Source organism: Anguilla anguilla, chromosome 19 (genome assembly GCF_013347855.1).
Source record: "Anguilla anguilla isolate fAngAng1 chromosome 19, fAngAng1.pri, whole genome shotgun sequence".
NCBI lineage: Eukaryota > Metazoa > Chordata > Actinopteri > Anguilliformes > Anguillidae > Anguilla > Anguilla anguilla.
Genome location: NC_049219.1, coordinates 14,197,497 through 14,340,294, shown reverse-complemented (window position 1 = coordinate 14,340,294; position 142,798 = coordinate 14,197,497). Strand labels below are relative to the sequence as shown.

At 45.4% G+C, this 142,798-nt stretch overlaps 3 protein-coding genes and 5 long non-coding RNA genes across 12 annotated transcripts in view; 4 read left to right on the top strand and 4 right to left on the bottom strand.

Moving 5' to 3' along the window:
• The window catches only part of LOC118219369 (fibulin-1-like), a 27,009-nt gene extending 12,794 nt beyond the window's left edge, over positions 1-14,215 (top strand). Inside the window, exons 15-17 of one of the 2 annotated variants that reach the window (XM_035402494.1) lie at positions 5,247-5,392; positions 5,988-6,122; positions 13,333-14,215. In XM_035402494.1, coding sequence (XP_035258385.1) covers positions 5,247-5,392; positions 5,988-6,122; positions 13,333-13,472 — 421 coding nt within the window. In that variant the 3' untranslated portion in view covers positions 13,473-14,215. Of the gene's footprint in view, positions 1-974; positions 3,543-5,246; positions 5,393-5,987; positions 6,123-13,332 lie in introns of those variants that run through there. The other variant, XM_035402496.1, reaches the window with a different exon arrangement.
• Positions 14,216-17,893: 3,678 nt separating this feature from the next.
• Positions 17,894-52,941, top strand: atxn10 (ataxin 10). Of its 2 annotated transcripts, XR_004763673.1 has the most exons (12): positions 17,894-18,053; positions 18,430-18,621; positions 22,079-22,164; positions 25,505-25,601; positions 27,707-27,874; positions 30,014-30,094; positions 30,755-30,917; positions 31,673-31,781; positions 32,444-32,619; positions 37,468-37,531; positions 49,085-49,343; positions 52,453-52,941. XR_004763673.1 is itself a non-coding variant. In XM_035402182.1 (11 exons), exons 1-11 carry the CDS (start codon positions 17,923-17,925, stop codon positions 49,267-49,269), a joined length of 1,452 nt encoding a protein of 483 aa, XP_035258073.1. In that variant the 5' UTR covers positions 17,894-17,922; the 3' UTR covers positions 49,270-50,841. The 2 variants fall into 2 exon arrangements, 1 of the variants encoding a protein (XP_035258073.1); XM_035402182.1 differs by lacking the exon at positions 52,453-52,941 and having other exon boundaries at positions 49,085-50,841.
• Positions 52,942-55,449: 2,508 nt separating this feature from the next.
• On the top strand, positions 55,450-60,984 carry LOC118219189. The gene is made up of 3 exons (XR_004763674.1): positions 55,450-55,479; positions 59,650-59,783; positions 60,928-60,984. It is a non-coding gene; the product is annotated as an uncharacterized LOC118219189 (long non-coding RNA).
• An 8,499-nt stretch (positions 60,985-69,483) lies between these two features.
• Positions 69,484-101,690, bottom strand: LOC118219094 (protein Wnt-7b). 2 transcript variants are annotated; one of them, XM_035401976.1, is made up of 4 exons: positions 101,136-101,690; positions 91,359-91,585; positions 79,128-79,399; positions 69,484-73,380 (listed from the first exon to the last, which is right to left on the bottom strand). In XM_035401976.1, exons 1-4 carry the CDS (start codon positions 101,204-101,206, stop codon positions 72,901-72,903), a joined length of 1,050 nt encoding a protein of 349 aa, XP_035257867.1. In that variant the 5' UTR covers positions 101,207-101,690; the 3' UTR covers positions 69,484-72,900. The 2 variants fall into 2 exon arrangements, with proteins under 2 accessions (XP_035257867.1, XP_035257866.1); XM_035401975.1 differs by lacking the exon at positions 101,136-101,690 and adding an exon at positions 98,705-100,200.
• A 10,508-nt stretch (positions 101,691-112,198) lies between these two features.
• LOC118219095 lies at positions 112,199-120,169 on the bottom strand. The gene is made up of 2 exons (XR_004763654.1): positions 119,709-120,169; positions 112,199-112,444 (listed from the first exon to the last, which is right to left on the bottom strand). It is a non-coding gene; the product is annotated as an uncharacterized LOC118219095 (long non-coding RNA).
• LOC118219096 lies at positions 119,984-129,583 on the top strand. Of its 2 annotated transcripts, none has more exons than XR_004763655.1 (3): positions 119,984-120,063; positions 121,180-121,269; positions 129,057-129,583. It is a non-coding gene; the product is annotated as an uncharacterized LOC118219096 (long non-coding RNA). The 2 variants fall into 2 exon arrangements; XR_004763656.1 differs by having other exon boundaries at positions 119,996-120,063; positions 121,148-121,269.
• Positions 129,584-135,052: 5,469 nt separating this feature from the next.
• Positions 135,053-142,523, bottom strand: LOC118218756. Its single transcript, XR_004763541.1, has 2 exons — positions 142,334-142,523; positions 135,053-135,207 (listed from the first exon to the last, which is right to left on the bottom strand). It is a non-coding gene; the product is annotated as an uncharacterized LOC118218756 (long non-coding RNA).
• Positions 138,733-139,793, bottom strand: LOC118218757. The gene is made up of 2 exons (XR_004763542.1): positions 139,634-139,793; positions 138,733-139,506 (listed from the first exon to the last, which is right to left on the bottom strand). It is a non-coding gene; the product is annotated as an uncharacterized LOC118218757 (long non-coding RNA).
• Positions 142,524-142,798: the final 275 nt, after the last annotated feature.

The following is a 142,798-nucleotide window of genomic DNA, read 5'->3' as shown; positions in this document are numbered from 1 at the left end:
GGTGCCAAGTGGTCAGTGTGAGGTTCCCTGACTCTATTTGATGATGATGATGATGATGATGATGATGATGATGATGGTGGTGGTGGTGGTGGTGGTGGCAGTTGTGCAAATGGCAGTTAGTTGGTCTGTGCGGCCCTGTCAGCAGGAGGGAGACGTTGCCGTGCCTACAGCAAGAGTGTGCTCATCATATTGTTGTAGCTCTGTCCCAGGTGCTTGGGTTTGCTGAAGGTAAACCTTCCAGAGCCTCCACACTGCTTGAGAATCTTTTTAATCTTGTGAGCGCAGATTTACACTGTGCACCCCCCGCCCCCCTGCCCCTCGCCCCGCACTGCCCCACACCGCCCCACACTGCCCCCACCCCCAGCAATGTTATGCATGTGGACTGATGATGCAAATGCCTTGCTGTAGAGCATGCCAGAATTAAAGGAATGAACAGTTCTTGAGAAAAGCAGCACTGTCCCGTGCTACATTCATGGGTTTCACGCGACGTCACACTGCAGCTGTCTTGAGCGAGGTCTTAATGTGGGAACCTCGAAATGAGTCAACAGTGCGGCCCCCTTGGCCATTTTTGGACAAGAAAACAACATTTTGGGTAGAAACTTTTTGGAAATTTTGAAATTTTTTTTTTTTTAGAAAAAAGGTATTTTTTTTCCTGGGTATTTAAATGTGACATACCTGTGTATGCGTATTGTATGTGTTACGCTTGAACAGTGACGTGTGTGAAACCGATGAATGCCTCATTAATTATGGCTGATCCTCCACCGCCCAGTAGATGACAGTGTGATGCTGGCCTGGCAGAAGAAGCACACAGAGCAATTTCTCACGTTCACTGCCCTCTCCACCCCCCGCATGTTGTGCGCCGCACAGAACGTAACTCTTGTCTTCTCTCTTCTCTGTTTGTTCTTCTGTTCGTCCGTGCGTCCCGTCCCGTCCCGTCTCTCTCTCCGTTCCCCCTCTCACCGTTTCTCTTGCAGTCGTTGCGAACGCTTTCCTTGCAATCAGACTAGCGAGTGCCTGGCCTTGCCTCTGAGAATAACCCACTACTACCTCACGTTCCCCACCAATGTCCCCGTGCCCGCCAACGTCTTCCGCATGGGCCCCTCCAACTCCGTCCCCGGCGACGTCGTCCAGCTGGCCATCGTCGGCGGCGACGAGGACGGCTTCTTCGGCACGCAGAAGCTGAGCTCCGGCGGCCTGGTGGTGCTGCAGAAGCCCGTCGCCGAGCCCCGCGACTTCCTGCTGTCCGCCGAGCTGAAGCTGCAGCGCTACGGGACCGTCAGCTCCTACCTGGCCAAAATCCACGTCTTCGTCACCCATGACCAGTCCCGTCTCCCCCACAGCCTCTCCCCGCTCTGAAGATCCGTTTAGCTGTGCCCCCCCCCCCCCCACCCCCCCCCTTTTTTATGAGTTTAATTGGTCTTTTCCATGTTGTATACTAGTCCTTGAACAGGTCGCATGTGTTTTATAATCATATAGGCCACTAGATGGCGCCATAGGACCATGTAAGACATTGCGATCACATGACCTGCAGTACCCCCCAATATTTTATAAGCCTTTTGAATTGAATGTGTAAGGCTGTAGCATATATATGTATATATATACATGCATACATATATAATAGGGCTATATATATTGTCATCTTTAATTGTATTTTTTTCTATTAAAACTAAAACTAGACTCTACACATATGCAAATCAGTTTACTCACATTTCATGAATTCTTTTGCCATTTCACCTGAAACTCATATTTTTTTGTGATCTGACACTATGAACAATATGCATTTGTTTTTTGCTAACTGTCCTTTTAAAAATGAATGAGCAAATTAATTGAGTGGAGGGTTGATTTGGAGGCCGGGGTGACTCTAGGTCATGACACTGGAAGGCTCCGGAAGTTTCTATTCATATTCAGGCCTCATCACTCCAGTGCCTTGTGTGGCCAGGAGTCCTATGAGGTGGTGCAGAGTTGGCATTCAGTGTTGCCCAGGGCAGGGAGACCGTTGGGTTTTTCGGCTTCAGGGTTAACAGAGACGGTGGCCTGCTGTGTGCGTTTGGGTTAGTTGTGCATCTCATTGGGGCGGGGGTGCTCCCAGACTGAGGCACAATATTTCAGCTAAGGTGACAAGCCAACAATTATTGCCGGGCATTCCAAATAGGGTAGAAAATAATTACGGAGATATAAAATCGGTAAAAGACCTGAAGGGACCAAATGTGGATGCAGTTAAACATATAGAACATTTTAAAATATATTCATTGCGTTATGACGCTCCTCCTTTCAGTTAATTACTCAAACCAGGACAGCAGCGTAGAGCTATAGCTACCTATCGCTGCCAGTCACTGTTGGGCTGAGTATCCGAGATCCCATCCTCTGAAAAGCAGTTACCTCACTGCTCACAGTGTTCTTTATTGCTCTTTTTCATGCTGTTCCATGCCTTGTTTTGCATGGATTTGTGCCAATGCCCTGGGTTTGGTACCCTGGTGTGAAATGGCTGTTTTTATAGAGCCCAGAGGGGTGCTATGATGTCAGCGAGGTGGAAGAGGTGAGGTGAGGTGTTTCTTTTCTAAATCGCTGGCAGTCACTGTAAAGGGAAGCAGGTAATCAATAAATTCCTGACAGTATAGCTGAGTTTCGCTGTTGCTGCTACTGTAAAACTTTTCTGACAGTCCTGTCGTTCCGGAGTAGATCGCACGTGCTGCATTACCCAATGAGCACATGGAAGCCAATCAGGTGCTCTTCTCCTGGCTGTACGGTCAGCTTTTTAGCTTGATTAGTTCTGTGTCCTGTGTGGCATCATACTTAATATGATCCGACAATATTATAAATGTATGATTGTCATTTTTGTCTTAAAAAAAAAAAAAAAAAATCTTTTTTGAAATGGATGAATTAATTGGATGAGAAATACTGTATGTGGCATTGCAGGATGCAGAATGATGTGTCAAACTTGTATTATTCCTATCTTTGTTTTTTTTTTTTGTTTTTTTACTGTGCTCATTCAACACTGGGAGGCACCTGCCACCTTCACGCAGGGGTCTGCACTGCATGGGTGCCATTAGCTCCCTGTAGACATTACAGGGCCGAACTGGGCCGGCGGTGAATGAAGCAGAGGGGTCTCTGTGTGAGAGACTGCGGGGCTGCAGTCCAGCCAATAGCAGGCTCTGAAAGACCACGCGAGGATACGCTAAAATTGCCCGAGACGCTGTTAAGTCGCCCCTCTCCTCTCCTCTCCGGCTGCGGCCCCCCCACCCCCCCCTCGCCCCCGCCTCGGGGCCCAGCCGAACCACCAGAAGAATACGGATGCACTTCTTGGGGTTGGGGGATGTGGGGATCTCTCGAAATAAAAACACGGTGTTCTTTTTTGTTTGTTTTTTTTTTACCTTCTGACATTGAGTTATGAGGAAATGGGTTCTGGCCGGTGGTCCTGACTGTTTGTGGCCGGGGCTACATCGCCGCTCGGAAAATGAATGATGTCCCCTCAGTATTTGTGTTGGGGCGTTATCAATGTGCAGACCATAAATAATAATAATAAAAAAATACGTAGTGGACTGGAAGACGTGTATCCAGCGATCTGTTTTTCTTTGCGGTCTGGTATTTGGTTGGGTCCGGGAGGGCCAACGTGAGCCCCTTTCGAACGGAGATGGAGGAGGGGTGGAGTACGATAGGTCTGTACTAAAGAAACTCTGGGGTAATTAGACGTCCGCTTGCTGCCCCGCCTGTGATGTACGTACCCTCGCGAGTAGCCGTCCGCGCCCCGCCCGCTATTTCCTCGTAAATTCAAGCCGCTCGGCTTGTGCCGTCTGACTCTTTGGAGCTGGATCTCTGTGCTGCGCAAAAAAGTCGCGGTCTTAGGGACTAGAGGAACATTTTGCGGCTTTTGGCCCTGACCAAAGTAAAATTTGGACCGACCCAGTAATTGCTAATTACAAAGCCCCTACCCAGCAGTGGCTTGACGTGAAGTCAGGGGCGCCCCTCTCCAGGAAAGCACTCTGAAAGCGGAACGCAGCCTCGAAGACGCAGAGAAAGATTGCCGGTAAAATACAACACTGCAGCCAGAAGCTGTGTTATGACTTCATTCTGATAAGATAGATGTTTGCTTGCGGTTGATTGGTCAGGGGTCCATTGTTCACATTGTTCTGCAAAGAAGTTTTCACCAATTTTTGGCCCGGTTCACACAGAACATCTGGCCTGTTTTGTTTGAGGTTGAGGCTACCAGTTCTTCCCTCAAACCCCCCCCCCCCAAATTCACCTCCCCTGTCCCCCAGCTCTGACCACCAGCTCACCCAAACATCACTCCCTGCCCACAATGCAGTTGCTCCTGACAACACTGAAGGAAAGCCGCCAGGCCGTAATCATCTCTTTTTGGAAGATTCCGGATTCTTGGCCCAGCTTGTCGTTGGCCGGTCTCTCACAGACTGGGGATGAGCGCTTGCCCTTGCGTTCATGAAATAACCCCTGGGCCCAGTAATCACAAAAAGAAAAGAAAAGAACATTTTTATGGACAAGATTGAGATATGGACAAGGGACACCTGAGCCTAAATGAGCACTCCTACTGCAAGACGCTTTAGAAATATGGTCCCTGGTCGATAGATCAGATTGAGAGTTTCAGTTAGATGCCCGGCAAACACACAGTTAATAACACGAGTGGGGAAGACTCCTGTTTCTCCTGTGTGACACGCTGATTTGGTTATCAAATGAACAAAACCTTAAATAATCCAACGAGGACAGCTCTCTATCTGTTCTCTGTTCACTTATTTATTCCTTCTTAGGATTTAGGGACCTTTGTAATCCCCACGACTATAAATCCTGCCCTGCTGGATTATGGGATGTTAGTCTGGGACGGTCGACAAATCAAAAGTATTTTCTTGTCCGGACCGTAGATCAAATTTAGCGGTGCGGTGGTATTTCATTCTTCAGAATGAAAATATGAAAACCATGAATGGCATTCAGAAGCCCTGACAAAAATGCCCCGCAGTGTGTTTCTTGGCTGCGTGCACTTTTACTACTATTATTATTTTCTTTCCCCCCAATACATTGTTTCACTTGAAGCACAGCATCTAATTTGCCTGTCTTTATTCCCCCCAGATGCTATATTGCTGGTGAGCCCTTTCATTGTATTTTGCAGTGTTTACTGTTTGTTGTGCTGCGTGTGTTTCCTGCTATTCTCCCGTTGTGTGTTGTTAGCCCGTTTGTTTGCTTTGCCTGCTCAAAAGTCGGCTCAGAAGTTAGAAACCCCCCTGTTTGCGTTTCCCCAGGAGGCCCAGGATCAGCCGGTCTGACACCGTCCGCTGCGTCAAGTCCTGCCTGCCCGCCAACGCCAGCTGCATTTCCGATCCCGTCCACTCCATCTCCCACACCGTCATCTCCCTGCCCACGTTCAGAGAGGAGAGCGTCCTGGAAGGTGGGGCGTGCCGAAAAATATCAGCAGGCCCTGAACGCCTGGTTATCGATGGCCACCGCTCTGATTACTCTTGTTGTTGTGTTCACATCCTTTTGCATCCATCCCCAACTAATACAGGTTGCAGGGAAATAAATATGCACATTTAACTTTGTGTTTTTTTTATTTAAATATGCACATTTAATTCACTGGAAAGAGCTCAGCTTGAGTTTGATTTGAATAGTTTGCACATTGAGACATTCAGAAGCTGCAGTTTAGTATGCATTTCATGTTCAGTACAGTCTCATGTTTTAACACAATGATTCTGTTGGTTTCCCGCAAAGCCGTCGCAAGTCTGTTCAGTATTTATAGGCCCTCAAGAGCGCCATTGTTTTTTAACCGAGTCGCCACCATGTCCTCCCCTGCAAATCCTTCTCCGAAAAAAGGGGTTTGTCAAATAAAATAGAATTCATGCCTCCTTTAATTTTATTGTTTTTTTTTTCTTTCCTGCTCTAAATTGGCCGAGAGTCTGGCCAAGAAATTCAACCGCAAAAATACAAGGGCCCTAAATTATTATTTTTTTTAAAAAGTCTTGTTTCTTGTTGTGGTCTCCTAACAGAGATAGTGTTCCTGAGAGCCGTGCATCCGTCCCAGGCCTTCTCCCGAGAGTCTGACATCATCTTCGACATTCAGGAGGGGAACGGCCTGGAGGCCTTCGACATCATCAAGCGGCACGAGCACGGCATGGTCGTGGGTGAGTGTCCGTTCGCCTGCGCCCCCGTGCCCGTCCCGTCTGGGTTCTTCCAGGTCTGGGTTAGTGGGGCGGCCTTTTTTTCGGCCGTGTTACAATAACGGGGGACCGTGAATCTCGATGGGGCGTCGTCCCGCCCCCCCCCACCACCCCGTGCCTCGCTCTCTGGGAATTGAATTTGGTCGCAGACAAAGAAGCGGTTTTCTGACCTAATTTCGGCATTAACGAAAAAACCTCCTCTTATTCGCAAACCAAAGGCATATGTCTGCGCTGTGTGAGAGCTCTGGTGGGGAGGAACGAACGGCATTTTGCTAAAAAAGATGAAGTCTCCCGCTTGGATGTTTTGTGTGAATTCAGTGCGTTTAGCATTTTTGGTGTTTGCTCCCCGGTGGCATTTGTGCATTTTCTAGCCTTGCATGCCATCTTCCCAGAATGCATTTGGCCTTTTGGGACCAAGGGGGATTTCATCCAGCTAATGTGCGGTGTGGTTTTCAGCTTTAAAGCCAACTTGCTGTGCCGTTTTCTCAATGACCACCGTGTTGTTCTTACCCATGTGCGTGTGTGTGTGTGTGTATGTGTGCGTCCACACACCAAGTTTGTGTGTGCCTGTCCTTTTGTTGACCAACGGTCTTTGGTGAAGAAGCTGAATGATTTTTTAATCTCTGGTGTTGCCTGAGTAGGAGTTTGATCAGGAGAAGGGCGTTTGGGGCTCGTCAGAGCTATAGCACAGGGAACAGGAAGATGAAGAGAAGTGTGTCTGAATGAATATGTGCGTAAATAGCCTCCTTTCAGTTTCTAATACACTTCTTTCAGTTCTCACTCTTTTCCCACTCCAGGGGGAAATGTTGATTGCGGGACCACACGCCGACTGTATGCTTGAGTTCCCCCCCCCTCTCCCGCGAGGTTATTGTTTAATTCAACATAATGGCTTCCCATTGGCTGGCGCTGCGAGACCGCAGAGCAGGCTGGAGCCGGGCGATGTCAGTCAGCGGCGCTCCGAGAACGCCATCGGCCGGTCGGCGGGCTGCCCCGTGCGGGACCCTAAACTCTCACCGCCTTCCAGACCGCCGCGGTGATGTCATGCGTCCCTCCGAAAAAAACAAAAAAAACGAGCGTCTGCGTGCGCAGAAGTGGTCCCGGCCGACGCCATTCATGTGGCGGGCCGTATTGTTACATTACCGCATTACCGCCGGAGCCCTCTCTGTGTCTCCTCTTACATTAGAGCGGTTAGAGTCGCGCGGCCACATCAAAGGCGGCCGCTGCCTTTGTTGCGATGGAATGTCACATGAAAGGCGGCGTCTGATTGGATGCGGCTCTGGCATAGCAGCGCGCTTGGCTGAGAAGGCCGACGCCCCACATCAGGCCCTCGTTTCAGTGGCCCCACCGTCGGGGTGTACCCCGGTGCCCCAGCTGGCACACAGCTGTGAGGCTGCGTGGCATCGCTGGTGCCCACCGAAAGCCCAGATCAGGATTCGCACCGCTGGCGATGGTGGCCGTCATCATTGTGCTTAAATTAGGAACCCAGAACATTTTCCTCTGCTGTTTGAAACCAATTAAATACATTTTTGGAACATTGTGAATTTCAAATGCACTCCGTTGTGCATTTTGGTCAGAGATTAACTATCTTAATCAATAGATACTGAAGGGAGGAAGGCCTCTTGGCCAAGCACATCATAGCAGAAATAGTTTAACTGTCTTTAAGAAGCGGCAATGCAGAATAGCCTGTTACTGTTAGGCTTTTTTCCCCGCCAAACGTCAGTCATAAAGGCATAGAGTTCAGAGAAGCTTCTGGGTGGCCAGGTGGGTATCTTATACTAATAATAATAATAATAATAACAACAATAATTCTTAGATTTTTCAAGGTCTTATTATACCCTCTCAATCCCTGGCCTCGACATAGTAGCACATCAACTCAAAGAAAACATTTCTCACATACCTGTAATTGAACACAGTGCTCATCAGATATATATTCGGAAAGACAAATAAGGGAGGTACGCATTACTCACAGACTGTCATCCGCCATTAAGGCGGAATTGACGGCACTTGTTTGTTCAGTTACGATAACAGATCTGATGTTTTTGGCACCTGTGATGACATATTTTATTCTTTTTTTTTTTTTTTGCTCCCGTTCTGAAAACAGCACAAGTTATTTCGGTGTAAGGTCCAGGCGGACGTAGTGTTTTTCCCCCCTGGAAAGGGACACATTGTGAACAGGGACAGCTCCCACCAACAGCGTTGTTTTAATTCACCCTCTCCCGAGAGATTGAGTACACTGAGGAACATTTTTATATTTTTTTCCCCCTCATCTCCACCCAAACGATTCCCAGTTTAACTACGATGAGCTCATGTCCCCATGCCACGAGTCCACAGAGTGTCCTGGCTGCCCCAGAGCTGACACTGACCCGCAAAGTCGAGATTTCACGGAACGGGAACTGCAGGAGGAAGAGGTCCCGCTGGCCAAAAAAAAAAAAAAAGGTGGGCGGGGAATTGAGTACCCCAAAAAGGCCTGGACCCAGCCTGACCCTGCAGGCTGCAGCCGGTCCTGGAACAGTGTGGACCCTGGTGTTCAAAGAGGAGACCGAGCTGAGAGAGGAGGGGGGGGGGGGGGTAAAAAGAGCAGAGCTCCGCTCTTTGAGGCGCCCAGACGACAGTGTGCTCTTGCGGTCAGCGCCGGTCCCGTTCATGTTGGGACGGCTCTGTGATGTCATTTTGCGTTTGAGCGAAAAATCTGCGGAGTACACCGTGAGCTCTGTGCGCCGGAGGAATGCAGCCCCTCTGTGGTCCCGCCAAGTAGCGCCGGCCACCCCCACCGCGGTCCCCTGGTGGAATTTGGGCCTTTGGTGCTAAGAGTCTGGTGGGTTTTCCAGAGCGTGGCAGGTGCAGCGGAACTTGGCTGCTACACCTGTGGCGGGTCCACCCACACTCCCCCACTCCAGCAATACCAAGCAGAGAAAAGTGTGTAGAAATAGACGCCGCAGAAGGGGGCTCCTGGAGTTGAAGACGTGGAGGAGAGCGTATCGTGCCGTGACATCGTCAGACGCCGCAAGGCTCCAAACCCACAAGGAGTCTGCGCTTGTCAAAGGCGGGATTACCGGAGATAATCAAAACAGTGTAGTCCCCGCAATGGCCTCCCCGGGTGGTCTGGCAGCCGACCGTCTCCATCGCCACGCGGACAGATAGCACACGCGTGACACGACAGGGCCGCCTTAACCCTTCCAGGTGTGACATCACAAGTGTGTGATTAGAATGTTCTTGACTGCAACGGACTGGTTGGCGGCGAGGTGGCAGTTTGTAGATAAAATTCAAACCTCAACAGATTTTTGTCTTCTGACAGCAGCAGAGAGATTCCTGAGCAAAACATAAATCCGGCAAAGCGTTTGCAAAGTTTGAAAACCAAGAAGTTGGTGACAGCATGGTGGTTGAACCTAGTCCCAGTTAATAAAACTTGCTGATTTTTTTTGGCAGCCCAGTATGTTCAAGGTATTGACTTTCAACTGTTGTGCATCTCCAACAAAAAAATCCAACTTTCACATTTAATTAAATAGCACCATCTTCTGAGGAGTTCAAGTCTTGATTCTTTGAAAGTGACCAAGATGTTCTTGTTCACTTGTGGTTGTCATAGTGCTTTGCAGTGGCAGTGCCCTTGTGCTGGGATCCCACTGGTCAGTTCAGCGACCTGTAATTGTACATCATCGCTAATTGACCTTAAAATACCGAACCACGCAGCTACCACACAGTCGTGTGTTACTTGCGTCCCTACGGTGTGGTGGAGGGATGCTTTGAAAGGTTGGCCAGCTACACAAACAGGGGCTGATGGAAAAGAAGAGATGGGGTGCCCCAAACACACAAGAAAGTCATCCCCACCCTCCTCTTGCCCTCCCCCCTCGTAGTCCTCAGAGGTTAACATCACAGGGCTTTCTCACGGAGAGCTGGAACACCGCGGGCCTCGCTGGAAACCAGCGTAGGCCTTTATTGCGCTCAGCGCGCAGCGAGCAGCGGGCCAGCGTGTCATTATGCCATACTGTGGTGAGGCCAGTGTGTTCTTTTCATTTGTTTTGGTGTTAAACCCGTTCATTTTGGATTTTGTCATACAACGTCCTCCCGGGGCTAGCGAAAACCATAAAAACCCAGAAATTGCACTGTTTACTTGTAACCCTTCAATACTGCAGCCCGTTCCCTGGCCTCGGGGGGAATGACAAACGCTCGCTGGCGTTTTGTTTAGTTTCGTTTTTGCGGCGACGCGTTCGCCTGTAACGTGCACTTAGAGCTATTTTCTACTTACGGGTTGGCCTGGGGCGTGCGGGAGAGAGTGCGGGCTCTGCCTGTGAGTGTGTTTGATCCGGGGCGTGAGATAGTGAGGTCACTGTCCCCCCGATTCGGGATTCACGGAAAGGGAATGTGAGCGGAATTCTCATGCGGGGGGACGTCCGTGTTTGCCAGCCTGGCCCTGGTGGGGAAAAGGCGGGCACTGCATGTCCCAGACCGTGCATTATTCCAGGGTGTGTGTATTCTGGAGAGCAGGGCCACCGATGCAATGTAATTCCGCAGAAAGATTGGAATCTTTTGTGTTCTCTTGCCCGATCATCTGAACTAAGTTGGGAAAGGTGTCTCCGACCCCTGGACGGCTGCTCCAGGAGCTAATGGCTGCGGTCACACCCCCCCTCTTTCATCCCTAATCTGTATTTATGGGGGACTTGTTTTTCGGGTTCTGGGATGAATTTACGCCCCGGGGCTTGCGATTCCCGTTTGCAGGACTGCGATAGTTTGCGCATGTTGCAGAAAGCATTTGGGTCTTGGTGAAAAAGATTTCGACAAAACACATCAGCTGCCGCTGAGAGCTGTATCGGAGGGGGAGCGCGAGTGTCTGGGGAGGGCGGGGCAGGTCAAATTCAGGCATATGCGAAAGAGTACATATTTATTTATTTCCGGTTATCATAGCCATTGGTGCTTAAAGTCCCGACTGGTACGTATTTGGATGTGTTTAATGGAAATGGACACTAGAGGGCTCTGCATGCAATACTGGAGTGAAGGTGCTTCATCTTCAGACCTTCACGCTTTGGCAATCTGACAATGAGAACGCATTGAGAGAGAGCGCCACATTTACAGAGACCCTTGTGCACACAGAACACTTCCTTTGCTAAATTTCAAACCAGGATTAACAGTGAGGATTTTTTAAAAAAACTGTAATTATCTCAGTAAAATTTTCCCTTATTTAACTGTTGCAATCTGTATAGACCACAATCTGTAGCAGTATGTGCATTGCATTCAGTGAATGATTCAATTTTCATTTCTTTCTTGAGGACAGACGATATTGCTGAAGAGCTGGTAAAGAAAGTGCTCATGCATGTCTGCTGAATTTCCTGCACTGATCGAAAATATCCTCTGTGGTTTAACCCAGCACCTTCAATCGCTGGTGATGAAAATCATTTCTCCAATGCAGACATAATCTATTTTTCTGTGTCTTTTTTTTCTTTCTTCCTTTCCTCAAAATGTTATTGCAGTGCTTTGTAAGTTCATGCAAAGTTTTCCTCTTTAATGGCATTCAGAGTTTTGGAAACAATACAAGACCGCTTTGGTTCCCTGAGTGTCCCTATGCAACAGAAACCCCAAAAAAACACAAAAACAAGTGGCAGACCCTGGCGCTGGGCCCCGTCCCGCCAAGTCGGGGTCTTATCGCGGCAAAATCTCGTGGCGCAGCCGTGAAGATCCGGTACGGGAGGCTCGCTTTCAGAGCTGCCAGAAATTAAAGATGGAGGTCATGCGGAATGGGGACACGAGCGTATGGCGTGACTGCAGCGTCTCTCTGCGTGGGACAGATGGGTCCTGTTCACCCTACGGAGAGGGTAGTACAGCCACCAGCCTGGTGGGAAGTAGAGTGGGGCGTGAGCTGGGGGCTGCGTGGGGGGGACGCTCCCCTTCTGGCCTCCTTGCACAGTCCAGACACGCTCACCTGGCTGATTTTAGGAGCACGTAGTTTTAGTGTCACCCGTCTGCTGCTTTCTGTTTCTGTCCTGTTTCTTTTTTTGCAGGGGGTTTAGTTAGAGTGTGTGTGGGTCTGTTTTGTATTCAAGCAACAAGCGCAAGCCTTTAGTTGTCACTGTTGTTGTTCCATTTTAGCAAGATTAGGATTTACTTCTTTTGTTTCCCTGCTTTAATACGAACATCATAATCCCCCCCCCCCTTACAGAGCTGCATGTTATTGGAAACCAGGTACTAATTTTCCTCAGCCTGTGTAGTGGTAGAGAACACAATACATCTCTGATGCCTAAGTATCATGCTGTGCATGTGTTAACGAAGGAGAGAAGGACAGAGAAAGAGAGAGAGATGGAGAGTGAGGGAGAGAATGGAGGAGTTGGCAGACTTTGAAATGAAGGGGATGGCGAGTGAGAGAGAGAGAATGGAGGAGTCACAAGACAGTGAAATGAAAGGTAGAGAGCAAGACAGAGAGCAAGAGAGAGTGATAAAGAGGGAAAGAGTGTGTGAGAGAAAGAGAGAAAGAGAGAAAGAGAGAGAGAGAGAGAGAGAGTGGATGGAGCAGTGGGGAGACAGTGCAGCGATTGTGCTTTCTGATTGCACTTTGGCGATGGCTGTTCAAACAGGCCCGAGTTAAAGTGTCACCAGCGCTCGCTGGAGAAGACGGGCCGCTGACAGCCTGTATAAACAGCAGGATTTTTTCTCTATGTAATCGCATGTTCACTTTAAAAAAAGGAGGGGGCTTCCAACAAATTCTTTGAGCATTTAGTAATTCTTGGTCTTGGTTATGGTTTTGTTTTCCCCACATAACTATGATGTAGGGTGTCTCATGTGCTTTGGGGCAGGGAAGGGGGTGGCTGGGCGGGTGAGTGGGTGGGTGGGGGTTGGGAGATGGAAGGAAACAAAAGCCAGATTCCCAAAAAAAGTGTCAAAAGTGGTCGCACCTCCCGATTGCTCATCAGCAGTGAACCACCCCTGTTAGCAGTGTCTGTGATGATCCGCGTGCGTCTGAACTATTTGTTTTATTCCGCCATGGCTTCTGTTGCAGACACTCCTGATGCCAGTTTTTGAATTTGAATCGATTTTGAATTTCACAATCTGGAAAAAATTGTAACGGTATTTTTTCAGGAAACCGCTGTGGGGCGTTTAAGCAGCTTGGCCCAGCGGAGGCCCGCCCTTCCCATGATCCTCGGCTCTAACGACAATCCCCTCCGTGTCTCCCTCCCTCTCTCTCTCGCAGGTGTGGTACGACAGGTGAGAACCATCACCGGGCCGAAGTACATCGTCCTGAAGCTGGCCATGAACTATGTGGTGTCTGGGGTAGTCTCTCATCGCAACATCGTCAACGTCCACATCTTTGTCTCAGAGTTTTGGTTTTGAATGTAGAACACCCACCGTCACACGCACACACATCCAACCCACCCCACCCCACCCAACCCCACCCCACCCCTGGCCCTCTTGATACTGACACCCAACAAATCAACCGCACCTACCCCCTTCACAAGCAAGAGGGTCGACCTGTACAGTGAAGAATGTGTTTTTGTTTTTTTTTTGGGTGGTGGGAGGGGGGCGGACAATGAAGGTAACATGCTATGCTCGGTTTGCCCCATGGCTTTTGTCATCTAGTGCCTGTTAGTGCCCTATTAGTGATGGATTCATTTAGCCCACGCAAGGCAGAGTTACAGTATCTTTGTAAAGGTGTAAAGAGATCGCTCTTTGGCTGCCATTAGTTTTCGCACTGCACGCCCTCCCCCTCCCCCCCCACCCCGTTTCTTAATGTCAAGCTAAGCCTTGAGCACTTTGCCACCGCAGTGAAAGCCTTTTTTTTTTTTTGGAAGCTGGCTCGGTATATACGAGAAGCGTTTGAAAAAAGGCAAACGGGAGAAGGAAGAGCTTGCGATGAAAAGAGGGGCGCTTGTGCCTGGGGTCTAGAATGTGAGAGCTCGATGTGAATCCAGAGAGGAGCACGGGAGGCGATGAATGAATAAACGGTCTGTATGTTATACCACCTCCTCTGGCTGTGAGAGAGCCTCTTTGCGCGTACTTGCCTTCCTGTTTCATATGTATCACAAATTTTCTGCCTGATGGCGTTATTAAATAAATGATTTGACATTTTATTATTATTATTTTTTTTAGCAGTGTGGTATTTTACGTACAACTGGGCAGAGAGAGGAATTTAGCCACACGTTTAAATTAACAGCACTCAGCATGGGCTTGGCCTGATGCTGTGCCAGTCCCAATACACTCACCGTTCGCCAGTAAAGTCAGCATAACGCAATACCCCCCCCCCCCCCCGCCCAATACTTTGAGGCATCGAAGAAACCGTTGAATGAGGCAATAAGTAAATTTCACCGCGAGGTTACCTTGAAATGATCCAGAGATAAAATATGCAGGGACGACAGCAAGGAAGCTTGATCGATTAATTTTCTTGTTCACCAGTAGCCGTTCATATGGACATCTTTTGGCTGCGTTCGTAACACATTGGTTGGGATGTCTCCACGTGACCTAGACTTCAAACTTGAGGGAATCCAAGCCATTGCTCATCTTTCCCTCAGAGTAAAGGGGAAACGTAGCCAACACAGAACGGAACAGATGTCAGCAATGACAAGAACCATGGGATACTAAGTGGTGTGGTACAGACTCTGAAAGCTAAGCAAGGCTGCAGAGACAATGGAAGTGGAGAATGGTCTCTCACTGTCCTGTTATTCTGCTCAGAGAGGGGTTAGTGGCAGTAGACTGGGTCTGCAATTGGGGGGTTTGTGTCTGACAGCAGAGTCCGTATGGTTAAGGCTGTGATTGGGCGTGACAGGGAGGGGGAATGACACGTCTTTCGGCTCAGAGACCCGTCCTGTCCTCTGGACTCATCCTACCGCCCTGTGGGTCATCCAGAAACGTGACGATCGCCCGCTGCGTTCATTAGAAACTGCTGCTGGCGTGCCCGGCGTGCTGGGAGCTGGTAACAGGACACCGGCTTCCAGCAAACGGGAACCCGCAGAAGCCGATGACATCAGCGGGCCTGGACAGAGCCGCGGAGCTGGGCCTGCAGTGCACTGGCGGCTCAGAGAGGCTGTGTGGGACAAGCCAAGCACTGGGGAATTTCTGTGTGTGTGTGTGTGTAGCGTGGTGTGTTTGTGTGTGTGTGTGTGTGTGTAGCGTGGTGTGGTGTGTCTGGGTGTTTGTGTGTGTGGTGTGTGTGTTGTGTTGTGTTGTGTGTGTGTGTGTGTGTGTGTGTGTGTGTGTGTGTGTGTGTTGTGTGGTGTTGTGTTGTGTGTGTGTGTGTGTGTGTGTGGGTGGGTGGTGTGGTTTGTGTTGTGTGTGTGTGTGGGTGTGTGTGTGCAGTGCGGTGTGGTGTTGTCTGCGTCTGTGTCTGTGTATGTCTATGTGTGTGTGTGTGTGTGAGTGTGTGTGTGTGATGAGAGGGGGCTTGGGCCTCACAGTGGGCACATCTGGAGTGAAAAAACGGAACTAGTCCTCCCCGTCGGGGCTCCGGCGGGTTTCGCTGCAGAGTGATGTCGTCGAGCCTCTAAGCGCCAGCGTCTCCGTGCCGATGGGGCGACGGTGGTCTGACCGGACTGGACTGGACTGGGCTGGGGGGTTTGACTGTGGGCAGTGCCAGCCTGCATCTGCAGGGGCACGTGCCACCCTGACACACTCACACACTCCTGGCTTTTTTTTTCCCTGGCCGCTTCCCCTGTTCCTCGCCGCAACACATGTTATAGGATATAAGCGAGTTCTTTTAATAAAATTTGGGTTATTTCATTTTTATTTCACAGACCACTGTTTCTCATTACTGAAAACACAAAAATGTTGCCTTCAGAGGACTGACAGAAGAATTACTTCTTTCCCCCCCTTTCTTTCTTACTGCTGTCTTCAAGGCTGCTTTTATACACGTGAGGAAGATATCAGGGAGGGATGTATTTACCGGAAGGTAGAAGGATATTAAACCTTTTCCCTCTGATGTCCCAGGACTGCTCATTCCTGCACAAGGCTGAGACTAAACGCTTGTGCTGATTTGCATAGTGTCCCATTAGTCGTATGGCCATGTCATTTTATGAATTTCTTGTAGCATTTTCTTCAATCAAGTCCATTATTTACTTGACACTATATCCTCCTGAGACTTGGAAAAAGAGTTTAAGCATTACATTTTTTTGTACATAATGCAAGTATCTTGGACATAGGAGGATAAAAGACGGACGGCTAACGTAGGTGGGTGCTGCTCTCCCTTCAGGACACACATTAGTGTAGAGTCTGACTGGCCATGAATCCCAGCTGCAGTCTTAACCATCTTATTCCAGAGCCAGGTTTAGCCACTGGCTGCATGTAAATCAATATGCAGCCAGTGTCTGAAAATACCTCGGCACTCATTGTAATTCTGAGGTTTTTTCAGCCCAGGAGCTCAGCCCTGAAGCTCGCACAGTAAAGAACGTTCTCGACTTGCTAATCTTGCTTTTAAAAAAAAAAAGAAATCCTAGACCTAAAATAGATAAGGACATCAAGTCATGAAATCTCCTTTCGTTGTAGGATGTGATCGATCATTCACAATTAAGTGTCATGTTCATAGTTGAAAGTATCAGGACATGAGGAATGAATACTAGCAGTGTATAAAGGAAAAGTTCTACTTGAATAGACCAACCGGTTTTTTTAACGCATTAAAAAAGTGCTTTATAGTGTGAAGCACTTTCTGTCGACACGTGTCCCCTTTTCTCTCTGGGAGGAACGGCGGCAGGCGAAAGTTGTGAAGGTGACTGCAGGTGATTGACAGGACCGACGCGGGGGCCAAGCGCAGTGTGACTGCAGACTTCCTGTTGGGACTCCTGGCCCCCGCAGGCGATTAGCTGTCGAAACAACAGGGCAATGACAACACTTCCCCCTGCAGGGCTTTGGCACAGCCCCGGTGACATCAGTGACCGGACGACCGCGTGGTTTCAGCTTTCTCTGCCGTGAAAACAACTGGGACTCCGCAGCGCCGGGACGGGGCGGGGGCGAACCGGTTTGTTTTGTCTTCGCCGTCGCGCGCGCCCCTCCCGCCGTCTCCCCGAAAGCCCGCCGGGCCGCCTCACGTGTCCTCACACCTCCAAGTGTCCACCGCGGGGGGACGTGAGCCAGGCCAGATAGATTCCACCGCACGAAGACTGGAAGTCAAGAAGTCTGCCTCAGTTTGGGTTTCAGTTTCGGGGAAACTATTACACACCAGTGTTATGATATGAGGTGTCAAGGCATCTAATTGTTTTGAACTTTCATTGCAGCTGCCCCCAGGACTTAACACGTGGAATTGTAAAATACACTGTATTGAAAACCGCATCGAAGTATAAACAAATTAACCATCACTTTCAAGTATTAGTAGTTAAATGAATATCACTGAAAATATGAGTAAGACTATAATAGCAGAGAGAATAAATATACCCCATCTCTACTATTGCCAACTTTTACATGTAACCATACTGCTTTATAATGAGGTAAATATTAAAGAGAGCCTGCTACTTCCCTATAACACCTGACTTACTGCTTGCATTTAAAATATACAACCCAAAGTGCAACACATCTTGTGCTAAGACAACAAAGATATTGCAAACAGTAAGTTAAAATGTCAAAAAGAATGTTTCCATTTCAGAGACATTGACAGTTTTTGAAAAACGCTGGTTATAATCATACATTGGTGCAGTTTTTCATTTTTATTTTATTGTGTAGTCCCCTCGGGAACTCGTAGATCACCGACATGTACGAGGGGTGTGTACTGTAGATCTTCAGTGGTCCCGCCCTCTTTGTGATGGTATCCAATAGCAGCAGGGAATAGAGTGGAACGGATGTTGTACCAGGAAAAATAACAAAGATGGCGGCGCCCTCTGAAAACATGTTGGATTTTGAAACAGAACTAAATGAAATGAGTGGAGGAGCTTTCACTCAGAACCACTTACAAATTATTCAAAATTTGACGAAGGCGTTTCGAGAGCAGGACTTTAGGTACAGTGGTGCTTTGTTATTTAAACTACACGAACGTACAATCTGGCTAGCTAGTTGACAGCTAGCATTAGCTAGCTATCTAAGACTAAATACAATTGGAAATGCTGTCAAGCTAACTACAGAAAGTAACAAATGCAGATATACTCGTGGGTTATAAGGTGGGATCTAGTGTATTTTTTTCTGAGTGATCTCTTTGCTTTGTTGGCCTGTGTCGAACCTATATCTTGTGTTCGTGCAATGAATCGTTTGCCGTGTGTCTTGGTAGACTGCTTGCTAGCATGGAAACTACACTTAATGCAGACGTGTTTATTTCCTTTGAGAAAATTAGCAAATAAATGGGTAACATTTCGCCATCTTTCCCTGCTTTCTTTTCCAGAGCCAACGCGGAGAAAACGGTCTTCCAGAATCTGGTGAAGGTTTTGACGCAGTTGTCCGATGAGATTCGTGCTTTGGACCAGCAGAGCCCTGCCGCAGAGTCGATGCGCCTGCGTCTGCAGCTGACGGCAGAATGCTTCAGAAGCCAACGCAACGCTGCGGTGCAATGCGCCCGCAACCAGTGCCTCATGAGGTATATCGAAATCTCTATTTAACAATAGCCTCTGTTTGTTGCCTGTCGTGCATGTATATCAAGGCAAACACTACATTCCCTTTTGTCAAGTTTGGGTTACAGACATGGGAATTTATGTACATGTGTGTCAGTTGTTTGACATGCTGGGCAGTCAAATAGTTGTATTGAACATTCCCTTTGTGACTTAAAGCGTTCATCCGACAACTCATTTCATAGGCAAACTTTTAAAAGCAAGTATCAGTGCAACAAAAATGACAGAGTATTAGTTTTACTGAACTTTTTTAGTTCTCTCCGGCATTGTCACAGCCTAGTTGTTTTGCATCCAGCTTGTCTTTGTGTATCACTTTATCTTTATTTAACCTTCCAGCAATTGCATAAATCCAGAGGTTGTCCCTCTGATGGCAATAAATGCACTGTCTTTGAAGCTGGCAAATAACCGTGAATAATGGCCATGTCAAAACAAACACTGGCACACTATGGCTAATAATTATAAATGCTTCAGATTTGCTTTTCAAAAGGGTCGGCCTCCTCCGTTTCTATGGACCTGGGTGAAATCCATCAGTATGTTTTTGTTTTGTTTTTTTTTCCGGTACCAGTCTGCACACAGGGAGTTAATGTTTAACCTTCCGGGCTTTTATTTTTTTTGTTGTACGGCAGAGCCTGGGTTGGATGGGCCGTTTGTAACCAGCGCCACTCCATCACCCTGCGCACTTGTGTCCGCGGCATTCCTCTGTCAGCCGGCTGATTTAGAATTCTTTACAGTGGCCACATTCCACCCCCCCTCCCCCCCCCCCCCGACAAAAGAACAAAGCCCGACCCAAAAACCTCCGAGCGCTCCTCCCGAGCTCTCATCACCGGTCCCCAAAATTCTCCCCCCTCCCGTCGATGGAAAAATGTCACAGAATGTGGGAATTGTTTGTTCACGTCGTGGAAAAAAGAAGGGAAGGGTTCTTTTCATGTTTTTTTTTTGTGGAGCGGTAGGTGGAGGAAGTGTTGCAAAGCAAAGTGATGTTATTAATCTGGGAAACCTATTTCTTTGTGTCCTGGGTTGTGTACCTTTCTCTGGCTTCGTACCCCGAGCATGAGGCGCTTTTCAGTCTGGAGGGGGGTGAAACCCAGGCTGCACTGCCACTTGTTAGAAGTGTGTTCTGGAAAAGAAAGACAACACTCTGGATTCAGTGAAGTGCCCGTCCATACAGTCCGACGCAATGTCGTACAGCTGAGATCATATATGCGTTTAATGAATTCTCTCTGTGCTTTAGGCCACACAGAGGAACTCACAGCCCGCATGTTGTCTGCCCCTGTGGTCCCTTATGTTAATGTGTGTTTTGTAACGGCTGCGGTCAACATTCTGTGCATTCTTATGACATCATTTTTAAACTCGGTGTCATTAAAAACAAAGAAAGAAAAAAAAAGACAATGAACAGAAACGAGAAGAAAAGGACTACCAAAACCCAGAAAGAGCGTGCTTTTTTTGTGAATTGTGCAGTTTTGTCATCAACGTCGGGTCTGCATTAGGAACTTTTAGTTTCGGAGCCCGCCTCTGTCCTCTGTCCGGAGGGTCGTGGTCAGCCCAGACTCAGACTTTTTTTTTGGTATTTCCCAAATTCCCCAACAGTGACTTCTCTGCATAGTCTTTAGTTTTGTGGCTCTCTCTCTCTCTCTCTCCCATGGAAAAATGAAGTCTGTGTAACCTACTGCACTTTTTTTGTGCGCGTCTTTGAGTGGGAATGAAAAATAGAATGGCTCTCGCTGATATTCTCCCCACCACAATTAAGAGCAGACGCTGCCTGTGTCTCGCTCGCTGCTCGAGTGCAGGCAGCTCGAAGGGTTTCTGTCTGAGGAGATGATCTCAGGGTTTGGCCAAGCAAAATAAAATTACGTACAATAAAATTTCAACAAATTGGGATATGAATGTATATTTATGATAATTTGATTTGAGGAAGTCTGGGCCCTCCTGTCATTTTTCCCCTCGGGTTCAGATTCATTCCTGAAGTCTGCAGATGCGAAGTTTGATTCTTGTCATTTGTGGTCTTTAGGATAAAGCCTAAAGTGTTTCAATGAAGCAGAAACTTAATGCATAGCAGAGATTTGTGTATGCCAGGAGGAGGTAAGTGTCTAACGGGGTTACCTGGTGACCTTTGACCTTTGAAAGATTCAAAGGTTTCTGAGTTAGATTCCTTTTCCAGGTCTGTGTTCACTATAATAATGATACGTTTTCATTAATTGCTGAGCGCACTCATACTGAAAGCAATTGTGTTGTGCCATGATCAAACAAATATGACCAGAAAAAAACCAATTGATCTTGTTTGGTGGCTCTCTAGTACCTGCAGATTTTTTTATCCGAGCATTTCAAAAAATTTGTCATGCTGTCATTTCAAGCAGAGTTGGTTGCAAAAGGAAGGCAAAGCATGGTTCAGCGGACTCTGTTGTATTCTGTAAGAACCTGCACATATAGGTCTATTTTGACCAATGAGCACTCTGCTGTTTTCAGAGCCACAAATATACGTTGTAGGTATTAGTTGAACTTCTAGTTTGTCTGGCTAATTACCAAGTAGTTAAACTGAGGGAAAGCAAGTTGTAGTTCAACAGCAAATTGAGCACATAATGTTTAGCGCGTATTTATTCTTGTAATGATTTGAAACAGGAAAGGAAAATACTGAAGTGGCTTATTTAAGCTCCTCTTTGGGGTTGCAGCGTTCTCCAATCAAAACGGAAACCTGTTTGTGTCTTGCCGCAGCGTGAGACGCGAGCGGCTTGTGGCAGATTTCTTGTTATGGTTTCATAAGTGAAAATATGTCATTATGTCTTGAATGCCTGGCTGTGGATTTGGCCGATGGCCGCTGACCCTCCCCTCGGTGAGCTCCCACTGACCTTGGAGCGGGAGAGACCACACACGTCACCCCACCCCATCCCAGGCACGCTCTGGTCCAGAAAGCTCTTCCCAAAAAGCTGTGAATGCTTACTGGCCTCTCGTCGCGGGCCAGTCCCATCAGCAGGATCCAGCCTCACAAGGGTTTGGATGCAGCCCTGTCCTTACCCAGAATGGGGGTGGGGGTGGGGGTGGAGGGGTACACCACTAACCCACCCCCCCACCTCCCTGCCACCCAAGGTTTTCCCACCAGAAGAGCTGTCCAAATTCGTTTTTTGAATAGCAGTGACTAGAAAATGTAGCCTATTTCAGTGTTTTTTTTACTATGGGTCGGTGCCCACAATGGGTCACAGGGGTGTAGGGGGTGGGTCCCGGAATGAGTCTGTCGTCCACTGGGGTATGTTAGGACCTGTTTTTGACCCGCCCCTGAAAGGTACTGAAATGATCATTTGGATCCCGATATTAAAAAGTTTAAGAACCAGTGGCCTGTCTGATTGTTAAATGTAATAAAGTGCAGGATGCTCCTGTAGAGACTCAGGTGTGACTGCTCTGCGCGTGTCTGAGTGTTTTGCTCTTGTTTCACAGGGACCTGGGATTCATCCCAGTTTCGCTCACAGTCCTGGAGGCGCTGCCCGGCCTGCAGGTGGAGAACGCGGCCTGGCCAATCGAGGGTGAGTTTCGCTCGGCCTTCCCCGATCCTTCCCCCCGCGCCGGAACGTGGTTCCACCACAACAAGTCGTACGTTTGTAAAATGGCGGACGGTGTGCAGTGCTGTATTTGCAGATGAGAAAAGAAGGATTTTGAGGAAGAAGACAGCGTGTGGGGGCGGTGGTTTTTGCAAAGCGGTTGGCGTGGCGTCTCAGTGATGTGCCCCTCTGCTGTCGGGACGGGCCTGCTGCCACAGTCCGCGCTCGTGTAGAACAACAGTAAAAATATATGGCCTCATTTAGGGGGCGGGGATCGAATGGTCTTGGGCAATAATGCCTTTAGCATAGATTACACCAGATCTGTGGCTTTCCCTCTGTGGTTACCCACAGTATCGATGAATACGAGACCCCCTTTTTGGGGTTTCATCTGATTTCCTGCCCCTCCCTTCAGCCCTGTGGGAACTGAGCAGTGACTCTCAAGGGACATGAATTCCTGTTCTCTTTTACTGCAAATTGTATCGCATTGCCCACATTGTGAAATCAACACCCTCCCCCAAGAAAAGCCTCCTTAACATCACTGGTTCTGCAGTCTGTGTGGAAACATAGTCCTCAAGTGCTTTAGTTAAGCTTATCCTGAAGCTTCATTAATGATGTGTATCTGTGAATGTTCAGTGTTGCGTTGGTCATCATGAAAGGTCATTAGGTCGCTGTGTGTGCCTCTCTGATAAAGTTATCATGACGTTATTCACCTCGTACAGTCATCGTAACCCTTGAAGCGTGGCATGCCTGGTGAGGAAACTATGCGAGAGCTGGGCTGAACACGTCAGGCTGTGATGTGCAGTGCACCTAATTGCACGGTGCTCACCCCGTGGTTATAAATAGGAGAGGAGACCACACAGTTTGACTTGAACCCACAGGATGAAACCTTCCCCTCTCTAAATGAGCCATCGCTGTATTTTTCGTAATTGTGGAGAGCGGGACCTGCGTGTTTGGAGTAGCCCCTTCCGTGAGGTGCGAGTAGGCTGGAAACTGGACATTTATTCTTATTGTTTTAAAAAAAAAAAAAAAACTGTTAGTCAGAGGGAATTCCACAGCTTCTAAGTGGAACATTCCGGTACTTGGCGGGTTTCTGTGGAAACCCTGCAGTCCCGCTGTTTGGATTCCGGGGGTGTGCTCCCATTTAGGCCCGCCCTGTGGCAGAGACCGAGGGGTCGAGAGGTGATGCCGTGGGCCAGCTGATGCTTCATCTCAGGGTCCTGTATGTGATGGCACAAAATGGCCGCCCGTATGATCCTGAAATCCAAAGCCTCACAACTGCTTGGTCTGTCACAGTGTGTTACCAGTGCGACTTGACTTAGGCTTGCGCTGGTTGGATTATGTGCCCTGATCTACTAGTCCCCCCCCCTTAAATTGCGTTTTGGAGTTGAGCTTGGTCCCTGTCCGGAGTGTATGAGCCACAGAAAGGCGGGAGCACAGCAGACACACAGACTGACAGACGGGGGTTTTTTGTCAGTCTGTGTGAGATTTTGGTTTTATGAGGTGAGAAGCGCAGCGCTTTTTCCCTGCAGGGGTAAAAAAGGCCCACGCGGCCCCTCTGCGAATCTCCCCCGACAACAATAAAGAAGGAGGAGAAAGGGAAACCGTGTGTCTTCAGGACTCTGTGGCTTTTCGGTCCTACGTCCGCCAGCCCAAGTTTAGATCCCCACCGCCTCATCGCTCCACCCCCACCCCCGACACGTTCAAATTAGCTGCGGTTGAGGGTTTCTTCAAATACACAGCAGATTCACACAAATACTTCTCCCCACCTCACCTCTCCCTGGTCATACCCAGAGTAACCACAGGCCGGGGTCACGCTGTTTTCAAAGAGCCAAGCCAGACCCATAATTTTGCTTTTGTTTCTGTTGTAGCCTCAGTGCCTCGGATATAGAGATGGAGGCAGCGATGGGAAGGTCACTGTAATAAAAAAACAGGACTCTTCAGACTGCTTTCAGCAGACAAAATAGCCTGCATGTGTCTTTGCTTGGGTGTGCATGTTTGTACGCGTGTGTGTGTGTGTGCGCCCAAAACTGTGCTGTAACAAATTATACAAAAGACTAGACAGCTGACTGTTACTAACAGTTGAAATTCTCTGTTTGATTGGTTAAATAGGATGTTAATAGAAGAAAATTCCTTGGATGTTTGAAAAAGGCTCGTTGACTCATTAAATAGGAAAATATTCACGCTTAGCTTGAACTGCCCCTCTGCTGGCCCACTAGCACAACTTCCAGCCCCAAAATAGTTTTCCCTGGAGGGTTCCCATCCAAGCGCTACCCTGCTTAGTTTCAGCCTTCAGGGAGGGTGAAATCCCGGGTGATACGGCCGCCTGGCCTTCAACGTGAAATTTTATCACAGCCGTTTGTCTGCTATTGTCTGGAGTCCAGAATAACGGGATGAATTAGTGTTTACATGGCTTTGCGCACGGTCTGTGCTGTGTCTGTGTCTGTGTCTGTGCTGTGTCTGTGTCTGCCGCTGGCTGCAGCCCAGCGTAATTCAGTTTTTGCGCTGTTATTGCCGAGTTGTGTTTGTGTTGGGAAAAGTCCCTGGCACACTATGGGTTTCAGTCTGGCCCGCTCCTCTGAACTTTGACCCCCAGGACGGGCGGGCGACCGGCAGGCGTCTTCCATTGCTGGTGCGTTGCGGGACCTGTCGCTACGGTGACGTCCCCCAACGCAGTCCCTCTAAGCCCCATCACGGTGCACATCTGTCTTTTAACAGAGGAGAGTGTGAGAGAGGGAGAGAGAGAAAGAGAGACGGAACTGTAACCCACAGCTTCCTCTGTGCAAACAAACCATTTCCTGGGTAAAGCAGTCCTAAAAATGCATCATAATCCCTAACCTCAGCCCCTTTTTTTTTTTTTTGTAAAGGACGTTTCCGTTGTAATAGCGCTCCGGACTCTGGACGCAGTGTTCCGTCTAGCAAAAGGGGACGACGAGATTTGTGACGTTTCCCATGAATCCCTTCCGCCTGCCCTGCGGAGTGTCCGTAGCCACAAGCCCGTAACTCCCAGGGTACACTTCTTCCCCCCGCCAAGGGTTCCGTCCCTTAACTCCCAAAAACACGGCCGGCTGCCGAGCTCAGGACGGTCACGTCTCGTGGTCACTGAAGCGGGACGCTGGACTCCACCTGTAGTGCTCTCCTGTCCTCCTTTCTTTAGTCCTCTTACACACCTGTACTGTGCATGTGTGCTAGCACAGGGATCCCTCCCTTCACTCACATTAATGCTGGAGCTCCCACTCGCTCACATCAAGTCTCATGTTGTTTCCATGTGGTTTTTTTTCTTTCTTTCTTTCTTCTTTCCATCTCTCTCTCTCCCCACCGGGTCCAGCTCTGCGCTGTGGGATCCAGTTCCTTGGAAACCTCGCCGTAGGAAACCAGGTTTGCAAAGATGACATCTGGAAGCACTGTTTTCCACGTCTCTTCTTGTGAGTGTTTATACTCGAGACCACTGGCAAGTCTAATCTTGTCATGTTTTATTAAGGTTTTTTAATAAAGGACTCATTGAGAAGAAATGCAGTCGCACGTTTCCGCCACAGAGACATCGTTGTGAAGTTTGGCCTTGAGTAGTGTAAATAAATCCTGAAAGCTTTTTCAAATCGATAATCTAAATTTAGAGGCAGGCTGACATTTAGGCCGAACGCCGCTGGGTTGTCTGTTTCAGCTCTCCCCTTATGGCTTTGCTACCGGCCCAACATTCGGCCTGCGAGAGGTTTAGAGAACTTATTTTTATTGAACGGTAGCTGGGAAAATTTAACGCTGCATTTCACCCGCACACTGTTCTTGGGTCTGCAAAGTTACTTAATCAGCGGTAGAAAGAATATGGTTGTGGATTATACACATTATGTCCAAGTAAGCTGTACTTGGTGCATTTCATAAATCATAACGCAGTACTTTGCAACTGCATTGCAGCTACTACCCTCTGAATGCACCGGGATTTATTTATACGATTCTTAAAAGCCAGAAGTTGACATTCCGTATGTCTTCATGTACATTATAATGAAAGTATCCTGATGTCACAAACACAGATGAAGGATAATCATAATAGGGCAGAATGCCTTATTATAATTAGCCAATGATCCAATTTCCTATAGGAATTTGAAGTTAATTTGGTGCAGCATTGGCCCGTTTTTTAAATAAGGATTATGGGTACACATTCCACAGACATGCGAGAGGCCAAGTAACATTTTGCACCACTGGCATCTTTGAGAGTCCTGTCCCAGCGGAAAACGATTTTTCCTATGAGAAGTGCTGTCATCCCCAGCATTGCTGATTACACATGGGATTTGGGTCAGTGGAGAGAGCTGGGATTCAATGTGCTGTGAAGTACAGGGTATCCAGGGTGTCTGTAATTCAGGTGAAAGACCCGCAAAGGCACAGCACTGAATGTGTATATATATATTTTATCCTTGCATGTGCAGTGAAGTGCCTTGTCCCTTTGGGAGTTCAGGGCTCAGTCTTGCCTCATTTTTCACATATCCTGTTTCCGTAATGTGTCTCTCTGCGAAAAGCGCTACGCAAGTAAAATTGAATAGCGTTGCATAAACCCAGCAGCATAAAGGTGGATGTTCTGCTCTGCTGAACGCTCTCTCTCTCTGCACTTACACGGGACCTCGGATGGCCTTTTGGCCTCACACCCAGATGGACTGCGGCCAAGGAATTAACTGCATATATGGCAAAAAAAGAAACCTTTGCTGAGTCTGCTTGACTGTGGTGTGGCTTTTCTGGAAGGGAAAGCAGGGCACTTTCTCAGAGACCCAACTACAATAATGTACATACAGATAGATTCGTAATGATAATAATAATAGTAAGATTGCTCACATATAGCGCCTTTCTTTTCATGGTTCTCAAAATACTTCCCTGTAAAGGGAGACGTCTCACCTCAGCCCGAAACCCACAGCGATTCACGGCGGCCATTTTGTGGTAGAGCCCTCGCCACACATCGGCTGGTGTGGAGGGAGTGAGCTATTAAGCCAATTAGACTGGGGAAGATAATATGGCCAGGTTGGGAGAGCCATTTTGGAAATTAGTTGAGGATAACTGAAAACCTCAAAATCTTTGCGATGATAGCCATGGTACCTCATAATATTAATATCGCTTCCCAAAAAATCAGAAGTTGTCCTCATCAATTTATGTCAATGAGAGCAGCCCTCTCTGAGGTTATTTCACATAGAAAATGGAGGTCTAAGACCGAAACGTTTTGCGTTTGCTGTCTTGAGCATTGTGGACTTTATAACATATGAAGTTTTTGCTGTAGCCTCCTCTTCAATTTGTTTTTCCATTTTGCACCAGTGTGTGGGTTTTTACAAATTTCTCCACTTGGTTGATCACAGTTGACCTACGCACCTGATTTTATACTCTAGATCTAAAAAAAAAAATGACACATTTACATAAAAGATTGGAAGCTGATATATATATTTTTTACATCCCAGTCACTTTTCTCATAAATTGACAGGGCATGACTACATGAACCAGGGTGGGGGGGTGCAGGACAACCCCCTTAGTTTTGCTGATGGGTGCTGGCTCTCCTCAGGGACCTGCTGGACCACGGGGACGAGAAGACGGCCGCGTACGCCTCCATGGTGCTCTACACCTGCCTGGACGAGCACAAGGTGCAGCAGCTGGTGCAGAACCGGGAGCATCAGGAGCTGGCCATGAGGGTCATCAGCCTGTGCCAGAGGCAGCCCGAGCTGGACTGGGCGTAGGTGTTTCAGAGTACACTGCAGTGTGTGTGAGAGAGTGTGTGAGAGCGTGTGTGTGTGCGTGCGTGCGTGTGTGTGTTTCTGTGTGTGTGTGTGCGCGTGCGCGTGTGCGTGTGTGTGTGCGTGCGTGTGTTTCTCTGTGTGTGTGCGTATCATTGAGCATGTGTGTCAGTGGAGAAATCCAAGGAATGGATAGACACTGTAACCCTTGACGCAGTACATCCTGCACTGTGTGCCAGCACCTTCTGCATGAGCAAGCGCAAGCTGCCATGACTGTGTGGCATAGCCACAACCGTCCAGGTCGAGCTGGAGAAACCGTGAAATGTTTGCCGGATATTTGTGTGATGATACCCTGAAGGTTTAGTCTCCTGCTGAAAGTGTGCCACCGCGGAACCTCGGGAAGCAGGTCAAAAGAAACAAACTGAAGTGAAAGGGGGAAGTCTGTGGGTGCAGCCTCGTCTGGGTAATGGAGACTCAGGACATTGGTCCATCGGTGATTTCTGATCAGGAGCTGATTGCCCAGTCTGGCTCTTCTCTTTCAGCTTTCACTTTCAGAACGAATGACGGTTTTGTGCTTTTGATAAAATACAGACTGTACAGCCTAGCAAGAATGAACTGTTTTAGCCCTGACTGCAACTCGTACTCAGGGAGAAAAAGGAAGGAGCTTCGGACCGAAAATTCTGTCACTGTACTTTTTTCTCTTTGAGAAGAAACTCTGGGGTAAGCATAGCAAACAATCAGGGCTGGCCGCAGAAACCAGACTTATAACCGTTCGAATTATCAGTCAGGGATATTGCCTTTCTGCTCCCCCAGCCCATGGCTGTCCGGGCTGGGATGGAGTCTTCTACTGACAGCCTGTTTCCAATCTGATCTCTGAGTTTGGACTGCGTCCGCATCACAGGGGTGGGATGGGGGGACGGGGGACGGGGGTTTATGATGAAACCATTGGGCTTACTGCTGTAGACACACATGCTCTTGAATTACTGTCCCAACTCTTTGGCCTTCGTGGATTGTAAGATTTTATTTAAAAAATGCAAAGAACAAAAAAAGAAAAAAAATATTGTGGATTGAAAAAGAAAATAACGCCTGTGGTATGCGAGCTTAAATGCATTTGTTTGTGGTCAGCTGAATGCATTGTGACCTCCTATTGTGAAGAATAATATTCAGTGAGGGGTTGTCCTGCTAAGACACTAGTAAATTAAGGAATTCTTCCCATACCAGTGCTCCTCAGGGTGGCATTTATGTAATATAAAGCAAATATTTTATTCAGCCACAAAATTCTGAGTGAAAATTTAAAAGGGAAAATGTGCTTTTTCCTCCACTGTCTCATTCTAAGCGTTTTCCCTTTGAATTTTTCTCTTACAATTAAGGGGCTAAATGCATTATTTGTTTTTATTCTTCCCTCTGAAAGAACTGATGAGATTGTGCTCTGTTGGCAGTGCATTAAATTTAGGCCGCTATCCCTGGCATTATTAATTTCATTGCAAGTAAGACCCGTGGACAACACATGGGACGCACCGCGTATGCATTACGTGCGCCCTCAGACATTCTCTGCTGTGACTTAATGACAGTCATATCATAAGCGTAAAGGTGATGGAAAGGACTGTCACGGCGCGGGAGATAAGCGGGGTGGATAAAGCGCTGCAGTTGTGAGGACCTCGACCCGGGAAGGCGACCAAACGCAGACAAAACACAGCGCCTGCATGTGGGAGGCGTGCGGAAGATGTGTTTTGCATTCCTCCCCTCCCTGTAAAAATAGACTCGGACAAGCAGGCGCAAAAAAGACAGCCCAGCGGTGTTATTGGAGCGTCACAGCCGGAACCAAACAAAACCTGGAGCTTGTTTTACTAATGTCTAATGTTTTTTTACTTTTGTTGTGTGTGTGTTGTGTTGTGTGCGTGTGTGTGTGCGCGTGCGCGTGCGTGTTGTTCTGTTGTGTGTATGTGTGTGTGTGTGTGTGTGCATGTGTGTGTTGTGTATGTATATATGTGTGTGTATGTGTGTGTTGTGTGTGTGTGCGCGTGCGTGCATGTACGTGTGTGTGTGTGCGCCTGCGTGTGTGTGTTGTGTTGTGTGCGTGTGCTTATGTGTGTGTGTTGTGTTGTGTGCGTGTGCTTATGTGTGTGATTTTCCTGCAGGGTTCTGATCGTCACACAGCACTTCCTGAAGTCCTCGGCGCTGGTGGAGACGATGTTTGTGGGGCTGGAGCATCAGGAAAGGTAATCCACAGAAGTGTGGTTTTGTCTCAGCGTTTTCCCCACGCAGTGTCCTGCTCGCACAGAGGAGGAAATTACAAATGTGTGGTTTTCTGTGCCTGGCAACGAAAGTTTAAATGTATGTTTTCACAAGTGCAGTGGCTTGAGATGAGTTGGTAAACATTGCAGGATGGCCACAACTGGGAACTGTTTTGAGGGCCTGCAGAATTCAGCTTGGCACAGTCACCCTGGGAACACTTGGATTAGGGGCTTCTAAACAGCCAGGCTAGCCCAAAGTGTCAGGGTTCGAAACATTTATTATATATATTATTATATTTATTCACAACTACCCTGCAAAAAAAAAAAAAAAAAAAAGTAGCCAGTCTTAAGTATTTTAGTCTATTATTTCGACTTTAAATCTTTTTTCTTCTACTTTTTTTTGCTACATAAAACAAAAAAGATTGCCAATGAGTCCATTTGTCTCATTTCAAAATTTATCAACGGGTTAAGATAATTTCACTTTTCAAACAGAAAGTAGATTAAAACAAGCTAATATTTTCTACTTGAGATAAAAAAAGTGTCATCATAAAATTGGTTTGCTGTCGGCCCCCGCCTATACTGTATGTTGTCACTTAATGCTGCTGCGTGTGACGGTGTCGTTCCCCCCCCGCCCCCCCGATGCAGAGTGACCCTGCTGGAGCTGATCACGGCCCAGCTGGGCGAGGAGGAGGAGGGGGCGGTGGAGGGGTGCCGCGTGCCCCCCAGGCTGGCTCGCTTCCTGGCCTCCCATTTCCAGGAGCGCTGCAAGGTGGTGCTGTCCTTGGCCTCCCAGTCCGCGCCCGACGAGGTGAGGAGCGCTCGCCGGTGTGTGGGACGGCCCGGTGTGAGTGGCTTTGTGTGCGGACTTAGAGCCGCACGCTGTATCCAACTGCGCTTTATTTTCAAGCGTAATGGGAATAACCTGGGCTGTTCACCCTGGCAGGGTCAGCAACGCCAGGGCCAGGATACGAAGCAGTCTGGTACACACCAGTGTTTACTTACAAGCTAATGCTGATTCCAAAAAGCTCTTGTGATCAGATTGCTGGCATTTATGTGCCAGAGATCAGAGAGTGGCTTGTGCTTCTCGCGTATGTCGGTGTCTTGTCTTTCATAGTGGAGAACAGTAATGAGAGGAGGAAGGAAGCTCAATGATGACTGATGACTTTTTGCTTAACAAACTGCTGAACGTCGTACGGTTCAGCTGTGCACCTACTTACAGTAAACTACTGTCAGTCATGCAGCGAGAACTTCGTTAAGGCTCTGAAAAAAAAAACATTTTTTTAACGATAACAAAATTGATGCCTTAAAAATGTCAGCAATTTAGAGATAGAGATCTCGTTTTTCAAATTAAAAAAAACCCATTTATCTAGATGTTTCCACTGGCTGAAATGTGTCAGTGTGTTAACAGGGCTTATAAATAATGGTACCTAGTTTATTGTAATTAATGATGATTGATTATTGTGTTGTTCAGCTGATGTCAGTGAAGTATCTGAACCTGTAGCCAATGACCTAGGGAGGGGAGAAATGATGGGGGCCGGCGTGACCCCTGCCTGACCTTTCCAGGAGGCCCTGACGGTGATGCGGCTCTTGGACCTTCTCTGCGAGATGACCTCCGACCACAAGAAATTAATGTTCCTGCAGGATCACCCAGATCTTCTGGAAACCACCGTCGGTGAGCGAAGGGCAATTATGAAGTCATCATGAGTCAATTCATAAAGTCTGTTACACGCGTTAAACTTCTACGTTACTTTAAATGGCAATAGAATAGGTGTTCAGCATTTTTTTTATCCCCCCCCCCCCCCCCCCCCCACCGCTGAATCGGTGGGAAACATTTCTCTCTGGATGTTTTTCCATGTCCTTATCAAGATGATCAGTGAAGGAGAACGTTGGTGGTGAGGGGGGGGGGGGGGGAGGGGGGGGGGGGGGGGAGGGGAGGGGGGTCTAACCGCAGCCTGCATGTGTGAGGGAGAGGTGAAGTGTTTATGAAACAGACAGTCTCCCCCAGTAGACTCTGCTTCAAGCCCCCCCCCCCCCCCACACACCCCTCCCCAGATATCCCAAGCACACTCCCCTCACCCCTCTTACTGGAACACTGGAGCTGGCTTCACCTGCAGCGCACGCATCTCTGCAGCAGGCGCTCTCCTCAAAACGCCCCCCCGTCTCTCCGCACCCCGCCCTCGTCTCTCACCTGTGTCGGGCGCACCTGAAGCCCCCGTGGGCCCGGCGCAGGTATCTCTGCTGCAAGCCTGTAATAAATCATCCCCCGCCTCTCTCACACTGATGCATCCCCCCTCCCTCTCCCTCCCGCCCCTTTCCCCCCATCATGCATTGCAGAGCTCCTGAGGGAGGTGCACGCCGTGGGCAAGGCGAGCCGCAACGTCTTCACCGTGGTGCAGGACTTCTCCGCGGGCGGCGCTGGCCCCGCCTCCCACCCCGCCGTCAGCTTCAAGGCCCACCTGGTGCGCCTGATTGGCAACCTCTGCCACGCCCACACCGACAACCAGAACAAGGTGAACCGGAGGGGTGGTGCAGCCGGGCCACAGGAACCGTCGGGCGGAGGAAGGGGTGGGGGGCAGGGCACACCTAATCGTTAGCGATGTCCCAACACCGTCCGAGTCCTCAGTTCAGTACCCACAGTCCCCTGGAAAGCTGCCTCGTGTCCTGAGAGAGAACATTCTCGCTGAAAAACAAAATGAATGGGACATGAATGTGCTGATCTGAGAACGCATGAAAATAGCAGCTGCGCCAGACCTCTTTGGCTGCGTGGAGCGTTTCGTGTAGGCTACACATCGCAGGGAGGTTGAGCAACAGTCCCAGTACAGCACAGTGGGATCGAGATTTGTCCCAAGCATGAATCATCTTGACACTGGTGTTAGGAACTGCTGAGAGTCTTGTCACTTTTCAAGGATAATGATAGGTTATTTCCTCTAAATTCGATTTATTTATTTATATATTTTTTTTACGAATAAAAATCCCTTTAGGCCACATTATATATAAAAAAAAAAAAAGAAATAAAATAAGGCCTCATTTTAATAAGACCTCAACGGATGCCAGTGTTGTCCAAAGTATATATTATGCGTGGAGAGGTCAGGCTGAAACGCGTCCCATCCCGCTGCTGGCGTTGCGGACCGAGCGCGAGCGCGACTGTTGGAATGTTCCGGTCTGCGCTCTGCGTGTGATTTGCAGCACCTCGGCTTTCGCTCATTTGGAGGCTGCGCTGTGGTCCCGTAGAGTACTCAGCCGTCAGGCCCAGAGAGCTGGAAACTCGGCGAGTTTAACGGCCTGAGGCTGACTGGCGTGCGCTGCGCTCGGACACTCGTTACTGTTCCTCACGGTGCCGGATGAACCGAGTCACTGTGGTCCTGCGCTGCTTTTCTGTTCTTTATTTTATAGAAGGGCCGCTTCAGAAAGAAGGACATCCACGCATTCAGAGAGAGAGAGAGAGAGGGAGAGATAGAGATAGAAAGGAACCACAGCAGACTTTCACCTCTGAAATATGTCTTGGGTACCGTAGCAGAAAACGGACCTCGGTGTGAAAGTGGCCCAAATCCACCTCCTGTCTTTTTGGATGGTGGGAGCCGCGTTCCACTGGAAACAATGGAGCGGGCTAATCTGGGGGATTTACCAGCGGATTTGATGAAGGCCCATGTTCCTGGCCAGAGTTTCCCTGACCCCTCTTGTTAAAAACTTCTCATCTCTCCCATCCTCCCCCCCCCTCCTCCTTGTTCTTTTTATGAATGGCCTGAGCATGGATTACTGGGGCTGCTGTGTCTCTAATTAAACTCCCACTGCTTCCCCGCCGTGTCTCGGAGTCACTGCGATTCCCAGCCTCTGGTCGCGTCGCCGCAGCGCTAATGGGCCTGAAAAGGCTCACGTCAGCGCGGCACAATGGGGGGGGGGGGCATGGCCGGTGTCGGGGTCGGAGGTCGAAGGGCAATCCCGAGAGGTCGCGGAGAGGCTAATAAGGTGTTGTGTCCGCTAAACTGCGTAATCTCCCTGGGATTCGCCCCCGAGGACGTTCACTCAACGTGTCACTCCTGTGTATCCTCTTTCTGGGGGGGGGGGGGCAGTGTTCTTTAGTTTTTTTTTTTTTCAGGAGCTGTACTTTTTTCGAGGATTAATTAACAAAATTTACAGCACCCCTCCTCTTCACCTCCCCCAGCCCCCCACCCCGATTTCCCCCGTTTTTCTTCAGTGTGCTATCTCGAGCCGGCCAATTGAAATGCCTGACTAGTTGATACGGAGAAACAATTAAAATTCCACACGTTTGGCTGGCGTTCCGCGGGCTGTCGGGATGTGAATGAGTCTCCCTGGCGCTGCCTGTGCCACGCTGGCATCGGGCCCCCCCCATGATGAGGGTATTATTTTAATGGAAAAGAGTCGCCTATTCAGTATTAGCATGCAGCCATCGCCGGGGGCACAAAACACAGATAATGAAGTGGGGGGGGGGGGGAACGCGAGGAAAAAAACAAAAAAGAAAGAGATCTGGCCGGCGGCCACTTCCAGCGAACGGCCCTGAGCTCCCTCCCCGAAAAACCGAGCGGCACGAAGGCGGCCCGGCGGCGGCATTGCACAGTTCTGCAGCGCAGCCCGTCGGTAGAGCCTCGGTCCGCCAACAGTTCATTTCTTTCTGTTCCGCCTCTATTATTTTATTCTCTGCATCTCGTTTAATCGACTAGGGTGGGGGGTGGCACGCCTTTTGTTGTGCATGTGCACTATAAAAAGTTTCCTTTATCATTTTTTGGGGTTTTTTATTTTTTGGCTAAGTAGACTGCAGACTCGCTTCAGCGTCTTTTCCCAGGAAACAGCCTGAGACACAAACCAGGCTGGAGCTGGAGTGACGCGATGCCTTTCTGGTGCAGGGCTTTGCTCTCCTCTGCTCTTCCCTCTTCCCCTCTTCACCGTCTCATTCTTTCTTGCGGTGCTCTGTGCTCCCCTGGTGTTTTTGGGAGGGGGGCAGGGGTGGGTGAGTGGGGGGGGGGGCTATAAGGGTGGGATTTTCAGTAAAGTTTGTGGTTACAGAGCAGAGGATTGTTGCACAATGCGCTGGATTGTTTAACCCGTAGGAAGCAAAGCATCGCGCGCCCAGTGCTGCCATTTTGGCTCGACCATGCGACCACATGTACGCCCGCCTGTGCCTGGTAGGGCTTAGAGCTTTCTGAACAGGAAATGGTCCTTGGTGTTAGCCGAACACCAACGACGTCTTTTTAAAAATAGTAATTCCTGGTCCCCGTGGTTACGCTACGCGCGTGAGCGAGCGGAATCCCCGTGAGGGGCGAAGCCCGTTGCCCAGGTCTCGTGTCCATGGCGACCGCTGATGGGTCCTGTGAGGACGGGGTCCTGCCCTTTTAGGAACGGGGGACAGCGTGGGAGAGGGGCTCTCGCAGCGCTTTGGGAACCTTCGTTCACTTCACGTTCTTGGAATGTCACATATAGTGTTTTTTTGGCTGTTTATTGCGTGTATTTGAAACCAAGTTGTGCTGGGCCTACATTATTTTTATTTTTGATTTTTTTTGTGGGTGACACCAACAGTCAAATTAAATTTACACAAAAATGTACTGGCAGGAGAGTGAAGCCATTTCTGAAGCGCAGGACTGAACCTGCTATTAATTTAAAGCCCGTTTGGTTGTTTTATTTACTCTGCGTTTCCGTTTTGGAGCGACTGGCTGCAATGTTGCACACAGCTGCCAGCAAGGCGGATGTACAGTATGTCAACGTCAAGCTCGTTCCTAACGTGTAATTAGGCTCTGTTTATTTTCCTGCCTTCTGTGTTTGTTGTTTTTTTAAGTCCTTGGTGCCTCATATGACTGCACGTCATGCGTAAAATAAACCTCCCAAAGATTAGCTGCAGATTTCTGCAACGCTGATGTGCAAGTGTGCAATGAGCAATCACAGTTAATGAGCAGAGACTCGCATTTCACCCTGCTGTTGCATCCCATTTGCATTCGAGTATTACTGTTAATGACACGTTATGACAACAATAAAATCTAATCAATGACTTGATCGGTGACACAGCACTTTTGGCACGGTGCTCCAGCGAAACTGCTCCGACTCCTCAAATCTACAGAGTAAAGAAAGCAAACAAAATAAAAGTAAAGCCCCAGTGTAAGAAAGGAAGCCCTGGACTCTTTAGTTTTAAAACGCAGTTGTTATTATTCACAGTAGAGCTGGGTCAGTTGGAGTCGTAAAATCACACGGTCTGGAAGGTGATATTAATCGTGTGAAGACGACCCCAAAAAAAGGCTGTATAAAAGCGTAGTGTTTACGGCTTCTTAGGGCGCCTGGAATATAAAATCAGGATAACTGTTACGGTTTTCATTTGTGTAGCAAGCGGAAGAGAGATGTAAATCTGTCAGCCTCCCGTCCATGCTCAGCGTATTTGTGCTGGCTTTTAGTCACTGATGGCACATAGGAGGATTCAGGCTGTATTTCTCAAGAGCATTGTGTAATGGCAGTTATGAGAAGTCATGTTATGTTTTTGATTATTATCATATATGCAGCGCTACAGCATTGCAGCAGCAGCACGGAACCGAAAAAAATTTAAAGCGTAGGAGTTTTTCTGAAAACTATAGTGTACACCACTCCTGATGTACTAATGTACTATATAGGCTATACTTTATGTACTTCTGAATTAGATGAAGTATTAGGGCTGTATGTTTCGGTGTTGTTGAGACGCTGCTGCTGCTGCTGCTGCTGTTGGGTGTGTCACCGGCTCACGGGGTGGCTGAGGAAGACGATGGTGAAGCTCAGCTAATGAGCTCGGGGTCCTCAGACCGCGGCTTTGACCTGGGCGGTGTGGGGCAGGGCTGGAGTGACCCAGACTCCCCACAGTTTCCCCTCTAATCACATCTGATGCTCAGTTCCCAGCTTGTCTCTGGTAATTAGACCTTATCTGATCAGGCAGGAGGCTTTTTTGGAAATCTGGGTGGCGTTCTGATAATTGGAACCCCCCGCCTCGATGTTGCTTTTATGCCTATTCTTACCGCGGTGGAATTTTAATACCTTCATCTTTTTTTTGTGTTTGGTGCGTTTGCTTCGTTTTCGAAATGGCTGTATACATCACTGCTGGTTGACTCCAATATTGGACTTTAATAAAACCATAAGGATGCAACCACGGTCTATAGCTGTAACCGATGCTTAAAACAAAAACTGTCACCAGATATGATTAACCAACTAAAAATACAAAGAGCACAAGTTGGCATGATATCCTCAAATGAATTGGCTCGACATTTTTGATCTTTGAATGTTGCATTTCTGGTTGGGGGTGGATTATAATGGAATGCCCAGTATGCCGTTCCACATTGTCTTACCTTGCAGTGACATTTTAACATGTTTGTTTGCGTCTCTTTCTTTCACAGGTGAGAGAGATGGATGGCCTCGCTCTCATTTTAGATAACTGCAACATCGACAGCAACAACCCCTGTATCCTTAACCTTGGCTGGACCAATCCTCTTCCTGTGATTGTGTGGTGTGGATGTCAGTAATCATCAATTAAGAACCTCCCGGTTTTATTTTGTGCTGCACAAAATTCCTCTGATTTCAGAATATGTGTCTTACATATGTGTGTTACGTATTTCATAATTTGGGTTGTGCATTCAGCTAAAGGGACTGGTCCAGTGCCTTATAGGACATAATAATAATAATACTAATAGAAATAATAACGATGAGTCATATGTAGCCGCTGCGCTTCTGTGTGGCCCGGGCTGCTTCAGCATGGCCTCCCAGTGGCCTGTTCTGCTCTTGGACGCTGCGTCTGAGGTTTAACCTCGACACCCCCGAAAGGGTGTCCAGCGTGTTTGCACTTCTTTTGCTCGGTCGAGTTCCTCTCCCATGGCTGCTGTCTCCTGTTTGGCTTCCCTGCATGCTCAGCTTAGCAGCCCCTTACCTCAGACGGCCATTTTGCGTATATTTAGTGTTTACTTACGGTGCTGGCACTCCTCGCTCACTTTCCGGATCACCCCCCACCCACCCCCTCGGTTTTATGAATGACTCCATTGAAACCGACGGGCGTATTGTGGATTGTGTGAGTTTAATGGCTATTGAGTGTTCATAGTGTGTTTTGTTTATTCTAATAAGGTGGGGGTTTTCAGGCCTTGTCATTACTCTGCTGTGTGGTCGCACTCAGCCCTGAGCTTTTGGACGGTCTGGTCTTCGGGATTCGACCACACAGCTTGTGCTGTGTTCCTGCTGTGGCTCTCTGGCCCCGTGCGCCGTCCCGTCAGCGCTGATCCTCAGCCTGCACCCTTCCGTTTCGCAGGTGTACCTGACCTCGCCTCCGTTCCGGAAGTTTCAGGGGTCAGGGGTCAACTGCCTCTCACCCTGCCTTTTTTACGCCAGCTGTTTGTACAGTGCAACAGAGAACTGGTCTGGTTGTAAAACAAAAAAAAACACAAAACAAGTTACAACGTTGACAAAACATTCCTTTAACATTGTGAGAACGTTCCCTGTTAGCTGGGATCACACCCTTCAGCTCTGCCTGGGCCAGTTCTTCCTCATACGTATTGATGCTGTGGGATTCTCTGTGTGGCAGTAGCCATCTGTGCCCAATGCCTTTACCCTCTCTTTGTTGGTTTTATTCCTCAGTGCTGTCTTGATTGGTTGTATCATCGTTGTGATCGAGCCCCCACTCCCCTCGCCCACCCCTCACTGTTTCCTGTTTCAGGCGCACTCTGTCTGGGTCTTTCGACTGTGCCGCTGCAGGATGTAATGCTCAGATTTTTTTTTGGGGGGTGGGGGGGGGGGGGGGGGGGGTGGGGGGAGGAGACGGGACAAGTCCCCCTGGCGAACGTGGGTGGCTGATGCAGTGCGGGTACAGTCCAAGCGGTCCCGTTCTCCAGAGAGCGCCGCTGTTTTAAATTTAAGAGCAGCAGGGGCACGGCGCCGGTCCCTTTCACTGGGAGATGAGCCGGTAATCTCGCTGCGCTCCCGTCTGATGGGGCTTCCTGCCCGCTCGAGGAAGTTGTCATCATTGGTTATCGCTGAACTCGTTCACGTGGGTCATATGCGCGCCTGCCAAGCCCGAACTGGCAGACGGGACTGCTAGGGGTTCATTTGTTTGTCACTCTCAAACTCTAAAATGGAGTCCCTTCCCCTCTCTTCATGTTTCTCTTTCTTTCTCTCTTTTTCTCTCTCTTTCTCTCATTAATTTTTAGCATGGTGTCAATCTTTCTTACCAGTTGATTTTACAGTATATACTGTATATGTGTGTGTGTGTGTGTGTGTGTGAGAGAGTGTGTGTGTGAGTGTGTGTGTGTGTGTGTGTGTGTGTGTGTGTGTGTATTTTAATCTTTTGTTAAGAAGCGATCGCAGAGACGGATCGTCGCGGTGTCTCCATCTCGGTCGGGGGTGTTGGGGCTCCTGCTGTCCCTGATTATGGCCTGTGTTTGATGGCCTGTGTTCAGCTGCGTTTCTGTGCCAGGCTGGACTCTGCTGCCAGCGAAGCCCTCACACTAATGGTAGTGTGCTGAATTCAGTGGTGTGGTGTCGACACGCCGCACCGCTGATCATCGCTGTGCAGCGTTTTCTTCGCTGGGTTTCTCACGCCGTCGCCTTGGCGTGATGAAGTCACGCCACAGAGATTCGCTCGTTTGTGTTCATATGTGGGGTGAAATCGATGCATAAACCGTTCAACCAACATCCAGAATCTGGATGCTTTATTCTTTATATGTGATGAGAAGGGTGAGAAGGTTCTCTTTTTCCTGTCTGCAGTTGCATGTTAAAACGGGTTAAGTTTATAACTGAAGGGCAGGGACAGAGGGATGTTTATTTAAGTGAGAGTGGCTGTAGAGACTGGCCTGTGGTGGGGGTGGGGGGGGGGTGGGATGGGGGTGCTGATGGGTCCCGTCTCGTCCCCCGGCTGTGTGGAAAGCCGCTCACACCGCAGGGAAGGTGTGGCGGGGCGCTGACCGGCGGACGCAGAGCGCAGAGTGGCGCTGGCTCGGTCCCCCGTCCCGTTTGGGGAAGCGTCCCGTCTGCGCTGGCGGAGCCTCAGAGGGAGCCAGACAGCGTGACTCACGGCCGGCGGGCCGGCGCAGGGCCGCCCCAGACCTCAGACAGATCAGCCTGCTGCCGCTGCAGCGTCTGCCGGCCCCGCATGACGCAACGGGGACTCCCTGCTTCTTCTTTTTTTAAAATCCGTCCCGTGCCACGGCCGCCCTGCCCCGCCCCGCCTCGAACCTCTGCGTTTCAGTTTACTGTTACAGAAAAAAAAACTTTTATTTATTTTTTGCACCTGATTTGCCAGTGTCTTCCTGCCATTTGACCTTTGACCTTTGAAGTGGCCAATTACACTGTAGCATTGTCGAGGGGCGAACTCAGCCCTGGCGATTCCCAAAAATGGGTGCGCGTGCGGAGCGGCATGTTTTCCGGCACTGACAACAGCCCCGCTTGCATCAGGACGTCCCGCCGCGGCCCCACAAACCAGAGAGGAATGCGGCTGCCCTGCTCTCAGGTTTTGCCTCATTAAGTTTTTGATCAGAGACCACCATGGCTACTAGAGCAAACACGCGAAAAACAAGAGAAAACAGTTCCCCGGGGGGACAGCGGGACAAGGGGGGGGGGAGCCAATGGGCTGGAGCCATTTCAGACCTCGCCCAATCAGAGCAGGGGAAACGGGAGAGGGGCGTCCGTCTGCGCCGACGAAGCGGGATCGTCCGTCATTCTTTCCCCATGAGACACGCGAGTAAACCCGTCCGTGTAATCAGGACTGTGTAAAACCCCGGCGAGCTGCATACCGCGATATGTCTCGGCACGACCGGCGGCCCGGCTGCTGCAGGTGATCAGACAGTGTTTGGAAAGGGGAGGGAAGCGTGTCTAGAACAAGTCATCTGTATATATATATTTTTTTTTTTTAAATAAAAACTGTCTCGCTCTCACCCCCGAGTCATGTAATACAATGATTGTTCATCTTAGATGGGGGGGGGGGGGGGCTGGTAAGAGCACTGTCCATAAGATGACACACAGAACCTTTTTTAGAAGGAATTATTAAACCTCCATTTTAATAATAAATGCCGTATGGGTTTGAGACCAGTTTGGATTTGGCAGTTTAATTATCTGCAGAAATGTGAAACGATGCTGAAAGATTGGTGAGGAGTTCTAACGGGCAGTTAGTGGAATCTGAAACATTTTGTGCAGTACCTGCCGTTAGGGGTTTGGTGATGTCACAAGGTGCACGACAAGCCTCCTGGTTACCTGGTTGTTTAGCTGTACGATTCTACACTAGGTGTCGCTGTAGTTCACAAGACTGTGCCCAGTCATTTCCTCTTCGTACGACAGTGTATGGGTTAAGGTGCTCATTCAGAGTATCAGTACAGGACCCTAACCTGTTGTGTCGTGCAACATCTGAAATAGACGGTTTCTTTTTTTCCTTTTTAAAGAATATCTCAGCCAGCTCTGGGTGTGGCTGGGGGGCTTTCCCTGTGCTTTTCCCAACTCCGTGTTTTCCCATGGATGCAATGGGAATGTCCCAACATTCACAACCTATACAGGCTTTTCCTGTGGTACACGAGGGGTTGATACTCAGGTGGGATCTGAGCCATATCTCGTTCCTCGTTTACTGCCCATACCCAATCTTTGGAAATCAAATGGACCCCTGGCGTCCGTATCGTGACTCAGACACCTGCCGCCGGTCCTTCTCGGGGTCCGCGTGAGCGGGTCAGCGCCAGAACCCGACGGCGCGGCCCGAAACCCGCCCCTCCGCGCCGTGCTCTACCCGGTCCGGGCTGCGGGGGATCGTTTCGCAGGGGGCGGGGGGGTGTGCCTGTAGAATGTGAGGAATCCACCCGCCTGGCGCTGGGCTCTGTGCCTCGAGTCAGCCCGGAGCACACGTCTGACCCCCCCTGTCTGCTCCATCTGCCCTGCACCCCCCCACGCTCACTGTCTCTCTCTCTAACTCCCCTCTCTATCGCTCCCTCTCTCTCTCTCTCTCTCTAACTCCCCTCTCTATCGCTCCCTCTCTCTCTCTCTCTCTAACTCCCCTCCCTCTCTCTCTCTCTCTCTCTCTCTCTCTCTCTCCCTTCCTCCCCTCTCTATCTCTACCCCTCTCCCTTTCTCTTTCACTCTCACCTTCCTTCCCCTTTCTCCCTCTCCCTTTCTCCCTCCCTCTCTCGTTGGCCTTTGAGTCAGTAGTGCGGCGAGGTCTAGACGGAGTGACGGTGTGCTTTTTCTCTGACGGTGGCAGTCTGGTTCATTCTGGCCTGCGCCGGACGGCACATTTGGGGGGGTCTCTCTTTGGAGAAAGGAGGGCCGGTTTTCCGCACACATCTGCCTCCAGGCATTCCTGATCCCCCAGAGCAATTAACCAGCTAACCGCATTTGCATATGTAAGAGCTCTCCGCAATCTGATAGTGCTGTGGTTGTTTAATAGGTTTGCGCGTGTGTGTGTGTGTGTGTGTGTGTGTGCGTGCGTGCGTGCGTGCGTGCGTGCGTGCGTGCGTGCGTGCGTGCGTGCGTGCGTGCGTGCGTGCGTGCGTGCGTGCGTGCGTGCGTGCGTGCGTGCGTGCGTGCGTGCGTGCGTGTGTGTGTTTACATGAGTGTGTTCGACAGAGAGATCAAATGTTTTTTTGATTTTTTTAAATCCTGCGCTGATTAAATGCTTTGCTCTCTTTTCTCAATTGTTCCATTTTGGGTTTTTCGGATATAAAAATCTGGACCCAAGTCCATGGCTAGCTTTAGATGGTCAGATGCAGCGGTCACCATCTTGGCCTCCCACATTTCCAGCGCTCACGGTTGCCCACGGTTTCGCGCGCTCAGTCCTTTTAAGGGCTTGTGACTAACCCGCTGAATTCAGCGCCGTTACCTTTGACTCACTTTTCCCCGTTTGTGAGCGCGCTCTCTCTGCGGCTTATCGTTTAACGCTGGGAAAGTGTGCGTGTGTGTGTGTTTGGAAATGTGTTTATATATAAATAAATGTATGGATGTGTATGTATATACAATATGAACATGTGGTACCACTGAAAGGAGAATGTAATATAAAATGTGCCAATGCATATCAAGGACCATATGCCTGTTTTTTTTTTTTTTTTGTTTTTTGGTATTTTCCTGTTACCAAAGAAACCGTAAGCGTTGACAAAGCGTGCGTTTCCTGTGCGATGCGGCCCCTGCCATACAGTAGAGACCGTACTGTAAGCCCGGCGGCGAGGATGATGAGCGATGCAGAGGTGATGTCACCGGCCGCTCTTCCTCCTCTCCGCGGGGAGGTTTGTTTTCGGGCGGCTGTGACGGGGCTGGGCTGTCCTCTCCCGTTCCGTCAGCGTGCTCGGCTGGCTGGCCGGCTGCCACCGCGGCGGACGTGCATGCCTTCAAACCGGCGGGCCGAGAACAAGCCCCTCTGTTGTAACATCCTGTTTCTAATCTGCCCAGATCAATACCCGCTGTCTACTTAATCAAAATCCCTCGGCCCCTGCCCCCGCCCTGCCCCCGCCGTGCCCCCACTGTGCCCCCGCCGCCTTGGCACATGGTTGCCATGGTTGCCTGTTTTTAAAAAAAATAATAATAATTTTTTTGACCCTAATAATTTTTCTTCTCCAGCACATTGGAGATTGAAGTTAAAATGAAACCTGTGGTTAGTCTTGGGTAATAGTTAGCCAGGAGAGGGTGGAGCTGTTGTTAATATGGAGGTGTAGAGATGGGCCCGGGTGGTACGGGTGTGGTAGTGCGCTCTGCACTGCTGCTGCTCCTGACGTCCCGGCCTGTGACCTGCAGCCGTCCTCCCTGGCTCACCAGGGACCCGTGGGGCCCACTGACAGGAGGGTCTTCGGCCCACATCGTATCATGTCATTTTAACAAGGCTATTGAGTGTGTGCTAGTCTGATCGTCTAGTCTGACTCATTCTCTCTCTCCCTCTGTCCCTCTCTCCCCCAAATATATTAGCATATCCGTGGAAACAGGTTGATTCTGAAGATGAAGGCCTAGAGCTCAGCACGTTACCCAGTGTTATAAAAAAGGGAAATCCTGTTTAAGAAATATTTAGAAGCATTCCTGAGAATGCTGGTCTTCCGTGTGGCTGAATGAGGGTACTGCACCGGGAGGAAGTTTAATCCTACGCTGCCGACGGCGGGCTGGCGGGGGCGCCAAAGAGCAGGAAATGGCGTTGGGTGTAAATCCTGGCTTAGCCTCGGCCTCTGGAGTGCAGAGGAGAGGAGAGGGTGTCTGTGGGGTTTTTTTTTTTTTTGAGGAGGTGCTGTTCTCTCGGGCTGCACTCACTTCCCCCTGAGATTTATCTCCTCTCTGTTGCTATGATACAGCCCCCCCCCCCCATTTCTCCGGGGGGCTCCCCCGCTCAGCGACGCTCTCTCTCTCTCTCCGGCATTCGGCTCCTCAGGCCTCGCAGCTGACACCGCGTCGGAAACGAACGGCGCTCTGCGGCACTGCGCAAACAGAGCGCGAGAAACGGCCGTCAAAACACGGTTTTTATATAAAAAAAGGAAGAATGAGAAGCTCGAGGGCTCTCCAGCTCTTAACCGCCTGGGTCACCGGGCGACGGGGCGGGTCCGTGGCCTTTATTTCCGCCAGGCTGCACCCCAAAACTCTGTGTTCCGCTACCGCGGGGTTTGGTGAGGAATCCGGGAAGCGCTCTGACTCGGCGGAGATAAGGCCCCCGGTGACGTTTCGCTGGGAAACAGGACGAAACAGAGAGCAGACTTCCCAGCAGCCCTCTGCCATGACTGTTCTAAACCCCTGCGGCGTTAGCGCTGTACTCACTACAGCGGTCCGCCTGCGGTCCTGCACTCCCACCTCATTACAGGGCAAGAAACATAATCTCCGGAGTGAAGTGTAGCCCTCTACCTGTCATCTTTAAAAAGGCCCCTGCCCTTCAGCATTGAACTTGTCTGAAGGCGATAAACCGTAGAAACGGACGTTCTGCGTACACTGGGTAGCTTAGCGAAAGAGGGGTGAGCCTCGGGGGGGTATTACATCCTGCATGAGCGGGTTCTTATTTTTTTTGGGGGGGCGGCTGCATCGGTGCGCCCCCAGTGCGGTCGCTGCGCCCCGCAGTGTGAACCGGCCTTGAGGACGGAGCGTTTTCGGGTTGTGACTCCGCGTCCTCAGCGGCTTCTCTCCTCCAGAGTTTTATCGCCCCGCTTATTTTTGGTAGCGTACGGCGAGCATTTCAGCGTGAAGGGAAAAACAAACGGTTTTTTTATCTCTCTGTGTGAAGGGAAACGGGGAGGTTCGGCACAGTGCGGTGCGTTCTGTGAAAGGTATCGCCGCGCTTGGCTCCTGTTGTTTTTGGCCGTCGCTCCGGGCCCTTTGGCTGTTTTTCTGTTGGGTTTTTTTTTGCAGCGTGGAGAGCGGTGGGAGAGGAGCCCGATTGAATGACACGTGTATTTATGTGCGCTCTCACTGCGCTGCTTCGTGTCATGTGCGCTTTTACGAGGCTTCGGGAATGAATCTTTGTGTCATGTCTGCGGTACATTCCACGAGCTTCGCATGTAATTTTGTTTTCTGTTTTTATCTCCCTCCCCCCTGCCTCCTGACTTTTCGGGACAGGCCCTTCCCGCCCGTAACGAAGGCTGGGTCCGGTCTCTCCTTCGCCGTGTGAATTTTGATACGGTCTTGAGAAAAACGTTCTTCCTGATCACCGAGTTCTCCAGGTTTTCTGAGCCGTGAAGTTCAAAAAGCTTCTCCTTCCTTTTCCCAGTGAACACTGTCAGTTCTGAAATGTCAAACACCAGGGGACCGTTTGGGTGATTTGGGTGAACTGCCCCGTTAAAGCACTGTTACAGTGAGCACTGTGGCTGGCAGCCCAACGGTGGCCCATAATGCCTTGTGTGACCTTTGACCCTGGAGGGCATGCTCTGAGAGGGACATTTTGTTGGTTTGGCGGTGGTTTCCGTCATGCGTACTGGCTCGCAGGGGCCTTCGTTTGTCGTGGGCTGACCGTACGCCTCTCCGCACTGCAGGGAGGGACTTGGCTGTTTTTATTTGGGTTTTCTGGTTGGGTGTATGGAAAGTTCAGTCAGGACTTCACCCTGGGCCAACATTTCTTTTTTTTTTAAACTAACTTCTCCCAAGACTATTTTACGATGGTGTGGTTTACAGAGAGCCTGAAGAATGTCCAGGGAAATGTGCGCTTATAGATGCTCAGAACTACTCAAGCAGGGTATAGGCACCAATGGCCATAGTCACAAATCAGCACAGATCTGAAAATGAAAAGTGAAGTGCTGTCTCCGCTTACCTTGACTTTCTAGTTTTGATTAAACCCATTAAGCAAATAAAATTACGGTCCTTGATCTGAATGGCAATGGGGCAATTTATCTTGGAAATGACCTAAATGTAAGGACGTGTGTGTAGTTTTTATTCATTGTGGAATTTTTATTGAAGTGTTGACAGAATTAGTTTTGCAGAAGTACATGGGTGACTTGTTAGCTCAGCATTTGGTTTTGAACCTTCTGTTGGCAGTATCAAACTGCAGCCTAGCTTTAAATAGAAAGGAAACGCATTTCTCATACATGTGATAGCAGTGAATGAGAGGGTACTATGAAGTGGTAAGGACCAGGAACTATAAGCTCCTTGGCCCGAAGCATTAAAGTTTATTCAGCAAATGTCACGCTTTTGTAAAAACCAATGTGAGGTTGGTTTGGAGTGTTTTAGTGATTTAATAACATTTAGAAACTGATTGTCTCGGTCTTTGTAAAGGAGGATCTCTGCCAGTTTTGAATCTAAAAGGCTGTGCGTTGCTGCTTGGCACTGAGCCTGGTTTCCCAGGAACTCGTTGATGAAAGCTCATTATTCCAGCCCTTCAATTTACAAGGCTTTATTTTCAATGAAGATGGTTTCAATGTATGAAAAAAATGAAGGCTCTCCGTTGAATAAATTAATGTCCTTTATGCAGGAAGTCTGCCTCCAGTCAAAGTAAAAAAAAAATCAGTAAATGCTAACAATTACTTGATTATAAATTCTGCGATATTTGACCAGAATTTCCCCCCCTGCTTGTGTCAAAATGTCTGAACGTGTTTGTCCTTTAAGTAGATTTGCAACAAAATCGGGCTGTGGTATTCTTGCAGTAACTATGGAAACATCGGAGGCCTATCCAAGGGAGGCTTAGTATACAATAAAAGTGCTTAAAGTGTTGCCAGGATTAGGGACTTTAGAGCATGTTTAATTTCACCTCTTTGGGCGGTGGAACAAGGGGGCAATGGGAATATTAGCTCACTTTCAATTTAATCTCTTGTTGCACTTCAGATTTGGTGGGTTTGGTGTGGGGGATATCAGGGCCTTGAACAACAACCAGGGTGTTTAATGTAATATTCATTCACTGCTTTCAAAGCAGGACACAGCTGGTGTCAGAAAAAAAAAGTTTATCAGTTTATCTTTAATGGAGAAAAAAAAAGATGCCATGACTTCCACATCCCACCCAAGATGAGGCTGAGAGTGCTGTTGGGAGACTTTCACGGTTGATTTGGCATCAGCGTTGGGTTGACGTTGTAAAAGAAAATTAAACAGCAGCCCCCCCCCCCCCCCACCCCCCCCAGCTGTGCAGTATATGGCAGTGGGGGGGTGAGTGATGTGGTGGGGCTGTCATGTTGCAGTGGTCAGTGTTTATCAGGTCCAGCAGGCAGTGCAGAGTTGAGCAGGGGAGGGAGGCTTTGCAGCGATCCAGGATTGCATTTAATGGTTTAGGTGGAAGGCTGCCAAGGTTACCTAAAATTCTCTCTTCCCTCTCCCTTCTCTGTCCTCTCCATCTCTTTCTCTGTCTCCCCGCCCCCCTCAGGAGAACCTGGGAAATCCGCCCCCCACCGCGCACGCACACTCGCACGCACACTCGCACATTTAGGTGTTACGCACCCAGAAGGAGAAAGGAGGAGGATGATCAAGCACTGATTCAGTGGCATGAGAATCTACCTGGTGCGTGTGTGTGTGTGTGCGCGCTTGTGTGCATGTGCATGTATGTGTTTGTGTGCGTGTGTGTGTGTGTGCGTATGTGTGCGCATGCGTGCGTATGTGTGCGCGTTCATGCGTATGTGTTCGTGTTTGTGTGTGTGTGCGTGTGTGTGCATATGTGTGCGCGTGTGTGCGTATGTGTGCGCGTTCATACGTATGTGTGTGTGTGTGTGTGTGTGTGTGTGCGTTCCAGGGGGTGGAGGGGGAGTAATGGCTGAGGTTAAAGGCTGATGCTCACACAGACTGTGCTTTTCCAGAAAAAGGGGAAAACTGAGTTTGTTTTTTTTCTGGAATGCAGGGGAGTTTGTCAAAATTTTGAAAGTTTGCCTAAGAGGATCCCTGTGCTGGAAAAATTATGTCCCACTAAATATTCTGACTGTCCTTGTTTAGAGATAGAGATAATTCTGAAGACTAATTCCATTTTCATTGGCATTGTTAGCTTATGTAGCTGTGGGAGAAAATGAAGAAGGATAAAATGATTTAAACCCAGTGACTTAAAGCTTGAGGTTGACTGCGGTGCTTTGGCTGTAGTCTGGCTTGTTATGAATGCTTATTCATGTGTGTCAGCTGGTAATCCCTGATAATGTAATGTTTGTCTTTACGGTTTTTTTATTATTTTATTCTATGACTTTTAGATTATTTATTGGGACGTACAGGACGGCACTGTGACCACGATGAGATGACCGGTGAACGAGAAAATTTATCCTGGTGTTTTTAGACTGTTTTTGTTGAAGCTGAATCAATGGAACTCAGTTGCATAGCCCGAGGTCCAACGTGCTATTTCTGGGCTGTCAGGCAGTTTACAGCAGGGCTGCCCAGTCTGATCTGGAAAAGGGCCGGTGTGGGTGCACTACAGCACCCGATTTGAGCTATTTAACTAATCGTGGTCCTCAGTCAGTACATGGACAGGTAGAATCAGGTGTGTTGGTGCTGGGCTAAACCGAATTCCTGCACGCGCCGGGCCCTTCACAGATCAGATCGGACTTTTAGAAAGTTTTTTTGTTCCAGTCACCTGTATTTGCTAATTAGCCCAACTCTTCATCCAGGAAGTAGAACTTGTATCATGTCCTTAACCCGCGGCGCCTCCCCCAGTCATCAGCCAATGGGCCGTCTTCGCCATCCGGATCCTGCTGGAGCACAACCGGGAGAACCAGGAAATGGTGCGGGCCCTGGAGCGGCGGGGCGTGGCGGACGACTCCGCCCTGAGGGACATGGGCTTTCGGCTGGAGGAGAGGGACGGGACGCTCCTGCTGAAGCCCCTCCGCAGGGACCACTGACCACCCCCCCCGCTCCCCCCCATCCGCCCCGCCACCGCAACCCCTGTGTGGGCCCACGGCAGCACCAGTGGCAGGTGGATCACAGCTTGTATTTAAAACCCTTTGAAGATGATGTTTTGGGTTTTTTTTTTTCCTTTCGTAATTGTATGTCGGTGTTCTAGAACCAGTAGTGACAGTTACATCAGCATTGGAACGTTCACTTGAGAACATTCTGATCACATGTTTGCGACCTTACACGTTTAAAGGGTTTAAAAGAAAAAAGAAAAAAAGGCAGTTTTGCACTATGCGTTGGTGTTGGACACAGATGTGACTCACCTGATTTAAAATGACAAACCCTATGCAGGCGATGGTGTATATTGGTAGCACCAGGAGTTCAGCAGAGATAGATTAACATCCTCCTGGAAGGTACTGGGGTCAGGGTATGAGTACCTTGTTATATAATGCAAATGTAGGCTATCGTAATGCCCTGTAATACATGCGTAAGTGTAACGCAGAACGGCGGGTTGTTAGGGACGATGATTGGCGTTTCCGTGTGGGAGCTGACATAGGAATAGGACTAGTGCTTGTACATCGTGTTTTTTTTTCTTTTTTTTAAAAAGTTTTTTGCATTTATTTTTCTGAGAAAGGGGATGGTACCTTTCATAGTAATGTATCTTTGACAGATTACGACCTGTTCACCCGTCTCACAGGACGTCAAACAAAACCCTCGATGGAACGGCAGTTCGGTTTGAGTTTGAGTTTGTTATTCTGTATTTGCAAGGAGGTCAAAGTTCGGATTTAGCCTGGACTCTCGTCTCATCTTAATCACCTTGTCGTTTGATTGTGGCGATGCATCCGACTGTTCTCTGAGCACTTGCAGGTTTCCATCAGGAAAAAAAAACACATCATTTATGATGGGAAAGGAAATTATTCACATCATAAATGATTATGAATTCATTCTAAGCTACTTCAGTTCAGAATGGACTAGCGTAACAGTAAGATGATTTCGTCCGTTTGAAAGAGAAAACAACAATATTCCGCCAGGCTGTTTTTGCCCAGTGCAAACCCGCACGCATTCATACTTCATTTTACCATTCATCGGTAACTTCTGAAACATGACCCCTATTCCTGTAATGTAATGTGCTATTTATGCACAATATCCAATAATAGCCATTGCACAGAAATGAAATAATACCCCTCCCCCATTCCGTCACAGTACAGTGCATTCTGAAAACCTGTTTATTGTGATTTTTGCGCATAATATATACAATATTATTCCTCTAATGTTATGGGCACAGCCAGTATAATCCCCGACACAAAGCGCTTGCTGTCTGGGATCTTCCATCTCCCGAATGTTACTTGTCTCACATCGCATGCAATTCCTGTCATCCTTCAGCTACTCATATTTCCATATTTCCGTAAAAAACAGTTTTTTTGTTGTTTTTATTCCTTGTTGCCTGAGCAGGAAACTTTTTATCCCAATTAATTTTCTACCGCAGGAGATGTTTTGGCCCGGTCTCAACTGTCTGGAGTCAGACTGAAGTGGAATCAGGACTTCTATCTGGCTAAAGTTTCTTCATCTCGTTCAAAACTTAGAAATCCAACAGGAGCACGAAACTCCAAGCAGTAAACCCTCCTATTATAATGTGTAATTAAGCACAGAAATATACAGGAAACGGTCTTTGAATGTTCTGCAGCGTTCCCCACCCACCCACCCACCTGAATACATTTTGTGCGCTGTGTTTTATCGGGAGAACAGGAGAGGGAAATGTGACCTACAGTTTAAGGCCCTTCGTTTCTGTACCAAACGAGTACCTTTGTTCCTTAGCTGTCATGATGGCTCTGCAAAATGGCGATGACAAAACTACTCCTACAAAAAAAAAAGAAAAAAAGAACTCCATCCTTCTGGCTTTTTTGTAGTCTTATGTGGATGTGGAAAGTTGTGGAACACTTGTGCGCTCCCCTTTGCCGCCGGGCCGGGCCGGGCCGGGATTCGGGGGGTTAAAATCCCGAAACCCGGCTCAGAATGGAAATTCCTCAGCGGTTGTAGAGAGAGAGGGAGAGAGGGAGAGAGGGAGAGAGCGGAGGAGGAAAGCGGTGGGTGTCCCCTTCTCTCCTTTTTTCCACTTTGGAGTAGACACTTCTTCACCTCCGCCCTCGCCTGCCAAGCAGTGGGGGTACACAAAACACACAGGCATAATCCATATAATAAAAACGGCAAATGAATGGGTTTTGTGGAAGGCCGAAAAGGGGGTAATGCTCTGTGTTTTCTAAATGGGAAAACGTAGGGCTTTTCAGAGTGAAAACACGCTGATTACTGTATTGAAAAGTGGCTTTTGATTCCCCTGTGAGGTTTAATCCCCGCGAACACAACGGCACCCCTGTCCTCCACCAATAGCGATTCAGCCCCCCAAAGAGACTTCTATTACCGGCCAGGGTGGGGGATTAATTCTGAACCTGATCAGTCATTAAAAAAAGCCAGGCCCTGTTGAATCGGGAGAATGGCGGAGCCAGTCCTTCACCGCTTTTGACCACTGCGCCTCTCTGTTCGCAGAAAGCTCGAGGTTCACAGTTTGTTGTTTCTAAACAATGCGTAGGAGTAGGTGAATGAAGCCCTCCCCCACTATACATTTATCCCTTTGCGTTTTTTCTTTCTCCTTCTTCTTCTGCTCCTTCGTCATCTTCTTCTTCCTCGCACGGAAAAAGCAATTAAAAGTGGGGGGATTTTATAGATGGACGGGGGGGACGGGGGGGTGGGGAGGGGGTGAGGGGGGGGAAGCCCGGGGAGCTATTCTCTCAGTGATGACTCTGAATGAGTGGCACTACTCAGTGCACACAAAAAGAGTGGCCTAGCTGAGGCCTGAGTGTGGCCCTATCAAAAGAGTGCCAGTAAACAGTATTACAGGCCCCCGTTCCCTTTAGTCCTTAAGCGCACACACACACACGCACACACACACACGCACGTACACACACACACACACACGCACACACACACACGCACGCACACACACAAACACACGTACATACATACACACACACGCGCACACACTAGAAATAGTGAGTTTCAATTGGATGGAAAAGCTCCTTATGTTTTCTGTGTTTAAATTCTTTTATTTAAATAATTTCATGGGTTTCAAATAAAAAAATGTGTTAAACCTGTTGATTGATTCTTTATTGATTCTTCTCTGCTTTGTGTTTTTAAAGCGGAATGCAAAAGAACGCGACGCGTTTCCCTCACACACGCTCTTACTGAGTGTGGCGTCGTCTTCAGAGGATTGATTCGAGTGATGATTGGCTGATATCGATGTTTCCCTGGCGACTCGTTGATGCTGGGGGATGGACAGAGCTCTGCTGGAAACCTCCTCTTCTACAAGAACTCAGAACTTCACTCTTTTAAGCATGGGGGAATACAGGAAGATTAACTGAAATTGAATCCACCTGAAAGGGGGGGGGGGGGTGATTTGTGGTCCAGTTTCCTGTATTTCAACCAATTAAAAGTGGCAGTATTTACACGGGCCAATTCTGCGACTGTGGGTCTGACGAACACCTGACATACAGCCCACAGAAGATCAGTTACAGCGCCATTTCCTCGTCTAAATTAGGGAACTGGTATAGTGTTTTAATGAAAAGGAGCAATTTGGTGATATTAAATATACGTATACAGCGATTAAAATGAAGAATAGCACAAAAATATTCAGAATAGCAGGAGTCGCAAGCCAGCACTGCGAGTTATTGACAATGCTCAATTCAGGGAACGGGCTGATCTAGGAGAGGCTGAAAAGTGTGTGGCAATATTAGGAAATAAAGCCCCTTTAATATCCTGCTTGAGAAGGGTGGGTGGGGGCCGGGTGGGGCCCGGGGTGGGGGGGTCAGCATTATAAGCTCTCCAGTCTGGCCGTTGTTGGGGTTTGTTAACAGGTGTGTGTGTTTAAATAGAAAGCCTTTTACTGTGGTGGCCACCCGAGACCCTGGCTAGCTGAAGTCCGGTTGCCCCCCCCCCGGCATTTTTATCAATGACAACTTTTCAGGTGGCCTGGGAACGGGGGGGAGGAAGGAGGGATTCATCCAGCCACAGCGGGCTTGGGCAGGTACAGTACAGTACCATGTTGTCCCTCCCAAGCAAAGTTCCTGTCTTCTGTTGAGCATCAGTTTGGCCTGCAAACCTCAGCCTTTCCATGCATATACACACACACACAAACCTCTTATGCATACTCATACGCACACACACACACACAGATCAGAGGAGGCTTTATCAAGTGCTTTATCTACAGTTCTGCTAGGTACTGTAATGCTGCCTCACCTCTCTCCCTGCAATGTGAAACGAGCACAGGGCCCACACAGCATTACGCTGAGCACACAGGCTGCACTGCAGCGTTTATGCTTGTTTTTCCTCCTCAGCCCTGTCAGTGACACATAGAGGGTTCAGCTCTTACGTGTTTTCACCGCGCACGTATCAGGAAAAATCGTTAGTCTGTGGCACGGAAGTTTTAAAAAAATAAAAATAAAATAAAATAAAAATATAGCGCCAGGCCAACGGCGGTGTTTTTGCGCGAGAGAGCTGTCCAAACGATAACCTCGCACAGTTCCGTGGAACCCTGCCCTGTTAATAGTTTCCACCCAGGGAGGGGAGCGGTGGGACACACTTCCTGTGGCCGGCTGGGTGCCGGCCACACCGCAGGAAAGAGCGGCGCTCGCTGCAGGAAGCTGTACCGCCCCGCCACAGCGCCCGCCGCTGCATCTGGGACAGGGGGGAAGCCATAGCGGCCTCGCGCACAGCCTGTCCCCGCAAGCACACGAGAACCAGACATCACCCTGAAGCCTCTGTCTCTCTCTCTCTCTCTCTCTCTCACACACACACACACATTACATTACATTACATTACATTCATTTGGCAGACGCTTTTATCCAAAGCGACGTACAAGAAGTGCATTTTCATGATCGTAGACAACTGCTGAACACGGGTTCAGTAAGGTACAATTACTTATTTTGTACAGCTATTTCTAGCTGAGAACAATGAACACTATCCTGGTCTAACATCTGCAAAGCCAAACTAGGCAGAAGATTAAGCTAGAGTATTAGGACAAATACAATTTACCAAGAAGTGCAGGGATGGGGACACAGTGCTTAAACTGGGCACACATTTCTGTGCAGCAGTGGTGAAAATCGGCAAATTACGAATTCTTAAAACCATAGAGCTCAAGGAGTGGAATTCCTCATTCCTGACGTAGCCTCGATTTCATTTTATTTTATTTTTAGAATGGCAAACAGTTGGCACAACTCAAAAAGTAATGCCAGTCCTGAAGGGGTACAATATATAATGCTCTCATTTTATCTATGGTGTTTGAATTTTAATTTAATATCAGTATTCAAGTTTGTCATTTTAACACCTGATTTTCTATATCCTATATTCAATTTCTATACACCTTTTCCATGTCTGATCAGTCCTACCCAGTGAGATTTGCAATATTCTGGTATAGGAAACACTGGAAAGACGTTATACTAATTAAAATAATGATTTTAATTCCTTCACAATTAGGCTTGTCGGGTTTAAACAATGGTACACACTGTTTTCACCAAACTCCCACCAAACTATTTATAAATACAGGTAGATGTTCCCCTCAAAAGAACAGCTTATGTCTTTGCAGGACCTAGATAGACACAAGTACATTATGTCAGGGGCACAGAAACTTAAAAGCATTAGTAGGTAAACTCGGGGCGGGTCAGTAAATACATAGAAAACCAGTAAGGCACAATAGGCCACTCAACAGCCCGTATGTGCAATTGAAAGTAGACGGCCATTGATTTTGTTCTTTTATTGCAGAAAATGTAAATACTACATGCCACGATCGTCTGTTTTTTTGGACGGCTGTCTTTTAAAAGGCAAGTCGTCTAACTGTTGAACGTATACATTGACTGCCATAAAGGTTAGTGTCACGGAAATACAATATACAAATGAATGTGGTTTTATTTTCGTAAACACTGGTGTCCAAACACTGCTTTTAAACGTCACTGATATCAAACAATATAATTTAATATAAATATAATCATTTTTTATATAAAAACGATTCTGCCAAGCCCAATAAGGAGGCTCTTAGTAATCGCATGCGTTAATTACATTAAAATGAATTTCACCTGCGCAAATTTGCATAGGCTCGGGCTGATTAGCACCTGCTGCACTGGCAGTTCAAACAGAAGAGAAAACGAATCGATGAATTCTGAAAACAAGACCAGGTAAGGCTTGCTTATTCCGCTGAAAATGTATGATTTGTGAACATTAAGTTTCGTGTAGAAAATGACGGTGCGATGCTTACTAGCTAGTCACCTAAATTCAGTAAAAATTAAAAGACTCTTAAAAGTCCTGCCCATTTGTACGCCCGATAACGTCAGGTGCGTGTTTTTCCTTTCGACTTGTTTTCTCAAGAAATTGCACGGTGTTTGTATTTTTATTGTTGTATACGTAAGTATTGTTGGACATATAAACGTTGTAGCACATTTTTACCTTGCACATAACCATAGGCAAAGGTAGCCTAATTTACTAAACTGCGCAATTATTAGAGTTGCCACGGGATTACAAAAATAGATGGACGGCTTTTGTGCATGACCTTTCTACAGCGCAGCAAGCCCGGTAGCTCCTTCATATTCAAATCGTACACGATGGGTATTAAAGGTGCAGCCCAGAAGTTGACTACTCTCAACCAGGTTGTCAGAAATGCAATTTTATATCCTCCTAATTCCCCGCTATTATTATTTTAAATTTTTTTTTATATAACTTTTTTTTTTTCCGGGTCTCCACAGGATAAACGCCCTTCTCATGACCCAGATAATCCCAGTAGGGCTCAGGTGGACAAAAATCTTTTCTCAGGATGTGAAGAAAAAAAAAACTACCCTGAACACACCACCCTAGCCGCAATCCGAGGAGGCTCTTAAGTGATTTAGAAGCGGTGCAGCTATATCTAGGTCTGGGCAGATGCATGTTAGAGTGGCCAGTGATTCAGTGTGGTGAGAAACCTTGTGGTTTCACAATTTCAAAGAAGGTTAACCCCAGGCACTACTGTGGAGTTTGGAGAGAGAGTTTGCTCAACTCAGGAAAAATTAGCAAAATTAAAATGCTGGTCGGGTTAATTTTTGTAGCCTTACAACTCCATTATGAATTATGTGAACGCCAGTGCAAGACAGTGGGTGAAAATGATTTCTGGTCAGTGATTGTGCACATGCACCAGTATTTCAGTGTCAAGTGTTTTTTCATGTAAGTGTGACAAACTGCTAATTTCCTAATGTAAATATGTGCAGGTTCTGCACTATACAATGCAAGCTGCTTTAGTGTCAGTGTCAGTTTAGTGTCCAATGCGGATCTGGATTTTGGATTGACAGTCATTGATTTGTGCTTCGTTTTGGCATTTTCCTTTGTCCTTAGACTCAGAGACATGCTGGCAGAGCTGTGTTTGTTCGGTGTCGTGGCCTTGAGCAGAGGCGAAACGGGACTCGGGTCCCCGTCCGCTCCAGCAAGGACAAAATGGCGGCCTTCAGCGGCGCGTTAGTTCAGATTGAAACCGTGAGCAATAAACACCGGCCCGGCTGCGTCTCGTACCAGGTCTGCATGCGGCCAAAGAAAGTAAATGCAGTAATAAAGTCAAGATTTCCCCCCCCCCCCAAACTAGAAAGCCCCGCTATGTATGGGCTTCAGTGAAATGCATTATTCAACAGACAGAACTGTAAGGATGTCATTCATTGGAAACCATGCAAACCGGCATCGGACAGATCGCATTACATTCGGGAGGCTGGCAGCACTTCCCTGCAGATGTGCAGCTTGGCATTTGAACTCATTTCTCAAGTAACTCTTTCAACTGAAGCGCTGCATATTTTTGTGTGCTAATGTACATGTTCATGCATGTGTGTGTGCATAGGTGTGTATCCCTGTATGTGTGTGTGTAGAAGTGCGTAGCTCTGTGAGTGTTTATAGGTGTGTGTGTGCGTGCATGCACGTGCATGCATTTCTCTGAAGATGTGGAACTTGGCATTTTAACTGATTTCTCAAGGAGAACTGCTGTGTGTCTTTGTGTGCTAATGTACATGTTCATGCGTGTGTGTGCACATTAAGTGCATATCCCTGTATGTGTGTGTTCATATGATTGGGGTGTGTGTGTGTGTGTGTGTCGGAGGGGGATTGGGGGACAGCTGTAATGGAATCACTTCATAAGTAAAATACCAGTCTGGGTACAATAGGCAGCCACAAACCAATGCTGCGGTATGAATGTTTTTCCAATATGGCATGCATTTATCCAAAGCATATTGGAATTAAAAATATATTTTGCACTCTTCTGAAAAAAAGAGAAGGTCTGGTAGCCTTTTAAAAACCGGTTGAGTGCAGTTGAGCGTGCAGCCCTGCTTGTCAAATATTCTGAAACAATCACGGAAATGGTGTGGGGGGGGGGGATGGGTCGTTGGTCACCCCATCACACAGGGTGTGTGGTCATCATTGTCATTTTCAGTTTTGTCCTAGCTGCAATATTCAGGTCTGCTTGGAAAGTATTTCCTTAAACGCTATGATAATTTTTGCTATTCTGTTTATTAGCTGCTATTCTGTGTCTGTTTGATTGGCTTTGTGTTTAATCAAAATGGCCATTTCTGATGTTTTCCATGAAGAATAATCCAGCCGTGTTTAAAGACAGTCTGCTAGGATTGCAGCTTCTGGAGTGGAGCAGAAAGCAGAACTAGAATCCCCCATGAAATTCTGTAAAAGGAATATTAATTGGGGCTTTTGGGGGAGGGATACATTATTATACCCCAGTTTCCCCAATGTGAAAAAATATGTATATCCACCCCTAGGTAAGAAAAGGTAATGTTTGCATGGTTTGTGGATGGCTGGATTTGTTTTGAGGGCCATGCTGAAGGGGATGACGGGATAAACAGCATTCCAGACCATTGTAGATGAAGATTACCCAATGACACGTGGCTTTGTTGGGAAGCCAAGGATGATTCTCATGGCTATCAGCCTGTCAGAGCTGGTTATTTGGAACCATGGGTGATTGGCGGGAACTCTGAAGGGAGAGGCCTGGCCTCGTGATGCAAATCAGAACCGTTTTAAAAAAAAAAAATTTTTTTAAAAAGACCGTGACCACGCGGTGACAGCTTAAAATTCCATGTGTTCCATACGGCCCGTATCCGGGAATTAGCGAGTCCCCCCCCCCCACCCCCTCCCCTAACCCAAACTCCGGTCCCCTCTGGCGGTTTCGTGGAATTCCAGTGAGAATTCCGCACAAACATCATCGCGCTCATTCCCGTTCCCTGTCAACTTGTGTGCGCACGCATAACCGGCTTGGCACCCCGAATCGAAATTAACTGCGCATATGCTCTGCGTTCAGTGTGCCTGTTTCTCCCCCGCGTATGTGCAGCAGCCACACTGTGAAACACAATCAAATCTATTTTACTTCTGCTGGGTAAACTCTGAGCCGCGATCTGCCTTTGGAATGTCCAGGAAAGAATTCCTTTCAAATGCCAAATGGCCTGGGGTCTCCATTGCCCGCCCCCCCCCCCCCCCCGCCTTGTCTTTACGCTATTCACACACTGAGTATATTCAGTGATTAGCTACCGGACCGTGGTGACCATACTTTTAGAATTGCTGTCACAACCTGTGACTAACAGTGACATGGTTAGTGAAGACTGTGGGTGGTAGGCAGGCCGGCTTTATGCCACAGTCACATCCAATCGGTAACCTTTCTTTAGAAATGGAGAGACAACAGTGCTAAAAATCTGAACAGAATTAGCCTGAACTAACAATTTATATGAATTTCATCTTTATGAAAAGAAATGTACCGAGTATTTTTGACTGACCTTGTTTAATTTTTTTAATTGAAAGCATGAATCTAGCGCATAACATATTTCAGCTGTTTTTAGTTTACATTAGTTATATTATTTAATTATTTTTTGCAGCAAATGGTATCCTACCTTTTTTCTTTAATAAAACCCTTTTTAACTTATGCTGGGGGCCCCCTGGATACCTTTGAGCTTGAGTGGCGGTCCTTGGAGCAGAAATTAAACCTTCATATAAACAGTATATGCTATTTGGCAAGCTCATAGAATCAGTTGTAGAACCAACGGTGTAAGACCAACAGTAATTATTGGATTGGCACATGCATACATGGAAGACACAACACCACTGCCAACCATTTGAATGGTGTTTTGACTCCACACATGATTTTAATTGAATATTATTGGCGTCAATTCAGGGCCTTTTGCTTTACAAATTGTTCGTCTGTTCATATAATTTGCTTTTCAGTGGAAAATACCTTGTCTTGCAATCTTTGAGAACCCTCAGTTTCTATGCATAGTATCTCAGTCTGCGTGACATGGAGTTGATTATTCTTTTTGTTGACCTTGCACGCTCTTTTTGCTGCTTGATAGGAAAACGACAAAGAAGGACGCTGCACATGGCGTTGCCCTGGGAACAAGGGTTTCCGTAGCGAGGGTGGCCCCCACGTCAGAGTGTCAGAGCAACTCAGCTGACCTGTCGGACACCTGCGGCCTCCCTGCATCAGGTATGTACATCAGGCAATCCTCCAATTATTATTACAAATCTGGGAGCTTGTGCTATCCTGCAGTGATGGGGGATTCTGGGGCAAGTGCAACACAAGTATTCCGTATTGGGAGTGAATGAACAAATGGGTTATAAAGACGTATATAAAAAGGTGCATTTTGCTGCTGGTCGACTGAATTGCTGTAAAGCCTGGCTGGAGATGCGCTGACCCAGCGATGGCGCAGAAGAACCTGCGCTCTGGTGTTGGTCAGTGACTTGTCAGTGATTCATCGCGGACCCTGCCGTTTTCGGTTGCGTACCGATATCGGTTGGATCAGGCCCCCCCTTGCCCCCCCCCCCCCCCCCCCAACCCCCTCCCTGAATGAAATATGGCTCCTGCCATCCACTCCTGCCGCGGTCCGCTCTTCCTCCGCGCCTCCCCAAGTGCTGTAAAAAGTGACCAAATATAGATGAAGCACAACAATGCAACAGCTGGCTTTGTGGTTGGGGGGGGGGATCATGGGAAAGAAAAATAAGATGAGACGGAGCCCCGAAGCCAAGGCTCCGCTGCATGGCGTCCCCGGTCCATTCAGGACCCGACAGGACCGGTGAATGGACTGGGGTCTGACGGGGAGGGAAGCCTCTTACTGCTCATTGTGTGGAAATGCTTCGGCGTTTAGGCCTGTCTCAGACCCCGCTCTTCAGCCCCCTGACCCCCCCCCCCCCCCCACCCCCCCAGTTCTCTGTCCGCAGGAATGTTTGTGTTACTTGTGCCTCATTCAGATTCATTTTATTCCTCCTCTCTTCCTGAGTCTGTTCGGTAAGGCCCGTTAGTCTTTGCCACTGTGAGCACAGTGATATTTGGCCCTCTGCTCTTCTCAGGGTGTCTGACCAGGTCGCACTACAATTTCTTTGGGTCACCGTGCAGTTGTTAAACTATTAAATGCTGCTTTTTTTGTTGTTGTTATGATTCATAACTTTCGTTGGCTGAACAGGCCTTTGTTTTCATTGTAAAACGGCCCTGCTGTTTCACTTGAGACAGGCAGAGTTATAGACTACTATTTATATTGGCAAAACGTTCAAACTGTAAAGATAACAAGAGAGCTGCTGTTTGGTATTTCTTTCAAAAGGAAAACATGTTGTAAAAGTTAATTGAACATCCACAGGCTGGAGTCTCCCGTGGCCATCGTTCACCGTTCTGTCTCCATGGGAATGATCGGATAGGAAGCAGCTTATGTAACTGATTACCTGTCAGATCATCCGTTGGTCGCATCGTGCGGCCGCTGACACACGGCGCCATCATGAAGATCCACAGATCTGCGTAACTCACCTCCTGCGTCTGCGCAGCCGTGCCGAAGCTGGCCGGGTCCTGCTGGAAAGGGGCGCTCCAGCGCTCGCTCTAACCGTTTGCAGGCTCGCACATTTTCCATCTGGCAGTCAGAGGAAACCGTTAGCATGTGTTTCAGCGGGATTAAGTCTTCTCCTCAGCCCCTGACAAGGGGTCTTACCTTCTGCCACGGTTTGGTTTCCAGTGCAAGAAGTATCTGGGTTCATGCTGGTTAGCTGCATGACAAAGTTTGTTTTGGTTCCGTATCCAGCTTGTAATTTTAGGGATTTATGCCCCTTGCTACCCCCTGTAATTAACAAGATATCTAATATATAAGTGGCCACGTATATAAAAATGTAATTGCCCCCACATATCAGCATAACAGCAGTTGCTGGTATGTACTGCGAGAGTACAGCACAAAACACAAGTGGGTTTCCATGGTGACAGTCATCACTTGTACCAAACACCCACTATGTGAATATATTGCTTTGAAGAGAAGAGAGAATGTGAATAACCCAGATTCATAAAAGCTAATATGATGGTCCTGTAAAGACCATTAATTTAGAGATTTTTAACATTTTTAATTACATTGTTTGGCATGTCCTGGCTGAGGAAGAGAGGTTGGTCTCAAAACACCTCGTCTGCACATACCGTAGTCAGCAGTACAGTTAGCCTCTTTTCCTCCAAGGCTACATATTCGCTTTGTGCGCTGAGCCCAATACATTCATGCATATTGTGGCCTGTAGCTATTCGGTGTTTGTGTTTTGGTTTGAGGTTAACGTCGTTAATTTGCATTAAGGCTTTATTGATGTTGCATATGATGCTGCTGAACAGGTCTTGTGAATTTAATGTGTTGTAAACTGAAGTTCATTTGAAACTGTTGAAGGCCTTTTCTTTTTTTTTTTTTTTTTCCTTCACAAGCAGTTTGGTCAATTTTACAGACACCAAAATGTACTCCGCCAATTGAGCCTGTGAAAAAAAGCTAATTTAGTGCTTGCAGTTAAAACAAATGTTGGTTGGATCCTGGCCTCATGTATTTATAACATGCAGACTGAAGTCACCAAGGCTACAGGGTCCAAATCTTAGTTTAACTTGACTGCATAAGCAAGTTCCATTCAGGGAGCTGTCTTAAGCAATTAATGAATTCCACAGATAGGTGTCCATCGTCACGGGAACAAACTTAAATAAATGCAGACATCCGACATTCTTTTGAAGGGTGAAGCAAACCACAGCGCATCTTCGCCGACCGACGCCGGTGTGGTTGTCCGGGTGACCGTAACCGCAGCCCTCGCCCCGCAGACAGGGGTGTGTGAGGGATTTGGGTCGTGTCTGGTCGCGTGGCTGAGGGAGGGGTCCCGTGCGGCCGGAGGGCCGGTCGGGGGCCACACCCTGCGCGCGGCCCGCCGTCTGACGGCTTTCGCAGAAACCTGGACTCATCGGAAAGTGTGAGCGCTTCCCCCCTGAGACAGGACAGAGGGAGGGGCGTCGGCGTGGTTACGCCACTCCGGTGGTTACCAACACCGTTTTGGGTCAGGTCCCCCTTTGGTAATAGGAAATATTTTTTAAAGGCCCAATCCCGTCCCCCACATGCATGCACGTGCGGGCGCACACACACACATACCCACATACCCTGCGCTATGTATTTTTTCTTCAGTCCTCACACCCCCCCCCCCCCCCCCCCCCCCACTTTGGGAAGCACTGCACTACTCTTAGGATCACAGACCAGGTTTTTATTGCTTGAGACGTAAGAGGTGTGGATCTCCATCTCAGGAGTTGGGCTTGAGTTAAAAATGGATTTTACTGCTGTTTGGGGGACCTGCACCACTTCCCCCAATGATGTTTAATGTATTCATCTATTGCTGTATTACATTTTATTATAACCCTGCTCAATAAAATACAGAATTGTAAGGGCTATGGTTTACTTTGGATAGGTTACAGTCACGTACAGTTAAATATCACTGCAAACAACTCCAAAATTTAAAATGGAAGCAAATGTGTATCTCTTGCTGTTCTGAACATCTGTTCAACTGTTGTCACAACAGCACTAAATTTAGTGAAACATACTGCTGTTGTATCGCTGCTACAGTCTTGTTACGCCCCGGCATTCTTAAAATGTGAATAAATTACATTTTCTACCTTTTGTCGCACCTTGAACTTGAAATTCCTAGTCACACAATGTTTGCCTTTCTCAGATTTCATTGCATTTTTTATGTGCAATGGAATGTTTTATCTCTTAACTCTTTGAAGAGCAGGTTTTTTGGAATGTTTTTAAAAATTTTAAGTCATTGTTCTCAAACTACATTTTTTTTTTTTTTTCAGTTACCAGTAGTGATTGTTACATCAGCATAAGAATGTTCAGTTAAAAACATTCTAATCTCATATTTGTGATCTCGCGCCTTAAAGGATTAAGTACTTCCCTGTAGCTCAGATGTCCATGCATATGCAGAAGTTCTGTAGTAACGTGTTCTGATTTGTAATGGCTCCCTGGGGAAGCACTGAATTGCTAGTACTGAAAGATAGACTTCCAGTAGTGTGTGCCTAGCAGAATGAACACTTTATTCATTCTCTAAAGACCGGAATGGGGCAAACCATACCAGTGGTTCTTTACCCTATTCCTGGAGATCTACAGTCCTGTAGCTTTTCACAAAGCACTCTTCAATTAACTGCTAGAGATCTCGTTGAGCTGCTAATTGGTAGAATTGGGGTGTGTCAAATTAGGTTTGAAAACCTACAGGACGATACAGTAGATCCTAGAGAAACAGGGTTGGGAACCACTGGGCTATTCTGTATTGTATTGCAGATATTTGTTTTATTTGCCTCCAGGGCATTGGAATCGATGGAGAAATTCATAGCTGACTGAAGTCCGAATTTTTGTTCACACAGATTTTCTGCGACCCTATATGACTGCCCCTCTGGGGCAGATTCTCCCAGAAATGAATCTGGACGTGGAATCTGCCTTCAAGTAACACATCTTAGGTGTTTTCTTTATTTCCACTGCAGTCAAAGCTTGAGAGAGGTGTCTTCGCAAAAATTGCTTCCTTACGCCTTATGGTCAGGAGCTGTGGCCACCGCTCAAAGAGAGGAAAAGGGAGAATTTATTTTTCTGTTTATCCTTGGAACTTCCATTCGCGAGTGTGGACGTTTCTGAGGAGTTATGTTATGACTTTTTTGTTAATGATAAGAATCTCTGTAACACGCTATTTTCTCCAACTCAGAACTGGCTCCAGCAGCTGGGTCTGATACTTTGGCGCGTGCAGTGTTTGCACACACAGACGTGGACGCGTTGGACTGTCTGAGCGGCGTAATGATGGCCCGTCCAGGCCTGGCTGTGCAGACTGCGTTAGCACGCACACCAGATTGGACACAGTTCTGCGGTTCATGTGCTCCTTCATGGCTGTAACACAGAGAAGCCTTCATTTCCGTCTGTTTTTATGTCTAGAGGTGCAGAAAACTTTGCATAGTTTATAAAAAAAATAAAAATAAAAAAAATATATAGACCTTTTATAAAACGATATAAAATTAGTTATACGCAGTTGACTGTTGCAGTGTTTCTGTTGAGTGTGCCATAAAAGATTGTAGAAAATAGGCCTGCATGTAGAGGACAATGTGTATAGGTATACATCAGTATAGGGATGCGGTAAAGCTGCAGCATTATCAAGTGTCGATCTTTAAAGCAGCATATTTGTAATTAGCGTTCCGTTCATTTAATGAATGAAGGTCTCACTGCAGTCCTCTCATAGTGTTTATGTGCAGTCCAGGAGACCATCTTTTCCTTCCCCCCCCCCCCCCCCCCCTGCTTCCCATCCCTCGCTCTTAGGAGCACAGAGACCAGCTCTCAAATTCTTGGGTTTTGACGGAGTGGCCAGGTTGTAATGCCCTGCTGGGGTTTCCAGACGCTGTGTTATTTCCCTTTCATATTGCGTGACTGCTTGGACTGTGACCTTCACCTGTCAGGTCACGTAATAACAGGACTATTGTTCCCCTCCCTTGTGCCAAAAAGACAGTGGAGCTCTGCAGTTAGACAGGACCCTGTGGAAATGCTCTTTCTCATAAAAGATGACCTGGCTCTAGAGCCCTCTGAGGTGGAGTCCACTTTCAGCAGCCCCAGTCTCACGTTTTCCTCTCCTCAAAACAAAAACAAAAAAAGAAAGAAAATAGCCTCAAGGAGAAGCTGCGGGCGGCCTGGTGGACCGCCGGACTCGAAGGTGTGTACACAGACGCGTGTGGGCTGTCCTCGAAACCCTCCCGGCTGACACTGCCCTGTGAAACCCACTTCCTCTGGGCCTGTCGTCTCGATTGCACACAGACACGCTGCTGGAGTGAGAGAATAACCCTGATCCGGAAAAAACTGCAAGCCCGAGGGGAAGCTCCAGACAAGCGTTTACCCCCATCACCGCTCTAACTGGGACCACTTTTCCTACCGCCCCAGAGTAAACAGGTGCGCAGTCCAAACCAGACGAAATTATCCACCGTGCTCATATGGCTTTATGGATGTCTTACTTTAACACACAATTAATGCGCAGTTCAGTTTCATCTTTCATTTGCAGTTGCGTTACATTGTCCAGTGCATTTCGTGAGAATGCAAGCTGGAATAAATCATTGCTTGTAAATGTGAATATTGCGCAATAGTGGCATGTGACGTTTTGCTCAGTTTATTGGTTTTTATGAAGCTCAGGCTTATGGCCTTAAGAATGACCTCAGCCAGTTTCGTAAATTAAGACAGTTTGCCGTCAGGTCTAAATGTGGGTTGTCAGGAACAGTGCAAGGTAGAAATAAGGTTTTGTGAAATAGCTCTGAGGTTGTAGTCACCATTTAGATGGGCTCTTAGTGAACCAGTTAATGATGAAATTAACAATGCAATGGCCAGTCCGGCTAGTCGGTATTTCCGACCATCAAACTGGGATTGACCAATTAACTGTAGCTTAATCCTGCAGTCCATGATGTCACTCAAGCCTTTGCCTTTGAATAGCCGTGTGCTTCTCACCACTAATATCAAACAGATGATGTGAAACCTCAAAATGGCGGCCTTTCAATAAGACAAGCAGTCAAAACAACGTAAAATAAATGATGAGAAACGCCACTCTAACCTAACATTAGATACAAATCCCACGTTTATTTTTAAATTTGGGCATGTTGCAGGTTTTGCAGTTATGGCATTATAGATTTTGCTTTGGGTTTATAAAAAATAATTTAGAAGGCTTTTAATTGAGAATTGTTTCTAACAAAGCTTGACTGCATTGTTCATACTGATTTTAATTATTGTGGCTTACCTTATCTTTGTACTGCATAATTTTTGTTCAGCTTGTGCACCATTGAACACCTGAGCTGTCAGAAATTTTTAGAGTAAAACAAACCACCCTTTGCTACGAATAAATTCAGAAAGACCTTTCCCTTTGCTGTGGTGGGTTTTGGTTTTCTGAAGAGTTGCCTGGAGGAGAGGCCTATGAGGAAAATAAGAGGACCATCTAACCCTTATCCCAAAATTGTATTTGTGCCAGAATTTTGATAGACCAGCATTTTAACCCTGGCATGTATTGGTTTTTTACATCGCCACCGGCTGTTCTGAAACCTTAGCCTGTAGACTCAAAAAAACAACATTTTCGGCGTGGTAATGTTTCACCGTCTGACACCAGTTTGACTTCTCCATACATCACATGCCCCTTAGCATCCAGAATTGCTCACAGGAACGTGCTAAATCATGAGACCGGTGCTCCGTATGAGAGAATGTCTGTGGCGTTCGCCTCTACATGCTTCACACACGTATGTGCTCCGGGGTAATTAATGTACTGTATCTGGACGAACACGCCACATTCTTCTCCCGCGTGTCTCTGGGAAATATCACATCATTAGACGTAGATACCGGGCCTGAAGATTTGTATTTTCTCCCCGTTTTCATAAATTATTATTTTGTCACCGCCCTTCGCAGCCTGCCTTCACAGCTGCGTCTTCTCCCGAGATGGGCGGCCATCTTGTCCGCCGGTTCCATATCTTCTTCCATTTAACTTATAGGCTGCTGGGAGGTGGGCTCAGCCACTGGGCCAAGTTTATGGGATCCTCTCTGGGTTTGTCACAATAAATGTTGAGTTAATACAGCACTCTGGCTGCTTGACTTGAGTCCACTGATATTGAATTGTCTGGCGCTGCTTCCAGAATCCATTTAATCTGGGAACTTGTCTGAGGAGACACTGCAGCATAATGCTTATAATTACCTGCTTTTTGACTTGGGGTGGTTGGAGCACTGATGGTATTGTAGTCATGGATGTTGGTCATTGTAACTGGCCTGAAGTTTGGTTTGCATAGAGCAAGACTACCTATTGGTTGGCTAACCAATTCATAGGTTTCTAAAAGCTTGGAATATAATCATTTGCTAACACTAAGTTAAACTGTCCGTTTTAGTCAATGATTATTTATTATGTTATGATGATTCCTGATTTGGAATTGGCAGCTATGACTCAAGTTCAGTGTGTTACTCGAACAACGCACAGCCGAGCACATACACTGTAATGTGCTTTCCCACAAGCCTATAACTGCTTTCCGTACAGCATTCCACACTGTACTAAGAGAGAACTAGTGCCATTGGGAGGAGGGGCACGTGTCCCTATGGCAACAGCTGGTAGCCTATAGTTGTCTGCCGAGCTGCTGAGGGGAGTTTATGCAGCAGTAACCTAAAGACCCTGGCTGACTTACACCCACCCTACACCTGGTGGGAAAAAAGCTAACCGTATCCTCCTCCTGTTCACTCCAATTCATAGACAGCAGATGACACAGCCCAGACTCACTCCTGCCATGTCTAAGCTGGAGGGCTCTGAGTTTTCCTGTTCAGAATTCTTCCCTTTGGGGGCATAATTTTTATAAAAATGTGGGTATACTGAATAAGTTAGTCACTCTTAAAACTGTGGTTAATATAGCCTATACCTTTACTGAATCAATTAGAAATGCTTAGCTCCCTTTAGTGAACAAAATAACTTTTCTGCTAGTTACCAGGCTTCATTTTTAAAAGTATTTGTTAAGTCTTCCCTTTTTTGGGGTGATAAACGTTTGCCTTTTTTTTCCCCTCCCCAATATAAAATCTGCAGTCCTGCTTCTTCAGTCAGCAATGTGGAGTGTAACTCCAGTGGCCTTGTACACTACACAGTCAGGTGGTTTTCCTCTGCAGGTCGCACAGTACTACAGAAGAGCTAGCATCTGGCATATCTCTTGATATGGGGGGAACATTGGGAAACTTAAAACCTTCCAGTTGTCTCTGTTGTGCTGTGTTGTCTCCTGGTCATAGCTTCAAACATAGACCAGTCTCAACCTGTCAAGTGGAGAATAGAGTCCTTCCCCAGCTGTTTCAAACCATAATCAGTCTGTAAACAGTCCTTCATATTTATTGGTGTAGGTCAGTTGTCCAACATGGGGAAGGCTAGTACTGTAACATGATGTACAGAAGCCTAACACGACGAGATTCTGTCAAGCGAAGAAAAGCACAAACAACATAACGTAGTGTGATGGCAGTCCCAATGTACGGCTTGGCGAACGCGCTTATAATAAATAGTGGAGTCTTGGAGCAAGGGTTTAAAAGGGAGGATATTTTGTGTCCTTTTTTCTCTTTCCCTCCTACACTTGGGGTCCCTTATTTCTTCCCGTAGTAATTTATAGAGAACTGTCAGGTTTTTTTGTGCCTTTTTAATTTGTTACATACAGCGTTTCTCATAGTCGAACAGCTTTTTTTTCTCGCCAGATCGTTAGGCTGGCGGCCATTTTCCCTTCTCCCCACCTGCCCCTCTTGAACTCTTGAAGTGTACAATGGCAATCAAATAGATCAAAAAGATACAATCAAACGGATACAATGTACTCCAATCATTAACCCCCCCTGGACCCCCACCCCACCCCCTTCATTTCAATGGCTGTGTTTAAGGGCGTAAGTTTAGCTTGAGTATTGGGGGGGGGGGGGGGGGAATGGATAGACCCTGAGAAGTGCAGCCCTCTAGGGGGGTCTCCACCCCCGGAAATAGGTTTTCAGAAAGAACAGCTGTGAAATGACAATTTCTGGTGAATTTCAAGAGGAAATACTTCAGACTATTGATCGGTATATCTTAATCACAGCATCTTTATTATATGAAATTATTTTTCTCATGATCGTGCTATATTATTGGTGGGTTATTTGGCCTGTTTTGTAATATTGGGGTGGGGGGGGGGGTGGTTGGAACCCCCTTGTTCCCCCTATAAATTACGCCCTTGGCTGTGTTACTTTGCCTCCCAGTCTGGGGGTGGATGTGAAAAAGCAGCCCCGCCGTCGGTCCCAGGGCGAGCCGGCCCAGAAGCATTAGCTTGCAGAGTGTATCCCGTTGAGATAATGACTCTGACACCTCAACAATGCCCCGCTTTACAAGAAGGCACACACACAGCAAAGTCTGTTTTCTCTATCTCATATTTTTTAATGACAAAATGTTTGTCGGAAACAAATGGATTTATTTTTCTCAATCCGGGGTATAGTTTGGGGAGCTTATGCAGTTCCGGACCCCAGGCTTTCAGACGACTAACAAAACACATCTTACTTCTGCTCTGCTGGCTGCCTGTTATGCTTTTCAGATACAGGAAAAGGGACTGAAAGCATAAACCAACTGAATAAAGTAGCGCGGCCCTCCATTCACCGTCTGTGGCAAGGCCGCACCAAAAAAAACGCTCGGTTTAAAATGCACCTGTGTTAGTCAGTTTATGCAATTAAAAAGGATAAACTCCATGGATAAATCACGGTTAAATTTAACATTATCAAGTGATAAACCTTAGTGCAACTTTGACGGAAGCGGTTTTCTTCCACAGAAGTAGTGAATTTCCCAGTGGCATGTGGTAATAGATTGGCTTAATGAGTTGGGCTTTATTGCCACTATTTTGATGCCACAGTGAAATTTGATATTTAAGTCTGAAAAAATTACCATATGATTTAATTAAGGTTTTCTATCGCAGGCAAGTCCTTAACGTTAAAATAGACTAGTATAATTTTCTGTCACTTTCTCCCCAAATTTTATGTAAACAATAATCGTATATTAAAATCATAATTAAAAGCTGTGTTTTTAAGGAACAGTTGACAGGAAAACAAATGTTTCTTTGCTTATGGAAACAACTGCTAATCAAAATATGTGAATAAGGGTATGGATCCTTTTCAGTCATCCATGATGCAGTCTACGGAATTCTGCCATCGGTGTTCCTAGCGTTCCCAACACCAGCTCTGCTCGTCTCTATCAAAGGCCTTCCTTTGCACTTCCTCTGCCTTTCTTGCACATGCTCACTCCATCCAGAATGGTTTTTTTTTTTTTTTTTTTAAACAACAAAAACTTGACACTTGTTTTTCTGATCAAGAAAACAAAAGCTGGCCTGAGACTTTTCTTTTCAGCACATTCAGAGTCCATTTCAACCGGGCCAGGAGCCAGACTAGGCACTTAGATTTGGGCCTCTGCTGGGGGGTGGGGGGTGGGGGGGGAGGAGAGGAGACGGTTCCCATAGCCCTGTCCAGGGCGGGCTAGTCTGCTGTATCATTTTTGGCTTCGAATGACGGATTCCAACTCGGTGGTGAAGATATTTTAATTCCGTACCAGACAATAGAATTTTATATTCAGACACATCCAACCCCAGAATTCAGCATTGCAGGACTGCGGGTTCCTGTGAATGTTAACTAGGGCATTTCTGTGGAGACGAGAGACTGATAATGGGACGATAACACTGGAATTAACAGACCTCAGCTCTCCCAGCTTTGTCCACCTAGTGTATTTTGAGGCATAAAAGCCATAGAGAAGACTTCTAAACATGGCCCCTTTTCTTCCAACCTACATAATTGACTCCAAGTCTAAGACTTTGTCAGTGCTGAGACTGACTATTGTATTATTTGCATTCAGAATGAAAAAGTTGTTTGTTGTATTTAGATAGTATGTAGGGTAGGGTACTTGTATATGATTTATGTTCTTCTAAAAGTGTAATAAAATTCAGCACACCCAATATTACTGCCTTAACCCTTTGAACAGTAGGTTTTTTTTTTTTTTTTCTTGAATACTAAGTCAATGTTCTAGAACTCCATTGCTTTCAATAACCAGTAGTGATTGTAGCATCAACATTGGAATGTTCAGTTAAGATCATTCCAATCCCACATTTTGGCCTTACATGCTGAAGGGTTGCTGTGCATTGGCTGTGGGCTTTACTCATGGTCACATTTAGCTTCAGATATGCTCCTTGAAAGGTTAATTAAATGAGCTATGCCCTTACTGTTGGAATAACATTAAATGGTTTTAAGAAATAAACATTTTATAACTCAAAGATTATAGCCTATATATGACAACAGTTAAATCTCCAATATTAGGAATACAAAGTATATTTACCTCACTGGCCTTACCCACAGCTTGCACTTTTCTTAATGCAAAACAAAATCCCCACGAAGTCCAGAGAGAAACAGTTGTCCAATAATGAAAGTGGGGAGGGTTGATTTAAGAACATTTGGGCCAGAGATTGTGTCCGTATGAACTGAAGAACTTAATCTTGTTCTCTTTAAATGAAGTCTCAAAATTCAGTCAAAATGATATTTATTTAATTTTCAATTGAGCTGTATCTGAATAGAAATAAAAAATATATCAGTGCAGCACTCGACAACAACATCCAGCAACATATTGATTTCACGTTTAATGGATTGAGGAAGGTTTTTTTTTTTTGTTGGCAGAAAAAGGAACCAGTTTCCTTGCTACTGACTACTACGGTTGTAAAGGCAAAATAAACCAAAGGAAGTCATATTGTTTATGTGACTGCAAAACACTCTATGCCACTGCGAACTAAACTGTGTACCTGCTGTGAACCTATACTCTATTGAGTTTCTGAAGTCAACACACCAGTAGCAATGAAACTGTAAGGAGAGAGAGGATGGGCATGTTCTAAGAGATACGCACCTTCTGTCGAGTTTCTAAGAAGTTTTTTTTACACTTAGTACAAAATAAGACATTTCTACCCGTTAGTGCTTTGTTTAAAGATACTATAACATAAATAAACAATTTATTTTCAGTGTTCAAACAAACAGTTCCAGTGTGACTGGACAGCTAACATACTCCACCATTTTCCAGTTGGCAGAAGAGGGCTTACTGTAGGGACTCCCCATGCAGATGAATTCAATGTTCAATAAACACCCAAAGGCACCAAGCCAATGAAGCGCTCTTCCTTTCAACACAGCTTGAAGAGGGGTTTCAGTTTGTAGATTTTTTTTTCTTTTCTCTTAGTCACTTGTGTTCTCCCCCAAAACACCTCAAGAGTTTGTTAGACTAGAAGATCAGTCAGTATACTAAGGATTCTTTAACTCTTGCTTAGTTTTTTTTCCTATAGAAAATCCTTTTGTTGTCTTTTTGATGTCATCATTCTGCATCATGTGGACATTCTTGGAGTTGGAGTCACTCTGTTTCCTTTACAACCTTCCCATGACAAAGAACTACAAATCCCAGAGTGAACAGCACAGTCCCATCTGGGGCACTATTTGTATCCTACAAGTCACAACTTTCAGTCTGTCAGTCTGGACACATCAGTGCATAAGAACACATCATTCTTTTTTCAAAAAGAAAAGAAGTGGGCTTTTATCTATCATTTAGATAATTATCAATATTTAACCTAAATTTGTTTAAAGCAAATAGATTCTGATGTGCAAAACGATGCCGTGAAGAACTGGTATTGTAAATTCCATTCGTTATATTATCTTTTACCGTTTCCCCAAAATCTTCTCTTCTTTCTTGCTCCACCCATTTTTTCCCCCGCCTGGCCCCTTGGCCCCGCCCCCCCCAGTTTCCGACGTCAGTCTCCTCGTGCCCTATTTGCAGGTAAAAACCTCCGTCCTCTCGCTGCACGTGTTGCACTTGACGAAGCAGCACCACTGGAACTTGCAGTTGCACTGCCACACTTTAGTGTACTGGTGGGTGTTGTAGCCCCGCCCGCAGCACATGAGGTCACAGCCGTCCGTGTGCGGGGACGTGCGGTTGCACAGCCTGCCCTGCGTGCCCACGCTGCCCGTGGACGTGTCCTCCTCGCAGTAGTTGGGCGAGCGCTCGATGTACACCAGGTCCGTGTCCATGGGCTTGCGGTAGCTCTGCGTCTTCTTCACCTTGAGGAAGGTGGGCTGCCTGAGCCGGCTGGCCCGCACCACCTCCACGTGCACCGCCTCGTTGTACTTGTCCTTCAGGATGTAGCCGATCTCCCGGAACTTGGGCAAGGTGTTCCAGCACGTCTTGGTGGTGCAGGAGCCCGAGACGCCATGACACTTGCACTCCAGCTTCATCCTGTCCTCCAGGACCTGACCAAAAAAAACACACAAAACAAACGGGACGCGTTAGACGGACGCTGATGCACCACCACCATTCAGAAAAAGAAATTAATTAGTTTGCTGGATAGGTTAGCTTGTCAGACACTGTTGTAATGGTAACATTATACATCCAACCCCCCCCCCCCCCCCCCCCAGAAATCCCCGCACCTTCTGCTTCTGTTGCAAGCTCAATGTTGAGAGCAAAAAAAAAAAAAACATTTTTAAGGCAAATCTAGAGCAGGCCAGGACAGTATTTTCATTTGAGGAAATCAACATGTGAACTTAAATGCTATCACAGTGTATTCACACAGTTCACACAAGTTAAATCTCTATGTTGGGGTTTGAATTCTCTATTTTTACGTCTGGCAAAGATGTGCTTTTATATTTACATTATATTGGATACTCTTCAAATTCTCAGGATGCTGAAAAAGACAAGTCAACGTAAGTTTGCAACCTTTAGACTGAGGGTAATGGAAGAAGGAGTCTGAACTAGTGCACCTTGTCTAACAGTTGTGTTTCGTCAGCATGCAAGCCAGCTAATAACCTCTCTTGGCCTGACTCTTTAAGACCTCTGGCAAGCCCTGCTCGCCTCCCAAAGCATTGTTGCTCCAATGGCCCCCAAATCAATGTGTCATTTCCCACCGTAAAAAAGGCAACGTGCAGTTCACTTGCGAAACCATTCATAATTGGGTCTGGCATCTTTAACTGTGTTCCTTTTCAAAAAAAAGTACTGGTACATTTTTATTGGTTGACTTAAAGTAATTGCGTAGATTGGCTGAAAGTTAACCCAGTTGCTTTTTAGTGCCGGATAGATTTGGACGAGGGTTTAATAGGCTGCAGTGAAGCCTTTTACACAGATCTGAAAATATGTGACTATAGTGCAGTAAAATTGTCACTTGTCAGTCTTCGAAACTGTGCAGAAACATTAGGTTGATCTGAAATGGTACCATTTTGTTTTGCATCTGCAGCAGTTTTGTATCCATCTCTTACCACAGAAAAAGCTACATCATGGATCAAGGACATCATCAAGGACAAGTTTATTTCTTGTTAAGAAATGGCAATATTTAGTTTGTTTTTGCAGCAGGGTTACATGTATACATCCCCTCCTTATGATTACCATAAGCCTGTTCATGTACGTTCTGCTTATTTTTATTTGACTCCAGTCACTTAGAGTATATGAGAGAATTTTGGTAAATTTAACTTGCATTGTGGATAGTCTGCCAAGCGTATATATTTATAGAGGTCTTCAGTATTGATCGCAAACAATTTGTAGAGCTATAACGTTTAGAAATGTACAGTATATGATTCAAATTAAGGAGAATGGCACATTCCCTTTTCGTTGGATATGTATATATTTATCAATAACGAAATTCAGCAGAAAAATAATTTGCATATAAGAAGTTGGTGTAAAATTGAGCATTGTGCGATTGGAGTGATTAGATAAGACTTAGGTGGACCCATACCAATTTTCAAATCCTGAGATGGGCACTGATGGCAGTGACATGTCATACAGAGGGGGGAGGAGGGGGGGGTGCATTCACTGGTCACATTCTACCTCCCAGAAGACCACATCAATGGACAGGAAAATAAGTATCAAATTCATACAGTACAATCATGCATTACGTTTGAGTAAAATTTGGAGCGTTCGTTTGTTTGATTATTTACAGATTTGTTGTTCAGACCTACTCAACAGATGCCTGTTAACCCTTTACATGTGGATCACTCTTCCTTGGATCTACAGATGGTTCACTGAGTGAAAAATGAGTTGCTCGAATAAAAGAGAACCAATGAACCACGTGGTTAAAATTTTAAATATCAACCGTTTTAGAATGTTGAACCAAGTAGTAGATGGTTATTGATTTAGATGGCAGATGTACAGTAATGAACACCATGGCTTTATTTTGCCTTTCTCGTCTCAAGCATTGGTTTCAGAGGCCCGTGGGGAGCAGTGCAGTGTGTTTAATGATGGCGTCCATGCTCTCTTGTTTCAGGACGTCTGGTGAAAATTGTGTCAAGTGTCCACAACATGGAGCTACCGGAGCAGGGAGAGGTATTTGACCTGTCGATCACAACAGTTGCATGCAGGGCAATGCCACTCGAGGCTGTACTACTCCCTGGTATGTGTAATTTTTTTATTCCTTGTAGCGAACTGGGATGTAGAGAACACTGAGCAGACAACCTAACCTAGAGCCTTGATCCATTTTTATATTGAAAAACATGTCCCAGAGTATAAAATCACTGTTAGAGGTTCTTACAGTTCGCTAGTGAGATCTAGTCTATTCTATTCTGTTTTATTCTTGCTTGTACAAATGTCCGCGAAAAAAAAACGTTCACAGATTCTTTAATGTTTCTGGGAGCCAGTATTTCATATACAGTATCTAACCCATCAGTGCTAGATATGGTTCTATTTTTAAAGAAAACAAAGTAATTAACTCATCTCAAGCATTTGATGAATTGCATCCATGCCAAAAAGCGCTTTTCTATGAAGGAATTCTTTCGATCCTCAAACATGTCTGGGCATTGAATGAAACTGAATGGGGTGAGACCAGAAAAATATCGACGGCTGAATTTGCAATCCCACTTTGGGTGTAGTCTTAAAATTGAAGACTCCCAAAAAATGCTTGGTACAGACCACAGTTTTCGTCTGGTACAGAACGCAAACTGATTGATGAATCGTTGGAAACGTTTCCCTCCAGTGTGTCCATCAGTCCGTCATCTGCTACCAATTAGCCAAATATGAGCAGAGATTTCTAATTGAGATCACCCAGATTGTATTAAACATTACTGGGTCCAGAGGAAGCAAAATCAATTTCATGTGTTCTTAAGCATTCATGTGGCATTTGTGAAAACAAGCCTGCATTTGGCAGCTCAAAACAATAGCCAGGGCCTTAAAGACGCACCCACAATATGTGTGGATGATTGTTAGCTCTTCCCCACCCTTACCATGGAGTATTCAAACATATGATTGATAGTGGGTTAAAGAAAAATGCCTGTTTAAATGCATTACTCGTCCGTAAGGACAAAGTGTATTGGGTTAGATTCAGTGTTCCCTTTGGTCTGCTGCTTGTTGGAGTGTTTTATTTGCATATGCGCAAGATGGAGCAAGTTTATCACGTAATGCTGCCCCACACGCCCCTTGATGTGGTATCCCTTTGCTGGGGTAGAGGGGAAAGGGGGGAAGTGGGGCACAATGTGGGTTTCGTAGTAATTAATGGTGGTACAGTGTGTGTGTGTGTATTGTGGCATGTGCGTGTGTGTACGTGTGTGTTGTGGCGTGTGTGTGTGTGTGTGTGTGTGATGTGGATATGTGTGGGTGTACATGTCTCTTGGATGTGTGTGAACTCAACTTAATTTGCCTCTGGTAATCTGTATGTGCGTGTGTGTGTGTGTGTGCGTGCGTGTCGGCTCGCTGCAGAAGTTCACCGGGCACGGGGACGTGGCCGTGCAGTTTTGGTATGGGAGAGGGACTTGCAATAATATCCTGTTCCTGACTTTACACTTCATGAAGAGGGGCCAGCGGGGGCTGGCTGAGCTCCATCTGGCAGCCGTTCCCCCTGCTCTCCGCTTCCCCATCGCACATGATGAAACCTCGCTTATTAATTGGATCCATTTGCCACCAGAGCGCAGGGCCCTCTTGATGCGGAGGGCGATGGCTTTGTGTCGTTTCGCGCTGCGAAATGACTGATGGGCTGATAAACAAACACAGCCAAAGGGACATGCTGAAAGAATTATTTTAGAAAAAGTCATTTAGATTTTTTATTTATTTTTTTCTTTTAAAAGCCACGGAAAAGTCCTGAGCATTACTGATTTTTGGTTCCCATTCTTAAACGGGGATGTACTCGGGGGTACATCCACCAAAGGACTTCGCTTTTTGACTGAAAACCTGCTGCAAACGCCCAAAAAAACACAAGATGCGATCGCAGCGCTGAAAGTAAACGGTTAAACCCGCGGTTCACCACTGTGTGCTTAGGTAGTTGTTGCGTTTGTCGTCATCTGTCTGTGTCGAGATTTCTGGGATTTCCCCCCCAAAATTCCCTACAATTTGCAACGTCCCTCATAAAACTAATTATGTCGAGCATTTAACCAAAAAAAACGAACTCCATAAAGCTGTTTGTAATTAGGCAGAACTTCAGTTAATTCTTACGAACGTTCTTAATGAGCTTTGTACCCTCCTAAACATTCACAGCGAAACATTCTGAGGAGCCTTAAATTCATGTCTAGGTTTAGTACTTGCATATGGACTTAGACTTGGACAAAGTAAAGTCTAAGTGCCTGCATGCTGGTGCTCTTGGTTACTTATGTCATTGGAGGGATTTATGTTACCATTTGCCCTTTTTACTGTCCTTAAATCCTGCCACTTTGCCTCGCTCCACTAGTGACATTGCTCTTACCAGAGTAAAATGAGTGACTGCATTTACCTTGAAACGGTAATGGTGAACCTTAACAACGTAATTCTATATGGAGAGTGGATGTACTTTGTGCCGTAAAAAAATAAATTAAAAAAAGCCAGTAAATAGAATCTGCTTTTATAGAGCTCGTTTAAGTACAACCTCCGAACACACATCACATACCGCAGTTTTGGAACTGCTGGCCGGCTGCGTATGGTATGAACCCAATGCAATGTGGAGTTATTGCTTTCACTGCGACAGATATAATTGCGGCAAGACAAAGACAACATCAACAATTCAGACCACAGGAGGAGCACATTCTGGGCAACAGATGAGCTTTTTTTCTGGCTGAAAAACTAAAAAAAAAAAAAAAAGCGAGTGAGAGCCATTTCTACACGATCAGCTCCCATAATCAGCTCTGACTGGATCGGCCAATGCCCCGCTACTCTGACAGTGGCCACACCCCTCAGGCGATCTTCTGCGTGTGACCCTTCTGAATTCGTCATTCAGTCATTCAACTTTCGCAGCACGCGGTACTTTGGGGAACTTTTCTCAGGAGTTGGATGTTTCTTTACTAACTGTGACCGGTGTAGTCTAATTTGCATACATTAGCATTGATATTTCAGTGATTTGATTGTTTAGTTTGGCTGGCAGTGGCTGCATTTGATTTGCAGAAAATAGGCAATTTTCAATCAAATTTCCTTGTTTGTTCATCCACCCATCTCCCACACACACATGCTATGGGGGGCACTGAGGATTAACTCGTGAAATTGTACAATTTCAGATGCATCTCAAGCAAGCACAGCACATCTATAACACAAAAACAGCATAGGTGAAAACATGATCTTAATTTTCTTTTTCTATGCTTGATTTAAAAAATAATCATAATGAAAGGCATTTTTTTAAATGAGTAAATGTTGTTTCTCTGCAATATAAAATGGTGCGCATTTACAGTTTATTAGTTCTTATCAAGTGACGACTGCAGACTCACCTCTTCAGGCTGCACCATCCCTCCCTACCTCCCTGTAGTCTCTAATTGACTATGTAATCTTAGGTTTGTAGCTAGGCAAGCTGTTTATCTCAGTTGACTTAGTTATTGCACTCGTGCCTACTCAACTATCGCTTGTATTATTTGCATAGACTGCTTTGTTGCTGTTTTTGTTTGCGTTAATCAGATGAACCTACAGGGTCCAAGTTAAACTACGCGGTCGTTCCCTCCCTGCACTTGGAACTGTACTTCCCTCTGGGGTTTTCAACACACTTGTTCCTGGTTACGGTTATATACACTCTGCTGTACGTCGCCCTGGATAAGAGCCTGTAATGTAATGTGATGTTATTTGTTGCGGTTACCTTTCTTCCTGCCTCATTGTTATGCAGGTTCATCAGCCGCCTTGCGTTTTTTTTGATCTCGCGGGCGTCTACGAACCTTCGGGAGAACTCGACGCCGTACTTGACGTCGGCCGAGCAGCCGCCCCACTTCCAGCCCTCCTCTTGGTTGTAGTAGCCCTGCTTCTCGCGGTCGCAGCCGCAGTTGCTGAGGTTGCCCTGGCTGCACGCGGCAGTGACGGCGTGGGCAACGCCCGCCGCCGTGATGGCGTAGGTGAACGCCGCCTCCCTGCTGCCTGGGGAGGGAGAGAGAGAGGGGGCAGGCCGTCAAATCTGCGGGTCGGGTCGGGTCGGGTCGGGGGGGGGGAGGGGACTGGGGGGTGGGGCGCGAGGGGCTCGGTGCAGGGTGGGGCTGGGTGCGGGTCGGTATTGGGTGGGGGGGGGGGTTCTCGTGGCGTAGCCTGTAGAGTAGCGTCCGCATGTCTCATTGCGAGCTGCGACGTCACCAGGTCTGCGTTTGCATAACTGATGCTTTGGCTAGACAGAATATCTGAATTACAGTTGCAAGTATTTCAAAATTAAATTATTCTTCGAAAGTTCTCCCAATTTCCTGGTTTTAGGATTATAGGAGGTTAGACCATGTTGTGGCCTTGAGGGTTTCTCAAGGTTGTCTCAAGGTTGTATCTTCTCAGAAAGGCAAATAAAGGTTGTATTCTAGTCAGACTTTTTTTTATATGTGGAAGGAATACAGATTCCTAATCTATGACTCTAAATAATTCCTTTAGTTTAGACATTCCAGATCAAATCACATTTTCTTCAATACTCTCCAGCCCCTTATTGACCTGTAGTGTTACTGCATTTTACTCAATGTCTTCCTGAACAACTTGCACATGTGCTGAGGATTTACTTGTGGCAGGACTGTTGCAGGTGCTGTCCAAAGTGCTGAATTCCTTCGAGCACCTTGCATATTACAGTAGCCACATTATTACAATAGAAAGGCCTACAAGTCAGGATCTTAAACTTGAAACAGTTTGAATTTAGTAGGTACTCTGCAAAATGCATTCATTCATAAATGATGTTTGGCTTAATGTTGGTAATATAATGATAGTCTGTCACCTGCAAAAGTATTTCCTGTCAAAGTTTAGCTGTTTACCATAGTAAAGATTTCCCCGTCTGTAGTGTATCAATATGTCTGAATTGGGCAGCTTTCTCCTGTGATTGTGTGTGTGTGTGGCAGTTGTACCTGAAATTTAATAATTTTTAAAATTTAACTGACTTCTGGGCTGTTAGGAGTGAACTCTGTGCAGCACAGATACCAGCGGATGCAATTATACCTTTTCAGGGGTCACTAGATAATTGGCTGCAATACCACACTATTTGAAATATCAATAAGACTGTGAAAGGAAAAGCGACACACACAAACTGAACCGGAAAACCCGAAAGCAGAGCATGGAAGCTGGTAGATTAAGAACCGGCGAACCGCGCTTCCAATTTTAACGGCTTCCTGTGTAATGCGTTTCCCTTTTCGGCTGCGCCGGCACTGTGGTCAGTGACGGTCACCGCCGGCTGTCCCAACTGCCACTCGGGCCGTGTTTGACTGCCGTGGTTAATGCCTTCTCCACCATCTGCTGTCCACTGACTCATAACTGCCCGTCGTCACTCTGGTTGCCATGGTGTTTTTTTTTTTAATGCTCAACACACCCCAGGGTGTAATGGCTGGAAGGATCCAGGGACCCCTGGCAATCATTTGGCGGACACAACCTCCACGTTACGTCACGTCACACTTATCCCATTCAGTGCAATTCAGAGCCGGTTTAATAAGTACACATTGCAGTGCAATCTGTGTTGAATCATGGCTCATTTTTGTAGTAGAAAGTGATGAACCGGGGCAGCCATGTTTACTCCTCCGTCTCCCTGGTCATCCGCTGAAGACCGGCAGCCCAAACTTCAGCCTGCGGTTGCAGTGATAACTGTAAGAGGAATTCCCTTTCTTTTGGACAATTGAAAGCAATGGCCTTTCATTTTGGAACCGTTTGCTTACAGGAAGCTCTTATTCTGAGTGACTGGAGTACTATGGCTGTGTGCAATGAAGAACTACAGCGTCTTTGGCTGTCCGTGGATGGCCTGTGGACTGGTGGGCCTGATTTGACATTATAGGTGTGGGGAACCACAGCCTCTGAGTATCTGAGAAGGAAGGGTGCGCTGGGTAACTTGTACAGGGTTGAGTATCTGTGAAGGACGTATGCAAGGGGAAGCTCTGCCTATTTGAGTATCTGTGAAGGACGAATGTGCAGGAGGAACCCTTGGGGGGCTTCTACTCTCTGCACAGGCGTGTGGTTCCTGCAACTCTGAAGGGGGAAAAAATGGAGAGAGAAAAAAAAAAAAACCTGAGCAGGCCAGCCCAGAACCCTGACTGGAAGCCAGCGGAACCACCCTGGGATATCCTTACAAGCTGCCAGTGGAAAATTGGACTGACCGAAAACCTCAACGAACTTGGAGAGGTTTGGAGAGAAGAATGGGGGGAATATTAAACCAGATGTCTAATGGAGTTTAGTGGCAAGTGTCTGTGACAGTGTCCAAGATGGAAACTGAAGCTCTGCGCACAGAGGGAGAGTCGTCTTGTCTCTCGCGTCCTCGTCGTCCTCGGGAGGAGCCGCTTTGGGTGTGCGAGCACGGCCTTCGCCTCCCCAACCAACTGCCATTTGGCTTTTCCTTTTTGTGTCCGCCATGTTTCCGCTAGAGAGCGGCCCAAACGTTTCTGAACGCGGTGGTGGCGACTTTATGACGATGTGCGCTGGGGGAGAGAAAAACTAAAAATAAGAGGACACGGACCAAGAAGCGCATTTCACACGACTCAGCGAACCCGATTTACAGTTTGAGAGAGTACGGTCCGCTACAACCCACCCTTATTATGAATTTGCTTTTATGCTACATTGGTATTGCAGCAGCAGACTGAGAACTTTGGGAATGGTGAACAGCATTCCAGTCGCGTTCTCCCCAGTGCCCAGTCTGCATCGCAAACGGTAAAATGCTCAGTGTCTTGCAGAGTACATGTGATCCCTATTGGACTCTTGTACTCTGTTAGTGTTGAGTTAACACTGGAGAATTTACTGTATGGTCCCTCAAAAGCAGTATCTTTAGAGACGCCCATGCTTTTTAATAAAAGAAAATACACCAGTATTCGAAGTTACTTAAGTGTCAATAAAACCTGTTTTCCCATATCACTTTGTAATGTTTCAGTATTACAAGTTTGCCTGTGAACAGTAGCATATCCAGTCTATGTAGTGTGTGTGTGTATGTGTGTGATTATGAAAGTAGTGGAGATTTTAAGTCTTGCGTTTCATGCTATTAAAAAATGTTTGCATTTAATTTTTCCTAATGCTCTGTAAATCATTGTGGAGAAAGGGTTTTCCAAATATTAAACAGATAAATAATGTTAATCGTTTACTTATCTTAAGCGGAAGGGACTTGTTTTTCATTCTAGCCAAACACACACGCCATAATTTGTACTTCATAAAACTCTGACAGGAGAAGGTCAGAAAGTAGTAATTATTTTTTCCATGTTGGTTTTGCAACGTAAAAGAAAAAAATGTGACACCTGCTGGTTGGCCAGAGTGGTTGCAGCTAAACTGAGTCCAGAGAAACAGTCAAGTTGTGAGCATTAATGATTGGCTAGTGTTGGCCATGCAATTAGATAACACAGTTAAGAAAAAGAGTGGCTTAGTAATGGATGGGGAAGTAAAAATCACCGATTAGTACTCCAAATCAAACATCACTGATTTTAAAAGTCGGTAACATTAAGAGATTTTAAAGACAGAGAGCCACGTACTGTTACTGCTGTCTTTTGCTATCACTCCACAGTATAACTGTACTTGTCAGTGTAGTTAGATTATCAATAGTATCTAATCAATAATTATCCTTAGCGTCCTGCGCTCACAGGAAGGCTCTGTACTGTCCCTCACTTTAAATGACGTAGGCTGTACAGCAGCACTGTGCTGCTGGATTGCTCTTTCCCCTGGGCCCCATTGGGGGATAGAAACTGCTTTGTGTATCACTGGCAGGCCTGTCTGATCTCTACTAGTGTTTTTCCTTCTGTTTTATCTACCGTTTCTGTGAACACACACTCAGTACAGATTACAGACAGAGCTGTGGTACATGAGGTTTGCAGTACGAGAAATTAGTGCAGCTGTATTCCTGGTCAATAAAGTGATGTCATTTTGCCCAGAGCTATACACACTGCCTATATGTATGTGGCACACTCAGTGGCCGTTCCTCTACTTCATAAAGGTGATTCAGGCGCCAGTGTGTTAAGGATCGCAGGTTTGATTCCTAGGTAGGGACTTAACTTGCACTGCTTCAGTATATATCCAGTGGTATAAATGGATGTAATGTAAATGCTATGTAAAAAGTTGTGTAAGTCGCTCTGGATAAGAGCGTCTGCTAAATGCCTGCAATGTAATGTAGTGTAGTGATTCAGACAGGGGTTTAGGGCTACCAGGAATAGGCTTTGGAAGTATGTGAAGGTGCTCAGGTAGTAATCAGTGTATGGGAAGCTGGCATATGTCATCTGGCACTGAAATGGCTGGAACCTTTAATATAAAACCTGTGATTACATGTGTCCAATTAAATCATTATCCCTCTTGCCTAATCAGCTTAAAGTCAGACACCAGCAGGATGTTCCGTACCCCAAAGCAAATCGGCAACCTTGATCTCAATACATGCTGATGCTGGGGGAAAAAACAACGGCAATATTCAGCAAAGGCATCTGTGTTTGACAGAAGCCAGTTCAGACTAGTCCGATTCTTCAGACTTTGAAAGACGCACTTGTGTTGCACCACAGTAACAAACTAATAGTGGAAGTGATTAAAGGCATTGGTTGGGAATTCATGTTCATAGTGGAAGAACATGCTTGTGCTCCATATTCATTTCGTATTCTGTGACAATAGTGAACGTTTACCGGATATTGATAGGCCAGTGAATTTAAATGATCGATCAGTACCAATTAATCGGTTGGCCTATTTTTTTTTTTTGTTTCTTGCAGAGGGATCTGAGTGTTCTCATCCTATTCAAATACTCAGGAATTTTAATATTCACAGAGTTAGGGTTAGAGATGGGGTCAGCGTTACGACCTTCACCATTTTAGCGTCGCACTTGTATCTTTTTTTAAATTTGTTGTTATCACCGCTGGCGGTGCACTTGCAGGGCTTCCTATAAACGCTCAAAGCTGACCTCGCCCGCGCATCGAATCCCGCTTTTGCGATCTGATTGTGTTCAACAAAAGAGCGCTTTGAGACGCGCTGATCCCCCTCACATCCTGTCCCCCTGCCGCGCCCAGCGGGGCGGACGCAGGCAGACTCTGATCCCGCCGATAACGTCCGGCCGGGCCGGGGTCCGAGCCGGGGGGGGGGGGGGGGTGTGCGAGAGCGGGGGCGGGGTGGCCAGTCGTGACACACACACACGTCTGACCGTGAGAGGCTCCCCGGGTGGGCGGCTCTACCCGATAAGCCGCAGAGGATCCCACTTGCTCTGCGCATCGCTGCTGTTTACTCTGGCTCGGCCGAAGAGAGTGGGCAGCAGAGTTTTAAAACGCGGCCAGCGCGATAAGGCCCAACACTGTCTGATTCACAGCCTCGCTCGGATACCGCGGTGGCAGATACAGATCTCCTCCTCCTCTTATTTATGTGGGTTCTCTGTGTCTGGGGCTGAAGCAGTTTGTTGGCAGTACTTGATTCTTTCTGAAAAACAAATTTTGCTGGGAATCGGCAAATGTACTGAGTTGTGTCAGGACAGAATCGCCTCACTTTTGGCTCGGGGCAGATGATACGCAACTGCACACCCAGCACAAGCAGCGGCGAGAAGCTAGAAACGACTGAGGAAGCATCCACTTCTCCTGAAATCACTCAATTTGTGTTCCACCCTCCCCCCCCCACCCCACCCCAAACCCCGCTTACATAAAACAGGACAGCATAATGGCTAAGGTGTGGAGTGCATTCAGTGCCAGAGGCTTGAGCAATCACCGGTAATGCTACTCCAAATTCTTCCTTCCTTCAAAAAAGACTTCTAATTCTTCAGCATCATCTGCTTGTCTCATTCTTCTGCCAGTTCAAATAAGAAATATGGAGACGAGAGAGATTTCAATAAACAGAGAGAGGGAGCCACGGCCGACCCTCCCTGCACATTCTCACACTCCTCACGTTGACACGGCCTAATTTATAGCGCTCATCAGCCGTTTTTCTTTTCTCTTATTTATTATTTTTTTTGCTGAACTGACACACAGCTTGGGAAGAGGGGGGAAAAGAGAGACATCTCGGTTATCTTTTCTTTTTCCCACCCGAATGAGCCACATCCTTTATGTATTTTTTCATTTTTAATTAATGTTTTTAATTTATTGTTGTGTTGGAAACAATATTGAGAGGAAGATTAGGGGGGTAAGGGTGAAGATACGCAGCTGCACGGAATGAGTGTTTCACTGTTCAGATCGGTTCACAAGGAAATAAAATTGCATAAATTACACCACAGCACATCGTTTTTTATATAGCACGACATTAAAATAAATCTACTGATGAATTACTCAGATCGTAAATTGAAATTAGTTTCATATTGGCTCACATGAACATGATCTACAAATCGGCCAGACTTTGCATCATTCCCCTAAATTTGTCATTTGCATCATGTCCCCTAAATTCGGCCCTTTAAAAACGTGTTAAAACGTGTTAATGAGGTTCACTATAATATGACGAGATTAAAGAGCAAAGTGCTGGCTTTTGTTGGTTACAAAAGCCCTCTGCACAGGATTAATAACATACTACTTTACGGCCTTGCAGAAGTTAGACTTGCACTTGGGTCTCGCATGTCAAGCTGTATGAGGGAAGATAAATGTGGGGGGGAAAAAAAAAACTTTATTCGGCTCTTATCTCTTTTGGAATCTGTCCGTAGCAGCGAGAGCAGGTACCGTAAACAGGAACGTTCTGCGGCATCTCCTCCGTGCCGCTCGCCGTCCAGAAACACCGCCAAGCCAAGCTAGGCAGCGCGTGCTGGTAAATCTGAACAGCGAAGCATTTTCTCTCGGTCAGACCATAATATACTGTACAGGAATGATAATGACTGGTTTTGTGCCGTTCCTGCTTTGGAGAACGTTGCATGCTCCGCGAATGGCAGGATGGACCTTTGCAACACGAGCGGACCAAAAAAAAAAAAAAAAAAAAAAAGTCAAATCAACCTGAACCGCAGAAGCAATCCAAGGCTCCCACAAATGGGCCTGTTTCATAAAGACAATTAAGCTTGTGTTATAGGTGCAGCCAGTGCCAATGGGGTAATGGAGGCCTGGGCTGGCTGGATGAGCTTTACTAGCCAGAGTAACATTTCAGATGCACTTAATTCTCCACCACAATCATTATGGGGAGGTGGGAGAAAAAAAAAATCTAAATCAGTGCCTATTTTACCAGTTCATGCTGCGGGTTTTTATACCAATGCGCTTTATTACAAAATCCCAGCATCTTATTCATAATTTCAGACAAATAATCATCCTCAAGCTATCCTCAGTTTGATATAGCAGTGTTTTGTGTGAGATTTGTGTTGCTGCTTGCTACTTAATGCAGAAAGCCTTGTGTTCCCAGTGGTTTTTGTATACATGATACAAAGAAAACATCAGTAATCTCGGTTATTTTGCACTTTGACTTTGTATATGCTTTGACTATTTCCTTTGATTATCAGAACTTGACTTTCTGTATAACTTGCTTTACAGAACAGCCATTTAAGATACCAGAAAAGGAAGGGGAAGGACTGAATTGACAGATGGCTGTACAGCATGTAATTACATTATGGATCAGTGCACTCACACCAGTGCCTTCCAAAATGTAAATACAAAGAGGCGCATTGGATTTGAGATGTTTTTTCCCCCCTCGTCAATTTGGAGAATTGCTCCATAGTGACCTGTCCCACCTCTAGATCTCGGTTTAAAAAAAAAAATATATATTTTTTTTTTTGGAAGCTGTTTTGCTAAATTTCCATCCCGCGCTCCCAATCAAGTACATGCCTGTCCAGGGCCCTTTCCGCCCAAGCGGCTCTGAATGGACCTGCTGACTTACGCATCTTTTATCTGGCTAGACGCTCGCTGCCCCCCCCCGGCAGCCAGAGAGTGCTGGGCCGCCCCGGGCGGAGCGGGACGGGGCGGGAGGGGAGGGGACGGGAGCGAGCTCTTTTTTAACGGGAGATGATATCGCCTTCGCACCCGCCATTCATCACCCGCTAACGCGCACCGCCGGGGCAGGGAGAGTGTGAGCCGCCACATTCCATACCGCCATGTTTTTTTTCTCCCTCATTCCCTCCTTTTTCTCACAGCCGACCTGCCGGCAAACGCTATAGTTCCCGCTTGTGCGGAGTCCTCGGCTGTTCTCCTGCTGCGCTCCCTCCCCTCCCCCTCTCTCCCCCCCCACGTTTGTGGAATGAAATCGGTTTCACCGCCTTGTCTTGCTCGTCTGATTTGATGAGATTTGTACAGTAGGTGCGGAAAAGCACTGCAGATGGGTGAAGGAATAAGTATCGTTGTGGTACTCGGCTGAAGGCAGGGCTGGGGAATATCAGTACTGGGGAGACAGTCGGCTGTTGACTGTTCAGTGAATATTCACCCGTCACTCCTCTGATCTGTGCTGTATTGTTGGCGTGTAACATAACGGTTATACGGTTTTTCACAGTATCTGTCGAGTGTGTCTTGCTGGGCCCTCCTGCTCTCTACAGTATCTCACTTTGCTGTGTGCAAGGGCAGCACCTGCTCAACTTCTGCAAGCTTTGACCTCAGTTATAATACCTCTTGTACATGACGACCACCAGTCACTTCAGTCAAAAGCTAAATACAAAGTTACACATGCAGTGACTTACTAGTACATAAGAGTGCCAAAACCACCTCTCACTCTGAGTCTGCACTGTGAGTATAAACATGTCTTTTTTTTTTTCTTTTTTTTTTTTTTAACTGCGCAGATAAAATGTTAATAGGACAGCCCTCTTCCTAGTTTGCCCTTTTCCAGTTATTAAGCTGTATTTATTTATCCTGAAGTTTCATATGCGTAAGGTTTATAAAACTGTAAATGATTCATTGGTAAAATTTACTTGCATAATTGCCAAAAAAAGGACGACGGCCCGGTCTTATCACCTGACAGTACGCAGTTATAGCTTTATTAATGGTCAGTTTAATATTCCTTCCCAGACCCACAACGATTTTCATAACGGACAAACCCCAAATGTGCCATTAAAATGGGTCCCCTCTTATCTCGTCAAACAAGTCTGCTTGTATCAAGGAATGTCCTCAGTAGAAACAGTCAGTTGTGCCCACTTTAAAAAAATATATATATAAATTTACAGTATGAATAAGACGTAGATCATATTGCCGTAATTTCAGAAAGAAAATATTTCCCTTGAATCCAGATTTGTTGGGTTCTGTAATATTCAATAACACAGCTATTAATGTGCGCCTTCTTGGAAAGCGAGCATAATTCCGCTGAGCTCTTCCAAACTGACCAACTCCATCTGAACAGCAGTCATACAGAAATGAGGAGCATTAGCCGTGTGGTTCTGCGATTCTTAACTCTTAACCGACTCTCAATGTCTTTCCACCAGTCAGAAACTAGCATTGAGCGAGAGGCAGAGGTTTGTGTATGCAAACGCTGGAATGAAGAGGAAGGGAAGAAGTAGGGAAGAGGTGTTATCCGCGAGATTGATACGTTGGCATTTCAGGTTTTTGAGAATAATGGGGGCATTTGTTGCAGGAGAGTACTTCATACACTTTATTGCACAATGCTGAATTACAACGAAAATGCCATGGCTTAATCCTTTTTTCCAAAAAAAAAAAAAAAATTAAATTGAAACCCTTAAGTGCTGAAACAATTACAAAATAGATCCTGGCAGGCTGTAGCTGGTTTAACAGCTCTAGTTGCTATCATGATATTCACAGTAAATGTAAAAAAAAAAAAAAAAAAAAATCATGATAATCCTAAGACTTCTGAACCGATTTTGAAACTTCCTAAAGGCTCCACTACTGTCATCACCTGCCGTAATGGTTTGAGCTGACAATCATGGGCTTCTGAGGGAGAGGGACTAAATTAAAGCTTCCTCTTAAATCCCTTTCACAGGGCCGGAAAGACAAGGCACTCTTGCCGTCTCTCCACAGCTTTTAAATGTGAAAGTCATCCGCCTCCAACCCAGCTGACAACAAACTGCCATATTTAAATCTCCGCAGTGGCCTGTCTCAAGTTTGTAGTCTGAAATGGTTGCTGTTCGGTCAGTCAGTCCAGGTGAAATGGCAGCATTTGTTGCATAGCAACATGTCAGTAAAAAGCACTGTCACCAAGCTCAAAGGCTGTTTCTGGTACTTCCCATTTGTGTTCACCCAAGCAAATGGACTTTGTGTCGCGTTATGTTTCTGTTTAACATCAACATGCAGCGTCCTATTACTCTATAGCAGTGGTCTCCAGCCCTGGTCCAGGAGAGCTACAGGGTCTGCTGGTTTTTTTTTTCACCTTAAAATCAGCACCTAGTTGAGACCCAAGACACCAAGGTGTAGGCAAGTGCGTTTGCGCTCCTCGGAAACGCGCAGCGCTGCCAGCTGCTTCTTTTCACACCGCAGCCCACAGGCCAAGCTTCGCACGGACATTAGTCAGAGGAAGACGCTTCCCGTGATGCTTTTTTAACAAACAAAGCACAGGGGCACCTCCTGTTCCAGCGTGGGGCCTACCCGTGCACTTGCACAGCACCTTGAATTGCTCTGTTCCCTGCACTTTTAACTTTAATTATTACTGTTGTGCTGCTCTGATAATATATGGTTGCAAAACCTGTGCAGGTGAAAATTTGCTTTCCCCAAAATGGCATTTCAATTGAATGCTTCTTAAATTAATTTGTGAGCGATTTGCACAGCAGTGACACATCTGCTTCCTATCTACAGTACGTACAAGACTAAACCCTTCCTCAGTACAAATGCATTAAGAGAAACGCATTATAATGTGGATGTACCGGGGAATTAAATTAGATTTATTACAAAAACACAGCAAAATGAAATGGGGAAAATGCCAGGCGAGCAGTCAGCCAGTCCCAAAAAGTGAAGTGCCTTCTGTCCCCCCTCCCCCAGTGGTGCAGGATTAAGCATATAGTCAAACCACACGTTAACAGCAGTAACACATTTCTAAATAACAGGCAATATAAAATCGGTCTCTGTTTTATAAGCATACTGTAGGGGCTAAATTCACAGAATGTGGACCCAAACAACAGCAATGCTTCTTGCAGGCAGCTTGCCGTGTTGCTTTGCCGAATTTTCAGACTCATTACTGCTTGCAGCTCACTGCCCGCATGCGGCACAAGCAAGCATGGACATAACTAGATTAACAACAGATGTCTCCATCTATTTTTGCTCAACAACATTCTCTGTGAAATAATACCATTAGCTGGCCCCTCGTTTGCAGTATCCTTTTTCAACCATCCTTTTCCTAAATTAAATGAACTTTTTTTTTGTGTTCTTGTTTTGCCATCGCATAGCAGTGGCGCAAAACGGGCGTTAAAACAGCTGAGACTCAAAACTGTCGACTCAAACGGGGGACCTCAGATCCCCAAGACCAAAGCCACATGCAATTAAAAGCTCTAATTGTGTAAGACTTCTTTTTTAGTTCTGTTGCAAAAGTGCGATGCGCAGTCGAGAAGGCTCTTGCCCGAACGTGCAGAGCTGCAACCAGCACAAACAGAGATTAATTTATTTAGCCGGTCCAATACTGACTCAAGAAATTGCATGGAACTGAGGTTTGGCATACAGTTGTGGGAATTCCACGAGGCTTTCCAAGAACTGAGGATGGGCACCTCTACACTCGGCAATTACCGAACGCTGCCTCGTTCCTACAACCAACGTGCTCGGGAGCTCGGCTGGGTTTTTTTTTTTTTTTTGCTGTATAATCCATCTTCCTCTTGAGGTTTTCGCTGCTGCACCATCAGACTCTGCAGCCTGCAGCTGCCCGTTTCTCTGCAGAAAGTGTCCTCATCATCGTGCAACTTCGTTCACACCCGAGCCACGAGAGAGGGGCACAAACCCAATAGCAACCGAACTGAACCGAATGATGACACGAGCGGGGGAGAAAAAACAGGACCCCAAAAAGTCACCCGTCAGGGGAGCACGCTGACCTACTCTAACCGAACAGAATGACGAGACAAGCAGAGAGAACAGGACCCCCAAAAGACACCCGTCGACCCCCAAAGGCACCCGTCGGGGGGGCGCACACTGACCTACTCGAAGCTCCTGTCCGAAGACGGTGCGCTCGCCCAGGGCGGAGCAGTTCCAGCGGCCATAGCGGAACTGGTACTGGCACTCGTTGATGCCCAGCTGGGCGCCCTCGCCGATGACGATGATGGCGTCGGGCCGGCTCTGGCAGATGGCTCGCTGGCGCGGCGCCAGCCCGGGGATCTTGTTGCAGATGATGTTGGCGCCCAAGGCCACCACTGAGGACAGGGCCCTGTGCAGAGAGGGAGACCGGAGAGACAGGGGAAGACGTCAGTAAGAGCGCTGCACTGGAGGCCGAGCACCTCCACTGCACGGCGTCCGTCTCAGGTGCAGCGCGTACCTGCGAGCACCGCAAAGCGATTTGCCGAATTGCGCAAGCAGAATTTTTTTTTTTCCGTTCCCCGTTCTGCGCAGTGCGCTGTGTCACCGCCGCACAGCGCCTCAGAAGCGCGTTAGGAAAAGGGGAGGGGGGGGGGGGTCCCACACGAGAGCGTAAACGATATTTTGTTTATTTGCTCACTTGACAATACCTCTCTCCGCATTGGGTTTGGCAGCTGACGCGTTTTTGAAACGTGTTTTTTTGCGCTAACGGTTGGGTAACATCGCTGGAATTGTTTCCAGGCGCAAGGGGAGCTGTGTGCGCCCGCCGCCCCGCGTGCAATCTTTCTAATTTGTAACTCTGCTTCTCAAATTTAGACGCGGTTCGCTGCTCAACCAAAAAGTTGCACCGAAAAATGTTATCCCTTATAATTTGAGATTTGTGTGTTTATAGCATACGTGTGGTGTAATACACGCTGCCTCTGCATAGCTCCACTGTGTGAGACTGCTGCTGCCATTTTGCACTTTCTAGTGCCAGCCCCTCTTCTCTGTATTAAAGATGGCATCATAAGGGACTGCTCTTCTGAGCTTTTCCCCAACCTTGCTCATCCATTCACTGATAAGGAGGTGCCTCACCTCCTGTTACTAGAAGGCCAGCCAGCGCCTCCAGTTGTTTGCTTTTGGATGACATTGTTCTGAGAAGAAATAAAACCTTAATCGGCATACACCACAAGACTGCGCTAAGGCCAGTGGGGTTTCCAAGCCCAGCAGTTATGAAACAGCAGGTCAGCTTCCAGCGTTGAAGAGTGATGTCGACCCTCTGAGACATTCGACCGCAAACGGCACAGTCCAACGCAGGCAGGCACGTGTCAGCAAAACATAAAAATAAAAATTAAATGTATTAATTAAACCGCCAGATTCCCATTCTCAAAGATCATGGAGTTAAAACCATGTTTCCCGCCCTCTACTTAAAGAGAAAAAGGAGTAAAAGTTGATTAGTCATTGGGGGGAAAAAAAAAAAAAAGGCAGGCACCTTGGCTGTTTTTGGGTTAACTGTTTCTACAAAGGTGCAAGAACACGCCCTGAAATGTGTAAAACCACTCATCCAAATTAATTGATGCCAAAAATAGTCCCCTAGATATTCACTGCTAGACAAATAGTGAAACGAGACAGAGAATTTCCTCGTAGACCAATTCAAAGGGCTCCTAATCTTTTAATGCTATGTGCAACCTGACCTGTGTTTGGATGTATTATGTGCTTGTGAAGTTTAATACGATTTTTTTTCACAACACATCAGCTATGTGATGATTGCTGGATCTTGCACAATGCACTAAAATAGCAAGACCCCATAAGTACTTGACTTGATAATGCTAAAGGCTAACTGAGGAGCTCAAGCGGTCACTACAGTAACAAACTCCTTACGCCAGATGTCTTAAACCAACCAGTATAGACTTCTTCACTGCTAGAGCTCTGTAAATACACTGTAAATCTGTTACTTTTCCCCCAGTTAACAGCCATCAAACACGATGGGTCTAATTGCAATATGCAACCAAAGACAAAATCAGATTAAAATACGAAATGTGTTTCATCATTCGATTGGTCAAGAAGCAATGGCTGACTTTGGATGGTACTCATCCTTGGAATGGCAGTTGTGAGTGGAGTCAATATACTAATTTAGGTTTGGAACCTCAACATGCCTTTTACCATGCCTTAACAAACAAACCACACTGCTGTCTTTGTGGATTTGATTTATAACGTTAGTGGTTTATGAGTTGTTATACTACGTGATTGATCGCGCCTCTCTAAGCCTTTGATGTAGCCAAAATAATTATGTGAAAGGCCTGAATTTATATCCGCAGCTACATTTCAGAGTGTTCTTATGAAACTTCCCTTCATATACTATTGGTATTACTCCCAATGATGTCAAAACCCAACATATTATCTTTATTATTATAATTATGTCGACAGCTGACATTCAACATCTCATTCAAAATTATGGGCATTAATATGGAATGGAGTCCACCCTTTGTTGCTATAACAACCTTCACACTTCTGGGAAGGCTTTGTACTTGTTGTTGGAGTATTGCTGCAGGGATTTGCTTCCATTCAGCCAGTAGAGCATTAGTGACCTCACTGATTGAGCGATTAGGCCTGGCTCGCAGTTGGCCTTCCAATTGATCCCAAAGGTGTTGGATGGGGTTGAGGTCAGGGCTCTGTGTAGGCCAGTCAGGTTCCCCCACACTGTTCTCGACAAAACCATTTCTACATGGACCTCACTGCGTGCCCGGGAGCATTGTCATACTGAAACTGGAAAAGGCCTTCCCCAAACTGTTGGGGAAGCACAGAATCGTCTAGAATGTGATTGTATGCTGTAGCATTAAGTTCTGCATTCACTGGAACTAAGGGGCCTAGCCAAAACCATGAATAACGGCCCCAGACCAAGGAGTGTCCAGATACTTTTTGTCATATAGTGTATGTACTGTGTCCACACAAGCCCAGGACAGAGAGTACAGAGAGGGGTTCACACAAGGCTATAGTTCTCAGGGGATGGGTGGGTGAGAAAGGGGGGTGTCACCACTTTATTCAGTTTCTTTATGACTTGAGTCTGACTAGATGGGGCTCTGTACCCTGCTGCAAAGTACAGTCTAAGCGCAGTGTGTTAGCCTGTATTTTCCCAACAGCGGGTGTTTATTATTTTTGTGTGTGTAGGAGAAACTCTAGGGCTTAAGTCCCTAATATACATTTTGTGTTCTGCTTGTTTTCCTAACTGAGCACTTACTGTCTCTTTAGATATCAAGGCCATGAATGCCTCTGTTTAAATGTTCTGCACAATGAGCGTATGTAAATATTACTGCCAGGTCTGCACATGATGTAAAATGGCGTCAGCACCTACATCCAAGCTTAGTCTCACATTAACGACTAATGTGACTACATGGCAAACAGTACATATACAAACTTCATAAGAAGTAGAGGGAGTTATTTTTTAAAAAGTAACTGATTGGCCAGATATCTGTTGGACTAGTACAGTCATCTGAGATCAGTTCCAGAGATAAATAGTCCTGTGAAATTTCTCGTGAAATCTTGTCTCCTGATAGGGAATGGTAGCCAGTTACAGGGAAGTTTCCTGCTCAGTAGCCAGGGACTGATCACTGATGCGAGCTCTCATCCGCCTCTCATCCCTCTCTCCAACGGAGACGTTTCCTCCATTCATCCATACATCCCCCTTTCACTTTCCTCCAGCGGCTGGCTGGTTAAACAAAGCTTTGTTTCTCCTCTGTCGGTGGCAGGTGAACCTGCAGTCAGGCGTGATACAGGCGTGATATGTCACTGAGTACACCAGGCATAGGGACGTGCACACCGGTGCACATATTACAGGTGCACTCGAAAAAGGGAAAACAACAGGAGTTTAGCTGTGCCACAGACAGCAGTGTTCTGTGCTGCTGGAAATGGGGCTGGCCACTGAAAGTTTGCAGGTTTATGGTCTATGCTGCTTAGCGCACTCGTGGCTGTTTACCAATATTTCCGTATCCATCGTGGCTCAGTTCTGGCTGTGACCTTATCAAGAGTGTGTAGTGTAGTGTAGCTCCAAATGCCAGGTCAAGTAAACAGTGAGGTTGATCAATTAAAAGCAGAAGTTGCCATGAAATCCAGAAACTTCCACACGCCTGACTCTCATCATGATTATGACTGGGGCGCATATTGATCACAATTCTGTCCCAGGAAGTGACAGAATTTACAAAATGTAAAACTTTTCTGTGGAAACGCGCAGATCTCTGCTTGTGTATGAAGTCCAGCCGGAGCCACGGAAGTGGAAAATGAGCGTCCGTCTGTGTCTGAGGGCGAGCGTAGCGCCCATCACTAAGCTGATCTCACAGTAGTCGGGTTGATGGTATGTGTGCTGCCAGGCTTAAGTCAACAGCCGCAAATCCCCTCCTGCCGTAACTCTGTTCCCCCGTTAATTAAACGCATAAAATAAATGTTCCCGCGCTGTGTAACATCACTTCCTGTATTTGCCGCCGTAGAGAGGCAACAGCAGCCCTCTTCGGATCCTGCCACTGCGGGCTGCCTCAGGGTGACGATGGGATAGGTTGATGGAGGGGCTGGCGGCCATTTTGGGACTCGGACAGTGGAACGAGGCTGGGAATTCTAGTGTTGAAGTAGGAGGGGGAAAAAGTTGAAAGGTTGGCCGGGCAGAAGAGTGATTCCAGTTGCATGGATAGGGGAGTGGGATTCTTTGGGGGGGGTCTGGTGGTGGGGGGGGAGGGGGGTTTTGGCAGCAGGGGTGTCTGTTGTCATTCCCACGGGATGAAACTGGGTCTAAGAACTCCACTGCAGGCAGGCCTGGGTGGAGCCGCACGGTCGTCTCTCTTCTCCATTCTCTCTCACAGGAGAATCAGGGGCTTCCTACTGGAGAGGGATCATGGCATAAAAGGTCCTCGGCTTGAGCCGTAATGGCTGCAGCGGGCACTTAGACATCCCTGGTGGCGAGGAATTCTCCTTTGGACGGAGGGCCTGGGGCCTCTTGTCTCGGGCGGATCCACAATGGCCGTGAATTGAGGCTTTGCGGGGCTTAAATATGGTTCTGGGTGGCAGCGGAGCGTGTCACTCCAGTGTGTGCACATTCGCTGCACATCTCCCGAGGTGAAGCTGAGGTGATGTCATAATGAAAAGATTCTAGACTGTGCTGCAGGGCAAAGCTAATATACTCTTCTGCAGTGCCCTTTTAAATAGTGGCTATTAAAGATATAATTTGTCCTTTTTCATACGTCCTATAATCTGCCTGTAAAAAGTACTGCATCGTAGCCCACTGTTTTATGACCATGCTTTTTGTGCGCGTTGGAACCAAAGCTGCATGTCTTCATACAAGACAGTTTTTATTTTTTATTTCTGTGATTAGCAATTTAAAATTACACAGCAAAACAAGTCTTCAGGACTCTTCACTCCTTCAAATATACACTGATACTGCACAATTTTCAGCAAACAAAATTAATTCATTAAAACAGTCTGCACAAATTCTGGCAAAATCCAGGAGTTTGATGTGGTGTTCATTTTAAATATTGGGAAATATCAGGACAGGCTTGCAGCATGCAGATGTCTGCAACCTGCTAATAATAATAGGGACTGATTATTATTATTTTAAAATATTTGAGCTAAGTTGTCCTGTTGACAGAATTGAGTTGACCAGGTGGCCACCAAAAATGCAAGCTGTCCATGTTAAATACAGCTGTCCAAGCTACAGTAAATACAGGTTCCAAAGGCTATGACATGTTGTCGTGACCAGTCAGGACACAGTCAGTGTCTCTGCCCAGGCATGGGTGAGGAATTTTTTTTTTTAATGCACACATGTTAATTTAAGACGATATATGTCTTTTCCGGCGACCGCGTAATTCCAAATTTAGGACCACACTTACGGTTATATTGAAATTGCACCTAAACTTCAAGACCCTGATATTCTGTCCATTTTGTGTTGCTACTGGTTTAAATGCATTAACGTTCTTCCTGCTGCACCACCGCAAAGATACCATAGTTAAGTTGCAGGATAGAGAACATTATCTTCTTTGAACAGTCATCTGAAACGCATGACTAGATCTTTTTAAAAGTGTTCACAACGGTGCCTACTTTCCCCGTTGGAGCGCTCACTGCATCCTTAACAGTGAAAGCTTGGTGTTAGCGGCTAACTATCACCCGCTCCTCGTGCTCACCAGAGTGCGTTATAAGTAGAAATTGCAAAAGCATTCATGGATACATAAATGGAACGTTAAGGGCGCGTTTGAGGAAGGGCAACCACATCCTCGTTTTTTTAAATATTCCTTGCACGTTTGAAACTACCCCTTCTCCAAAATGTATCTTTTTTTTTTTGCTGAAAGCTGAACACAGCAGGCTGAAATTATAAAAACAAACAATGGTATGTCGCTTCTAATGTACAAACCAATGCTAAACATAGTCATGCCCACTTTCTTAAATGTAACCATAAACCGCATCTATTTTAGCATTAAATCTGGGGTCCAAGCACACACACTTAATGTATGGTTCAGTAATAATTATAAAAAGTGAAAACTACTCCTGTAGCTTGGGGATGTTTTAATTCATTTATAACTACGTAATTATGAAGACTTGTGTCAGTCAAACTCAGCACGCCGGAGATCAGCGTTTCGTTTACCACTTTTCCAGATGTGGCTTTAAATTATAATCTCTAGGAAGCAGTGTGTAAGTATATGGTGTGTATGATGTAATGCATAAAACATAATCCTCATTCATAAACTCTGACAGGTAGCTTCCCGCGTGCGTAAAAAAGTGCAAATGCAGCGCCATCCTTCCGCACAGGAATTCTTTTGATTTTAACCGTTTGTCCTGAACGTCTCTGCCGCTCCGTGGCCACTGGAAATTGTGTCCATCTGTTATTGCGGTGCTCTAGAATTTCTCGGTCAATCGAGAAAAATTAATGTTTCTTTTTTTCTTTCTTTCTTTTTTTTTTTTACATTGATCTGTTCCACAGACGCATCAGAAATGTTCTTTTACAATTTTTTTTACAACCAATGCAGAGAATTGTGTATTTTATCGTTCGCCACTTTTACTCTGTTAATTCCTACTTATTTCAACGAGAGAATATTACTATTAGTATTCCACTCACCGAATATATAATGACTCGATTTGAATATATTTAAGGGCTCAACACGCTTCTTGTCCTCTTGTCCCAGAGACAGTCGCGCAGAAACACCTGTATTACTTATTTTTAGCAAACTAATCGCGCTTGTTGACTCGCAAGTGTATTTGTATGAATGGGCCTACAGCAAGTATTTGTGTAAATACAACTATTTGTATTTAAAACTATCCAAAAATAAATCCGCAGTGCGTCCCATTCATACATTAATACATTCAGGAAGCCTCCCAATCTGCATACTCTATACTTTTTCACACTTGTACAAGATGAACGAACAAGCACACTATCACTTAAAGACACATCGCCATCAATGTATATGAAACAGACAGACATACATGATATCAAAGAAAGTTGTTAATTGGGTACACTTACAGGTAGCTACCACTGGTCAGGATGAGGAAAATCTGTGGGTAGTAAACTGACAGCAGTACACTGCGCGACGAAAAGATGATCATGATGACATTGAACAAACGGCTGCTTTCTGGCTGAGTGTTTTTTAAAAAAAGTAATTCCTTATTCCCGTCGCGCTTTAAGTCCCCTTGCACGAAACAAAAGCGCGATCTCCCCGGGTCGCTGTGATGTATCTGCGGGCGTTGAGTGTCCGTGCTACGCAGCTCCTAGCTCCCAGGGCCGTGGACGTGCTGCGGGCGCGGAGATTGAGTCTGTCATCTCCCGGCGGTAGGGGCTGTTACAGAGTGCGGTTCCCGAGTCGGAATGATGATGGTTTAAGGGATTTTGGATGGCAGAAAAGTGCCTTTCTCCTCTCTCATGAGAGTCGCGGCTGCCATTGGGCAGAGAAATACCGCAATCCGCCCACTTCTGTAACATAACAGGACAATGGGGCGACACCGATCTGCTCCCCCCTGGGACAACTTCTCATTCATCGGATCAAACTCCCAAGTAAACAAACACATGCAAGCCGGTCCAGTATTTTTTTCGTCTTCAGTGATGAAAAGCAGTAACTTTTAATTCAGTACTTTTGTCCCGCGTTTTTGTTCCCTGTATGCAAACATGCACTTATACCACAGGTACAAGAGTAATAATTTGCCCACCAAATTGCATGCAATAAGCAAATCAATGGAAATTCAAGGCATGGGCTCCTACGAAGAAAATAGGATGAAGTACCTCATGCGAGTAACAGTTTGCCTCAGTTTGCGCACTTCTCTTGCTGTAGCTTTCACGATTGGATACCTAAATCGACGGTCAAAATACTCCAGACTTCAAAATGACCAATTTCAAATTCCCAGATGTGGCGTCATTCGTCACTCCCATTCTATTGGAAGTAATCGGGGTATCGTGAAAGATTTACTCTAAACATAAAGCAGATGAATTGTTCAAATGTGAAAAGACTGGTTAGCCTTGATCAGAACGCGAGATATTTGGTATTGCTTCACCGGTCTGATCCCCTTCCTGCATGATACCGCGCTGGCATAAACAGAAATGATATGATATGAATATTAGTGGACACAGACTCGAATTCTCTGCACAGGCGTATGGGTCACGGACAGTTTGCAGTTCACCAATACACAAGTGGAAGGAAAATTACAGATCACCTGAACGCCATGGCATGCAGTAGAATGGCAAATGCATGCGCACATACCAGTATTATGCATACGTTATACGTTACACATTGTTATGCTTTTGAAATAATCCGTTCAATTTATCATGGCCATTATCTCATCGCATGTACTTAGATCTTTGCAAAATCTTGATGAGTGGTTAAAGTCTGTGCAATATATATATTTATGTATTACAAAACTATCGCAACAAAGTGTTTTATCCACAAAACAGCAAATAAAATGCGCGATGATTTTGTATTAAAATTAATTCTGAAGATCTCAATGAAAGCACCCAAAGCTTATAGAACACAAATACTAAATTTAATTGGAGGGAGAATAAAATCATGTTAACATTTTCTTTCCAACGTCCGTTTTGGGCCTTTTCATGAAACAGGAGTAATGCTTCTGATATTTATTAGTTAGGACATAACTGCAATGAGCTCGAATCGCTTGTGACTTCAACGAAATTAGAGTATTTATAAATATCCTAATCCCATTGTCCGTATTCATATTAATGTTTTTAAGCACCGTTTTTGAGACTCGTTTTCTGGAAGTAATATGGCTATTACATTTTGTTGTTATATGTTTCCAGAGTCATTGTATACTTGTGCTGAAAGAGAATCTCTTGAGCCATTTAAGAATCACTATGAAGTAGCAAAACAGGTAAGAACTCTGTCTAGGTGAAGGAATGTGGAAATACAACTCAGCCTACCGCTATTAGTAAGGCTATGCAGAGGTGAGCTGGAACGGGGAACAGACAGCAGGTAGAATTATAATGCGGCGCAAGCCAGGTTGTGAATAGAGTGGAGGGGAAGTATGTAATCGACGTAAATCGATATTGAAAAGTACAATTTGGCGTTAAGTACTTAAGCACAACCTTATCAAAAACCTTTAAATAAAAGACGCGCATGCGGTCTTAAACCGCCCGCAGGCAGAACGGTGTCAAGTTCATTTCGACAAAGCTAGTTGACGGATATCACCACACAGAATAGGTTACAGGCCGCGGAGCTCCGTGGGCCTTTCTGTTAAATATGCTTTAGGTATGTTTCATATTTACGCGCGCGCAACCGGCATGTAAATATGAAGTCAATAAACAGCAGTACAGCGTGAATCAGATTGGATTGTAGTGAAGGTGCCACCAGTGTATTTGATAACCGGCGTGGCTGTGTTGGTTTTTCTTTTTCTTTCAAACATTTTCGAAGAGTTGGGACAGGGTTTCCGGCGTATGAACCCTCAACACTCACCCCAGTCTTAAGTAGATGATGCCAAAACACAAAAGCACGTAGGAAATCCACTGTCCAAAGGGATTGTGCATGATCTTAAAAGCTTCGAGGACGAGCCATTCACGAAATCAACCTGGCCGCGCTCTGCTTCATATGTACGAATCCCCGCAACCATTCCAGGTGCAGAAGTCACTTCTTTTTTGCATATCATCACCGTGGGAAATATGAAGTGCTTTCAAATCCATCATGGTCTCTCAGGTGGAAAACAAACTGTGGTGATCCGAGAGTCTAGAATTCAAACCGAAAGGAGGGCGCGGAGTAAGATGAGATCACCAGTTAGGTTTTCTTTTGTCTCATCTCTTTCCCCCCCAAAGTACAGCAAAGTAATATGTCTTTACTTGTTCTCCGTTCCTCAGGTAAAACTGTCCCCTGCGCTGTCTGCTTATTTGTGGTGGAAAACGTGCCGTGCATTATCTCAGACATGTGCCGCGGTCCCGATTCTTTGACGACATCTTAAATTCTTTCCATGTAGCTGCAGGTATTCCGACACAAGCCTCACAGGTAACAAAAAGCCATATCCACGCCTCCTTTTTGAATCTCCGTGGATGTACAGGGCGATGGGGGCGGGCTCACAGTCTGCGGTAAACACGTGCGCTTGTCTGAAAACAGGAGAACCTGGCTTTATCTTCCATAGGCGCTTCATGCGTAATTTGCTTTGAAACATTGATTTAGAATCATTCACTAAATGCATTTTGCTGGCTTAAATATGGCGTTATTTCGGTCAGGTGTTTCGTAGGGAAATGTAGTGTTTCATGTTACTGTACCTGTAAGACAAGACTTTTTAAAAAACCTTACATGTTGCATTAACCCTGCAATAGGCTATGACGTGTACGCGGGTAGGTATTACGCAATTACAGGTACCTGTGCTCTTTGTAGAACTGACAGCTGGTCTATAACAAGTGGGCAGTAGCAATCGCGGTAAAATCTTAAGGGGGCTTGACATTATAGTGCTGTTAATCTTTCAGACGAGTTCAGTTTCAACATTCCTAGGCCATTTCTTTGATCATCCGCCATTACATTGGTACAATGTTATTTACCCGCTAATTGTCTTTGTCACAAAATAAGCTTGATTATGGTGGGCAAACAAGAAATATCACTCAGAAATATCACTTGGCTTCATGACAGACGAGAAAAATATACCTGAGGATCGAATTTCTTCCCTAGTTATTCAGCGAGCTCCTTTGATGTTAAACCGCATCGTGACTCCCTCGTGTGGCCGGATTTGAGAATTATTGTATTATCTGTAGAAGCAACTTGTGCATGTAATCCAAAAACGTCAAAATGATGGCCTTGCCACCTAGAAGTGGAGTGCGTACATACATTTAATTGTTTATACATTGTAAATACATTTACTGGTCACACAAATTCCCATCGTAAACACAAACCATATATTATGTACAATTAGCATTGTTATAGACTGACAAAAAACCAGAGACAACCACAGAACCTTTTGTTCTTGCTCACATCTCTTCATTTATAAATTTAAAGACTCGGCTTCAAAACACGCACATCAAAAATCCCAGATGGACTTTAGAATGAATGAAATTTGATATAAATTCCAAGGGGATGGAATAAAGAGTTCCATGTATAACATCTTCCTTTAAAAGAATTTTCCTTGCAAAATAACAGCTTGTTTTCTGGAGATTATAACGGCAGACTCTAGGGGGACGTTGGGCGGGAACGGTCTCGTTTAGTTCAATTAAATGTTCAAAGGACAGCTAGCTTTATGAATCCTGCTCCACAGAGAACGAAGTCTGTGCGTGTCAATGTTATTCGGCTCCTGCTGTTGTCCCAGAGGGGTGTGAGCCTGTCGCACGCTCCTGTTTTACTTAAGCGATGTGTGGAAAATCTTACTATTCTGTTTTTGCATTTAATGCATTGAGTAGAAGGCCCTTGGGAGGTGATGAGATTGTCTGTGGCTCGGAGGAGATGTATTGCTGAAAAAGTCTTTAAAATATAAACCAACAGCTTGTGCAATGGATTCTTCCTGTATGTCCTGCCAGGTGCATGTGGATTGTAGACTCCCTCCTTATGATAACTGACCAGGTTATTTCTGATGTGGTGCAACTTCATGCAAGCACACTCACTGGCCTCCTGATGCCATGTCAATCATGTGTTCCCATAGCAACGAAAGAGGCTATGTCCCCCCCCCCCCCCACACTGCAGGCGTGGGTGAAGGGAACTGATGGTGTTGAATTTGAGTGGAAATCAAAAGACACTGAGACGGTTTTTGACCCGGGGAATTTTTGATTTAGAGCGTCTTGAATCTGATAAATAAAAAATGATGCTGCTGCAATGTGGAGAGGTCCTTTTTGAACATTTGATTTTGGTAGTTTGTGTGCTTTTGGCTCGGGGAAAAAGGAGAAAGAAACTTAAACCAAGCCACTAATTAAAAAAAGAAGTCCATTCATGCTGTGGCCTCTCTCAGCTGTAAGCTCAAATGGATGATTGATGTAAACATGGCATTTGGGTTGTTATTTCACAGAAAGCTGGAGTAAAGTTTTGAATTTGATGGGCCCCCAATCAAAGATCTTGTCTCTCGTATGAGAAGATAACCAGGTCAACAGAGAACAGTTTTGCCAAACAGCAGCTGGAGCAGACTCCCCTTTCTTGTGTTTTAAAAACAAAAAAACTCATTGCGGAACCTGATGTTTCTTGACCGGCCTGCTCCTCTTAAAAGCCAGGGCTGCAATTTAGTGGTGAACAAACTGCTTCAAAGGTTACGCAATTGTGTCTGTTTCTTTTCATTTTCTTTTTTTTTTTTCTCTTTTTGAAGCAGGAAAGAGAAAAAGGGGGAAAGAGGACCGTTTTGGCACCGGCTAGATGATATGCCTTACTGTCTTTTAAAAATATTATTAAGTAGTTTTGACCGACAACTAAATGAGAGAAGCCCCAGAGCAGTTTGATGTTTGTATGGGAGCTGGTTCAGCTGGAAGCAGCCCGCAGTTGTGCAGAGAAAATGGATTAATGCAGGAAGCCAAACCCGAGAGTGAGAGTCTGGGCCTGCCACATCTGTACCCAGGGCCCCAGGTACCGGGATGGCTTCTTATTTGGGGTACGGTTCCCCTGATGGCCCCTCCGACCATAAGGGCTCAGCTTCTTTCTCAGTATTTAAATAAATAAAAGTTAAACTTTTCTCTGGCTAAGTCTGGCCTCCCGGATGAAATGCTGCCAAGCAGGGCAAGATGGAAATCACATGGTGAGTGACGTGACAATACGGGCAGGTGATGAATTGAGTTAAGGGGGGGGCGGGTTGGGGGTTCCTGTGCATCTGCAAGGCGCGATTCAGCACAGGGTGGCTCCTCTGTGCGATGCAGGTAGGGGGGTACCTGTGCCTGACCTCCTGCAAGTTCATTTTCTATGCCTCTGTTCCCTCTTCTCATATTTTAATGAATACGCGGTGCTCCACTCCCAGGTTCTAAGCGGGAATCCCAGATACGCTGCGATGGGGGTTTCTTTGGCCATGTCCCCCCCCCCCCCCCCCAAAAGGCCCCTCGCCTCTCATGTGGGACGGGTTCTGCTCCAGCTGTGGCCGCACATTATTTAAAAGCAGCGGATCCAAGGTATCGCAGGGGAAACGTTCAGCAGAGCGGCTTGTACTAAGGCCCAATTATTTAACCAGTGTTCATTTAAAAATACTTTCAAGAGATGTATTAATTGTCTGTTTTCATTTGTAACCAGGCAGATGTTAAAACGAGATGCAGTGAAATAAGCAATCTTAATGCCATTAAGTCAAGATAAGAAATTCACATCCACGTAGTATGGATCTCAGTCTGGAGTCTTAAACTTGTGTCAGTGTACTATATTGTACAGAATGTTTTCCATTCTCTCAGGAATATTGAAGAATTGAATGAGTGATGGTAAACAAAGGGGAAGAATCGGCCGTTTTGAAGTGCGTGAGTTGTGAATTTTTGGAATGTGTGGCATGTGAGCGATCGGCCGCAGATTCAGTTAATTTTTAATTTGTATGACTACAGATAGAATACCGTTGGCTTAAAGAAGCATACGATGACTGAGCCAGTTAAATGTATTCTTTTGTGAATTAGTTTCCCAACAAACAACGCATCTTACCACAACATAAAACATGCTAGGCCTGCTTTTATGGGCTGTAAGTGGTGCCTAAGAATGTGTGCATTTCTTATAAACTGTCAGCCACATGACTTATCAGTAAAGGCCAGCATTCTTTTTCTTTGTCAAGTAAGAAAATTTGGGTCGTATGAGAAATAGAAACCAACCCAAGAAGATTGAGAAATTCTTCAAAACTGAACAAATGAGGTACCTTTTAAGTAAAATTTATTTAACATGTAACTGACAGGAAAAATCGAATGGCTTTGCAGCTGAATTGATTAACCCCCTTCAAGTTGAGTGACTTAACCACAGCACGCACTTGGTAAAACATTGCGATTGTTATTCTTAAATTTTTTTGATTGGCATGTATTTTCAAAAAAACTAATAACAGAAGATTGTTGGGGACCCTCATAACAATAAATGCCCCCTGCATATTACTCAGTAGGCTATTCATTTTTGTATTCTGTACTTCAAAGGTGTATTGTGGCATTCACACTTTTTCCCCCACCTGGAGTTAGTGGGGTGGTGTGTGTACATGTGAAAGCTAACAGAGTTCATTTGCTGAAGGACCAGCCCTGTGTTTGCAGCTGACTGCTGTGTGGGTCAGAAGTGCCATGCTCTGAGTTCTTTGCCATGCATGTTGGCGTTCAGTTTTTCGGGCCTCCCCCCCCCCCCCCCCCCCCCCAACTCAACGCCCCCAGCACAGTACCTGTGTTTAGCCTCAGCTCAGAACAAACAAGCTCTCCCTTTCTCTCTGAGGCACTTTCAATCCCTTTCTTCTGTACTGCGGAAGAAAAGAAAAAGAGGCTTGAGCAAAGGAAAGAAAATAAATGAGAGGGAGGGAGAGAGGGAAGGAGAGAGAAAGACGGAGAGAGAGACCGAGAGTGCGTGTCCCGGAAGTCAATGTTTATGAATTATAGTTTCATGAGCAGGTGTAGGGTGCACTGCACAGGTGTGTGCTTTTCCCTGCTAGGACTGAGGTTTGCGTAAGACGCTCAGCAGGTGCTTCCCCATGACTGCCGTCAGTGAAGTTGTCGCAAAGTAGTGGCTGTCATTTCAGGATGCCAGTCTTCAGATTTCCCCTGTAGACTGACAGAATATGTACTGACTAGAACCCAAGGACTTCCCATTTCCCCTGAATGAAGTTTCCCTTTGTTATCTTTACCATACCCTAGTTCCCTGGTTTGTCCTGGCTGCACATGTATGCAGTTGTGTGGGCTGAATGCAAGTCTAGTTCTGTTATTCCAGGGTTTGTTTCACTCAATATGTTTATATGGTGGCTCTTGTCTGGAGCCCATGATGGAATCCATTGTGGAACAGTCACACTTCCTGCGGTACTCTGTGCAGTTTGAGCCTTTGTTTTGTGCTGGATAACAGTGTGACAGCGGCGGGTTTCCTGACCCGCTCCATCACATCACTGCGTGTACCGTTATCCGTTTCATCGGAGCGGTTCTTCCCCGGAGCGGTTAGTAGCATTCCCGTTGGTGCCGAGTATTCCCGTCTATGCCGGGTCCCGGCGTTTGGCAGCAGAGCTGCCTGCTCAAAGCACAAGTGGCCTTTGTGGTGTCAGCGAGAGATTCCCTTTCCTGGGCCTCGCGCACAAAGCCGTTCGCTTTGATACATTGAGCCAGCGCTGCGTCCTCTTCTATACCCACTCCAGCTAACGCGGGTCCCTCAGGACAGGAACTTACTCTGGAGGTAACCGCAATACCCACCTGTCATACATTTGTGAAGTTCTACTAAAAAATCCACTAAGCAAGATATGAGATTTGACTGTACAAATGAACGGATTAGAACTTCCTCATCCAGTTTCATCAATATTGAGGTTGGCACGCTGAATTGTGGAAGGTAGTGCTTTTTTTAATGCTCAGATATATCCTGCTGTTCGTAACATTGTATTGTTCGCCTCATGGCTCACCAATGTGTAAAAGAGTTTTGCAGATACTCATGCTATTTGTTCCCCTTAAAGTACTCACTACCAGTTCAATAGTAATATTTGCAAATCGATGAGTGGCTGTGTAATTTTGGAACATCTCCACAGGGTTCAAAATAGCAGCTGCTTTTTGGCTTATACTCCCAGACTGTCTGCCTTTCTGTCTGTATGTAGAAGAGACCGTGCTGAAGGCATGTCCTTTATTCTGAGAGTTCACTGTGAGCTGTGGTTAGAGACGATGAGAAAAGGCCACTTACGGGTTCCGTCTCTGTTCTCACAGTTAGCGAAGGACACGCTCTTCTGTTTTACTTTGAAATGGGGAAAAAAAAAAAAAAAACGATGACCAAGGAAGCGCTGAAGACGTTACCTCAGATGCCTCTGCGATGGAATTCTCAGTCATGGTGTAGTCTAGCATTATGAGCCCGGTGCTTTCCAGCATTTAAAAGGGTTTGGTTTCATTTTACAGCTCGACGCGAGTTCAGTAAAAAAAAGTTTTCTTGGCGGCCTCTCGAGAGGGCTTAATGTTTAACGCCGTGGGACCAATCAGGCCGAGCCCTCCGTGGAGCGTCGCGCGGCGCGTGGACTCCTGCTAGGGGTTCGGTGATAGGTCAGCGAACATCAATCGTGCCCCGCGATTGGCTCACAGCTGGTAAACAGGGGGCACGCTTGAGCACGCACCCCCAGACGCCGTACGGCTCCCAGTCATCTCTAACTGACCCCGCCGCGGCTCGGGGAAGCCAGGGGGGGGGGGGGGGGGGCGCTGGCGCTGGCGCTGTAGCTGTAGCGGACTGCGTTGCGGTGGCGTCGATGTCCTCCACGTTGGACAGTAGCGACAGGCTCATTTGGTTGACAAAGCGGTGGAATAAATTTTGAAGGGTTAGCGATGTTCTGAGTGGCGGCGGCCCCGGGCGTGGGTTCCGGCACCCCCCCCCCCCCCCCCCCCCCCCCCCCCGGATGCTTTACAGATGTGTACGGTGAAGGGATCAGACGCGTCTATCGCACATTCCCAATCAGAAACTGCTGAATTATTCAGTAATGGCAGCAGAGAGCGAGGCCTCAGTGAGGGAAAGATGAAACGAGCGGGTTTATTTCCAGCCCTGTCGCTTGTCTTCTGATTCTCTGGACATTTTCCCCCTGTATATACATAATTTAATCGGGGAGGCGGCTGGATGAAACTGGATTTCGGTTCTTCTCTGTTGACCGGCAGTTTCTAGCAGGTGTAATATTGTCTTTATGCATTTTCCTCTTTGTCAGAGGAAAACTAAAAAAATTAAATAATAAAATTTTCTGCTCTGCTCATGGGCTAAATAGGGACCCCAAGCTTAGATGATGTGGCAGACTTTTCCCAGAAAATATGTGGACAAATACTATTTCCATCATTATCACTTTTCCCCAATTAATTGTGAATAATCTAGTGTAATATATGCTTTTATGCGTGTATAGTTTGAAACCAAAATATATGCTTAAGTACATACAAGTAGTATACCAGATATCCCAGTAGATGGAGACAGAGTAATTGATACTGCCCAGCTGTAAACTCTGGGCACTGCTCAGACACGTATGACACTAGAGGGCGCTCTAGAGCGTTGTCCTTGCCATGGCTGCCTGCCGCGGCACGTTCGCTTTCACGGGGACGGAAATGCGGTCTACGCGGCTTTGTCTCTGCGAAATTAGTCAAATGCCCACACAGTGGGCGCTGATGCTTTTAGAGAAAACCGTTTCCCTTTTAGCCTCCTGCCTCCTCGATCGCTTTTCGCTTGATCGTTTCCTCAGTGCCACCGAGGGGTGCAGCTGCAGCCTGCACTGCGCAGGTCCCTCTGTTACTGTGTGTTTGGGTGATTTTTCGGATAAGTTAACCCTCCTTGACTCTCTTATTTAGAGTCCTTTTTACTCCCTCCCCTCCCCTGCCCGATTTCCCCCCCCCCCCCCACCTCCTGGGAAGACACAGCTCTGAAGGTCTCCTTTTGTTGCCAGTTCTTTCAGTTAAAAACTCCCCTCCAAAGACTGCCTCCGTGTGCACACAGTATTCCGTGCTTGTAGCACTGGGGAGCGAAGATGGTGTGACACTGTTGAAAGGGCGGTGGCTGGAGTAGTCGTGCGAGAGTGATCATGTCAGACTGTAGCTATGAGAGCTATGACTGTCTGTGTCCTGTGCAGCAGCACTTTTGACAGAGACTGCCATGAACTCCTCTCATCTGGAGCATTTCCTACTGTACAACACAGAAATGCTGATTTACTGATCCACTTGGTTCTCTGACAGTGTTCCCACGGCTACGTTCATGTTTCACGTTTTTGTGGAAGCCTGGTTTCCACGTTTAAAGCTACAGGTATTCCTATTGGCTCGTACAGGAATGTACCCGTCCAGCGCGATGCATTTGGTTCTTTGCACTTATGCCCTGTCACATCTTGTTCAGATGAACAGGGACGTGTCCCACGTATGTGTTTCCACACGCGTTAAAAAAAATAAAAATAAAATAAAATGCCAGGAGTTCAGTCGATAAGGATTAGCATATTTATAACAAGCTTCTACTTCTGCCGTTTCAAGGTCAGTGCACTGGCCCAAAAGATCCACAAGGGGGCTCTGTACATCATGACTTGGTGAACAGCAGAGGGAAGTTTCACAGTACCTTTACCCTCACAAACGCAGAGAGGTCTAGCAGTAGTCCTTGGTGTCCTCTACTCATTCCGCCATCTTAATTGTTACCGCTTTGGCAAGTATCGCCATTACTGAATCTCAGTGGATAAAATCTGTCCTTTTTTATTAAGCCCACCCTTATCAATAAATCATGATCCAACCGAAAAAACTGTACCGGTGTATAAACATTTAATCCACAATGATGTCTATAAATGCTTGTCATTTTTGTTTTGTTTATACAGTAATTACATTTTGCATGTTGAGTGACATGCCGTGCCTTTCAGCCAATAGTACGTTGTTTCACTTTTTGTCACTGCAAATTAAATATCACGTAGCTGTATACTATATGCTTCATAATTTAAATTAATATTATAAAATAATATTATCGGCTGAAGTAATTACATTATGTAACTGCAAGTGTTTGCATTTATTCACATCATCTTTTTCTATATTAAGTGACCGTGACGCTCTTAGAGCAAGACTTTACACTTGAGGAGAAATGGCTTTGGAAAGAAAATTAATAGACTCAGAATGTTTTACATATTCACAATTCCGTGCTCCTTGCAGTAAGGAGCGCCGGTAGAATGAGAGGGGCCTCAGGAGTATCTAAAAGTATCACGATTTTCAAAAACCACAGCTGAACAATCAAGAGCTTTTCATCCGGAGAGAAGCGCTGCTTCCGTGTCCTTGCGCTCGGTAATTCACCTCAGCTGCCGGCACTAAATGAACAATTTATGCAATACTGTGGAAACTGAGAGCTGTGCGTGTCTTCCTGGGTACTGTAAAGAGCATCTGCTGAGCAGGTACTAATCTACTGAAGCTACAGAGAAATTGAAGGGTTCCCCTAATGGTGTGAGTGAGTGTGTGTGTGTGTGTGTGTGTGTGTGTGTGTGTGTGTGTGTGTGTATAATGGCATGGTTCTGAGCTGCTGGTTCCTGTCTGCACTGAGGTCCAGGAGGCTGTACTGTGCTGAAGCTGGGACTCTGCTGCTTGCTCTTCCTTACTGTACAGTAGGTCTGTTGCCACTGCCACTGATTCTGGTTCTGGGACTGGCAGCTGTTTGATTGGTCGCTACCCACATATCTGTGGCAGGAAATATCCCTGGGCTCAACCGTTTCCCTGTCAACCCAAACCCCCCTCCCCCTGCTCCCCACCACTGGTCATGTGACAGGAAGTGCCCTTGGTCTTTGCCCAGGGACGTTTGTTCATTGTCATTCCTGTCGTGCAGTGGGTGCTGGACAGCTTTGTTTCCACAGCTCGCCCCGCGTGTTGCTGTAATTTCCAGCATTGTGTGTTAATTATAACCGAAGCTCACTCTGAGCTGCTAGATGCTCACACACACACAGCACACATGCAGACACTTAATAACTTCATTAGTGGTTCCGGACTTTGAAGGGAGCTGGAATAGGCAGGGCCGGGGGTGCATTGGTTTTGGGGAAAAAAGGAGAATGAGGGAAGTTTTCTTGATTGCACACATTCCTTAGGGTCCAGAATATGCCTGGTCCAATCATTTCCTCTCTGAATGATGGGGAGTTTTCATAAAGGTTTTTTTTAGCATGGTGTCCCAACCCAGTCATCCCAAACCGGCCAAAATTCCACTGATCAAACCTATGCAAATACAGAATGTACTGTAATCTTCCCCAAACTTTCAGGAGATGTAGTTGTGTAACTATACAAAGTATACATAGATATGCATGACATAACTACTACATAAAGCATTTATAAAGAGGGTGTTCATCATACACAACATGTTATAACATGTCACAATATGTCATAACATGTACTATGCAAAAACTGACGCCAATTCAGCCATCAAAGTCAAAATGTAGCAACGACGCTGAAATGTACAGAATAGGCTTATAAGCAGCTTCATGAATAAATGCTTTGGGCACATTTATTTATTTTAGCTACTTAGTCATTTGCAGGGTTCATGGGGTTACCAGGATTTTCTTCATGGGGTCACAGACTCTGTAAGGGGGGGGGGGGGGGTCGCACTATCACCAAAATTAGCCAATGATAATGCAATATTTTATTTGGAAAAATAGGGGTGGCATCTGGGGTGGTCAGTCAAATTTCAGAGGTGGCCAGTGCCACCCCATTGGACACGCTCCTGGCACGGTTTGCTCCAGCAGTGCTTTTCTCTATGCTTTTCCTTTGGAGAGAATGGGACAGGGCTTCACAATATTTCATCACAGAAGCAACCTCACCCATCTGAGACTGTGTTTAGTGAGCATGACCATAAAAACTATTTTAGATATCGTAAAGTCATAAATCGCTGTGACAGAACCTTCATTTCATACTAAATCTTTTCTCACTCTTTTTGCTACTGAAGGTTCCATCTAATGTTGGCTTGGGGGGGGTATTTAAACTTATTTACCTCATGAAAAATTTTTTTCTTTTTCATCAAATTGTATCTGAAAGATGAATATACCTGGTACCAGCTAAAATCAGAATGAAGGCAATAATTTATGAACTGAAAAAAAAAAACATTTGTTGCTGTCCATAAGTTATACAGAAACTTCCTGGGGGGTCAACCATTGTTTTTCTGCCAGATTCTTTCTTCCCAAATAAAAACAAAAAGTCCTGGTGATGAATACGGCAGACAGCACAGACGTTTCTCTTTCCGTATGTCTTCTGGGAGAAAAAGGACAGAACAAGCAGTTAATGTTAGCATATGTTCTGAATCTGTGAAACAGGACAATGCAGTGAGGCTTCTCTCTCTCTCCCTCCCTCCTACATCTCTCTTGATCCCTCTCTCTCCCTCTCCCTCTCGGTCTCTCCCTCCACCCCCCCCCCCCCCCCCTCACACCGTGTGTCTGGCGTCCTGTTGCTGTGACAGATGTGTGATGACATCATCAGGCAGGGGGCAGTGAGAGCATGGAGGAGGACAGTGGATGGACGGGGCTTTTATCTGTGCGGGAGAGGAGTGAAGGAGGTAGGGATGGATGGGGGACAGGAAGGAGGGGTGGGCAGATAAAGGGGGAACCTTATCCTTGGGTGCCTGCGTGTGTGTATGTGCACATTTAAAAGGCGCGCACTCAGACTATTAGGTATTTTTGAGCATATTAAAGGATTGAAAGATTTCTATGTAAGGGTAGATTTAATGTAACGCAAACTGGATACACAGAAGCGAATTGTGCTTCATAATTCTGGATCCCAGACGCCTGGCTTTGGCTAATTTTAAGGAATTTTATAATGTCCCGGTGGGGGGAGGGGGGGGTAAAGAGTAAAGATTTACTCATTGTCAGAGCTTAGTAAATCAGAATGTGTTGATAGCTCTCTTTCACACAGCTCTGCTTAATCATTGTTTTGATTCACAGTACAATGTTCAGTTTTAAATCAGCTCTTACAGAGTACATGCGGTCCCCAGAGTACACCCGCACTGTTAAGAGTTCAATGAACATTTTACCGTGTGGAGAATTGACCAGTGTCTCCTTTTGCACAGACAATCTGACGTTGCGATGTTTTGAGATGGCTTTCTCTGACTCTCTGCTACATAAAGACAGACTTAAACTGTTAAATCATTAAGTTGCCTTTATAGGACAGCCTTCACGCCCATGTAAGCCGTGTGCGCCATATCCTTGTAGCGTAGCGTGCGGCTCCTTTCACTCGTGCCGTGTGTGACCTCTCTCACTTCAGCGCCAGTGACCCCGAGCGTGAGGACACCCTATCCCCGATTAATAATTTACCAACAAGCCTGTAGCCGCGGAGAGGAGTTGTGCGCGTGTAACCGTAGAAACGTGTAACCGTAACCCGGCACGGGCGTTCACGGCAGCCGTCGTTAATCGTCACTTTGAGGGCGTTAAACACCCTCTTATGAGCAAAGTCTCCGGCCAGGAGATCCAATCAAACTTATCGCTCATCCAGCGGTGATGTCACATTCTGTAGTGGATGCTAACTGCCACGTCTGAACCTCTGCTACATGTATACTGTATTTTATTTTTACAGGAGACTCCTCTGTATTATATAGCTTACTTTTTAAATTTATATGACTAGTTTACTGGTGTTGCTCTGGAGAAATGGCTTCGGTTACGATTTGTGGCTGCAACCTGCTAGTTCCAAACTTTTTCCCCAGAGTGTACGGCCTTCATACGTCACTCTGTCACCACTCAGAAGCCTGAAAGCTGCAATCTAAGCTTCCGTTCAGACCGTTCCCAGTACAGTAACGCTGGCTGGGCCTCCATCGCAGGGGTCTGCACCGAGCCGGAGGACTCCCGTCTGCTCAGGGCTGAAAGGCCTCTGTACAGAAGTACAGTACGGGCTCCTCCTGCACTTTGAAACTCTGCCTTTTTTTTCTTTTTTACAACGGTTCTGTTTATCAGCTTCAAAGCTGACTGCCTTTGGCCCTTTTCCATGAAAAATAACATTTGATCTGAAGTTAAAGAGCATAACAAACAGTGTAGGCTTCAAAGTTTGATTAGTTTCTTTTTTTTTTCTGAGACTGGTTGAGGGGGGATGAGGGGGGAGGGAGGGGTGTGGTTGGGCGAGCTGTGATTTCACGTGGATATTTTTCAGGTAAAACCCAAAGAATGTTCAAGCAGCAACAGAAACTATAGGATTTTTTTTCCTCCGCAGTAACAGTACCCATTAGCGTTAGAGCTTTGTTTGAGACTCATCAGATCTGACCCACTTCCAAACATCTCCTGCCCTGGCGAAGGCAAACAGAGTTCTGGAAAGCAGTCTTATGAAATATCATGTTCCTGTGCAAACAGGGCAGCATATTCAGTCCAAAAAAACAACTTCCTCTAAGCGCAGAATGGTCTTGGAACCCGAGAACCTTCATGAAAGACTGATTATTAACGTGGGGAAGTTTAAAGGATTCTTGATGATTCCGAGACCTGGAAAATTAATCTGGTGTATGAACGATGTAACCTTTAAAGGGAAAAGAGCCAAAAATGTTGCTGTACCGTGTCCAGCAATTAAAAAATGTGGTTTTACACAGAAAAAGTAAACCGATACAAATGGCTGATAAATTAATTGTTTTACAGAGAGGGTAGTATTCTTAAATGGCACAACATTTTCAAAACCATTTTTTTTCCTCTTTCCATTGGCAAAATGTCGACAAATAAGGAGGAAAAATTCTGTCCCAGTTGTGCTGTTTTTGAGGCCAAGCACGTCAGTGCACTCGGGTAAGCAGCTAGCCACTTATTTGTAGTCCAACAATAGAGTGAGCCTGGGCAAACTGCACTGAGCTCTGGGCCAGCCAGCCAGCAACCATCTGCGCCTCGACCAATCAGAATGGCTGTCTCTAAGACAATGGATAGGTAGAGGCAGATCCGCTGCCATCAGTTGAATTAATTGAAGATTATGCTGTGGTGTTCGTCACAGCTTCTACAATTTGACAAGCCATCTCATCCATTAACACGAGTTTCTGATTTATTTATTTAGTTAAGTTTCCCTCAGCTTATTTTTGTATTGGAATTCATGTTGCTTAAGCTGAGGAAAAAATATTAATTTCTAAAACATTAATTTCTCAATAGCAGTAGTTTTAGTTTCATTTTGCATAAGTTTTTGCTTTGCATCTCTCTTTCCCTTATGATTCATAACGCTTACACACTACATTTTAACATGGCACCCTGCACATCTCCATAATCAGCAAAGGTAAACTACCTTTCTATGAAGGTGAACTACCTTTCTTAAAGGTACAGAGGCACCTGCTTGCCTAAGTCCCACCCTGTCAGAACATGGAGAGCAAAAGGTGATGAAGGGGTTAAAGGTCATCAGCTTATAATAATCTCCCCTCCTCCACCCATTTGTGTGACCAACATTCTGCTACAAAAATGGCCACTGTTCAAATTGGTGGTGAGCTTCTCCCCTTCATTGTACAGCACATTTGGGATCGTGAGGGGAAATGTACTACATTATTATTTAGCATTATTGCTGCTAAAGACGCACAGTGTTCTTACTGGGGTGGGGGGGGGGGGGGGGGGGCTCTCCTATTTTTGGCTGAGTCAGCACAGTGTAAATCCACACCGTCTCTCCCACAGCTGTTCCTGGGGAAAGCTTAGGCTGAGGGGCGGGAAGCGGGAGACCACATGAATCTCTGACAGGCGACTTGAGAGCCGAGTCACTTCCGCTGTCCACAGCAGAGGACCCAGCAATCGGATTAAATCAGAAACAGCCGTGTGAATGTCACGCACCAGTATAATTGCAGCCCCTATACAAGTGTTTCATTTAAATTTTTATTTTATTTATTTATTTTTTTATCTTAAGTGGTTTCCACAATGTTATGCAAAGCTGTCAGACTGGATTGGTATTGCCACAAGCACAGTAAGATTGCTGAGGTCTGTACAGACCTGGCAGTCAGCCAGTTTTACAGACTTGCCATAGGTGGATATCAAGTAACATACTGTGGTTTTTATTCATTTTCCATGTGTGTGTGAATGAAATATGGAAATGTATATAACAGGGAAAATATATAATTTTTTCTCAGCTATAGGGCTGATCCGTTTAGTGACAAACTAAGGCAATTTGTCCTTAACTGAGTGTTACCAAGTTTTACACATTACTAATTAATTTGATGGGCAGCCAAACTTGATTTAAAATTATTTTTACCACTTCCTTACCTACAGTCAGGGTTTAAGCAACATTAACTTCAGTTCCATTTTGTATTGGATCAGAAAAAGCTTATCGGTGTTGCATGCAGCATGTATTCAAAGACCGATGTACTTGTTTTGTTTTTTTTTGGTTTTTTTTTTCCCCTGGGTTGTTTTGCCGCACAAGAAGACCTGGATGATTGGTCACATGAACCCAATCACCTCCCCGCTAATCCCTCTAGATTCTGACCTCACTGGTCTTGCCACATGACCGCCCTGCGGCGTGGCGTCCAATCACACGCTGGGGAAGAGACGTCACTGGCGGGCCACACATCAGTCCTATAGTCTGCAGGGCCCGGGGTCAGTGGGGATATCTGTCCTGACCGCAGGCCCACACTTCTGGGAAATCCATAACAGATACAGCGAAGTCAATGACTCTCTCTGCCGCAGCATGGCCAGTGGTATAGGTCCAGTGCTCTGTGTGTTTGTGTGTGTGTGTGTTTGTGTGTGTCTGTCTGTCTTCCTGTGTGTGTCTGTTTGTGTTTGTCTCTCTGTGCGTGTGTGTGTCTGTGTCTTTCTGTCTGTGTGTGTGTGCGTGCGTGCGTGCGTGTGTGTGTGTGTGTCTGTGTGTGTGTGTGCGTGCGTGTGTGTGTCTGTGTCTTTCTGTCTGTGTGTGTGTGTGTGTGTTTGTGTGTGTGTTTTTGCTTGTCTGTCTCTGTCTATTTGTTGTTGTTTTTTTGGGTGTCTGTGCATGTTTGTTATTTTTAAACATTGCTGAGTAATAGATTTATAATGAACTCATACCATTATCATACTTAATATTAGGCACATCCAAATAAACATTTTCAAAATCAAATAAAACTGATTGACCAGGTTGTTTTGATAATTACAAAGTCAAAAATTTGAGAGACCAGTTAAATTGAGTTTCCCAGTTAAATCTTCAACAAATGTTTTTCTTGCCGCTAAAATTCTTTTCAATATTCATCAAGTTCACGAGCTGCTTTGTTTAATCAAAAATGTACATTCAGAAAACCTGCCCTACATTTAATAAAAAAGCATGAGAGCTCATAAATGAGCTGTTTGTGAAATACATTCTACTAGCAAATCACAAACCCATCAAGTTGTAAATAAAACCGACTTGTTGCCTGTTCATATTTACAGGATGCAATAACTGATCTCATTGACATTGATCTTTTTAAAACCTTGAGACTGAACTTTTTAAACCCAAATTTTATTGGAACCAATTTTCTCCTTTATAATTATGATTTTTTTTTTTTTTTACTTCTCTCAAAAACTGTAATGTTGTCTGTCAGCATTTAGTTAAAGAAGCAATTAATTTTCACCTAAAAATGTTTTCACATGGAGAGAGAGAACAGGAATCTCACTGAGTTACGTATGAGGTAAATACTGTTTATTTAACATTGTTACATTCCCCTTATTCGCGAAGCCTCACAACTTGCAAATGTCCTCTGCAACAAAGATGATTTGAATTTTATTTTTACTGATATAATAACATGTTAATTCAGGCTTTTCTCTATTACATTTTGAGCTTTTTTTAGCACAAAATGTCTCAATGTAGCTGGACTGCAATGTTCACAAGTAGCACTGAACTGATCTGTTTTAGAAAAACAGTTTTACATCACGAGGCACAGTGTAAGACAATTGTATAGGCCCTAAGAATACAAAATCAGTCTTGTAGATTTTGTTTTACTTGTGACCAGATCAGCAACTATTGTTATTTGATATTAGACAAATCTTTTGCAGCAAAAGTTGAACATTGACAAATATACTGATACTTATTGTTTGATGGAAATATGTCTGCATTGAAAAAGTATGAAATATTATTTTGCCTTAAGTGCTTTTTGTGTGTGTGCGCGTGTATGTGTGTAAACAATTTTTGAAACAACTTTATACATTCGCCTTAATTCAAACATTTACATTTGAAGATTTTTAAAATATGTTTACCTTAAATGTTTTTTGTGAGCTTCCATTATTTAGGCTATATTATCATTATTAAATAAACTTTTGAATGAACATGAACTAGGCCTACTAATATTTGATGTAATGTTCTTATTAATTGCACTTAGGTTCTGGCTAATTTTAGAATGGATTTTTGCTTTTGTGCTAATTCTATTTTGTGTACACTTACAACATCTGAATTAAACAGTTTCATATCGACAGTCCTTAAAATTAAAATGTATTGACCAGATAACCAACAAGTTTTTTTAATTATTTGCCGAAAGGAAAGAACCCAGGCGGTAATAATTCGTAGACAGATCTCGGGCTGCAGTGTCATTGGAATGAATCAATTTAGCAATTAATCGCACGTGTGAAAACGAGCTAAGCAAGGAAGGAGCTCCACGGAACTTTTTGACTATATCATCAGATGCGTTTTACGATCCTTAGCTGATCAGCAATTAATGACCAGAGTGGACACGTGCTGCGGTGTGCACGCATTGCCGGGCAGAAAACACGCAGGTGAACAACAGGTGCGAGATGTCCAGTCTGATATAGAAGATACAGGACCCGGACGGCCTCGCTGGACGTATGTTGATATGCGAACTTCGCAAATCGCTTGTTTTCATACTGCAATAACTGTAGAATGTTAAAAGGTAGAGAGAGATTAAGTTGTTTTCCTAGGCGACGTGTCTTTCCGACAGAAAGTACTCCTCTTAGCTAATCTTGCGGACGAATTCAGGCTGCTTATCCCGACCCGGATGAACTGTTGTTACACTTGTTAAATGTGTTAAACTAGTTTGTGAATGTCTAACTTTACTTTCCTATAAATATAAAAGCGAATAAGTCGACCCAGCTTGTCGCAGAGCAGTTGCCTGTTATGGCGACATGTTTATTTTGTAGTGAAATTAAAACGCATATCTAAACAGTATAGCCACTGAAGCATATTGCTGATTGGCGAAATACAATGTCGAATGCAAAGCAGGTAGACTTGCTTTGAAGTGCTGACGTTTTATTACCATTAGGTTACAGAATAAGCGGAACTCCCGTCAATTGCGAACCCATTTGCAAAATTGCACGGCTGTTACAGATTAAATGTCGGCTATTTGAGTTTTGTTACATTTTGTGTGCTGTTGACGAAAATTGTGAGCTAATATGCAAGCTCAAGGTATGAGAGCTGATATATAAATTAACGCGGAGCATGCAGTAGTCCCACTGTAAACTGACTCATGTTTAGCCTAGTCTTGTGGTGAATTGCAGTTCACCTTAAATGAACTTTAGTAATCTGTAGACGACTCAGAGATATGCATTCCGTAAAGCAGCGGGCAGAAAAGTTCACTGATGTGACTATGGATTAAAATCTTTTATTTCTGTTTTAATATAATACTGAGCAAAATGAATCCTACCTCCAGAACGAGTGAAATAAGTTTTCCGTGCTTCACATTTTCTGGTTCACGCCTGGGGTTGTTCGGTTCACTCCGCACAGAGAGCGGACGGTAGGCTACAAATGGCAGATTTCCTTCGTTGCTTCCTTGACGCTGAGCTGTTCTGCTCTAACGAAAGTAACGGAGGTGCAGAAATTGAGTGAATAATACGTTTTTCACTGGTTGATAACGGCATGATTTTGAAATCGTGGAATTCACATTCTTGCATTTTTTTATCCGTCATCTAATAGACTATCCGTGTTTATTTGAAAACAGAAGAGGAATGGAGACGAGAATGCTTTCTGGTGTTTGAGGCAAAGCGGATATGGCATTCAACGTAAGTTTCTAATATTGCTTAAAATTAAAAATGGATGCCATCCACCACTATATAGCATATAGGCCTGTAAAATATTCGGATCATATGCTTATAGCCTACATTTTTAGTATCTTATGCGTGCCTTTAACTATAGCGTATTCATGTTCGAGAGCACTGTCTTGCAGACTATATTTTGGGTAAGGGAATGTGCTCTGCTTCGGCTCTTTTACCGATTGATAGTTCAGTATTAAGCTACAACTGAGTGTAACTTAACTTTCCAAATAAAAAATAAATAAGGCTGGCCCCCGAAAAGTTGTCAGGCCTACAATAAAATCTAAAGCGCCAAGAAGGTAGCATTCTAATAGTTACATTGCAACAACAGCAGCATCATATAATAAATATTATTATTGAATAATAATAACAATCCTGCCATTTCCTTCCGAACTGTGGTAAATTTGTGGCACATTAATTGATGAAACCCCAAAATAATGTCCACATTCTTTAAAAATAAAAATACTTGAAGAATGATACTGTATAGATCGAGCACTTGATTTCACATTTTTCAATCCAGAAAAAAAATAGTGGATAGTTTACTTTAAAAATGAGAATTTCTGCTATAGTGTACATATTTAAGTCTGTTTTTACACATTTGTGTATGAAACAAAATTGCATATAAATATTCTGATCTGCAGGCAGTAGAGGATACCATAAAATTGGGTTTAATTTTTTGTTCCAATTTCGCTATTATTGCCCATATGTCTTTGAATATTAAAGAAATGTCTCTTATGCAGTAGTCAGCTGTCTATTTTATATATATAACACTAACTTAGTCCATTATGTTGACTTTTTAAATATTATTTTACAATGTATTCTAATCTTCAATAGCATACTCATGACTTTGCAGAAGAATTTAGAAAGAGAGCAAAGGAATTATGTATTAAAGGCATAATATAAGATCTTGTTTTTCATGACTGATGTAAACCACAGGTTCATTATGCTTCTGGAAGTCAAGGTTTCCTTTGCATTTTAAAATATGCAGTCCCCACTTTTCAGAGCATTTATCACTGAATGTATAAAAACACAAATTTCTGCTGCTTATTTACAGGTGTATCTATTACCTGTGCGTATGTGTTTCAGACCAATCTGCATAAAGGAGAATAAAATCTCTGCAGGACAGTCAAACCGTATGAGATTCAAATTTTACGGAACTACTACTCTTCTGGACAGGTATGTTGGCTGCACTGTATGGCTGACCACCATACAAAACAATAATATTCCATTATTTTAAATAGAAGCTTATTATGGCTGTTTAAATTGTATGTGTGTGATGTATAATATTGGGATCCAGAAATATTTATATATATATAGACAATTGTAAAAATATATTAAAAAATAAAAAAGCACAGATGTATAGTGTGAAATGCATTACATTTGTTTTATATGTTTTAAGGTTAATTGGCCTGTTAATCACCTAAAAAAAAAAAAGGTTGGTTGGTTCTGAGAGGGGTCGGTTACTGGCATGCAATTGTTGAAAGTACATGTGAAATTAGTATTTTTCTTGCATTAAATAAAATAATTACAGCAATGTTACAACAATGAGGATTGTAGTTGAACCAACTGCTGAATATTTACATGATGGTTTGGCAGTGCTTTGGTCTTTATTATTACTATTATTATTATTATTTTTTGGAGGCTAATTATCTTTCAGTATCCTGCGCAAGTGCAGACTCAGTCTTTCTCACATTGACTCTCTTTGAATGTTGCAGAATGAGGCTTTTATCCATAGGTATTTAAAAAAGAAATCGTGTTATTGATTTGCGGCAGTTGCCTGCTGTATCTGCAGTGCCATTCTGTGGAGCTCCGGCTGTCCGTCGGCATATTAACGCTTCCCTCCATCCCAGTTTTGTTTGATGAATTAATGGCCTGAATTCTGTTCTAATTTTACTACCAGTCTGTTGAAATGTTTTTTTTTTTTTTTTTTTTTTTTGTTTTTTTTTTGTTGGGGTAGGGGTGGCCTACCTCTTCGGCCAAAACAAGGCCGTGCAGGGGTCTGCCCAGTCCTCCAGCAGCTTCAGACTGCTGGTCAGGAGCATTAAAAAAAGACCCACTAAGCAGCAAGTGCACAGCCCATAATTTCAGAGCACAGCTGGAGATGGACTGTGCTTCAGAACACAGTCTCACACAGTCAGTCATCCATTTCAAACGGATAAAGAGAATGGCCAGTGCACTTTAATTACCGATCATGCAAACCAGTCGCATTCACTGTTCGCCTTTTTCATTTGGAGTATTAAAGCCACGTTTCGTTTCCAGCAGCTTAATATTTTGTGTGCGCTGTTGCCACCTTTTTCCAAATATTTCTGACTGGGAGAGACGCTGATGTGCTGTTGAGTTTGGCAGGCTTCAAGCCTGAAAGGGAAGGAAGCTCAACTTAGTGATTTCTCTGTCACAACCTGGCTCTATTGGCCGCATAAACATCACTTGTTTGGAAGATTTATGAATACTTACGCGGTGATCTCCTGTCCGGGGTCAGTGGGGACAGCATTGTTTTTTTTATCACACGTGTCGAACGCATGTGTCCTGAAACAATGGAGCAGAGGTTGCCCTGCTGTAAACAGGTCAGCCTCTGGCTGGAAACTACCTTTAATTCTCACATTGTCTTGGGCGAGGAAGTTCTTTATGAGGGGTAGTGGTGCGCAGTTTGTGAATAAATCTGACTTTAAAAAAAAAAAAACTAATGCAATCCAAGATCTATTTCGATGACCTGAGCGGGTCAGAATAATTGGACATCTTTTGTTCTCGGGGGCCATCAAGAACAGTGACAATGACTTACCTGCTCCTCAGTCTGATGGTGCTTCATTTAACTGTTCGATGAAGTTTTCCTGTGGATTTTGAGTCCGTGTTTATTTCTGCATTGATTGTGGCCGCATGGTTAGTACTGTCAGTGTTATATTTATGGTTGTATCTTTTTGACAGCATGTGATGTCACCCGTTTCTATTTGTGAGTGGACATGGGCTGTTTGGAGGCACATCATGTTAAGATGTAATTCCAGTATGTGGGTGAGCCCCTCAGTTTTGTGTCAGTTCCAGCTATAGCCAGTAACCCAGTAGTGTGGTGTTACTAGCGTGTGATTGGCTCATTGCTCAGGGAGGGAGGGTTTCGGTTGGCAGGCTGACCGTGTCTCATCGCCCAACAGCGGCCTCCTGTGGTCTAGTGAGGTTCTGCAGTCTACCTGCCTATATGGTCTCTGGTGGTCCCTGCCCCACCAACTGTAGTGGCCTGTGGAGTGAATGAATGAATGAAACATATATGTACTATAGCACTTTGCCAGATGCTGACCGTGCTTTACAGTGGTGAAGGGGAAACTCACTTCAACCACCAGCAATGTGTAGCACCCACGGCAGCCATTTTGCACCAGAACAATCAAACTCATCAGCTGAATTGGAGTGAGAACTACTTTTTAGCCAAATAAATCAGGGGATGAATCGGTGGTAGGATGAGAGAGCCAGGTTGGGTATTTATCGGGGAACACCCTACTCATTGGGGGGGGGGGGGTTGATGGGAAGAGGTGTGTGCGTGTGTGTGCTTGGGGGTGGGCTCTATAGCCAAAGAGGAGCCTGACTGAAAAAGTTTGGGAACTACTGAGCTACAGGGAGGCTTTTGCATGTCGTCTCCATTTGGGTTGCGCAGTATTGTGCAGTGCAGAGTAATGAATGAATCATGGACCCAGTTGGGAAGCTATTCATGTACTCTCAGGCTGTTCTCTTCCCCTGCCCTTTCGTGTGTGTGTGTGGTTTTCTTTTCTCTTTTTTTTTCCTTTCCCAAAGACTATTTAAAATATTCCAAGTGTAGGGCATGCTTGCATGCATGCGTGTGTATTTATATCTTGTCTCTGTGTGTCTGTGGGGATTTTACAGTATGTGTGCATGACCTAATTTGCTGCGAGCAAAGAATCTGCCGTGAAGGCTTTCTTCTGTGGGGAAGCTTTTTTTTCCACTGAATATTTCCTTGCAGGATTTGACGGAAAGCACACAAAGTTCATCTGAGGACAGGGAAATGCTTTTCTTTCCAGCGTGAATCATATAGGAAAAATGGGCCTGTGCTCTGAATCTCCCTGCATTTTGGCGTGTTCCCTCATACAGCCTTATTGTCTGCTTTGGCTGAACTTGCAGTTCTTCCCTTTTATGCCAAGAAAACTTCAGGCCCTTTAAAGATACAGCGAGTAAAGCCAGTTCCTGAGTGAACCCGCATCCCGTGAGCAAATAAAACAGATCTCTGCAGACTTTGTGCCATTCCTTCCTGTCCAGTTTTAAATTCCAGAGGGGTCTGAGCAGTTTATTTCTGCATTCATAAACACATTTTTTGTGACCGTGAGTAGTTTTAAGAGCGCTCCGTAAATGTTTTAGGCCTCTGTGTGAAATTAGTAGGCCCAGTTGCTTTTCCTTTGTTTCAGTCCCACTCTTTTGAAAGCATCATAGTCAGTTTATTTTTAATGATGACTGAAAGACAGCCTGGAGCGTCGGTGTAATGGGAGCTTGACGTCGAACCTGACGTCCAAAATGCCTGCCTGACAGGTCTATGAGTGAAGCATGATCATTTATGGCATTTTTGCATTCCAAAATGGCTACATCAGAATTCTGAGGCGGCACTTGATAATCACAGTATAGATTGTGGGTGTGGTTTTAATGCTTATAATAATTCTACTTTAATTATATATGATGCTATACTAATGATATATATTGTCGATGCCGTTTTATTCTGTGATGTTATAAAAATCGGTTGGGCCCTGGGCTGGTATTATCCCATTAACCCTCTTCAATACATTCCTGCTGTAGGCTAGTCTGGCCAAAGGTTTGCTCAGTTTGCTTTGTGAGAATTCCTCCCATGTACTGCATTTTCTGAGTAATTCTGTTTGACTGGTAGCACAGATAGGTAGTTAATGTAATTAGTGATTAAGACTCCTGTCTACTTTGGTGATGGTTGTAAAATTACTCTTAGGCCAGAGTCACTAAGGGAACACCTAATACCACCTGACACAAGTTGCACAAAGTCTCTCTGTTAATGTCTTGTGATGTTTGGGCAGGTAGTTGTGTTACTGTAAGTGCAGTAAGCGCAGTTTATGGTTCATACTGTGCAGTGTACTTTTCTTTCAAGGAAAAAACACAAGGAAAAGATCCAACTTCAGGTTGTGCTGATTTGTGAGATGCTAGACCCTTAAAAGCTGAGATTCAGTATTCTATGATGCTCACTATTGTTTGAAATGTGCTAAAAAAATTGTGACGTCCAACAGATTGATTGTTTGAGCACATAATGAATTCCATCCTTCTAAGCTCTTGAAAACGTTTATTTCTTACTTTGTGGCGTTGTTGTGTTATTGTTCACTCCCCACCGTTTCATGCTTTTGGGTATGTATGATTTTGCTGCCACTTGGTCATCCTGCAGTCGGCCTGCTGTGTCGTACGAGTTAATTTCTGCGTCAGTAAGAAAGTTTTCTTTACCGAGGCTGGGAGTCCTCCGCTTTTAAAGAGCGGCGTTAATGACAGCAGATTTTAATGTTTAAAACGCACGCTTGCATAATTTCTGTGGGAGCCGTTAAATTGCAGGAGGATGTTAGATCAGCAAAGCTCACTGAAGGGAACATTGAATAAATATTGAGTGAACTTCTCTGAAAAGGTCTCCATCTTCTAGTTCTTAGAAAAAAAATAAAAGCTAGTTATTGTTCTAAAACAAGGTGTGATTTAAAAAAAAAAATTTAAACAAAGTGCAGCATGTATTTGGCCCGTCGTGCGCTGCGTGTTTGGATTAGCTTTCCCAGGGGTGGTGCGTTTTTCAAAACCATGGTTTCAGCTGTGTTGTATCATAGCAACTGAAGGGGGAACGGTCAGACAGATGGGGGGGGGGGGGGGGAGGCGAGGCGGATCGTTAGTGCTCAGGCACAGGATACAGGCTTTGCGTACAGCCTGCAACTGGAGGTGCTCTGCTTCAGTGCTTACATCCAAAAACTCGCTTTGTGAGGCGTTGTTACCGGTGCTCTTGAAGAAGAGTGAAATAAAAGTAAAGAAATCATACAGGTGCATTTCACTGAGGGCTGTTTCTGCGGTTTATATTCAGTTCTTTCAGGAGCGAGCTTCCAGTCAGAGCTGCTCGTTTTCAAATGAAAGGTTCACAGTAACGCCCCCCTTTAACATTCATTTCACTGAGATCCGTCTCCTGTGTTTTCCTTCTTTGTCCCGGTGCGGACATATCTGCCTGGTTATTGTTAATTATTTTAAAAGGAAATGTGTTCCGTATTGTCGTCCGGGATGTATTGCAGATGTTTCCTTGTGTCAAACGAGACACAATAAATTTAAAGTGAAATTGAACTCGGGATCACCTCGTCCTATGTTTCCCGGCATTTAAAAGAAAAAAAAAAAAAACATGTTATTAAAGTGACAGAGAGGGTGAAAAGTAAACAAGAAATGGGTTGGAGGTAGAAGACATGTGGAAACAGGACAACTATCAGACCTATTGAACACATGTTTGGTTTTTAGTTACGGTTTAGTCCATTTTTTACAGTTTAGTATTTTTACTCTGCTGTTATGATCTCATGATGCAGTTTGTCCACTCTGTCCACTTCCTTTTTATCGGTGTCTGTACATTGTCCTCTTGACTCTGAAGTAACAAACTGCAGCGGGTGCTGGGAACGTGTGCAGTGTAGGATATGTCTTAGAAAATAATCAGTTCATATGGATATTGGTCATTCGCTTTATTTCACAGGCATGAAATTGCACTGAGTTTTGGGTTTACTTGAGCGCTCGTCTGTGTTCTTTCGTTTTTGGACCTAGAATTCCAAAATCTTTTCACCTTTGGAGATTGCTAAGCATCATGGGATTCCAGCTCTGGCATAAGTCCACCTCTGGGTTTTCAGATATGGTGTTTTGTACCTTACTAAAATCACCCTGAGAGAGCTGGCAGTGCATGCCAGTGCAGTAAATATCCTTTTTAATTATGTGTAAAGTGTGGAGGGCTGTTCCTGTAGGGTAGCTCTCTGGCCTTGTATGTGAACCCCGTGCATTTCCCTGATGGCTGAATGTGGGGCTGATGGATGGGGGAGAAACCCAGACTCATTAAGCTTCTGGATGGGTGATCAGCTCGCGTACAGCCCCGCTACCGTAGGGTCATTCTGTTAAAAGAGAGCTATTGTTCAACCGCGCTGCGCCACGCCAACTGCTTCACCAGACTTCAGGTATCCCCCCCGTTCACCGTCTCTCTTGCCTTCTGTATAAAAAGTGAACTCTAGAAAACTATTCTTCTCACCGTTTCCTTGATTTGCACAAGCTTCAGTTTCCACTGCAAGTAAGTTGCTTTTTGAACCATCGTTGTTCAGAGGACAATAGATTGATTTTTTTTTTTCTCTTCCCTGTTAAATTAGAACTGAGAAGAGGATTAATATTTGAAAATATGAGTTGGAAAGGAATGTGTGATTTATTGCAGAATTAATCACAAAGTGCTAAATGTTTGCTGTCCACGTTTTGAGTGGGACTCCTGACTCTGCTGCAGATAGGAGCCAGTTTTGAGTTTTGGTGCCATGAACAGGCTCCTGCTTCCTGATAGGCTAGCTCTGTCTGAGCTCCAGGTGGACACACTCAGGTCATGTGACCCATCTGTGATGTCAGCCCGGCCTTGCTGCGCTCTGTGTGGATGGGCTTGAGTCATGTGACCCATCTGATGTCATCCTGCCCTTGCTGAGTTTGTGTGTGGACAGTCTCGGGTCATGTGACTCGGCAGGTGTTTTCCAGATGTTGCCGCTCCTTCCCATGTGACACATTTGGGATTAATCTCAGCGTTCGGAGTGAAAAGAAACCCTTGGGCACATTGGGGAGCGTTTTCCTGCAGCAGGATTTGGTGGTGGTGGTGGTGGTGGTGGTGGTGGTGGTGGGGGGGTAATATGTGAATAAAGTGGATTATGGTCTGGAGCATGAAATGCCTGCAGCAGTTTGGCACCTTATTTTGGTGATCTGGTCCCCACTTACGTTGATTTATAAAAGTGTCTCGTCGCTATCAGTTAGCATTTCTTTTTCCCCACTCCAAATTCTCTTCACATTGTAGGCTGGGGGTGTGGGGGGATTAATTGAAATGAGGGAATGTTCAATGGATTTGTGATTCATCCATGCATTGCAGCGAAGCGGCAAACGCTGTATAACTAGGTAATCAAAGGGCTATATATGTTGAAGGGCTCATTTTCTTATAACGGTATTCATGAGTCCGAATAACAGGTAATTAAGTCAGTGCTCAAAGTAAATCTTATGTAATCTTTTTATTTACGTCGTTGGTTAAATTCAGTCACACAAGTTGACTGCATCAAGATCATCTTTTTTTCTGTTCTACTGAGGTGGGTAACAGAGCACTTTATTGCTCAAAAAAGTTCATTCAGTGAGAGAATTTCAAGAGCGAGTAAATCTAACAGTTTCGTACTGCATTACGCAGTGCTGTTAAGTATTTGTCGTTTTGATCTTTTTGCGAGATCCTTGGGGTGTGATATCTTGTCAGTTGACAATTTGAATGACTGCTTTGAGCCTCCATTGCAGTCTGGCTTTCTCTCCTGGCTACTTTCCCTAGCCTGTTACTCTTGCTTTGACTCATAGGCGGCTGATAGCCTCATGCAGAGCTCCATTTAGATTCATTTCACCGCTAACTACAGTATGTGTTCCAGTGAAAGGCGATTTTTGAAATCGTTAATTACAGCTAATTACAAATCGTACCACGTATTTTGGCTTCCGATAATGCATCATAATTGTCATAATTAAAGATGCTGCATGAAAGCAGCAACAGAAAATGGAATCTGGTTTTATATTGATGTATTATTTTAATAATAAAATTCATAATCATGCCATAACTGTATAAATGCATTAGAAATTGTTTTTTTGTTGTAGATTTTATTGTGCATTTAATATCACTATGTCACATCAGTTTCTGAGACGGAACAAAATCTTGAGCAAAAGTTTTTTTTTTTTTTCTTTTTCTTTTTCTTTTATAGCCCTCTACAGATGGTTTCTCCCCTAGATTCAAAAGGGCAGCTGTGTGTGTGTGTGTGTGCACTGAAACCCTGGATATTTCCCTGCCTCTGTGCTGTGGGGGTCCTTGCACAGTCTGACTGCCTGGATAGGTGGCCCTAGCACTGCCTGAAAGAGCGATGAAGGGTTCCATCTTGTGTTGAGTCTACATCGTCACGGTCGACTCGGGGAACAAAGCCAGGTCTTCCACGGGGATTCTGGGTAGAATTGGCTGGCAGACGGAGTGCCTGCTCGCTTGTGGAGCTGCTCTGAGAAACGTTTGGACTTTTGAAAATAAAGTCCGTTGGTACCGTTGAAAGTAGTGTTGAAATAAGATACGCTCCAGAAAGAAAAAATGAAAAGAAACCAAAGAGAGCCATGTGTCCCAAAGTAATGTGCTTGAAGGAATCTTAAAGAGGTATTAACACACACAGGTCCACTGACATTGATTTGGTTTCCTAGATGATATCATTAGAGTAAAACATTGAACAAATCCACATTTTCACAGAGAAGTCCCTTTGTAAGAGCTTGATTGAACTTATGAATTTTTATTTTTACTGTGATTTTTTACTGTAAAGACATTTTATTATTTTTGTGATGATAAAATTGAGTGCTTATTTCCCCCACATTTTCCCAGACTGCATTGCTGTGGAAATGCGAGAAGGAAATCCTGTATGAGAGATTGCAGTTTTGGTAAATTGAACTTTTTGAATGGTTGTTATATGCATGCATGTGTTGCAAATGTGCAACTATAATGATAACTGAGAACAAAAATTCTATAGGAGTAAAATTTAAGCCCCTTTTTTAAAGGTTAAGAGGACAAAATATGTGCAAGATAAGTCTATGGGGAAAAATGCCTTTGTGCTTCCACATCAAAAGCATCGGCAAAGTTTTTTTTTCAAAGTCTGTGATTTCAAAACAAAGGACTATTTAGGAGAAGTGGTAGCCCGAACGCTAGCCATTACATTCATTCATTACATCCATTTGTCTGTGAACTATGGAGGCAAGACAGAGAATGCAACCCCAAGTTGACAAGTTTAATTAACCCTTTAAGGTGCAAGATCACAAGCATGTGATTTGATTGTTCTCAACCGAACATTCTACAGTGCTGATGTAACAGTCACAGCTGGCAGTTCGAAAGCAACGGAGTTCTAGAAGGCTGACTTTGAATTTTTTTAACTGACGAACAACACAGTGCATCAACCTGCACTTCAAAGGGTTAAAGCCACAGGCAGGAGTAAGCGATAGTGGAATGCGTCTCTGTGCCAGACTGGTAGGACCTGGGCCTGGGTTGGCTCGCAGACATTGCGCCATTCAAGCCCAGACTGTATATTGGCGCATTGTTGGCAGCGGCTCATTTGAATAGCCTTTAGTATTTCGTGTGAGCAAGTCAGCGCTATTTGCATTTCTTCCAGTCGCGAAGGTTTACAGGTCAATTGAGGCGGGCTGAAAAAAAAAAAAAATCTTAAATGCCAAGGAACTTTTTTCTCTTTCTTCCCCCCCCCCTTCTTCATCTTCTATGGTTGTCAGGCACCTCATTATGCGCGACTCTTCTTTTTTCTTTCTCTCTCTCTCTCTCTTGCGCTCTTTCTTTGCTGTCTCCTTGTAGTGAATATATGGTGGTAAGGGGCTGGAATACCTTTGTTGGTATTTTGGCGTGGCAGCTGGAGATAAGATGGGAGTGGTTTGTGCCAAGTGTCCATTACATTGAACACTTTGGATGGACTGTAAGGCAGTGTCGGGGGGGGGGGGGGGGGGGGGTGTAGCAGCATCTCGCCCTGCGGCAAACCAGGGTAGCGTACCAAAACGATCATAATCATTTTAATTCCCAACCCTAGGCTTGTGAGTAATTGAGCAAATGGGCAAGAGGGTCGAGAGCATTTTACTGGATGCGTATGAATGCATTTGCCCAAAGTGTCGGGGTGTGTATGTGTGTGGACTGTAGCTACAGTGCAGTACGCCACTACGTACAGTTGGATGCGCAGATGCACAGGGGTACTGTGTGACAGTCTGATAACTCCAGCAAGGCTTTTAATTTCCCGAGTCTGGAATATTAATTATGTTAGTAACGTTTTTTGAGGCGGTGGTGCATGATGTCAGTGCATCAGTGCAGTGAACAGAAACAAGTTTGTCAGAGTTGCAGAGATTGGGTTGTTGAGATTTATAAATGTGGCAATATTTTCAATGGTTACTGATATCTAGATGCTTTGTGAACAGTCATCATTTTTTAGTTTAAGCTGAATAATGGACAGTAGTGCAGAAACTCTAGGAAGTGCACCTGTCCTGTGAGTGTGTGCATGTGTGCGCTTGTGCATGTGTTTGATTTAGGGGCTCGCCTGATGTTTGACAGTGTGACTCAGTGCAGGAGCCGGACGTGTGTCTCTGTGGGAGTGTTTAGCTTTGCGTCAGTGGGACAGGATCACTGGGGAGTTAGTGCTCTCTCTCTGCCCCCCGCTCTCTTTCTGCCCCCCGCTCTCTCTCTGCCCCGCTCTCTCTCTGCCCCGCTCTCTCTCTCTCTCTCTCTCTCCTTGCCCCGCTCGGCCCTGGGAGCTGTGTCTGCGACGTGTGAAAATCAGCGCACAAAGGGGGCTGCTTATCTGCATGCGCTCAGATAAAAGGGGCTTTTGTTGCGGCCGGCGCGCTCATGACCGCTCACACCGCGGTCCCCGGAACGCCCCCCCCCAGCATGGCCTCCCGAGTTTTATCTGCAGAAGAAACCAAAACTTTATTATTAATTGATTTATTTACATTGTTACAACATCAAGTGCGCACACACACACATATATATATTTTTAGTGATAAAACAAAATCTGTGTGTTTTCACAAAAAAAAGTAAACGTATATGTCAGAGAATATGGTTTTTATTCTTACGCCATGATTCTCCAGTTCTCCATCTCTGTTTCTCTCCGCTAATGTCTCTCCATGTCCCCCCCCCCCCCCCCCCCCCCCCCCCCCCCCCCCCCCCTCTCTCTCCCCTCTAAATTTGCCCTTGACAGATATTTGACTTGCTTGGGCAGAGCTTGGCACAGTGCCAGTTTCTCACCCAATGGGAGGGGCGAGGGCTGGTGGGGGGGGGGGGGGGGGGTCTCCGTGGGTGTCGTTGGCGGTCCCCCCCCATGCTTGCTCAGAGCCACATAGGAGGGAAGTGGTCAGGTGGACCCCCTCCTAACCATTAATGCTCATCCACTCCTTCACCAACACGACAAAAAACAGCACCCCCCCCCCCCACACCACACCACCACCCTATTCCCTGCCTAAACCCCTCTTTTTTTTCTCTCTGACGAGCGAAACACAGACGTGAATGCAGAGAATAGATCTCTCTCTGGGCAGAGGCGAGTGTGGAATTATCCTGTTCATTTCTAAATCCATGGCTGGGTGGCACACTGTCTTGGCAGATATTTCGTGGAGGGCGTGGTAACACGCTATCAGACATTGAGGTCTGTGTACTGCTGTCCTCAGCTTTTCCTACAAAAGGCAGGCGCTCCCTTAAGGGAGCGCAGACATCAAGCCAATTAGGGAAAAACAATAACCACTTTAGCTGAGCAGGGAACGACACGTCAGCAGACGGGAGGTACCTGCTCTGGCCACACGGTGTGGAGATGGAGCGCCCGCGTCTGTCTCTCGCTGCGCATTGATGCGGTCGGCAGTCAGTCACCCGTTCTGCTCTGACGATGTGGACGTATAGGAGCGCTGCACGTCTTCTGTGTGGGTGTGGATGGTGGAGAACGGTGCTACTGGTTTATTTCCTGCACAGACAGGAAGTGAGGTGTGGCAGCCGTGCGTTCTCTGTGCCCTGACCTCTGAGAGTAGGGGCAACAGATTGATTGTGAAAAGAAGACTGTTTATCTCCTCCGCCGTTTGCACGGACGCCTGTGTCACAATCCGGCTTGCGCCAGTGGACGTGACTGCGCCCCGGTCGGGCCGACGCGCTGGAGATACGCTGCGCGGTTCGATGTAATCCGCTTTTGCCGAGTTCTACTGCAAGTCACAGGACATTTTGGGCTTGTCTGCAGTTTGCTTTCGACCCACACAGCTTGCAGTGACTTTATAAAGTGATCATTTGCTGAGTAAGAGAAAAACGTGTCCGTGCCTGTGTGTGTTTTTATTCTGATGGGATCGTCTCTTTGGCAGTGTTCATCATCATGACTGATAATACTGCAGAATTCTCCTGAATCAAAATTTTAACGATGCGTCCAAAGAGCCAGGACAGTTATACAGTAGTAGAGTCTAAAACATTTTAAGTAAGGAAACTTTAATTAAAGTAGAGAAATATCACAGGCTTCTTTTTTACTTCATCACAGTTCCCCTTTTTTTGGGGGGCTTTTTCTGCCAGTTTAGGACAAAGGCTCTAAATCTGAAGGGTCATCGTATCGCTGCAGCATCGAGGTGATTCATGGCACCCCCCAAAAAAACAGAGGGAGTCGTTCGTTAGTGTTGAGTGAGGGAAGGCTGACTGTGTCCCTCCCTCCCTGGGCGAGGCTTCGGCCAATCACGTGCCCCCTTGCCAGGGCTGATGACCACAGTTGGCGCTGTAACTGTCAGGATTTCATTTCAGACTCTGCACTGAGAATTTCTGCTCAAGGATTCCCAGTAGTGATTTTGCTCAGTCTCCTGACTCCTAACTACGCATTTCTCTCTTCGAGGCTGAGCTTGACCGGTTGTGGAAATGGTGAAATAACGTCTGGCTTTCCTCTGAAAGATCCTCCCCCACCACCAACCACCCCGATATCAAAACCTTTTAGCGGTTGGATTGGACTGTTAGTTCTGTATTATTCTCTCATTGAGATTGATTGACCCACACGAGTGTAATTATTAATTCATTTTTATTTCATTTCTGAGCTGATCTGGAAGATAGTATAAAAATGGCAAGATATGACCATCGGCAGCTTTTTAAAGAACAAAAATATAAATTGGTTTAATCGTTAAGATTTTCCAGGGCAGCCAAAATAAGGTGTGCATGTCTTAATTCACAATCGTCCTGCCGGGTGTGGTGTATTCCCGCCGACTGGGCTGGGCGGTGTTCCTGTGCGTGAGATGTGCCAGAGTTCGCATGCAGTGGCCACCCAGCCCGGGCTGCAGAAGGTTTTCAGGTGTCACATGACCACGCGTGTGCCTCGTTAAGCGGTCCACGCCGGCGGTGATGTGAGCGGCGTTAAACTACAGTAAGCCATGTAGGAGGGATGTGATTAATGGCTGGTTGGGTGGTGGAGAGCCTGAAGGGGAAGGTGGAGGTGCTGGTTCTGCTTCTCACTGAATCATTGTGGGCGTGACGGATGCTGGGAGCTGGGTGATTGGGTCTGGACCAGCGAGTCCGTGTCCCTATCCAGCTTGTGACCATGACGTGGCACACGCCAAAACTGTAGGTGACCACCTGGGCTGCTATTCTCACTCCCATAATGTTGCCTGTGCACTCTCACACTATTACTCACTCTCTCAATCTCTCACTCTCACCCTTAATCTGTCTCTCACCCTCCCACACTTTTACTCACTCACTTTCTCTCACTCACTCTGACTCCCTCTCTCACTCTCAAATTTTGTTCAAATGCTTTACAAAACGGGAATGTTTTCCCTCATGCCTTTTTTAAAAAAAAAAGAAGCTTTATTGGTCTTTTGGCATTGTACTGCTTTTATCTTGTAGATTCCTTGAAAAATCATTGCCGTTTGTACAATGATTTACGGGACATCACTTCCAAAGTGTAAGAACGTTTCGCTCGTGTTCACTCCATTTGATACCTATCAGAGCCCAAATATGACTGGAATCAGATTTTCACACTCCACCACGTTGTCTTATCAGCAATCAGTTAAAACATGCTCTCTGGGAGGCGGAGAGTGTAAATCATTCTAAGCTTTTCAAATATTACATTTTCTCTGTAGTCCCAAATGAATGAGACAAAAAATATAGATTTTTATTTTTTATTTTTTTTATTTTAAGAAGTAAGAGCCGTTATCTTTCCGGACAGGTCTCTGTTTTTTGCTAAGGCTTTTGGTGTGTTCGCAGGAGGGGAACGATGCGTCTGCCTGGGCTCGGGTGCATCTGGGCTCTTCGTCACTGCCTGCACTGGGCCGAAGTTTTTTGGACGGGGGTAAGTCCGCTCCTCCAGCCAGCCTCCTGTTCACCGCTTCCCAGCAGAAGCCCTGCCGAAGCAACGAGGTGAGTTATTCCCCCGTTGTTTTAGTTATTTAGGCTTTTGCCTAATTAAAGGCATGCCATTAAGAGTAACTGTGCTTCATTGTGTGTGTTACTTGCCTGATTTTTACATCCCCACAGGAATTTATCGAATAATAGATGTCTGGGGAAAATATACTTTTGGTTACTGAAAACACTTGCACTTATAAAAGAGGATATTATTTCATTATTAAAGTTTTCAGCTTTCATTAAACTTGTTCTATGAATGTCTTACCATTATTTATAAAGCTTCTCCAGGTAATCTTGTATAAATGTCATAAACCAAATACCGAAGGACTGAGTTGATCCAAATTTATAAAGCTCCCCTGTATGCATTAAAATAGTAGTGTTGAGAGGTATAGCAAATGAAGATCCACAGAAAGATAGGTCCCTAATGCAGTCTGTGTGTATTCTTGTTGTTTTCTACCAAGAAAAAAAAATTTAATACAACTTTCAAAAGAGCACATACTGAAAGGTTTTCCTATGGTTCACAAGTCTATAAAAATCATACTGACATAATTAGTCTAACATGCAGACTTCACAAATATAGAAAATAAAGAAATGTACAGTTTTGTATTAGAATTGATTTTGCAGCTGAAGTTCAATTTAATACGCAGAAATCAGTGATAAATATTGTACCTTTTTTATTACTAGTCTTCTGCCCAATACTATCGTTTCATCACTTTTCAAAAATTGTCTAGTAGAAGTAGTTTGAGTAATATGCGCTTTTCATGAAATTGATTGAATTTAGAAATTTTTAAAACGTATTTATTACTTTTTAATAAAACATTTTTTTTAACAGACAGTTATGTCCTTAACACCTCTGTTATTGTCCACCTCATGACTACCATCTTTTAAGCTACACTGGGTTTTATTAAATATTAATAATATTCTAATCAATTTTCAGCAAAAAGTACTTTAGTAATAAAGTAGAGTCTGTTCAGTTTCTTGAAAAGGTTGATAAAGTTTTTTTAATATGCTGATGTAGGTGGCACATACATTTTTTAAAATTATGATCTAGTAAATTGAATAATAAATTCAGTGATGTGCATTCCAGGTAAAAATGCATAAATAAGGTACAGAACAATTTTACGCATATGAAAAGGCACAATAAGAACAAGACACCGAATAGTTCTCTGTAGCATTGCCCTCCTGAGGAATAAAAAGGCTTCAGAAAAACAGTGGATTTGTTTTAACACTGCGGGCATCTGTACGGGATAATTCCGACATGTCAGAACTACTATTCAACCAGGGAATGATATTGATTTAACTAAAATAGATGGAAAATGTTCAAACTTTTTTAGTGCAGGATTTGCCTTAACATCAAAAACAGACTGAGCCAAGCAAAAACATGTTATTCAGAAGCTTTCTAGCACAAAGGTGATGTTTTACGGTGCAAACCCTTTGTTCAAATAATGCTTTACTCATACCTATAACCATGACATATGGGGACTGTAATGTATTAGCATTAGTATTTCTACCACCGTACATAAATTGTTTGCTCCAGTACATCCCATAATGCTGTTATATAACTGAATCAGAAATAGATTTTTCTTCCCACCACAGTGGATTTATCTGTTTGTCCGACTTTTACGTGTCTGCATGACTTGCCAAAAAAACACCCAATTTATTTTCTTAAAACTCTATGTAATGCTAACTGTTGATTTGTAATTTCCTGTAATGTACTGTAATGTAGGAATTGTATTTTCTGAAAGTCTAAATTTGGCTTTGCAGTGTGCAAGTGTTCTGTGGGTGTAAACCACATTTAAAAGAAATTGGAGCATTTGAGAATTTAACATTTATTCATAGGATCACAATAATGATACAAGCACATAAATTATAAATTGGTACAAATCTGCAATAGTGTTACATTTCAGTAGATGTAATGGGTACCCATTTTTTAGCCAATTAAATGAAAAATCGAGTTTTGATAAATATGTGCTCAAATGAAGAAATGCAAATATATTGCTGGTAATTTATTGAAATCTTTATTCAGTTAGAGAAGTTAAAAATATTTTATATTTTGGAAGCCAGTTTCCATGTTGGACACACTGGTCTTTTTACTATGTTGTTCATTCATAAACCGAGAAATTATAATTTAATTAAATATATTTAGATTTTTTAATCAATTTAACATCGTTTATTTGTAATTCAGAAATGCTTTTAACACAATTTAAACTTGTATATAAAAAAATATCCAATATTGACGTTAAAGTACACTGTGAGCAAACTGTATAGCCTACAATATATATTCACAATCAGAATGTGAGTTCCAGGATTTCACTTTGATTGTTTTGTTTCCTTCAATATTAAAATTGTTTTATAAATGAAAATATAATGGAAAATGAAAGGTAAATTAATTAATACACAAACACCACACATGCACACACACACACACAAACAAACTTATGCATTATGCATTACTATACTTTTACCAGTTCCACATAGATCTTTGAAAGATCTCAGAAAAGTAGAAACGTTTTGGCAACGTGATTATTTTACAATGATTTATTTTTAATAGTCACCTTAATAGTCAATAGTCATGTTCGTTTTATGTTTTATTGTCAGGATATTATTCAAATTTTGTTTTGATACATGGATTTCTTCAGATTTAATACCTTGTCAAAATATGTTTATTAGCTTAAATGACATAAGCAGTATACCTTTAGAATAATGTTTTGGAATACCTTCAAAACAGAACTTTATACGTTTTAATATTTACAGTTTTACTTAATTGATTGTATTTTAAATTAATTCATTTCATTTTTACACACGTTCTGTGTTTTGTTTGATAATTTAATTATAAACCCTGTCTTCATCACTGAATTTAACATAGTACTTGGACCATTAGTATTGAATTAACACACCCCATTTGTCCATATAAATGCAGTTTATCCCTTTTAAACATCACTGAATTTAACATAGTACTTAGACCATTAGTATTGAATTAACACACCCCATTTGTCCATATAAATGCAGTTTATCCCTTTTAAACAGCTTTTGGTGCTGAAAGCTCTTGTATTGACACCATAAAGTGAAAATGCTGTCATGATTTTGACTGGTTTTTGCAGATATTGTTTAAGTTTTATCAGAGGGCAAAGGGTTAATCCCATGTCTCCTCAGGAAGACTGAAAAAGCATTCATGCTGGGTCTTTTTCTCTTAGAAACCTTAAATCCTTTTGTTTACTCAAAGCTTATATCATCAGTCTCACAAATAAAATAGAACAACAGCCTGTCAAAACAAACAAAAAATAAAAAGTCACGGGTTTGCCTTCCTGGGAAAGTACACTTTGCTGTCATTGACACGTGTGCTTTTAAAAATAAAATTGAGTGCCACGTTGAACTTCTCTCTCTCTGGCCGCCATTTTGTGATTTTAATCATTCATATCCGCCATTTTGTGATTTTAATCATTCATATCCGCCATTTTATGTGAGATGATGTGGTTATTTATTGAAGTATATCAGTAAATCTGGGGAGTTTTTTTTTTTTTCTCTTTAAGAAACTACATTACTTCTGTGATCAATTCAATTAGTTACATTCTATGCACTGCTGTTCTTATGGAACTGAATATATCACTTAGTTTTATTAGGAGGTGAAGAGTTTTTGGAATTTGTATTATTGCTGCAATTAGATATTTTCTTTTCTGTTATTGGTGGTCAATCAAAATTGCAGTCATGAGGCTTTCAGTAATTTTACTTTATTTCCTCACATGCACACAGATTTCATTAGCATCCTTCTGTGCCACTTCTAATTTATTTGCAAACAAGTGCTTATACTGTGAACATGAGTCACAAATGAATAGTTTTTCGTGATGCCGTGGGAAGGCGGTGATGGTGTTCTCTCGTTAAGCTGCGCGTAGCTTTGCTTTCTCTGTGGGACGAACGCGGTGAATGCGGCGTGAGCGTGCCGTAAAGCGCTGGGGCAGGGGGTCGCCGATGCCGGCGGTGCCTCTGGGGCGCGAGGTTAAGTGGCGGGGTCCCGGGCGCTAATAAGGAAGTGATGTCGGACACACTTAAGTGAGGTCCCGCGGGAGATAACCCCTTAATCCCTATTAGTCAGTGTATGGGCGCTCTCCGCCCCGCTCGGAGCGAAGCGACGCCACCGGCCTTTCAAAGGGGGCCGCCTGCGCTCCCAGTGACCCCGGGGTCACGCCCTTTGTTCCCCACTCCGTGGGGGCCTTGCCCTCTGGGGTCACGCCTGGAATGGAGGAGTCCTTTAGGCACGTGCCGGGGGTCTCAGTTCGCCGGGTACGACCCTGCCCCCGCTCCTGCGCAGCGAGAGGGAAACGTCAAGCCGTGAGGTGACCTCCCCCCCCCTTTTATTTTCTTAATTATTGATTGGAGGGTTTTGTCCCCCCCCTTTGAGGTGTGGTGGCACGTTGCTGTTGCTCTGACCGCGTGCGGTGTGACGGACAGGGCCTAGCACGTATCTCCGTCAAGCGGCTGTAAGTCTGCGGCACAAGGCCACGGCCACGTCCTCGTCCTTCCCCCGACGGGACCGTCCCGTCCCCCTCTAATGTCCTCTCTCCTTCCCTCACTCTTTCCTAACTGCGAGCGCCCGCTCTGTGCCCGGATAGACACAGAGGCCCTCGTCCAGCACGCTTGCTGTTCTGTCCTGATAAAACCTACGCTGGTTAGAGCTCAAATTCAAACTCAAGAAGAAAAACAATAATTCCGTAAGTCGTGACCGACACATTTTTCCTGTAGCAAGCAAAGGCGTTAGTGCTGTGCTTTATGGAATGAAACAAAGCAGTTTTGAATTTTACATTTAAATATTATAGTAAAGCATACTATGTGTAGTACAGTATACACATTTTGCATGCTCAGAACATGCTTTTACGCATTCTGCACACAATGCAGAACAAAGTATTGTGCCATTTTATATGCAAGATATTGCAACAAATTAATAATGTTAATTACCAGAAGCTTTATATGTTGTGTAGTAGTACGGGACTTTATTACTGACATTACTCCTTTCCTTCTTCAGCATGAGGCCAGTTTTATTTCCCCTTTTTAAGGCTCTAAAGTAAGACATTATTTTAGTTCCCTCTTATTCTGCAGTTATTTAGTGGTAAGTAGAGAGAGGGAGTTTGTTGCGTGGTGCTGATTTATTTGCTGGATAGCAAAAGCCTTTTCTGTTATTGAACGATTTCAATAAAATGTCCTTTCATAAAAATATTCACTCCCTGTACAAAATTCCCCATGAAGTGACCTGTATAATTTCACATAATTAACTTCTTAAATTTGAGCTGTACTTTGACACAAACTTGTATGGTCCAGTAGTGATTGCATGCTGGAGAAGAGTAATATTTAAACTTTGAATTCTTGTCTTGATATATTATGTCATAAAATATTGAAACTTTAATATTAATGCATTGTTAGCTGTGAGTATCTAATTGAGTGTTTTGAGAATTTGTTAACAGTTAAGTAATGCATTTTATTTTCTTTCATATCTGGCTACAAATTATTTAGCACTATGGCAGTGAAAACCAGGGGATTTGCATCAGGCTATTTTAAACTTTTGCCAGAGAAAATAGATTTAATGCTTCGGGTTAAAATCTTGTTTATTTTCTGTATCAAAGCACCATCTCTGTGTGAATATTTTAAAAGCACAAGTTACTATTTTATTTTATTGATAAAGTCACATATATTAATGTTTTCATGCACTTTTCTAATGCTTCATATTGAGACTGAGTGAGGTGTGCTTGCTGCTGCATGGGCAGACAAAATGGCTTCCCCTGCATTGTTTTGATATTGGTCTGTTTTCCGTATTTAATCCTGAATTACAGAGTTCAGGTTTAATTATAATCAGGTTTTATATTAACCCATCTCCCTGGCACTATACTTGTGCTAGAGCCACATTTTTGGTCTGAAAGATTGCAGGGGAGAGCATATTGGGTGTGTTTATGACATGAACACATGCTTTCTATGATTTTTTTTCCCCCTTTTCATTTAGTTGCTCTATTGCTTTGGTGAATGACATACAGGTTCTCATCAGGAGACGCTTGATTCCAGGAATAGAGTTTAAAACCTGTTTCTCAAGTCTGTCCTTTTTTCATTGTCTGAGTGAGTTTATCTCACGGATCTCAGCCCCCGATAGATCTGAGTATGTTTGCTGTGTGTGTGCGTGAGGGACGTGCTCGAAACACTTCTCTAATGTATGTAAACAAAAAAAAAACGGTAGTTGACCACGTAACTGATCGATCGCTCAGAACGGCGGTGAGAAGGTGAAGAATCGCCGGCGCAGCTGCGTTAATTAAAATGTGAGAAATGCTTTTGATTGAGTCATGCGAATGCAGAAAGGGTGAGGTAATACAGAAGCGCGTACTGTCGAAAGCTGGCAGCAGACCCAAAACAGAAAGCGTGTCCTCAGATGAACTTTTGGCAATACGCACAACTTTGGCAAGCCAGGGCAATAGGTCCCAGCCACAGATTAGAGACTTAACAAGAAAGTTCAGCTCCTATCCTCAGCCTATCTAAAAGAGAGGAGCCTGGTGGGACATGGTGTGCTGTCGTTTTTCAGTTATTCTGACCTGTATCTTAAATCTGCGTTCGCTGCGGTACGCCGATATGTGCGATGTGCCATACGTTGGAGTTCTGTTCAATTGGCTAAAAGACGTGGCGAGATGTGACGTAGGGGACTTCTTCGCGCAAAAAAGGGGGTTCCGGTTCGCGCCAAAGCAGGCGTACCCTGAAATACTGTGACCAAAACGGCGTTTGTCACAAAAAAGAGAGAAAACGAGAATGGGGAAAAAGCAACAAACACTTCTTTTACCCCAGTGGGCGTAACTAGTTTTCTCGTCTTTTTCGGGCGATGCTTTCTCGACTGCGAGGGCGAGCGGGGGTGTGAGAGGAAAGGGGAGCGGGGCAGCCAGAGGTTCAGCCATTTTTGGGCAGAAATGGGGTGGGGTCGGGGGGGTTTGAGGGCACGGCGTCCCTCCTAATAAGCAGCGCGGGCACAGCGCTCACGCAGGCAGCGGGCGAGTGCCACTCGTGTGCCAGCCCTGCAGACATTATTAATCGCACAGCATCTCGCATCAACAGCATAAACACTGCTTTAGTAGCAAAAATATATATATATAAAAGAATCCCCACCTTGTTATTGCATGCAGTGCCCCACGTCTCTCTCTCGTTCTTTCTCTCCCTCTTTCTCTCTCCTCTCTCTCAGCTTGTTAGGTGGGACAGATGGATAGATTAGGCTTTCTTAACATATTCCACGATAAGAGTTTCAGATAAAGAGTTTTCCGTTTTGTACTCCTGTTGCTGCGGTGGAGGGGAGGGGGGGGGAGGGGGGGCGGCTGTCTTGGTGGATAAGTGCAGCTACAGCCAGGAGAGGCAGGAAGTTGTTTTACAATAGCGTTACAGTAATCTGCCGCAAAAGGAAAAAGCCAAATGTTAGTCTCTGTAGAGTGGATAGCAGCAGAAAAAGGGTTTTTTTTTTCAGGGGGCGGGGGTTAAGGGGGTGACAGGGGTTATTCTGGCAAAACAAATCAGTTGAATAAGTGAGAAGGTCTTTGTGCTGCCGGGAGATCCTGTGCGTCTGTGCAGACTGCAGGAGCT

Bases quoted from the DNA above. Each gene is read 5' to 3' on its own strand.
- atxn10 (XM_035402182.1), top strand. From the start codon at position 17,923: ATGGCGGCGCCCTCTGAAAACATGTTGGATTTTGAAACAGAACTAAAT. The intron at 18,054-18,429 runs GTACAGTGGTGC...TTTCTTTTCCAG, and splicing joins TTTCGAGAGCAGGACTTTAG to AGCCAACGCGGAGAAAACGG. The intron at 22,165-25,504 runs GTGAGTTTCGCT...CACCGGGTCCAG, and splicing joins CGCGGCCTGGCCAATCGAGG to CTCTGCGCTGTGGGATCCAG.
- LOC118219094 (XM_035401975.1), bottom strand. From the start codon at position 98,787: ATGATCATCTTTTCGTCGCGCAGTGTACTGCTGTCAGTTTACTACCCA. The intron at 79,400-91,358 runs GTCAGTGTGCGC...CTCCCTCCCCAG, and splicing joins CGGACAGGAGCTTCGAGTAG to GCAGCAGGGAGGCGGCGTTC. The intron at 73,381-79,127 runs GTAACCGCAACA...TTTTTTGGTCAG, and splicing joins ACAATGAGGCAGGAAGAAAG to GTCCTGGAGGACAGGATGAA.